General features: G+C 40.2%; 1 protein-coding gene across 17 annotated transcripts; it reads left to right on the plus strand.

Moving 5' to 3' along the window:
* Positions 1-7,352: 7,352 nt before the first annotated feature.
* On the plus strand, positions 7,353-96,760 carry LOC117708611 (transducin-like enhancer protein 1). Of its 17 annotated transcripts, none has more exons than XM_076934769.1 (21): positions 7,353-7,596; positions 8,182-8,306; positions 9,675-9,738; positions 9,838-9,882; positions 39,893-39,955; positions 41,393-41,497; positions 55,777-55,981; positions 56,705-56,721; positions 68,766-68,876; positions 72,095-72,148; positions 72,663-72,815; positions 74,168-74,312; positions 74,900-75,001; positions 75,295-75,491; positions 76,816-76,892; positions 88,220-88,469; positions 89,709-89,956; positions 92,236-92,383; positions 94,428-94,578; positions 96,007-96,083; positions 96,183-96,760. In XM_076934769.1, the coding sequence occupies exons 1-21, from the start codon at positions 7,573-7,575 to the stop codon at positions 96,288-96,290; spliced, it is 2,469 nt and encodes an 822-aa protein (XP_076790884.1). In that variant the 5' UTR covers positions 7,353-7,572; the 3' UTR covers positions 96,291-96,760. The 17 variants fall into 17 exon arrangements, with proteins under 17 accessions (XP_076790884.1, XP_076790885.1, XP_076790887.1 ...); XM_076934770.1 differs by having other exon boundaries at positions 55,780-55,981; XM_076934772.1 differs by having other exon boundaries at positions 41,393-41,467.
* Positions 96,761-144,179: the final 47,419 nt, after the last annotated feature.

A 144,179-nucleotide genomic window follows, 5' to 3' on the forward strand; every position in this document is an offset into this window, starting at 1 on the left:
TTCACTTTTAATTGACTTTAACAATAAATTTATATGGGAGCCGAAGTAAGAGCTCAAAGGTTAAGACCATGTACTGTTCTTTCAGAGAAGCTAGGATCTGTTCCACAAGAACAGGCTCATAAGCACACCTGTAACTCCATTTCCAGGTTATGCTACCACCTCTTGTGACTTACCTGGGCACCCAGAACACATGTACTACAAAGTACATACACGCAGACCAACCAGTCACACATACACATAATAGAAAATTAAATAAATATTAAATTAAAAATAAAACCTCATTTCTGTATTTGTTATTATTGTGTGTATGCATATGAAGTGTGTGTGGTGGGGGGAGGGACACATGGAAGGCAGAGAACAATTTTCTGGAATCAGTTTTCACCTTTCATCTTTATGTGGGTTCTAGTAATCAAACTCAGACTGCCAGGCTTGCTCACCAAGTGCAATAACCAATGAACCATCCTGCCTGCCCATTTTCCTGAGCCGCCTGTTCTTAGGAAACAATTATCCCCTTACTTTTTTTCCATCTGTCTCTTAACATTGACTTTTAAAGTTTTATATTGGGAAGCAAATTTAGGCAAAAGCACTCAATATACATCCCATAGCAGATTTTTATTTATTTAAGTCTTGTAACCCTGGCTGGCCTTTGACTTAGCAAGTAGCCTAGGCTGGCCTTGAATGCCTTGATCATCCTGTCTCTACTTCTTAAGAGCTGGCATGATAATAGGTGTGGCCCACAATGCCTAGTTGGATCATTTCATTTTGAAAAGTGTCCAAAGATAGTTGTTTTGGGGAATGTCCCAACATTCAATTTATGGCATTTGACTTCTAGACCTAGACTTTACATTTTAGAAATGTGGTGGCACCTTGACCATGCCCTGGCCTGTTTGTGAGTTCTGGTTCACAGAAGTCATCTGTCCTTAAGGACACCAGAGTTTAAGTGTTAGTAAAGGCAGTGGTGGTGCATATCTTTAATCATAGCACTCTGGAGCAGAGGCAGGTGATGCCTGTGAGTTTGACATCAGCCCAGTATAAGTTCCAGGACAGCCAAGGCTACACAAAGAAAACCTGTTTCAAAAAACCAAACCAAACCAAACCAAACCAAACCAAACCAAACCAAACCAACCCAACCAAGCAACAGCAAAAGAAACACTAGAAACCTGCCATTAGTTGAGCTAAGCCTTAAACTCTTCAAAGACCTGGTTAATTTAAGAAAGAAACTTTATTCAAATAATATTGTCAGAACAAAAGCTTCCAAGATCTGGAACTCATCTGTCTCAATCTGTCTGTTGGTTTCCTGGCAATTCCTTGGTTTCTAGTCATTTAAGGGGTCACATTCCCTAGTATGCAAATTTTTAGGAAGCAGCATCAAAGTGCGTCCTCAAATCGCTTCTGTCTTTTTACTACCAAAAGTCCTTCAGCTACAGTAAACCAAGGCAATACTGAGCTTTGATCAACTTTACTTTGACGGGAATTTTAGGCAACATTTGATCAGGTTCCCAAATACTAACTCCTTTTTCCAATGGGCCTTGCTGGGTGTGTATGGAAAAGCTCTAACAGGGACCTCTTCTTGAACTTCTTCAAAGAATCCAACCTTGAATTTGTTTTATTGGTGTGAAAATCCTTCACCTTCCCCCCCCCCCTCGCCCCCCGACTGGAGACTTAGGCTAGCCTGGACTAGAGGATGACCTTGAACATTCTGATGCTCTTGTTTCCCAAGTGCTAGGATTACTGGCATATGCCATCATGTTGGGTTGGTGTAGTACTGGGCATTTAACACAGGGCCTCTTGCAAACCAGCCAAGTGTCTTACCAACTGAGTTATGTGTCCCCCTTGCCCAAATGAATCGGACCACATGAATTTGAAGTAATGGGCTACCCCAGTGCAGCAGTAGTAAACAGGATTAGAAGGAAGCAGTATGCAAAAGAACATGTAGAACAATGGTATTTCTATCTCAGCCCTGTAATGACTGCTTATGAACACATGTCGTTTTGGGTTGATACTTCTCTTGGAATACAGACTTAAATAAACAAGTGTGTCCCTGGCTGACTGTGATGTTTTAGGGCCACAAGATAGAAGACTCTAATGGCTGGATTGACTGGCTTCCAGCTTCATAGTGTAGCATCTCCAGTTCTCAAACAGTTTACTTGAATACTGAGTGAACAGCTAATCTCTTATAAGTTTGGGGGACTTTCCTGAGGTAAACAAATGGCTGGACTGCAAAAGGAATCGCTGCATTTCCTCCAACCCTCATCCCTGTTTCCAGAATTCTTCTGCTCTCCTTTCACAAGCCCGTTTTCCCCAGTTTGGTTTCCTATCCTGTGAAAGTACTGAAATTGCAAAAGAGACCTTTTTAATTATAAGTACTACAGTAATGAATTCAAGTACACTCATTTATCATAAAGGGCTTTCCCATCTGTCTCTAAAGCATACTTAGAAATGCTGTGTATTTGATAACATTAGCACCAAGCATCTTCCACATGTTAATGTTTAGCGTTTTTTTAGATGTTGTTGCCATTTCCCTCCTCCTTACAACTTGGTGGTGGTTTCAGAAACAGCGCATTCATCTGTGTATGTGCATTTAGAAGTGCCTGTGTGGTCTCTTCCTAATTTATTTGTTCTCCTGTCCTAGGGGATCCATCACAATCCCCCTAGGCAGGGAGATTAGGGAATGGGGCTGTCTGCCTTTGCCCACCCTGCCAGATGAGGAAAAATAACTTCCCCAAGTCCCTCAAGTTCTTCTGGCCACTGTACAAATTGTTCTTGAGCGTGGAGAGTTTCCAAAAGCCCTAATTAGCAACTCGCAGCAGACATTTCTTTGCATTAGCTAATGATCCGGCCACACTTGTAAGCAAACAGAACCAACGTATCTAATCAATGCTGAAAACCAACCAAATGACTATGAAACATCTGGATGTAATTTTCTAGTTAGAACAAAATGAAAACATATGCAGGTCCCTTTGATCTGCATCTTAACAAAGAAATTGTTGATAAAAAGCATACTGGTCAGTCAATGTGTAATTTTCATAACGTCTGCTGGTTTCTCTTCAAATGCTCCCAGTTTAATTTGGTTGGTTTCCTGCAATCTCTAATTTTACCATATTGTGTGAAACCACAAGAGATTCTTTGGATGTGTTTTTATTTGCGGTTTTACTGCTGCATGGATCTGCTACTGATTTTTTTTTTCTTCTTCTCTGCCTACTCCTCTCAACCTCCTCTCTTTGGGAATGGGGTTTGAACAAAATGTTACAAGCACAACTGAGAAAAATTTCTTGTGGACTCTACTCCTAGGTTTAAGAAAACACTTCAAACCAAACCAAACCAAACCAAACCCAAATCAACCCAGCCCAACCATGTTGACTCCTGCTTATAATTCCATTAGTTTGGAGGCAGAGGCAGGAGGACTGTTAGAAATTTAAGGCCAGCTGGGTTTAACATAGTCAGCTCCAGGCTAGCTAAGTTTATAAGCAAGATCTTGTCTTGAATAAATGCATTACAAAACAAAGACTGGGGAGGTAACTAAGCTGGTGGAATACTTTCCTTGCCTGCACAAACCCTGTGTGGTGGCATTCTTAATCCTAGGAGCAGGAGAATCAGTTTGAAGCCATCTTGGACCACATAAAACCCTGTCTCAAAAACAAAAGAAGACAAAACAGCCATGATCATTTATTTGAAATAATTATTTATACTGTGTTGAAAACTGTAATTAGCAAGAAATAGATGAAAATATATCTATACGTGCATCAAGATAAAACGAACAGATTAACAAGCACCTCCACAGACGATAAAATGGGTATTATTTTTTCCAAGACAATTTCCTATGGAGGTGAGATATTTAACATTATTGACAGATTTCAAAATAAAAGACCAAAGCCAGACATGATGGTACATATTTGCTCCAAATCCCAGCACTTGGGAGGCAGCAGGAAGAGGACAGCTACACATTGAAGTTTGAGGCCAGTGTGGTCAACACTGTGAGTTTTAAGTTAGCTGTAATACAGAATGAGACTAGTGTCTCAAAAAACAAAAGTCTATACAAAAAAACTGTGAAATATCAAAATTATAGATTTATGAGCAAGGTGGAGGTAACTGCACATACATTACTCATTTCAAGCATACGATTAAAGCAACTTGATTGCCCTAAACACCATCATCTGTAACAGTTTGATGAGTTTTGCAGTATAATTATTACAGCATGCCAATCAGAAAAATATGATCTTGAAAATGAAAAAGGACACAGCCCCTCTTCTATTCTCAAGGAAGATAACCTGAATGGAAAGATGCCTTCAAAATCCAGACATCTTTATATGTGCAATCAGAGGGCTTCCAATTTTAAAATCATTATGCATCTCGCACCCCCCATACTGCATTTAAAAAAAAACATTCAAAGGGCTGGCCTTCAAAGGCTGTTCCTAAGAAAGTATTAGTTAAGAAAGTAATTCTAGTTTTTACTCACAACAAATTGGCAACTCCAGTGAGTTCTGTGAACAGTTAGTGGAGAGTAAAGACAGCAAGTTAGAACTGATTTGGGGAGTGGGCAAGTAGCAACACTTTGCTTCTGACTCGAAACCTAGTATTTTTAAACTTAATTATCAGTGTGTTCCAGTAAGTGAAGGTACACCTGATAGGTCTGATAGGTAAAACGTTTGCATGGGTCTCTGGGGAGAAAACTTCAAGATAGGCACAAGCATAGACTTGTGGGGCATCCCAAGTGTTTCCAACCCAGTCTGGGAGGTGATCAAATGGACTGGCGGCTGACTGGGGAAAGTGATCAAATCACTAGAGAGAGGGTGATTTCTCAAGAATATCAGGATCACAGGAGTTCAAAACGTGTCGAGATCCTTTGGTCAACCCACACACCACCAAATCTAACCAAGGAAAGAGAGCCCTGGTTTTCTTCTTTTTCATTTTTTTTATCCTGTGAAATACTAGTAACATAAACCTCTTCCCAATTCTATTAAAGAGCAGTCTCAAATTACACTCAGTCTAAGCGCTCACCGAGATCTACAGATTGGCTGATGCTCTTCTTCTGTTTTTCATTTATAATTGATGCACTTACAGACACATCAGTAGTATACATGTTTAAAAAGATAATTTCAAACACCATAATGTAGTACTTATGTTTTTCAGTATTTCAAAGAAAAAAATCTGTTAAGAGCAAATTCATATCTATTTCAGTAAGCTCCTTTCAGTAAGTCTTTATAAAGTAAAATAATGGGGATGGATGTATTGAAGCCCCAAACTTGTTAACTAAGTTCCAACAAAAGATAAATGCTTGCCCAAGCAGTGCCTTTCTTACCACAGAAGTTACCACCACATACAGCGTCATTCACTCGTGGCTCAAATAAAAAACAAACAACAACAACAACAACAAAAAACAGCTCCAGGAACTGCTCTTTAAAGAAGGCACTCGTGATGATACTACAGGTTTTCTGCTAGAGAAACAGAAAAAAAAAAAAAAAAATCAAAACCGGAGACTCAGCATTAGTTCCGTAGCATGTCTCCTTTATTTAAAACTTGGAAATTCCTCTTAAGTCAATCCTCATTAAACAAGACCCTCAAGCTGCTTCATTTACCAATTCTCAGTGATTCGCACGCCTCTGCCAGGAGTACAACCAAAGCAACTTGGGAGGGGGAGGGGCAGGTTTCAGGTCTCAACGCTGATTTATTCCATTGCCTTTCATTTCCAGACATTTGAAACTGCCTAGTGCTTTCCAGGCAATCTCCAAAAAACGCTTGGCCATTTCCCTCCTATCCAAACAGTGAAAGCATTCCAAAACCAGAACTCATATTTCTCGCGGGGCGCATCTTCTCCTTGCGTGAGACACGTGTGTCAAATACTGCCGGCACTTTAGGGATCTTTCCTGCTAAATGGAGACAGGTCGACCTTTCAAAAAGTGGTGCAAAATCCCAAATCCGTGCAGCGATCCAGTCTTCCCACGATGGTGTGCGCATGCCAGCTGCTGCGATACTCAAGCATTTCCCATCAAAGGCACAGTTCACTTCTCGTGCGTCCGTGGAATGGCAGCTCCCGGAAAAATAAGCCTCCGATAAAGTTGTGAATGGAATCTCACCTTCAGAGTAGCACAAAGGGAACCAATACCGAAAAACCGCATCCTGTTCTTGTTACCAAGACGCATCCCTCCCCTCCCAACAAGAAACCCCGCGGTTAGTCTCTGCTACTTTCACTGAGATTTCCTTCAAGGAAAAGCCGAGCGAGCCGCAGGCTTCTGCAAACTTCAACCCCCTGCTTTTTCTTGCCTGCCGCGCGCAGGTCGCTCGGGCTCGCGCGCACTGGCGCGCGCCCTAACTCGCCCCACGTTACTTTGATTGACAGCCCGGCCCGCCGCTCTCCTTCCCACCGACCTTCGGAAGCGGCTTGCCAATCTCGGCGTCTAACCCGCTCCCCATTGGCTGGCGTGGGCGTCCCGCAGCTCTTCGGGCACCGCCGCACTCAGAGCGCACAGGACGCGCTGGCGGAGGAGGGGCACAGGCGGGTAGGCGGGGAGACAAGGCACAGAGGCCGCGCGAGGTGGGCGGGGCGAAGGACAGCACAGGCCGTGGCCGGCCTGCGTCAGTGCCCCACGTTGGGGCGGCGCACGCGGTTGGCTGAGCGGCTCTGGCTCCGCCCACGTCCGTGGCCGCCTGGGTGCTTGCAGCCCCCGCCGCTCGGCTCGGGCGGGGTGCTGGTTTGCTAGCGAGTGTGAAACCGCGTGTTAATGTAAGCGGCGCAAGAGGCGCGGGCGGCGGCAGGAGCAGCGACGGGGACCCCGCGTCCCGGGGCAAGAGCCGGGACTCGCCTTCGACGTGGCCCGCCGCGGAGGGAGGCCGAGCGGCAGCGCGCTCTCCGTCGCGCGGACGTTTGCCTCCGGGTCGTGAGAGAACTTTGCGGCGGCTGGAGCTGGTCAGCCCTCTGCTAAGAGCCGAGGAGTGGTAGGCAAGCGCAGGGAGCGCTGGAGCCGCGGAGAGCGCCCGGCGGCCTGATGCCCGGGGTAGAGGCGCGGCGGGCGGCCAAAGAGCTGCACCGGGAGCACTAGCCCCGGACTGGAGGGAGGGCGCATCCTGGCGTGACCCTGCCAGGACCCCGCTTCGGCTCCGCAGCTCCACGCCGCGCCGGAGACTCTGCAACGCCGGTGGACGAGCCGCCGGTGGGTGACCCGGAGCACACCGTCGTGGGAGCGGGTGACCTCCCGACCCGAGACTCGGCGCTCGCCGCTGGCTGTCTACGTGGTTTTTTAGCCAAGGCGCCACCTGCACGGCCGCCGACGCAGGGAGGAGACACACAGCCCTCCTGCATTTGTGAGCCGCCGAAGGGAGCGCGCCGGGGGGACCGGGTGGAGGGCCACCGTAGGTCCGGGCGCCCCCGCTGCTCAGACTCGCAAGCGCGGGGCCGAGCCGCCCGCAATGTGGCCCTGAGGGCGGGGGCCGCACCCGTCGCGCCCTGGCCTTGCATCCCGAGTGCCCCGTGCGCCGGCCTGCTACGTTGCTTCGTGTTCCTCGCCGCAATTCAAGTTGGACGTGGCGCGGAGGATAGAGCTATCCCGGAACAGAGCCGCGGCTGCCGCCAGAGCGATGTTCCCGCAGAGCCGGCACCCAGTGAGTCGCCGGCGCGGGTGGGACCTTGCCCCGCGCGGGAGCCCAAGCAGCCCCATTTCCCCTTGCCCGGTCCCCTCCTATTGGATGTCTAGACGGGCGGACGGGCGTCGCGCAGTCACGGCCCGCTTCTCCCGAGGCCAGAGTGATCCCTGCTTTGCCCTCATCTCGCCTGTTTACATATAGTCAGTGCGGCCCGGTCGCTCCGGGACTGGGGGCCGAGAGGGAGTTGGCATTTCATCTCCAGATCCCGGGTCTATCTCGCACCGGTTGGGGAGGGGTGGCCTGGACATCGGAGCTCTGATTTGGGCCTTCTCAGCCTCCTCCGTGCCGGGTGACCCCAGAGCACCGGGCAAACACTGTCCACACTGGAGGCAGACTTATTTCTGAGCCTCCAGAGAAATTAGGGCCCCAGGAAGATCCGCTTTCTCCCTCTCCAAAGTGAACCGAGGGCTCGAGTTTGGGCCTCTGTTTTTCACCACTTCTAACTTTATTTATTTATTCATTTATTTATTTTTGTTTATGTCCCATCCGCTTCTCCCTCTTACTTTTCTGCTTTATGCCCTCATTCTCATATCTCCTCCCTTGGTCCCTCTTGCTGGTCACCTGCAGACGCCGCACCAGGCTGCAGGCCAGCCCTTTAAGTTCACTATCCCGGAGTCTCTGGACCGGATTAAAGAGGAATTCCAGTTCCTGCAGGCGCAGTATCACAGGTGCGTGTCGACCTGCTCGGGGTGGTGGTCACCTGGGGGGTCCCTTCTCACACGGCCAGGCTGCTTGGACTGCTGTACTTAGGGCTTGTGTCCAGGCGGTGGCGTGTGGAGTCACAGTTAAGCCCTGTCATTCATGTTACCCCCATTTCGTCTCTCTTCCTGGGCCGTCCCTTCTGTTGTCTCCTCCTCCTCCCATTGTTTCCCCTTGGCGCATTTGTGGCTGTTCCAGGGAGTCCCTTTTCGTGTATTTTGGAGTTGCATGAGAACCGTCAATATTTGCGCTTCGTTTGTTTATTTTGCAACAGGCTGAACTGAAACATGGGTTCAATCAATGGCTCAGCCCTGGAGTGTGCGCTCAGGAAAGCAAAGCCATGTTGCAATCGCTGTTTGCCGTCCTAGAAAATTGGGTTGTCTGAGACAAAGTCCATTAGGGAAGGCTAGACGCATTTAGCTGTGCCCATCATGGGTGATTAGGTGGTTAGGTGTAGATAATGTGCGTGGCCCGCTCTGGGGTGTTTGGATAGACCAGGAGATTAGAGTCACATTCACCTCTGTCCTGGGGTCTTTATGTAATGATAGATAAACTTCTATAGATTGGTTAGTGGAAATTCTAGCTAAAGCCCCCATCTATAGTAAATATTCCAGAAAAGCTACTTATTTTTCTACTATGAGGTTTTGACTCATTGGAGCTAAGCAATAACTTCGAAGGAGATTTTTTTTTTTTTTTAACTTTTGTCATGCTTGAGAAAAAGGACCAAGGAAAAGCTTGGTGGCTTGGGTGTGAATTTTCTTAGGTTTGTGGGGGGTGCGGAGGGGGCTTTCTGATTTTTGACCTTTTATTTGCTTTTATATTGTATCTCCCAAACTTGAGACATACTTGCACACACTGTTTACTGAACAAGAACAGAAGAACTTCAACCCACTTCGTTGCTGTAGCTGCTTGTCATATCTTGGCAGGGATTCAAAAGGTTTTGAAAGGCACTAGTCACTATAAGGAGTGACTTTACCAGTGAAGTCTTCAAACCTGAAGGCTGCCTTGTGCTGGAAAGTGGGAGTTGTGAGAAGGACAGACTTTGGTGCCTTTAAGAGAAGAGAAGTGGAGGACAGCTGGGGAATCTGTTTTGATAGGTTTTTCCGTTCTTGGCCTCTCTACATGACATGTGCCCCTGGAACAAAAAGAACAGTAGTTGGTGGGTAGTCCCCATTGTTCACCTTCTTTTCCAGCCTTGAGTACAAAGACAGCTTTTAGGATGTTTTCCCAGCTTACAACTTTTCCAAATTGTTTTTGCTTGAAGTGCAAATATGTGAGGCAGATGTTAAAACAAGTGACATAATGTTTACCTTAAGCTGCCTGTTTTGTTTTCGTAGTCTTAAATTGGAGTGTGAGAAATTGGCCAGTGAAAAGACAGAAATGCAGAGGCACTACGTGATGGTAGGTATCAAAGCCAGGAGCACCTTTTCTCTTTATATGATAGTGTGTGTCCTTGCTACAAATGTGAGTTAACTGCATGCTTGGTTCTTCTCTTTACAGTATTATGAAATGTCATATGGATTAAACATTGAAATGCATAAACAGGTAAGCTTTAGCTAAATCTTAAGCTGCGAAATCAGTTTACAGGATTTTACCATACTAGCTTTGTCCTCGGTCACTTTATGTTAAGGGTTGGGTGTTTGCGAGCTATTTTTCTGCCCCACTTTGAGTTGGTATTAGCACTCTGCAGAAAGGATTGTTTCTTCACGGTTACAAGACTAGGGAGGTGAGATGCTTTGGAAATGCTTACGGGGAGACAGGAACTGAGCTCAGTTTACTTTTCCACATGGACGGATTCCTCCTCTAAAGGTCTCAGATATCTTATGGTTACTCGAGTTTAGAACAGTTAATGTTTTCGTATGTTTGCGTAAAAATTGTGGAAAGTGAGGGGTACTTGGGAGTTTCTTTAATTGGATTTAATAAAGCGTATGACTTTAGAGTGCTCTTAGCTTTGGGGTTCCATAACGTGACACTCAGAATTAGTAGCTTATTAGCAAACATGTTTTTGAAAATTTTCTCAGTTGATGCAGATTTGGAGGTGAAAAAAAAATGTCCTTTTATGGCCAATGAACGTGTTGGAAGGTGCTTCAGCCTTAGTGGTTTTAAAAGCATGAAAAGATTAGTGACTGGAAAGCTTTAGCAATGACTTGCGTTTGCAAGTTCCCATAAAATTCACACTTATGGCTACTATAATGGTGTATAAAAAGAGTATTGAGCTGGAACAAGACACTAAGGACCTCATAAGAGAAGAGAAGCTAAATGATTGCTCAGCCCAGAGGACCCTCAATTGAGTAGTCATTGTCTGCCAAAGAAAGCATTAATGGCACGGTGCAAGTGTTCTGGAGATATGCTGACATTCACTTTATCAAAATGCCAGTACAATAAGTCTTTTAGAAATCGATTGACTCTTAAAAAATTATCATCAGATGAAGTTGCACAGTTGGACACGTTTCAAAGTGCAACAATACATTTCTTACTTGATGTATATATGCTATTTCATCTCAGACCCTTGTTTTATTAAATTAAAGGGCATGGCTGACCGGCCGGGGCATGGTGGAGAAATTGATTAGTTCAGCCTTCAGATCTTCCTTATATTCAAAGATTTTCATTAAGCAAGTTTATTTCAGAGTTGAATTCTGATTTTGTAACTCTGTACTCTTTGATTTTTAATTCATCGTAGATTTCATTATCTTGTACATTAGATCTGTTCTCAGATACATGTTTTCAGAGCACAAAGTTCAGAGCCTTTCCTTAGTAATGTAATGATCCTTTTGCAAAATGTTTGTTTTACTGATGTGCAAATTCTCTATGTGGGGTTGGGCTGTTTTTCTGTGTTTCTATGGCTAGTGCTGTGCTGAAGTTTGAAGTCAATGAGAGTGAACTAGAATAGGGTTTATAGGCATTTAAATTAAGTATGTAAATAAACATGGTGTAAGTGTTGGAATTTGCATCTTTTTTAAGTTACTCTGTAGGGCTCTTTCTCTTTTCTGGTAAGTATTCTGGGCACTTAACTTTTTCTTAAGCACATAAACTGGAAGGATTTAATGACCCACATACTCCTGTACAAGGGAACAGCAAGCACCTTTTGGTTCTGGGATATAATGGTATTGGACTTACTGGGGAAACAGAAAGGTGTGTGTAGTTCTGGGTTCTGGTGGCTTTTTGTTTACTAGGTAGAGAAAAAGAGTAAGGAGCCAGGAGGATGGATTGAACCCTGGGGTGAACAAAGTTTTCTCATGGATTCTGGACTGTTCTGTGTTGGGCATATGTGGGTATATACTGTCTCTTTGTTTGGCAATATGCATTAATAATACACTGTGTGTGATTTGGCCAGTAATTTGAAACAAGTGGGAAGCTAAGAGAGACACCATATTCTTCATAGTAAGACTAATAAGCCCCCTGAAATTTAGTTTTTATTGTAAATGCTGAAAGACCCTTCATAAGAATGGTGTGCAAAGTCATGCTGTAATTTAGTTTAAAGTGATCTTACATTTGAAAAACATCCTTCTGAATGTCACATGTTAATGGTAAGTTTTGAGGAGGCATTTGGTGCTGTTGGTGATCATAATTCTTATTAAAACTAGTGACGCCTGGCCCCCAGGGTGTAGCCAGGCTCAAATTGATGCTTTTTGCCGCCTGATCACCAGCATGGTCTAAGTGCTCATTATATTGTAGAGAAGGCCTTTGGAGCTCTCATTAGATTTGACAGGAATTCTCTCTAGGGGGAAACTGGGCATTAGCAAGACTCCTGACAGGCTGAAATTATTCCTGCTTTATGGCTTATAACCAAATGCTAGCAAGGCATCATCAGGGGACACAAAAAATTGTCATTTCTGACAACATCTTTGTTACTGAAGAAAGGGTAGCACTGAAAAAAGGGTAGCAATGGGGAACTTTTGCAAGGCGAGCACTTGAATGCTGTTAAGATTTGTCTCTAGTACAGCTCCTGCTTTCCCTTCCTAGCTTTCAACAGCTTCGTCAAAATCTCACCACTGACTTTTCTGTCTGGGAGTCTTAAAGTGGAAGTACATCCAAATCAAGAGTGGGATAATTGTGGTTTCCTTACTTGGTGTGGTGCCCACAGTCCATGTTTATGTTGTGTCAACACTTCCTGATATAATCTTCCCATGACTATTTCTCCTCCTTTCTGTGGCTGGTTACAAAAAAAGGCAGCTTATTGAGGCATTTTCTTTTCCTTAGTGATTTTAATAGAGAGCTGATGTCTTTCTCTTTCCCGTGTGGGTGGTAAATTTTATTTCTGATCAGCAGAGAGGTGGGACCTGTTTGTGAGAAAGCAATGCAATTCTGAGAACACCGAAGTGTTGAAAATTACATTGAAAATAACAAGCTGGTGTGAGTCTGGGTTCAAGAGCTGATCCCCAGTGTATGAACTATAATTTTTTTGTTGTGTCCTGTGTCCCTTAATAGTTTGGGAAACAAGAGGTATTGTATCACCTCTGTGTCTTTTCTGCATGATGATAGAGCCAAGGATGTAAGCCTAGTATGGTGGCAGATACCTCTACCAGCTTGGCAATCAAAAAGGGGGATTTTGAATTTGAGATCAGCAAGGGTTGAGACCACCTCTCAAAGAAAAGATGGTTGTGGCTGTAAGTGGTGTTCCTCATTTTTGACTGTATCATTTTCAGTGGTGGTCTGTCTCCTATCTGATAGTGAGAAGTAGCTGGGTGGTAGGTAGTTTGTTCTACCTTGACAGTCACCTGGAGATCAGTGCTCAGCATCATGGAGACTTTAGCTGGGATTGCTCTGATTCAAGAGTTACCAGAGCTGCTTCCTGTCTCCTTCAGGCTGCCTTGGGAATATGAAGCCAGTTGCAGAATCACTTTTGGACCTGTGTCCTGACCTATATCTCCTGCTGTGTGTCTTTCCAGGTCACTAGCTCTGTGTTGGTCAACGTTAGTCAACGTTAAAATTTATAATTAAAAGCAGGTGGCTAGATGAATGTTCTTTAAGAACTTCACCAGTGGTGGTTTTCAGTTGTTTGCTGTTTGTGGGGATCTAGCCACTGGAAGGTAGAAAGCTGTATCCCACTGAGCAGTACTGTTGTCATCCTAAATTGTATTCAAGAGCAAAATAAACTTGGCAGGAATCTTGTTGGAGACTGGCAGCCAAGCAGTCATGGTCTATAACTGCTTTCTGTTAGAGTGGGCAGGATGAGCTCTGGGACGAAAGCCTGACACTGGAAGGAAAAATGATCATTTTTTCAGGTCTGACTTTGGGTGACATCACATCGTGTTTCAGTACAAACACAGTATCTTAACATTGAAGGAATTTTGGAGTGAAGGTACCATTTGCAATTTAGATGTGTGCTTCTAACTTTTCCTAGAAAACAGATTGTTCTTTTGTGTGTGTATGCTTGTGAATTATGTTGGTGGAACTTGGTAGGGATTCATTCCTTAGGTGAGGCATTTCCTGCTTTCCTTGTAAAATTTACCCCTGTTCTTCCCTTCTGTTGCTGAGGAATGGCTTTGATTCCTCCTGATCCTCCGCTTCTCCATGCCCCCAGGTTCTTCTTTTTTAAGCTGTATGTGTTGGTTGTTTTCAGTTTCTTGTTTTGAGAATTGTAGGATATCACATTTTACTTATGTTGCCTGTATGTATATGTGTATGTTGCATATGCCTACATGCCTGTGCTCGCCATGTGCATTTGCATCTTAATTGGCTCCAAGTTTTTTTTAATGATGGAATCCAAGACCACCACACATGTCAGATATATGGTCTACTATTGAGCTGCTAAACCCCTACAACCCTGAGAGACCACCCTCCCCCCAGTAACAGGCCCAGGAATGACTAGCCAGAGGGCAGCACTCAGATTTAAGCTCTACCAGGTTTTAATCACCTTGCAGTACAAAGAGGGTAGCTGTCATCAAGATTGGAGTGTCTCTTAACTTGGTTTTCATGAGCCAGGCTTGTTCTTTACAAGCATAAGTTCAATGAGATAAAGCTGGTGTATTTAAAGCCTGGAGTTGGAGTGCAAGATTAGCTTGCAGGAATTTTTTTTTTTTTTTTTTTTAAAGCAAACAGTCTTGATTTCTTACTACCTAACAGCCAGTCTTTGTCTAGTTTCTGTCCATGGCCTGTACTCAGGCAAGAGATGTTCAGAATCTGGCTAGAAAATTAATGAAGAAACAGCAAACAAGTTATCTAATTGCTAGCTTAAAAAAAAATTTATATTCAGTTATGTGTATGTTGGGGGTTTTTACAGTACAGCAGGTATGTATATAGTATTGCAGGTTCACGAGGCGGTCAGAAAAAGGAGTTGGATCCCCTTGAGCTGGAATTGCAGGTGATTGTGATCCATCTTTGTGTGGGTGCTGGGAACTAGGATTGATCTTCTGCAAGAGCAGTGCATGCTGCTGCTATGTTTTTTAGACAGGATCTCTGTGTATCTGAGCTGGCCTCAGGCAAAGAATCGGACCTGGGAAATTGTCTGTGCCATAGTCACCTCTCCCACCTGACTATACTCCCTGGGACAGTCCCTGAGATCTATTTGTTTGCTTTGGAACTTAAAGGTTACATAATTAGGGACTGGGCATCTCATGAACAAGTTTCCAGGCCCTTAGCTTATGTCTTTATGAATTGAAAGCGAGAATGAATTTAAGTCTGTTGCCCAGTACATGAGCCACACCAGCACATGTTTACAGGTCCCGTACTCTGTGTACAGACTGAGGGGAGCTCTTTACCAGAGCACTTGAGATGTTCTACCAAATGGTGTTTATTAAGAACCACAAACAGAAAAACCTTTCCTCAGTAAATAAATCACCTCGAGTGGTATTAAAAGATAGATTTAGTTACTGGTATATGGACCATTTTACATTTCTGTACAGCTGAGCCTTTGTTTTTTTCCTACTGTGGTTTCTGGAAGTGGATTAAATGAGAAGAAACAGAGGAAACAGTCCAGGAGACTTTGACTCAGTCAACCCGGTCCATCTTCATTGTTTACTGATAGTGTTTGAGAGGGTACTCCAGCTATAGCCCAGCTGGCCTTGAACTGTGACAAAATTGAATGTTTATACCTTCAGACTAGCCCTTATAATAGTGTTAAAGAATTCTCTACTAGTGTATAGTGCAGTACTTAATGTGGAAAACAACAATGCCCCTCCACCTCACACCCATGGTACACACCATAGTACTTGGGGTGGAACCCAAGGCCTCACACATCCATAGCCAAGTACTTTACATACCCAGCCCAACTTGGTATTTTAAAGAGTGCTAGGGTATGTGTTGAGAGGCAAAGGGTAGGTGGGTGCATAAGGAGGAGAAAGACTTTATTTTTTTCTGGGCCATGGTTTGATAGTATATTTACATATTGTTTACAAAACTTTTCATTGTGCTTTGTATGTAGTACCATACAAAATTATAAAGAGTTATAGTATCATAATATCTCAGCTTATTACTAATTTACGATGTTGTTTTAAAATGTTACTACAGTTTATCTAGAAATGTGTGATTTAGCATGATTATTTAGTTTTTAACATTTAAAATATGAATTGTTGTTTTATTCTCTTGACCTACTTTGAAGTAACCACGGAATCATTATGAGAACATAACATTGGCTTCCTTCCCATTCAAACATTCATAATGGTTTTCTAAGTTTAGGGTCAGTGGTACTTTGCCATTTTTGACAAAGATGGGATACTGATCATTTTTGATAGAGGAAAATAATAAAGAAAGAGAAAAAATTCTGCATTTTTTTTTTTTTATCAATGAAATGTGCTTAAAAACTGTGGAAACAGCTCCAACAAGGAGCAGTATAACTCTTAACAGACGCTGCTATGTTTTGATCATCCTTTAGAGGAGGTAAGCTCAGCTCAGGCTAATGTGGGACACAGTCATGCTATTTGGTTAACCCGCTGGAGTGCATGCAATGTGTGGCTGGATTTGCTTTAGCAGCACACTGATCCAACCAGGGTATGTACATTGTGATTCCTTGTGCATCCAGCACACTAGGAAGTTTGAGTACAAATCACTGGAGTCATTTTCTATCTACTTGTAATCTATATATTGTATATATTTTGAGTGAATTGGACATTTTACATGTAGGGATGAAACTATACTGCTAATAATGTATCAGTATATCTTGTTGGTTTTCCCAGTGTATCGCTGGTTAAACACCCCCTAGCTCTGTCAGAGGACTGCTTTTCAGGCCTGTTAGTACACTTGGGAATGTAGGACCTTTCACAGAGTGAATGCTTCAGGAGCTTGGGGCTTAGGGAGGGTGATCTCCTTTAAGTTTTAATTACCATTCTGCCTGTCAGTCATTTTCTTCTATGTCTGCCTCTGAGTATTTTCCCCATTAGTGTTCTTTCTGTACTGCCTTTATTTTCTGTCCTGCAGCTCTCTGAATCCAGACAAATGGGTCTCTTTATGCTAATAGTTTTGGGCTTTTCCTCAAACTTCACATGGCTCCCTCAGCTTCCTTCAAGTTCTTTCTACCTCAGGGCTTTCTGAGAGTTAGCCCACAGTAGGTTGTCACACCACACATTTCAAATCTGAATTGTGTCTTAATGCCTTGTTTATTATTCCGGCTGTCTACAGTCTGCCAGTAGGTAGCTCATTTATCTACATTCTTAGGAGTTGAGTTATGCATCGCAAACTTGATGTGGTTAGTATATTCCCATGTTTCCTGGTGGTTGCAACCATTTTGCATTCCCATTCTCTGAGATTTGGTGAGAAGTCTTTTGCCAGAAACAACAAAAGAAAGCCAACCAGTTGTGCCCATTTTAATGTACAGGTATAAGAAGTAGCCCTACCCAACAATTCAGATCCATCAGTAAGTCTATGGAACCCAGGTTAAAATCCTGAATCAAGAGTAGCAACAACGGTCCTCATGCTAAAATTTAAAATGAAATCTGTTCAGTTTAGCACTTATAATGTTTATTTATTTTTTTTTTAAACTTGTTTGAGACAAGGTCTTATTATGTAGCTCAGTTTGGTTTAGAACTTGCTATGCAGACCAGGCTGGCTTCAAATATAGATCCTCCTGCCTCTGCCTCTTGAGTAAAGACATGTTATGCCTGGCTCCATTTCTTCTCAAAAGTAATTTATAGTTCAAAAATCCCTAAGGCTTCCAGTCTTCAGGAACACTGAACTAGTACATGGAGCCGTTTTTAAAAATTTTGTTTTATTTTTATTCATATTTATGTGTGTATTGTTGATGAACTCAGGTCCTTTGGAGAACTTTTAGCTGCTGAGTATCTCTCCATATCACCCTCTACCCTGTGTTCTTTAGACAGTGTCTCATGTAGCCTAGGCTGAAGGCAAACTCACTATGTACTTGCCCCCACCTTGACTGCTGGAAATATTTAGAGGTATATGCTATCACTCCTGGTTTTCCACTGGGGTTTCTTAATGAGGAGGTTCATCACGATTACATATTTAGATTTGGACTTTAAAAAGTACGAGTTGTTGAAGCCTGGAATTCAGAGTAAACTGAGTGAACCGTTGCTTGTCACTTACGGACAGGCAAGCTGCTAGTAGAATTGGTGATTAAGGTCAGTCACAATCTTTATGATTATAGCCACTGTTTTACATTTCTTAACTTCCAAGTTTTTACATTCTTACACATTTTATTATGTAAAACTAAATATTCAGAAAGGGAAAGAGGGCTGGAGAGATGGCTTAGCAGTTAAAGGACAAGTTCACAACCATGTAGAGAAAAGGAGAGAGAGACACATAGTGAAAACTCATCAACACTCACTCACCTGTATGGTGTCTGAAGTTGGTAAATGGGAACATTTTATGCTACTTGCCTGTTGTTGGTTTTGGTGTGCATAAGGGGCTTGGAGTGTGGGGGGTGGGATGGTCTTACCTAGCCAAGGCTGGCCATAAAGCTAACTATTTTGCGAAGGATGTCTTTGAACTCCTGACCCACTTGCTTCATCTCCTAAGAGCTTGGATTACCTGTTTGAAAAAAAGAGTGGATCTGGAGAGTAGGTATGGGCTTGGTAGATGTCAGGGTCTTTCTGTTTCAGCCAGTGTTAGATTTGATGTGAGGAGGGAGGTGTCTTCATGTGTATATTAGGAGTTCTATCTTAATGGATTCTTCCTTTTTTTCTACTAAACTTATCCTTGTGGTTCAGCATGTTCAATTTACTGACTTATATAGTGTTAAGGCACTTTTCTTCAACACTTCCCCAAGTATAGATTGGTACTTAGAGAGGCTCATTTGTGAAGATGGCCCAGTGAAGTACTTGCTGTGTAAGCATGAGAAACCTGACTTTGGCTCTCCAGCAGTGACTACTGTTCTGTGCTGTGCCTCTGTAGCCTTAACGTGTGTGTGTGTGTGGGGGGGGGGGGGGGACTCGGGGGAGCAAGTTGGAAGCTATTAGTAGGGTGTGGGATGGAGAGCCCCGGGAGTGAGCCTTTTTACTTTAGCCCAATAAGTGAGTTCTAGGTTCATGCAAGACTTTATCTAAAAAAAATAGGATGAAGAACGGCTGATGAAAACACCAATATCAACCTAGTCCTTGCATTCCACATGCACACGATCACCTTCTTCACCCCCCACCTCCAGGCTCCTACACAAAGGAAATGCCAGACTGTGCCACACCAGGCCTCCAGCCACCTTGCTTTTGGCCCCTAAATGAATCTTTAAGGAACCTTGGAGATCTGTGTACAGCGTTTGCTAGGGAGACATTGTTTTATTATTAATAGTCAGTGATAGTATGTTCTGTCATACTTTTGCAAAATGAAGCTAATTTTGAAATTTGTATCTATGTGGAAAGTGCCCTGGTTAGGGATTTTAGTTCTAGAGCATGAAAGGAGTTTGAAGTGCTAAGGAACAGAACTTATCTGAGACTCCCTGTTTGGGGAGCACAGTGGTCTCCCTGAGGCTAGGTTTCGAGACAGCAGGATGGCTCTTCAAGAACCAAGCTTTTGTTTATACCCAGCACCCTCTTATGCTTTGAGCAAATAGTGAGTCAGAGCACTTAGAAGTGTGGTGTCCAGTGGCGTATTGACATGCTCAGATACCGAAGAAACTGTATCAGGGAGGTAAACCATTGGGATTTTTCAGTAAATATATTACAGCACCCAAGTGACTTGCCGATACTGCTTGTTTAGCAGTTTGCGAGGGCAATGGCAGTATGGATTTTTGAATTAGAAGGGAGGGCTGTTCTTTCTCTGTGCAGGAACATCTCTGTGATGTCTGGGGAGGAAATTGATTTGGGGAACAAAATGCAGCTGCCTTTATGCCATTTGTCTATAAACTCATAAGTGAAAATACGAAGGTTGCTTTAGGGGTTAGGAAAGGCATCTTAATACTGATAGACATCTTAGTCCACAATGGAAAGGGATGGAGGAAAGACATCCTGTCCACATGCAGCTACTGTTAAGGTGCTTGCTTGTTCCACTTGGGTTTATTTTTTTTCTTTTTTTTTTTTTTTTTTTTTTTTTTTTTTTTTTTTTTGTGGTTGTCACTCTTGTTTGTTTGGTACATGAAGCCCCAATATACTATCTACGAAGGCTGGAGTTGAACTCCTGATTCCCCCTATTTCTACCTTACAAGGATTGGGATAATAGGCATGTGGCATCATTCGCAACTTTTTTCCCCCTCTTTTTCTTTCTTTTTAATGATTTTTCTGAGACAAGCTGTACCATTGTAGCTGAGCTAACCTTGGATTTGAGATCTGTTTTGTCCTCCCAAGGCATAGTTTATTGGAGTAAGCCACTGGGCCCAGTTCAGATAGTTGTTGTCCTTAATATTTTGGTTACCAAAGGTTCTTGTTTCATTACTGTGGAGTAGGCTTTATTGGCATTAGGGTAGCTCTTTCGTCCTTTAGCCACGGAGCTTCTTGGGAATTACTCTGTAAGAACTTCCTATCAGTTTCCTCTTCTTTGTGGGTAGATATAAATTGTATCACTTTCAGTGATACATTCAATAAGTAAGAACACAGACAAGTAAAATTGGTGGTGACCAAAGCAGCTCCCCACAGGTAGTTATTTGCATGAGGAAGGGTGTTAGAGCTGTTATCAAATCTGTTAGCAGTCCTTATAAACTCCATTCACGTTCTTGGCCTTGCACATCTTGCTCCATTTATATTTACATCTTGTTGTTGTTTTCCAGTCCAGGTGTTCTTTTCTCTCTGTCTGAATTCACTTCATTTTTCTCATTGTAATTATAAAGTCTTTATTTTATCGATTTCCTCTTTAGATCATAGATCTTTGTCTTTAGGATCAAAAGGAGAATTTGAAAGCCAAAATACAGCCCTTGTTGGCTGCCTTCATTCTTTAAGAAATTAAAATCATTAAAATGACAAACATGGTTCATCCAGCAGTGTGGCTCTTAAGTATTTAATATATCTACTGGGGTGGGGTGGGGGGGGAGGTGGCTTAGGTTTTTGTCTTGTTTTGCTTTCCATTTATGAAGATGGATGAACAGTAAATAAGACAGCTCATTTTTCTAGAAGTGAGATTCAACAGGATAAGTGGTAGAAGAGGTATGTAAGTGTTTTAGATTCTTTTCTTTTTAATGTAAAAACTAACTCTGAAGTTGAAAAAAAATTGTCCTCCTGAAGATAAAGAGATTTGTTTGCATAATTACTAGATTAAGTTTTTGGTTAGAGAAAGTTTCAAGCCTTAAAATGGGGATGTGTATGTATGTATGTGTCCATGTGTGTTTGTGTAAGGGGTACTGCCTGCATGTGGTTTTGTTTGTGATATAGAATTTGTAAGGTGCTGTGTAGAGTACTTGTATAATTACTTTTCTGTATCTATCACTGGTCTTGAGATGTTGGTTGACTTGATACAGTTGCTTAAATGTTAATATTGGGAGAAGCAAAAACAAGAACAGCAAAACCCCGAGGGCAGAGAAAAGTGTTACCTTTGAGAGCGCTGGCAGATATTTATTGACTTTATTTTGAGATGGGATCTTGCTCTGTTGTTAATTGACCAGATTAGTTATGGATTCTCAAGGTCCACGAGCCTCCTGCCTCAGTTTACCAAGTAGCTGGAACTACAGACAGGGGCCACTGCTTCTGTCTGACATGCTGAAAGGTGAGGCTTTTAGGATTCAGGAGAAAGTTCTTAATGCTTGTGATAAGTACTTAGGATGAAGAAGGGCATAGCACAGTCAGCCTGTTCTCAGAGGCTGAAAAGTAAGTAGCCCAGCTGTCTGTATAGGAAGCAGTGGTTGTTGACAGCTGCTTTGACTGCCAGTTGGCTGGGGTTTCAGAACCTTCCCATTTGTAAACAGGCTTACTGTCTTATGTTTTGGGACCATGAACTTCCTTGGAGCCAGTGTCTACACAACTGTAGACTGGAATTGGCCCACTGGAGTTTATCCACTGTCCATACTTTCTGGCTGACCAGAATCGTACTGCTAAGTTCCAGAAAGGAACTGCTGACTTTTGACCCTAGTCAGAAACCTGTTTCTTATTGACAAGACAACCTTGAGTGTTAGGGAACTATTGAAGTAAATGAAGGATATTGCTTTCTCTAAGGACACTAGAGTTTTCCTGCTGGTTGTTATATTTGTATTTATTTCTATTTCTTGACTGATTTACAAAGAACTTGACTCAGTTCCCTTAAAAACCCTGAGTTCACTGGCAGTATTTTTACTTTTAGCAATTGTTTTGGCCATATGTAGCACAGGCTCAATATGTAAAAAGTGATTTAAAATAAGTTTTTCTTATCAGCTTCTGGGATTACTCTTGTCAGTTTTCTTCACTGCTGAGATTGACACTGCTCATTGGTTTTTTATGGAATGAGTGTCATTGTTGCTTCTCAGACTCAGGAAGAGTCAGTAAAGAGCTTTTTGAGTAGACTTTGCATTGTGAGAGTATTAGTATTGACACTGTTTATAATCTGGAGTACAGTTGGAAGACCAGATTCTGCCGTACGTCCCCTACTAGTTAATATGGCTGCACAGGGGAGATGGATGTGGCTCCTTTTCCAAGTCTATTACTCAGGAGGACTGTAAATTTGATTGGCTGTTACAATTCTAGCAGAATCATTCGATTTGAGAGCAATAGAAAGATAAGATATCCAATTACTCAAATGATTTGCAGGGTTAGCCAACGTTGTCATGGAGACATGAGTTGGAACAAATTAAATTTTAAGCAATAAAATAATCTTAAAGCCCGTCTGGGAACAAGAAAATTTGGCAGTAGCACTTACCTGAATTGAATCTTAGCTTGACACGATGTTGTTTGACATTGATATACTGTGGGGGCCTAAACTTATATATGATACATTATCTTTAAAAAATAGCCAGCTAAACTAGTGAAGGAGAATATTGATATAAAATCAAGGGGCATGAACATTTATTCTGTGGCTTAAAGGATAATTGGCCTTAGGTTCCTAAGATGTTTTACATTTAAGGATTTAAATGCCTTAAAAATGAAATGGCTTTAATTGGACATTTTAAGAAAAGACTGATTTAACAGCCACGTGAGTTTTCAGGGCTGCTCTGCTCCTGTGTGTTTGCAAATGCAGTAGAAATCTTGTGGTTGCCTCTCAGTAGGGTGGGGGTGTGAGCATGCATGTATCTGTATGAGCAATTGAGATTTTGGCATATACTACACAGAAGGTCCATGTTTGTATTTGCTAAGTTTTCTCCTTTGTGGTATCACTTGCAGACCGGAGAACTGTTTCAAACTTCAGCTGGTGACTTAAAACCCGAGTTTGCACTGGCCAGAGGTCTAGAAGTTATTCCCCTTATTTCTACATTGTTTAACTGGTTCCTGGCTTGTGCCCTGGATTTGAAACCAGCCCAATGCCCAGAAGCACGGTGGCGGGCAGGCCTTTTACCCACATGCCTGTTAGGTAGATGGAGATGAAAACTGGTCTGAGGTTGAGCCATTTGCCACATTCTCACAGCCTTCGATTTTCCTCTCATCCTAACCACAGATCATCTCAAATGATTCAGTAATGACCAAAGTGCAATATTGACCTTTATTCCCTGGTGGATTACTGTGTTTCACAGTCCAAATGACAGGAAGTCTATTCAGTTCTGCAGAGTGAGTACAGCGTTATTGAGTCAGCCTAGCCCTGTGGGAACCACACAAGTGCAGACCAGTGTAACAGAATACGTGGGTTAAATTTGGTTTCTGATGCTCTGGGAAATGAGAGCTGGCATGTTCTGGAAGCCACACGGTTAGTGAAAGAATATCTTGGATGTCTTCTAAAACAGCCACATGCATTGATTTGTCTGCTTTTAAAGTAACTTGTGACTTAGGTCTGGCCCCGATGTAAATTTCTCTCATTTCTGTCACCTGGGTTTCTGTCCATTTCTGCTGTACTTTTATGAACCCTAGGATGATAATATAAAATCATGTTTCTTAATTACAAATGGGCATGACTGTGCATTTAGGGACTCTGTATTTTCTTTGGCATAATTGTTCTTGTGTATATTTCGGTTAATCTGTGTAGCCAAATATCCCATCTCTTCTATGCAACATCCAATTTTTCTTCAGAACACAGGTGGGGTGTTGTTACCCTGGAGGACTGATAAATTTTTTTTTTAAGATTGGATTTCTCTATAGGATATCTTTCAGTGTTGTAACTCCCGCTCACATAAAGCAGTGATTTAATTTGTAGTTAAAGTATCATTATTGATTGCCTGCCTCAAGAAAAGTTATATCAATATGTAGTAGGTGTATATATACAAGTCATTGTACAGACTGTCTTCTAAATGGTCAAGCTTTTCTAGAAGTTATGCTTTGAACATTTTTAGTGTTTAAAATTTAGTGTTCTAAAATGCTCTTGAGAATTTTCTCTTGTACAGTTATTGGTTCTAACTTGCAGTCCTTGTACTGGCTGAGTGTAGCTGGTACTAGTTCGTAGACTCTGGTACTATCATGGAAGTAACTCCCCTTCTCCCTCCCTACAATTCTCTCTTTTGGGTACTCTGGAGGTTGCCTGTTTTCTGATGTTGATTGAAAAGAGATTTAATAATGCCTACCTGGGAAACCAGGACCACTGACTTCCTTCCTGAGGGACTATTCTTATCTTATAGCTCAGCCTGGGGGGAAATGGAAAGATAGCTCAGGGGCTGGGTTTTTTCAACTAACATTAAATAACACATACATGCCACATGCACAGCCACTCTGCTAGGCCATGGCTGTCCTTGGTCTGGGTCTTGTATTGTAGTAGGAGTAGCAGCTTTTCCTGAGAGGCCTCTTGGGAAGAGCAACTGCCACCATGTGTACAGGTAATTTAGCTATATATAGCTTGTTTACCAAGTTAGGAAACTGCTGACCCACAGTTGCATCCACCATCCAAGATTTCAGTGCTTTAAGGGAGCACATGGGCAAAACTGTTTTTCCGTTGATGGCCAAGATGTGAACCACAGGGGTAATGAGCTTTTGCTATGTCAATGACAGTACAAAACAGAGGCCACAGCTGTCTGCAGGTCAGTACCAGCCAAATATGAGGGACTTGGGTCTCAGGAATAACTGTAGTAAAGGGAATGTTGTTTGTATCATTGCAGTGTACCCCTCCTTGTGAAAGAGATACTTCTGCTTTTCAGCCAGTGTTTTGACTTGGTATTCCTGTGTGGAATCTCAGTTGGCTCACACAGGTCATGTTTTGGTTTTGCAGTTTTGATTCTAATCTTCTGGGGATGATGATGATGATGATGTCATCATCATTGGCTTTTTCTTTTGCTGATCTTGCTATAGGTATTTTGCGTTAAGGGCACCAGAAACTGTCTGTATTTCCATTCTGTAACAAGTCAATATGATTTCATGTGAACAGGCCCTTTGAGAACTCTGTAACAAGGGTTTCTGAATAATAGAAATGAGCCAGTTACAAGCCTAAACAGCTGTGATGCTTTTGTCAAAGATGTAGCTTTACCAAAGTGACAAATTAAAGCCCAAATGTTCTGCTTGGCAACAGTTGGGTCAAAACATTTAAATCATTAATTAGAAGGAACTGAACGGGGTGGGGTGCAACTTACACAAATACATCACAGGCTCAGACCTCATCTTAGAAAATGCAACTGAATTCTTTGGGGGGAAAATTAGGGCAGCCCTCAAGTGGAGCCTGACAAGCTTGTCATTTGCAAATAAATCAAAAGACCATCATTGCAGGAAGGCGACCCAGTGAATAGAGTTGCTTTGTCATTCTTTGATGAGCCCCACACTCAAGCCTGCTATTAAAAATGAATGCATTCAAGAGGCTCTGCATTAAGAACATAAACAATTAAGGGCACTTGAGCTGGTCTGCTGAGAGCTCCTGAAGAGAAGAGATGGCAGAGTTTTCTGCATTCTGCCTCCAGAGCCAGAGAATGGGAGCAATTAGTGTTGCTATCTCCACCCAGGCAGCCTTCAGTACTGTTTCCCCCCCCCCCCCTTCTCTGAACCCCTCCTTGTTTTCAGAGAGGCTGAGTATAAAGATGAGCAGTGAAAGAGATTGCTGAGCTCAGTTGGAAAGGCTCAGGTTTATCAAGTATAGAGGCTGCCAGGCCATAGGGAGAGGGAGTATAAATGTTATTACCTGCAGTAACTGTGGTGAGCTCTGCTTGGCTGTAGCACCTAAGCTTTCTGTCCTTTGGTGCTCTTGGTTTTGTTTCAGTTAAAAGGTTTAAGAAGGTACGTTTATATTGCGACGGGAGTTGGGGGCAGTATCTGAATAGTACCTGAGATTATACAAGAGACACATGTGATTCTGGGCCCTGGGTTTGTGTTCTTGTCTTGGTCTTGTTTCATGGAACTGTCAAGAAGGCTGCTCATGTGTTATAACAAGGCTTTGAAGAGAATTCTGAATGTGCTAGCTACCAGGTTTTTCTGACCTTAGGGTAGTTATTTTAACCTTTGAGTCCATTTCCGGGAAGAATTGGTTTGAAGCTTAGAGAGATGTCACAGGGCCAGGTTGGAGCTAAGGAGTTGGTTGGTGCTGTGTCACTGAGTGGTAGTTGATGGAGGTAGATCCCATAGTGACTCTGCATCACTTCAACTTTAGGAGCACCTAGGAACTGGGGCAAAGAATTGCAAGTTTCCAGGCCCAGATCTCTGGCAGAAGCCGTGCAGTTAGGGGAACTGCTCTGGAGATCCCACATGGCAGTGCTGTTGCCTAGGGGTGTAGTGTGTGCCAGGCCTGTAGTCCATTCCTGGAAGCAAGGCAATAACAGATTCAATTCTACATCGTTTTAATTTAGATTTTCCCAATATGTTAGTTATTTTATTGACATTAAGTGTATTTTAAGCAGAAGTCTACTTATTAGAATTTTGGATAACCTTACTGATTCCTACTAATACCAGGTTCTTACTAATACAGGTTCTGACTAATACTTGGTTCTAACTGGTTCTTGCTAATACCAGGGATTAAAATATGAAGCCACAGAGTGGAAAATACAAAGGCTATTTACTTTTTCCTGAAAAGGGGTCAAGACCACTGGGTAGATTTGCAGTGCAGTGTGCATAGCATCCTGGGGGCAGTGTGTGTGTGTGTGTGTGTGTGTGTGTGTGTGTGTGTGTGTGTGTGTATGTATGTATATATAACTTTAGATATGCATTTATGGATTGTGCTCTCCAAGTTGGGAAGAGTGACAGATATTAGTGTAATGTTCTTTGTGGTGAAGATACTGATTAAGGCTTTATAAGTTGTAGGAGTTCATAGTTGGAGTTGTTTATAAAATGTTTAAAAAAAGCAGCGAGAGTACAGTGACCATGACTTTACAGGTGACTGGACCTACTTCTTGTGATGGCTTGTTCTGATTGTATGTCTACCCAATTGCATTGCTTTCCAAATAAGACTTGAGTTTATTAGCTTTGGGTATAGAGCTTCTAATCTTCCTTCACTGTGTTAGTAAATCATTTTCTTAAAGTGTTGATATCTACATTTATAGTGCTTTGAGGATGGACAGAGAGGCAGGTATGTAAATATATCAGGGAGTGCTAACATAACTGCTCTCTGGGTTGTGGGGTTGATAGCATTTCCTTTTCTTAACAAATAACAAATTGAAATAATCAATTAGGAGCAATGTTCAGAAAGACTGAGGTTGAGGGAGTCACAGATACTCTCTCTTACCGTATAACATAATCGCTTTCTGTTTGGGATATTAGCTTATAGTTCCTAGCTACACACATGCATACAGATGTGCACACTACTTCAAGGTTTCTGTTCCTCCTCACTCCACCTAGTGAACATATTGGCCATTTTAGAATCACCATACATACATATTTAGTGGTTACTTTCCATGTCTGAGAGTTGGCATGTATTTGACCATTCCTTTAATATTAGACAGTTGATTAATCAGGAGGTAAATGTTAGGTTTTTCAAAATGTAGGATGGCTGTAATGTGTTGAACTTAAACCATATCTTCACCACCCACCCCACCCCCCTGCTTTGAAACCAGCTCTGTAGTGATTTTTTTTTTTTTCATATATGGAATACTTGGCAATACTTGGAATACTATTTTTTTAGGATAAATTTTTAGCTGTGGGGGAGCCATTCTAGGTTTGGGTAATTTTCTGCTTTTGAAGCACTATCACTTTTCCAAGACCAACTAACTTTACTAGGAAGCTAGGGGTGTAGCTCAGTGATAGAGTACTTGTCTATAATGTGTGAGGCCCTACTGTCAGTTTCCAGTACTGCCCAAAATGAACCCCAAAATGACTACTGTATTAGTTTACTGGCCTTGGCGACATGTACTTAGTGAAGTTTTCCTGAATACACAAATTAGGTCTTAATACAGAATTTATTTTTTCAAACAGAAGCTCATGCAGCCCAGGTTCAACTCAACTTCACTCTGTAGCTGGAAATGACTTTGAACTCCTCATCGTCTTTTCTCCTCTTTTGTGTTGGGATTTATAGTCATCTGCCATAACAGTCAGTTTTATGATGTGCTGTGGATTGCTCTGTGTGTGTGTGTGTGTGTGTGTGTGTGTATATATATATGTATATATATATATACACACACATATATATTTACATATATAAATAATATAATTTTAATAAGTTCCAAATGGCCCACCTTACTTAAAACAAAATCTTATGAACACTTCATTTACCATTTTTCTCTAGACCTCAAGATTGGCTCAGTGAAACAAAAACAAAACCAAAGCGGGGAGACTGTAATAGCTTTGTCAGCCTTTAGTGTAAGCACTACTTTTTAGGATCCTTCACTTGGTAATTTAATCCTGGTGGAGTTTCACCTCCCTAAACGGACTTTGGGCAGAGTGCCATAGGACTGTCTAGAGACCCTTGGGCAATGACTCTTGCAGAGTCCGTACCATGTTTTGAGCTTCAAATGGCACTTATTATGCGTTAACTTTGGGTGTAGAGGGGGAGTGTATGAGCCCCGGGGAGTGGGCCCTTTAGTCTGTGTAATTGAACAAAGTGTGAGGAGTATGAGAAGAGAATGCTGAGCTTTTAGGAATAGAATCCTGAAATTGTCACACAGATTCCCCCAAGGACACACTTTAGTTTAAAAGCCTTGTATAATATTTCCAGTTTTCGTGGAGGTATATCTTGGTTTTAGCTCCTTGAAAGTGTACCTGCACCTCTCTGTGTTATTGTTATTCTGGTAGACTTAGGGATCAAACCTAGGGCATTGCGTATGGAGAGTGTATATGCTTTTCTATTATTATCATTATTACCATTATTATTACTATTATTATTGGATCTTTTTTTACAGTCTAGTCATATCTCCCTCCTGCTCTCCTATGACTGTTCCTTATCTCATTCCTCCCTTCTCCCTATCCCCTCCCAACCCCAACTCCCAAAAGGATGTCCCCACCCGCCACCCTTACCCTGCCAGACCTCCATATTCCCTGAGGCCTCAAATCTGTTGAGGATTAGCGGCATCTTCTCTCACAGGCAGTCCTCTGCTGTATAAGTGTTGGAGGCCTCATATCAGCTGGTGTATGCTGCCTGGTTGGTGACTCAGTGTCTGAGAGATCTCAAGGTCCACGTTAGTTGTGACTGCTGGTCTTCCTATAGGGTTACCCTCCCCTCAGCTTCTTCCTGCTTTTCTCTGATTCAACCACACGGGTCCCCAGCTTCTGTCCATTGGTTGCCTGTAAGTATCTGCATCTGAGCTGCTTGTTGGACCTCTGAAGACCTCCATGCTAGGCTCCTGTCTGTAAGCACACCATAGCATCAGTAATAATGCTAGGCCTTTGTAGCAGGATACTTATTCTGCTACATTGTATTCACAGTGGAGCTCAGTGATTAGGTACTAGAAGAGGAGGTGGAGCTGAGAGAGAAAGAGAGGAGGGGGGGAAGAGGAAGAGGAAGGGAGAAAAAGAGGAAGGGGAAGGGAAGAAGAAGGCTATCAGCCATGGAGAACCACGGATGGGATGGGTTGTTTGTAAGCTGTCCTGGGTAGCAACTTCTATCAAAAGATTAGATATTGGGTAACAACTCTAATTGTGTGAGCATCTTGTTAATTGAGCATTTCTAAATATATAAATCCTTTAGATAATCATTAAGCTTTTAGAGTCTCATTTCTACCGGGTACTGCGAGGATGGCAGATATTTTCTGGGGTTCAGCGAAGCTTTGTGGATGCAGCCTGGTGAATTAGCGGAGCCATCCACCATGCTCTTGTGGATGCCAGAGCCTGTGCATCTAGCTAGCCTGTCAGAGCCAAGGAGCAGCAGGAACATGGTGGCTTACCAGGGAACAAGCCGGACCAGGCGCCGTTTTCTAAAAACCACTCCTACAGGCCTTGGAGCCTCCCCTTGAGCTGTATCCCAATTTGGCCCAGTCACTGGATCTCCTTCCCCTAAGTCTCTTCTCCAGTTTTGTTCCTGTAGTTCTTTTATACAGGAAAATTTCTGAGTCAGTTTTTGATTGTGGAATGGCAACCCCATCCCTCCATTTGATGCCTGCTAGAGATAGACTCTACAAGTTCCCTTTCCCCACTCTTGGGCATTTTATCTATGGTCCCTCCCTTTGAGTACTGAGCATCTCTCACCTCCCAGGTTTCTGGTACATTCTAGAGGGTCCCCTCCCCACCCTCCCCCACCTCCTACCTCCCGATGTTACCTGTTTCCATTCTTTCTGCTGGCCCTCAGGGCTTTACTCCTGTTCCCCTCTACCCTCATACTTTTCTTCTCCCTGTTCCTTTTTACACCCAGGTACCTTCCTCCCTCTTCACCACTCCCACCTCCCCACTGTGTTTGCTTTCCTTTTCCTCCCAAGGCATCCTCACTTGGGCCCTTTGGTTTGTTAATCTTCTTGAATTCTGTGGATTATATCCTGGGTATTCTGTACTTTTTTGGCTAATATCCACTTATTAGTGAGTACATACTATGCATGTCCTTTTGGGTTGGAGTTACTGCACTCAAGATGATATTTTCTAGTTCCATCCATTTGCCTGTAAAACTGTGTTCCAAATTCCTACATACTGAATTGTTCATGCATTGGGAGGCAGAGCTAGTCGCCTTTTTCTGAGTTTGAAGCTAGCCTGGTCTTAACAGTCCCCTGTCTGGACAAGAAGAAAAAGAAAAAGAAAAGATCCCAAGTATTGGATTACAGGCATATGGCACCATATTCAGCTGTGACTAGTATCCTGTTCATAGTCTCTTTTTGGTAGAGTGTTACTGTACTGCTTTGTCCTGATAGCTTATCTAGTGTATCTTGGACATTAAATTCAGGGGTAGAGGGAGAATCAGCTGTGTATTAAGTCAAGTGTGACTTCAATGGCATGTTGGGTAAGGATCTTGGAGGGTGAAGACTTGTAAGAATGTTTAGTGAGGTCCTGTCCTCATATCTCCATCGTGTTATGGTGAGAAGGTGTATGACAGAGTTACATAGTATGTGGTTGTTTAGCATATGTATTTAGTTTATCAACTAACAATGAATGTGAGGATCGTGAAGAGCACAGAGTGTGCTTATTGTGTATAAGCAAAGGCACTGTCGTAGGGTTTTATTGCCATAAAGAGACACCATGACCATGGCAACTCTTATAAAAGAAAACATTTAATCCGTTGGCTTACAGTTTCAGAGGTTTAGTCCATTACCATCATTGCATGATGCATGGCAGAGTTGAGGCAGACCTGGTGCTGAAAGAGTAGCTAAAAGTTCTACATCTTGATCTGAAGGCAACCAGGAAGAGACTGGATATGTTTCACACTGGGCTTGGCTACAGCATTTCAGACCTTTAAGCCCTGCCTCCACAGTGACACACTTCCTCTAAACAAGGTCACACCTCTTCCAGTAAGGCTATACACCTCCTAATAGTGCCACTCTTTATGGCCAAGCATTCAAACACATGAATCTACGGAGGCCATACCTATTCAAACTACCACAGTCACCTTCTGAGTTGACTCTAGGGATGTCATGATTGGAAGCCATCTTGGGTTTTTATAGCACTTTGGAATAGAATACCTGTAGCTTACACATTAGTTCACTTTACTTTGATGGAGCTCTAAAATAGAGCAGTCATCTTCCTGTTTTTCAGATAGCACACTTATGATCTGGCAGTTGAATCATAACTTCAGGGTATCGGCTACTTGTTTGCTGAGGTGTGAATCTAAAGTTTTGGGTTATGAGACCTTTTATGAGGTTAAACCAGGAAGGGTAGTAAACATGTAAAGGAACACAAATGATTGTGTTAGACAGGTAAATTATACCCCTGCCTTGTGCTACCTTGGTGGGTGCAGTTATTCCAAAGAGTAAGGCTTATTCTGGGAAATTTACCTTGGCATTTCTGGGTAGAGAGCCAGACCAATAGCTCAATGGTTAAGAGTACTTGTAACATAACCCTGGAGAACTAAGTTTGATCCCAGCAGCCATGCAGAGTCTTATGTACTTGTGGGAGTAGAGATGGGATGATTTGCTTGGGCAGTGCTGGCTGCCTACCTAGTCAATGAAGCTTGCTTTTGATAAGTAACCTCAAGGATACACACTCCCTAAATAGCCTCAGCCTGGATATAGATGCCCTTGCTTTTTATGTTCCTATACCACACATACTCATCAAACACACACAGTTCCACGTGGAGAGCTATTTGAGTTGGCAATGGCTTCCAGATGCTAATTTGTTGTTTCTGCCTTAAAGTATCAGTTGTAAGCTAACAGTACCAAAAATATTTTTAGGTTTGAGAGTAAAACCCTTTGCAGGTGGAAAATTAAGTTGACAGTGTTTTAGTAGATGGTCTAGTTTTCAAGAAAGGTGAAAGGTGTTATTAAAAGCTTTAAAATTTGTTTTTTAAAAGATTTATTTTTATTTGGCAAGGGTTTTGCCTGCATGTATATATGCATACCACACATATTCCTGGTGCCAGAAGACTGTAAGGATCTCTTGGATTGGGAGTTATAGGTTATGAGCCATCGTGTGTGACCAAGCCTATGTCTTTTACAAGAGCAGCAAATGATCTTTACCAAACTATATCTTCATCCTCTAGGCTGGGAAACTCTTAAAACTAACTAGGATAGGGCCTGATATAAACCCCTTGCCAGCATTGAAACCTAGAAGAGAAACATGGATGCAAAACATTGCTGTTTGTTAATTCATGCAACAATAAGAATTTTAATAAGAGTGCCCTTGGTATTTAGGCAGGAGACAGTACTAAGAATAATCACAGTTATTTTCGTTTATTTATTCCCCACCCTGAATTACTGCCATCAACATTTTGAAGAGTATCAAAAGGAACATTTTAGGAAGTGTGGATGTGGAAAGTGGAGGTGCTGTTCGAAGGACTCACAAAGTATTATTAGGTACATGCAGAATCATCACTGCCAGGAGGAAGGCACTCTTGTTGATATCATACATGTGGACAGAGTTGTGCAGCTCAGCCACTTGTAAGTAGAGGAAGCAAAGACTTAGAGATTGATTTCTCCTGGTTTTCTGATCAGGTGGCTTAAGGTTGCTTTAGAGACCTGGCAAATGGGACTTGTTAGTATTAAAATGTGTTTTCTTACTACTTCCACACTACTTCTGTAGGTGAAGTGAGTAGCTGGTGGTGGTGCCCAAGGCCACTAAACATACCTGTTACTATTTTGTGTTATTTTAGTGTTTGCCATGCTTCTCTAGCCATGTATCCCTGTGTGCATGTGTTACATATTACAAATGAGTTATGATACTTCTTACATTTCATGTTTTGCCAGTTGGAGATCATACTCAGGTACTTGTACGTGTGTATCAGGCAAGTAGATACCTTCTGAGCGTTATCTCCAGTCATGCATATATTACTTTAAAAATTATTTTATGTGTTTGTTTTGCTGACATTTGTGAATTTATAACATTCATACCTAGTATTCACAGAGACCAGAAGAGGGCATAGGATCCCATGGAAGAGGAGTTACAAGTAGTTATGAGCCACCATGAAGAAGTCTGAGCCCCATATTTCTTCTGTAGGAGCAGTCAGTGCTTTTAACCACTGAAACATCTCTTTAGTCCCATGGATATCACTTGACGATTGGAAACTTTAAGTGCATTTGAAAGAGAATGAATAGAATGATGCTAGAATGTGTGGAAGGTGGGTAATGAGTATAAGGCATTTCTCTACTCCTGTGTGCGTGCATGTGCGATGCATCACATAACTGCCTGAGAAACAGGAAAGGGAAAGTGTGTGTGTGCTTTGTGGGAGAGCCCTGACTTTGACTTACCTGGATGAGTGATAGTGATAAATGAACTATACAGACCTCACTGAGTTCTGGTTTGCATCTGGCACAGCTGTTCTGGTTTTGCCCTCTTGGCTAAAACAAGGTTGCCTAAATCCTGTCCTCTGCCTGTACATTTCTTCTTTAATGTGCTCTGTAATGCCATTCCATTGGTTGTCAGGAGAATTGGGTTGATTATAAATTAAATCCCACGAAACCAAAGAGCTAGTCTGCTCACGGAACTAGAATCAAGTTGGAAGACAAACGGCAACTCTTACATATACCTTATTGTGCATTTCTTGTAGTTCTTGCTTTCTCATGGGCATGGCCTGTTCACTTCGTAATTTTCTTCTCTTGATCCTTTCCCCAACTTCTGTCTTCATTCTTCTTAGTCTTAAATACCATGGATTGGCCTTGAAATCATCATGTAGTAGAAGACCTTGAACTTCCTCAACTCCCTTATATATGATCATACCCAATCATTAAACCTAGGGGTTCATATATCCATCCTGTCAATTTAGCTACATCTCTCGCCCTCTGGATTCTGTCTGTTGCCTAATCTAGCAATAAAGGCAGTATTAAGCATAAACAGAAAATGATGAAATAATAATGGGTTCTTGAAAGATGACTTTATTTCCCCTTTTCCTGTTAATCTGCCTTTCACCCCTCCTCTTTTGCTCTGTTCTTCTTTTTCTTTGTTTCCAGGTTTTAAGTTCGTTTGTTTTACCTAAGCAGGGATTTTCCCTGCATTAATTACATAGAAGCAATACAGCTATTCAGGACTCCTATGTGCTTAGTTGAACCAAAGTCTTTTCAGCAAGGTCTTGGCATTTGGTGACACCACATTTTCTCAGCATGTCATGACTTGTCACACTCTAGACTGAGTTCTGTTATTAGTAATATGTTTCACAGTTTATTTACTTCTTTGAGGTAACAAATGTTACAGTCTTTGGGGAATTAAGTAAAACCATTTTATTTTAAACATTGATTCTCTGTGAAGACTGTACTTAGCAGGAAATATATTTTAGGCTGTTGTAACTAGTATGAGCATAATGAACTTTTTGAGCAGGATTTTTAATCTATAATTTTTATTTACTTAAAAAACTTCAGTTTATTTTGGTATTTTTTCTCTCCCCTAGCTTCTCTCAGATATTCACTGTTTTCCTACCCATCTAACTTTTTGTACTCTTTCAAAGAAAAAAACTAACTGCAAAACAAACATAAGACCAACCAAAGAAGCACCATCATGATTTAGTGTTAAACAGTTGCTTCTGAATATGGGGCCTACCCTGGAATATAGGTGAGATGTGTCATTCCATTGAAGTAAACTGGTCTTCTTTTCTCAGCAGCTTTTATTGCTGTTGTTGTTATTATTAAAAAATTAGTGACTGCACGGATACATGAACTCCTAGGTTTGATGACTGGGTATGATCGTGCTTCAGGGAGTTGGAGAAGTTTGAGGCCTTCTTGTCAGGGCTGGGACTGTTTTTTTGCCCACTGCTGCTTCTTTTGTTCTGGGTTTTTGTCTGGCTTGCACTTGTTTAGGTCTTGTTTATGTGGTCAGAATTCTCATGTGCACCATTCTTGTTCTGTCTGGAAGGTACTGTTTCCTTGGAGTAGTCCCCCAGCTTTGGCTGTTTGTCTCTTTCCATTCTGCTCTTCTGCATCCCTCAGCCTGGAGGGGAGGGATGTAATGAAGATATGCCATGTAAGGCTGAGTGCTCCAAGGTCTCTCATATTTTGCAAGTTGTCCAGTTGTGGGTCCCTGTATTTATTCCCGTCTACTGCAAGAAGCTTCTCATGCTCTGATCAATGGGTAGAGTAGTGTGTCATTAAGAATTATGTTATTGCTATGTTCATTTAATGGAATAATGAAGTACTTGGCTCATTAGCAGTGTCAGGCTGTTCCATCTCATGGAACAGGAGATACAGTACAATACATACAAGAGTGGTTGGTCACGGTCTTAGGGTTTCTATTGCTGTTTATAAAACACCATAACCAAAAGCAACCTAGAGAAGAAAGGGTTTATTTCAACTCACAGCTGTATATTATTGTCCAGTACTGAGGGAAGTCCAGGTAGAAACTCAAAACTGGGCAGAAACCTGGAGGCAAAGAGAAATGCTGCTTACAGGCTTGCTCCTTGTGACTTGTTCAGCCTGCTTCTTAAAGCACTCAGGAACAAAAGCCCCCAAGATTAACACTGCACACAATGAACCAAGCCTTTCCACACCAATCATCAACGAAGAAAATGTACTATAGGCTTTTCCCTACGTAGTCTGGTTGAGGCAGTTTTCCCAGGTGAGGTTTCCTCTTCTAAAATGTGTTTACATAAAAGTATCAAGTTATATAAACTTTGGAACTTCAGACTTTCAGAGTTGACTCAAAAGTATCCAACATAGTTGCTCCTGTTAAATTTGTATCACTCTTGGACCCGGGAGTTTTTTTTTTTTTTTTTTTTTTTTTTTTAAATAGGCAGGTCTCTATTGTAGGCTGCCAGGTTTGTAGCTGGATGAGATTGATAATTCCTTTTCTCCTCCAGCAGTGTGTATAGCACCTTTGAATACTGTACTGGTCAGTAGGACTGCTTTTACATGAGCACCAGTTTCCCTTCTTCATTTTTGACAACATAAGTTGTATCTTCAGCAATAAAGTATTTCTGTCAGGTTGTGGAGGGTAACCTCCTTGGCAGTAGTGAGTAATATTTGGGGGACATCTGTGGAACCCCTTTAGGCAACTTAAAAAAAGATGTAACCCATTTTTGGTACTGGAAGTTTTATTGGTAGCATATGATATCTAGTTGGGTAATGTTCCCCATCATATGATAATTCCACATGGGTTCCATTTATATATATGTCTATATTTTACAAAGCTTCTACCATAGCAGGTCTCCATGTGACTTTTAAAAAAGGCCTTTAGTGTTAATTATTACCCCTGTATTCCAACTTCCACCCTGCCTTACACTCTCTTCCCATTTAATCCTATTCTAGTTTCCCCATTATTTCTTTATGGCACTATTTTCCTTCCCTTTGAAGATCTCCTCCTCTATTTCTTCCTGTTTTAGCTAACCTCTGGGTATTCTGCATGAAATACTCAAACCTAAAAGTTAAAAGTTAACATTCTTATACAAGAGAAAATTTACAGGAAACATCCATTTACCTGCAAATTTCACTGCTTTTTCAAGAGCTGAATAATATTCCATTGTGTAAAAGTACCACATTTTCATTATCCATCTATTAGATAGACATTGAGGCTCTTTTCCAGTGTGGCTACTGTGAATATTACAGCAATGAACATGAACAGGTATCTCTGTAGTAAGACATAGTTTCTTTGAGTATATGCTGTAGAATGGTATAGGTGGATCAGGATGCATCTCAGCATCCTGAGGAACCTCCTTACTAATTTCCAAAGTTGGGTGTACAAGTTTGCACTCCGAGGAGTAAGTGTCCTCCTTTCTACAAACCTTCACTACTATTTGCTATCATTTGTTTTTAATAGCTTTTGCCATTCAGACTAGGATATGATGAAATCTCAAAGTAATTTTAATTGCCTTCCCCCGATGGCTAAATAAGTTGAAGGTTTTCTCAGCCATTAGTGTTTCATCTTTTGAGAACTCTGTTTAGTTCTAGATCCCTTTTTAAAACTGTGTTGTTTTCTTGACATTCACTTTGTTGAGTTCTTTGTATGTTCTACATACTTCTGACATACACTTCGTAAGAATTTCATTCTGTACTCTATGTGTCTCTTTGTTCAGTTGATGGTATCTTTTACTATTCAGAAGCCATTCAGATTCAAGAGGCTGCATTTATTAATTGTTGTTTTTAATGCCTGCACTGTCAGAGTCTTGTTTGGAAAGTCTTTCTGTGCCAATAATTTCAAGCCAATTTCCTACTTTCTCCTTTATCATATTGAGGGTTTGGTCTTATGTTGAGGCCTTTGATCCATTTGGAGTTGTGATTTTTATAGGATGATACTTTTTAGTTCTATTTTCATTCTCCTATACACAGCTATCTAATTTGAACATCACTGTTTGTTAAAGTACTCTTTAACTCCAGTATGTATTTTTGATTTCTTTGGAGTTATGTCGAGATGTTAAGTTCTATTTCATTGATGAGCTTGTTTCTTTTTCCTTACAGTTTACATCAGACTGTAGTATAATTTTAAATCTGAGATGATACCTCTAGCAGTTTTGTGAAACAGCATTCTTTTAGCTAGCTTGCTCTCTCTCTCTCCCTCTCCCTCTCCCTCTCTCTCTCTCTCCATAGGATTTAAAATTATTTTTTAATATTTGTGAAGAATTTTTCTGACAATTGCATGGAATGTTAAGAAAAGCAATGTTAATCCTATGATGAACCTTAACTGTCTTCAGTTTCCGTCTTCAGTATCTTAGAGTTTTTAATCATATAAGTCTTTTACTTAATATGGTTAGAGGTATTACAAGACATTTTTTGAGGCTATCGTGAAAGGTACTGTTTCTTTGATTCTTTTTTAGTATGTTTTTTATTTGTATATAAGGTTACTGGTTTGTATGTATCAATTTTGTATCCCCACTACTTTGCTGAAAATATTTGTAAGCTATAGAAGTTTCCTGGAGGTGTGTTTAGAATCTTTTATGTATAAAATACTATTGTGTACAAGTAAGAAGTCCCCCCCCCCTCAACCCCCTTGATCTCTTTTAGTTGTCTTATTGCTCTAGCTATGACTTTGCACACTATATTGAACAGGTGTGGAGAGAACAGACTTTCTTGTCTGGTTTGGCTTTGAGTTTCTCTCTGTTTAGAACGATGTTGGCTGAGGGCTTGATGTAATTTGTCTTTGTTATGTTGCATCCCTTGTTACTCTAGGACCTTTTATCATGAAGGGATGTGTGATTTTATCAAAGGCCTTTGATGAGTGGAGGATATACGTTAATATACAAAGTAGTAGGTTGTATGACATTTCTGTGCATATGTGCTGTTATAGTTTGTAAATGCATCCCCTTAACTACTCTCACTCATCCCTGCCTTTTCTTTTCCCTTCAGACAGCCCCCTAATTCTGCTTTAATGTCACATGGTACATTTACCTCTCCATCCCCTGCAAAACCTTTTGGATTATGATTCTCTTCATATTTTTGTCAAACACACAGTTTCCTGCAGATGTTGTAATTTCATTTATAATTATGTTGCATAAAATTTTATTGTGTATATGGATCACCACATTTTTTTTTTTAATCTCTTCCTCTGTTGATGGACATCTAGGCTGGTTCTACTTCCTGGCAAGTGTGAATAGTGAAAATTTGAAATTATTTGTGGTGCACTGACTTATCCAAGAGTGATATAGCTGGCTCATGTAATAGTTCTGTCTTTAGTTTTTTGAGGAATCTGCACACTTCTGTAGTAGTTTTACCAGTTTATATTTCACCAGCAGTGTATAGTGAGCAGAAACAAGGGAGGCTGTGTCAATACCCCCTTTCTTCTGCTTTTGTCCTTTACAGTTTTGAAAGCTAGTGCCTTGACATGGTTTTTGATACCACTTTGAGTGAACTTGCTATAACTAAAAATGCCCTGTAGTAATACATTGAGTGTATTCAATGAGAAGGTATTAGGAACTTTCAAACTCCAGATTGAAGTGACAGTATAATCTAAACCGCGTAGATTTCCTGACTCAAATACTCCTTATTTTTTAATTAAAAATTATGTAGGATATTTTGCCAGTATGTGTGCCTGTGCACCATGTATGTGCCTAGTATCCACAGAGGCTAAGAGAGGGCATGGGAGCTGGAGTTACAACTTGTTGTGAACTGTTACGCCAGGAGTGGAACCTGGGTCCTCTGGGAGAACAGCCATTTCTTCAACCCCATCATTATCTTTTAAGTGACCAGTAAAATTTGCACTTATGCCTAGTGTATAGGGAGCTCTGATAGCTGCAGTTTATTTCCAGGTAATTATTGGTAACATGGATTAAGGGACAATTTTCTGTCTCTGGGAATGAGATTTGAAGACTGAAGTTTCACCTTCTGAACTGATTGGGAGGTGTTCTAAACATGTGTGTGGCTTTGTCTTTTTAGACTGAAATCGCCAAGAGATTGAATACCATTTGTGCACAAGTCATCCCATTTCTGTCTCAGGAAGTAAGTAAAATGTTCAGCTGTTAAAGTGCAATTATGTTGCTTCTCTGTTTGCAAATTAGCCAGTTTTAAGATGTTAATTTTATCACAGAGAACAAGTGTGAAGAACATCTGTTACATCTCAAATGTGTCAACCCTGTCATTCTGTCTAAGGCATCCAAGGGCAGGCTGCTGGAGGGGTGATAATATCTCAACCCCAAATTATTATTATTGTTGTTGTTGTTGTTGTTATCATTTGAAAACTGAAAAGTGAGCATGAAGCTCTGTGTGTGTGTGTGTGTGTGTGTGTGTGTGAGAGAGAGAGAGAGACAGAGACAGAGACAGAGAGAGACAGAGAGATAGAGATAGAGAGATAGAGATAGAGAGAGATAGATATACTGGCTAGGCTTATGTTTGAGTAATATGTGCTTGACATGATTCAGGTACCGTTTTCTGTTTTCTTGAAAGTAGCTGCATTGGGGTAGATCTACATGAAAGCAGGGACTTCATATGTAGTCAAGATTCATTCCGTGGAGAGCATAGGTGATAATCATCATAAGGATAAAATGAGTATTCATATCATGTTGATTCACAGAGTAATAGACATAGATAAGCCATGTGGTTTGAGTTTACATTAGTATGTTCAGAGGGAGTCCTTCATAGGAGTAATTGGAGGTTAACTCAGCATTGTATTTCAGTTTTGCTTTGAAAGTGTTATCTTCTTTTGGGTACAGAGGAATAACGTTTTCAATATGTAAAGATAAACGTATAGTGTGACACAGGAGAGGCCCAGCTTATGGGAGGTTAGAGTGTGGGGTTGGTTGTAGGGCACCCTGAGCTCCCTATTGATTTGTTGCTAGCGTTCAGTGACCCCAGCCTCTACTGGTCTCCTCAAATTAACTGTGGCTATATTTTAATTATGTGTAGAGTTGGGGAGTGAACAAGGTGAGTTTTCATTCTTTAAATTGAAAACAGAACTTTTTTTTTTTTTTTTTTTTTTTTTGGAGTGTAACACCAAAAGGCTAAAATAAATATTGAGAAATTTTCGAGTTTTTTAAAAAAATACTGCTGATGCCTCTAGATTTTTTTTTGTTTTTTTTTAATTTAACCAGAGAAAACACAGACTGACTGGTTCCATTTTAAGTTTCAAGAGAAGTGTTCCCGTTATTAAAAATGTCTTGTGCCCAAACACAACCACCTTAAGATAGGACAGTCCTCCATGTCCTGGAGTATCTAAGGACAGGTCACTATTAGTGATGTCCATTCTGATATGTACCACCCCACTGGGAGTTTAGTGGTACCTGGAACCCTTCAGAAAAAAAAGGGGACCACCGTCACATTGTCCTTCCTTTGTGTTTTGTAAAATGACACTTGCATGATGACCTGCCTTTTGGTCTTTATTGAATAAACAGGGAAATTCTTAGCTGTTGCTAACACTTTTTTTCCTCCTTGTTTTCATAGCATCAACAACAGGTGGCCCAGGCTGTCGAACGTGCCAAACAGGTGACCATGGCAGAGTTGAATGCCATCATCGGGGTACGTGGCCTACCAGGTCTACCTCCTACAGTGTGTATCACCAGCTTTTATTTCTTTATGGTTTGATGGCATAGCCCACAACTAAGTTTGTGAAACTTAGAGATGACTTATTTGATTAATGGGGGAGGGTGAAAGGGCTTCGGGTTCTGTAGAGATTTGTAGGGAAGAGGACTTAGAAGCACAAGAATGATGAGAGAACACTAGAAGAGGAAGAAAAAGAACTCTACTAAGTGGAGAAGTAGAGAAGGTTATCCTGTGATCCTTGGAACCACCCTTGCTGCTAGTGGGGTAGAAGCTGTAGATCACTTTCTAAACACTTTCCTTGAGATTTTTTTGTCTAGTGCTCCACCACAGTGGGGTCAATACAAAACTCTGAATTATTCCCGAGTGCTTCTTGCCTTTTGCTTTCTAGGCACTGGAACCTGTGTGGTTGGTTGATTGTTCTCTTTCTTGTTCCACTTTCATGAATTTTAAAGTGGCATGCCAATGAAAACCTCCCTCGCCAGAGAAGGAGTGTTAATTGTCTGCCCTGCTGCTCTGTGGCCTTTCAGGGTTCATGTCTCTGGAGTTTAGCTGCCTCTTCTTGCTGGTGAAGTTGGTTTCTCTTGTCAATCACAAGTTATTTGTTCTGCATTAAGGGATCTAGTGAGCCAGGCATTCTGTCTCTTCCTTTGCTGGAGTTCAGCTCCTCCCACTTAGGACCTAAGGTGGTTCTCAGTGCTCTGCTCCTTTTAGATTAAAGGAGAGAAGTAGCTGGAATGGAGGTGGGGCCCTCTATTTTATTCATAAGCAAGTTTCTCCAATGAATTCAAAATCACTCATTTATCAATTTATGTTAATTGCTTGTGAGAAGATGCCCTGCTGGTCTTTATAGTTCTCTCAGACACTTTGTAATGATAATTAGACATGCTGCTGTAGGGATTAAGAGTGCCTGTAGTCCAGTGCTGTGACAGACAATGGAACCAGTTAATCTATCAAGGTTTAAAATTACATCCCCACTGGAGATGGGAAAAACACAAGAGCCAAGGAGGATTAAAGAATGAGCCCCAGCTTGAAAACCCTCCTTTCATCAGTTTCTCAATTGCAGATCTGCAGTTGGGGTGCCTGTGGTAAGCTATTGACAGTCAATTAGGTGAAATAAACTGGGAGGGTGACCTTCATTTCCTTTTAATAGCTTTTTCCTCCGTGAACCAGGGAGCTTCAGTGGATTTTCAGCTTAGATTTTATTCAAGCCGCTTTATTGCACTTGACAGCTTAGCTCTGCATAAACAGTTCTCCCTCCTTCCCCCAGGTCTGGGCTCTGTCTTTCTTCCCCTCCTGTATCACATTTTTGACTGTTACTTAGTGGGCTCTCTAATCACATTCAACAAAGAACACAATTATGTCTGCATTTGTCTGCTGCCTTCTCTACCCTTTTCTTGTGTAATGAATTGCTTTATTTCAGAGATCAAATCAAATATTCACCGGCATTTTTGCACATACCTTGTTTGATTAGAAGAGACTAATCGAGATTGTACTTGGAGCTGGAGCTGGAGCAAGGAATTTTTTTTAACCAAATGAATGAGGATGGAAAAGCCTGTTTTGATTAAAAGAAAACATATGCAAAGCAGATCTCAAGGGCCCTGTTCAACTTTGTGGGACATGTTTGTTTTCTGATAGGCTCTAAATTTTTACATGTAATTTTTCTGGTCTTTGTTTGGCAGTGCTGGGGACTGAACCTTCGGCCTCACACATACTAAGAAAGTACTCTACAAATGAACCACATGACCAGTTACGTGTAATTTTTCAATAATAGAATAAATACTGGTCTTTTGAGTTCTCAGAGACACTGCCCAGACCTCGAAAATCTTTGTTACCTTCATTGCAAAAGGAGGAAAGTGTGTTAGCCAGACCAATATTTACAGTTAATATTCATTTTGAATAGAATCAGAAAATAAAAATAGGTTATTTCAGAAGTGTGGGTGAATTGCAAATTTTATTAATAGCTTTAGTTTAGCGAAACATGTTGAGATTACAAAGTAAGATTAGCTTGATAGTAATAACCCAAATTGGAGAATTGGGCCAAGAGTTAATGTATCATGGTTTGTTCAGCATTTTAGCATACACAGCTTTTATGACAGGCTCTTTGAAAGCTTGTAGTGATCAGAAATAGCCCCTGACTTTAGTTTCATGCTATGGTATATGCTTGATTTTTGCTTCAAAAAATTGCATATATCCTAGAAAATCGCAGTAGCATAAAATCGGGCTGACAATTCTGTGGACCTTTGCACCCCTTCATTGCACATGCAGTGTGCCAGGCTGTCTGGCCAGAGGGGAGGAAGCACCGGGAGACTGTTCTTTCAGCAGCTGTGCAGAGAAAATGCAGCCTGTTTGATAGCAGCTGTCAGTATTGTTCTAGGATGGGTTAGGGTGAAGAACAATGGGAGAGGCAGAGCTCTTCATCTCCATTGACTTTCAGGCTAAGAAAGAGGAGGTTTAGACATCTATTTTAAGTGTGAAAGATCATGAAAGAGTACCCTTTAAAATGCAAATGGGGTGAAACCTGTCCTTCCCTTCAAGGTACTAGCAAGGCTCTTATGGTTTGCTTGACATAGCTAAAGATATTTTAGCAAAGAAGCCTGGGCTTGTCAAGGACACCAAACTCTTGGTGAGCTCAGCTTCTGTTCTTGGCCTCTGAGTGCTCTTCGACTGGAGGAGTGGGAAAGTTCTACTTTTTTATGTCCTTGTTGAATGAATGATGCCAGTATCTTACCATTCTGTTAGTGTTCTCCAATCTAGGAGAAATAACTGAGTTTTAGTTCTTTTCTGCTTGTCTTCAGCTTTTATCTAGAGTACTAATATTTAAGGGAGATTTTTCACCTAGTTCCCTTTTGACTTAATTACTCAAATATTTTTGTTGTTATTATTATTTTTTAAAGATAGTATTTTACTATAGTAGCTCTGGCTGACTTGTAACTAGCTACATAGGCCATGTTGAACTTCACAGAGATGCCTCCAGGTGCCTCTGCTTTCTGAGTACCAGGATTAAAGGTACTTGGCTAACACACCTGGACTTTTGTTGACCTGCTACAACAGCTTTGATAGCAAACTTGTTAATTGGCAGAATATTAACTACAATACTGCTTTTATTTTTTGTGTGTATGTGTGCGTTATGCATGCGTGTTGATCCTTCTGCTGTATGTGTGCGTGTATGCATGCGTGCTGATCCTTCTGCTGTTGTTTCAGGGCTCACACTCAGGTCCTTAGGCTTACAGGCTAGCACTTTACCAACTGGACCACCTCCCCAGCCAACAGGATTTTTAATGCAGACTCCCGCTTTCCCCCATATATTAACACCATATTTACATCATTCCTTCCTACTCTTCTCTCCAGACTTTCTCCATCCCCACTCTTTCAAATTCATTACCTCTTTAATGAATTTCCCTCCGGTCTGCTATCCTCACACACATATGTGTTACAAGTACACACACAGAGTTCACACCTATGGAGTCCATTTCATGTTTCTCATGTGTGTTTAGGGATGACCACATGGGATTAGATAACCTGTTAGGGAGCTTGTTCCTGGAAAAGACGAGTTGTAACTTTTAATAGCCAGTAACTGTTTGCATCTCTCCATCCAAGGGTGAGTGAGGCCTGGTGAGATTGAGATGCCAACTGCTGTTGTCATTGTGCGCATCTTATTTTAGGCAGTCAGATTGTTTATATTTCATGGATGCAACTTCCTGTCATACAGCTGTAAAACTAACAAAGCACAATGATGATCTTCATCGCAAGATAGCACCAAGGGTACAATAGTGGTACATAAGTCTTGGCAGTAATCAAGAGCTATCTAAGTGAACTTAAGGCTTCCTGTATAGGAGAGAATTCATGCCCATACTGTAAAAAACTATCTATGTTTGGTGAGATCATGGACCTTAGCAGAACCCACTACTGCCACTTTCTAAATCAGTGTAGCTTCAGAACTTTATTCAAATTTCCTTATAGTCACTAAGAAGGAATAGCTCTCACCCTATATCAAAGACACTTTTCTTTTATTTTCCTTTTTTTTCCCCCCAGCAAATGGAGGCCATTTTAGTGCAGAGATTCCTCCAAATGGACCAATTGATTTCACACAAAACCACTGTTAGAAAACAATGCATTGTGGGAAAGAGGATCTCATTCATTTGAGGCCTCATTCTTGAGTGTAGAGCCATATTGATGCCTACAGCAATATGAAAATGTTTTTTTCTTTTATTTAAACTAAATTGGATTTTTACTAAAAACCAAATATAAAATCATCTGTTTACTATGTTGAATGTCTTATTGGTGGGGTGGCTAATGGCTACCTGAAACAGAGAATTAAAGAATTTCAAGGTACGTCCATGTTCCAAATAAGACTGAAACTAAATCACCTTTTAACCTACTCAACTTCGATTGATTGGGGTTTCAAATACATTTTTTTTTCAATCAAGTTATGTCACAAAAATATTAATGTGGATGTCCATATGCTATAAAGCTACATAGGTGCATGGAGCCATGCCCCTCACCCACACTTAATCTGTGTCTTCTGTGCAGTGAAATGCATACATTTGAAATGTCTAGCCTGATCACTTAACAGCAACTAACTTAAACATCAAGTAACTGCACTTCACGAAAGGTAGGTGGTTTCTCTCACTCATTATGTTCTCTAAGCTTTCTTGCTTTCTGAAAGAAAATAATTGAGTGAAATAATGTAATAAAAGCTGAGTGCCCTTTTTCTTTTAATTTAAAGAAAACAATTACATGGTTGTGTATTTTATTTCTGAACATATGTTTTGTAATTTTTTGGTGTTTATACACAGTAGATAGATACATTTTAGTGTCCCTGTAGATATGCAAATGTATGTGTATTGCAGACACACATAGCTTCATATCTTTGAGGACTTAAGACCTTAACTAGAAGCCTTCGCCTAGCATGTAATCCTGCTTCTATGAATCTTATGGTCATGGCAGTTTTTGTCTGCCTCATTTTGTGGATATAGTTGCCTAAGCTCTTAGGTGTGGCCTTGTGTACATGGTTTCTATAGGTTGCCTTGTCACCTCTTTGGCCATTTCATGAGTTTCCTGTGTTTCCTGAGTGCATTGCCTTATGATTCAGCAGGGAAACATCACTGCCAGTTTGTTTTTGCAAACCTAGGACCTTGAATGTGCTACACATGCATTTTACTGCTTAGCTAGCCCTCCAGCCTTCTGTTCAGGTATATGTACTCTGAAGTTCAAGCGGGAGGATACATGGAGGTATAGTTAGGACAGACCATGTTGATTTTCATACTCAATAGAAGAGTACCTTAGTACCCTGCCTTTGTGATTTTAAGAGGTACAGTAGAGATCTTCTTTCCTGTATACAAAATGCTAGCTTTTTTGGTAGTGGCCTCATTGTTGACTAAATAAGAAAATTTGAACAGTTTTCTATACAGTGTCTGAACTCTGGTACTCAAGAAACTTGGGGCTAATCTGGGGAATCTTAATTTTCTTTGTAATCTATTTAGATACAATGTGACTTATTTTTCATGCCTATATCTTCTAAGAAGACCCAGAATGGCTTCAGTTATTGGTTAGATTTTTATATTCCTGCTTCATAGGCAAGCTCATTCCTCTCTATACTTTAAACCAACTTTGTATGAAACAAAAAAAAGCTTAGATTATTGTGGGTTTGATAGCTGTGGAATGTGTGTATGTGTATGGGATGCCTGTGTGTCTGCCCAAGGAGGGGACTGTATGCCTAAAATAATCAATTATAGATGTAAAAAGCACTGCACTGTTGTATGAGATGATTGGTTTAAGGATTAGCAAACTGTTGGATTATTTTCCTTTAGCTACAGATGTTGGTTCTCGATGAGATTGTAGTGTTCGAAGTTTAAAGAGGATGAGCTCCTTATTCTTAGGACTAATGCAACTAATGCCAGGAAAGCCAATTTTTAATCTAGCCTTACATGCCTTTCCAGAAGAGTGGTATCCTGCTACTTGGAGAAGACCACAAAGGTACAATGTACATGGATCTTCTTGTTTCAAAAACTTAAAACCTTAAATTCTAATAGTCTAGTAAGTCAGTCTTACCATGTTCTATCCCCAACTCTTTCATAAAACAGTCTTTCACTGTATAGCCCAGGCTGACCTGAAACTCAGATCCACCTGTTTGAGCTTTCCTCATACAAGGATTATAGGTGTACATACCAGTATATCCAGCTATTATTTGATTTTTGCTATTAGTTTTTTAATAAAATACTACCTAGTATTTCACATAGATATGGAGCTTGGCCTTGATGCCAGGATGTTTCCATAAGTGTCTTGATTTTCCCACAGTTAATGTATATTGTAGTAACTAGAAAAGTTGCTGGTACATTTATTTAATTTTCCTACCAGGTGCTAAGGTATGAATTTTAGTTAATTCCTTCATATGAGTGTTTCATACTTATAAATACATGTTTTTAAGAAAATGAAACTGCTCCATAGAATGAATGTAGGGCATCACATTTTATAGGTTAAACATGTGTGGGTTATGAGTTCTGTTATTTTTAAATTGAGATACAGTTCACGTTAAATTGACTCCTTAAGCCCTATAGTTCATTAGGTAGTGTACTCTCCATCACTGTCTCATTCTAAATGTTTTTGATACCACTGAAAGAAACCCCATGTCTGTTATCATTGACTTTCCATGTCCTCTTTTCTAACACTGGCTTGTTCGGGATACTATATATAAACAAATTCATATAATATATAGCCATTTGTATTTGGCTGGTTTTACTTAGCACAATGTTTTCAATGTTTTTCTGCCTTCTAGCTAAGTATCCCTAGGTGTCCTGGGAACTGCTATGTAGACCAGGCTGGCTACAAACTAATGGTATTTTCCTGCTTATTATGCTTCTGGAGACATAAGCTCTGCTCCGACACTCAGATATTTTATGTTTTGAGAAAGGGACTGCGTAGCTGAGAATAACCTTGAACTTGTTTTTGAGACTTTGATCACCGTCTTCTGAGTGCTGGGATTGTAGACACTGTGGCCCTTATGTGGTACTTAGCTCCAAGGCTAAGTGTACATTAGGAAAATGCTCTACCAAATGAATTACAGTTGGTATTCAGTCAATTTTATTTAGGAATAATAACATGGCATGTATTTATCCCCTTTATCTGTCCATTTGTAAGGTCAGTAGATGATTAAGTTGCATGTGTCTACTTGGTGGCTCTGTTGGATAATCCTGCTGAAAATAATTCCCAGGAGTTGATTTCTGTCCTTTTGCCATGTGTTCCCAGGATAGGATGCAGTTCCTTAGGCATGGCAGCAGGAGACTATCTCTGGTCCCATTTGTAAGTTTTTAATGCAGATTTTTTTTCTTCTGTTGGGAGTAAACCTAGGAATAGGATTCACAGGTCATTATTAGGTAGCTTTTTCCAACATCCTTTCTATTTTCCAAAGTGCCTACACCACTTTACATCTCCAGTGGTGTATGTGGATCCCAGTTTCTGTCCCATACATTTGCATACCTTGTCTACTTTGTAGAGTCTAGCCACTGTGGGTGTAAAGACGTAGCTCCTTGTATTTTAATTTACAACTCCTTTCTGGTTTTTGAAATGGATCTACCTAACATGGCTTTAAAAATATGTCCTAATTCAGACCCTTTAAGTACTAGAGCTCAGACATAAGTCAGGCAGTGAAGGTGGGGTAGATAGGGTAGTGCTGCACAAATGAGTTGGCTGCAGCAAAAGTCAGACAGAGTGAAGATGGCAAGTATTTAGAGGTGTGGCCATTTCTTTCTGATCCCTTTCTAGATTTCTGTCATCTTCTCTTTTTGGTTTTTCAGGTTTATTGGAGCACTATTGACAAATAGAAATTTTATTTAAGAAGTATAACTTAATGTTTTGATTAAATTATCACAGGCAGATGAACATGTTAATCATCTCATAGTCTAATCTCTGTGTAGATGTGTGTGTATGTGTTTATGTATGCGTGCATGCACTTAAGATCTCTTAGCAGATTTCAAGTACACAACATGTTGTTATTACCCATGGCCACCATGCCTTACTGTACCTTTCCAGAAATACCCTATATAAATTGAAACTTTGAATCATTTGACCATCATCTCCTATTTTGCCCAACTCCTGGTAACTAATTAACCATTCTACTCTGCTTCTCTTAAAATCTAGACCCAGGCTGCACCTAGGGATGTAGTTCATTGTTGAAAGTGCTTGTCTAGTGTGTATGAAACTCTGAATTTGATTCCCAATACCTCCATAAATTGAATATAGTGGAAAACATCTCAAATTCTAGAATCCAGGATCATCTTAGCTACAAAATAAGTTGGAGCCCCCCCCCCTTGCACCCCCTCTTCCTCCAGCTTCTCAAGGCCCTGGATTAACAGTGGTAACAGCAAAGCACATGCGTAGGCTGTTGGGCATGATACTACAGTGAGCACGTGAGTACAGATGTCCCTTTGAGACAGTTTTATTTCCTTCAGGTATATATCTACAGTAGGATTGCTGCCTTACTTGGTAGTTCTGTTTTGAATTTTTAATTCTTTTTTTAGAAACTGTCTGGTGTTTTCTATAATAATCGGTTCCCAGAAACACTATCTGTAGATTCACTTTCTGCTATACCTTTTAATGAAACTTGATTTCCTTTTGATATTATCATCCTGAAAGGCATCTCAGTGTTTGTGGATGACCACTGATGACCAGTAATGCATTTTGATACTTACCTGATGTGACCCATCTTTGAGAATTCCTTTTGTCTGTTAATTTGTCATTTCCTGTTGCCTAGTTCAGATTATGGTTGGCAGATATTTTCTCCTATTTCTTAGATCATCCGTGTGCCATTTTCTGGGCCTTTTAGTGCACTGCTACTTTATCTTCATTGCTTTCAAGTGGCTGGAGAATTCTTGGTCCCAGTAAGCAGCTGCTTTCTGTTTGTCACTCTTACTCCTCTTTAGAGAGAGAGGCTGCTCATGTAATAGGAGGTTTTCAGACAGCTCTTGGAGTGGCCTTGAGGTTCCTGCTGCCAGACAGACTTCCCATTTGATCATTCAGGGAACTTCCTTCTTTCTTTGTTCTCCAGACCTCCAAGATAAGAACTGAATGTGTTAAAGAACAGAGAACTAGAAACTAAGGAAGAACGGTCTGCAGAGTTCAATAATGCCACGTCACATCTTATCTCTCTTAACAGTGTTTACATACATATTGTTCTCAGTGCTGCTTACTGTGATTCAGGTGTGGAGATGCCAGCTGAGGGCCTATCAGTGTAGTTAGGTTAAGTGTGGTTTTGGTGACATGTTTTTTCTGGGGTTTGTAAAATGGGTTAAACTGGAATTTGGTGGCTGGTGGCATAGAGAATTCTTAGCTCCATGCATCTTTTTTTCATAGTTTGTGTCCTTTCTGGGCAGCTCTGTAGTGATAGACCCTGTTGCACTTGGGATTGAGAAGAAAAATGTTAGTGACCACACCATGTAGTTAGTGGCTACATGATTGTTCCAAACGTCAGCAACACAGGCAGGTCCATTATAGTATGGATTCGAATAGCTTGGCTGTTGTGTGATGTGAATGAGGATACTTTATTCTTTGTGGGTTTTCAGGATCATTAACTCTCAGGGTTTGGTGTGGACTTTCACCTCTTACTGAGCCTTTGCCCACCTCTTTCAGTCAGAGCAAATCCACACTTTACATGACCCGTTTAAGTTTCAGAATGCTCCATGGAAAATTTTGCGGTAGCCTCTTTTACAATTGGCCTTTTATTTCTTCCCTTCTTTATTGTTTGAATTTTTAAGTTGTTAGTAAGATCAGCTGTAGAAAGCAGGTTTTCTTTTTAAAAAATATATTTATTTAGTTCTGTCATTGTTTTATAACTAAAGCAGGCACAGAACTCATTACACACTTAGATCTGACCGTTCTATTTTCTCAAGTGTTGTGATAACAAGTATGCCTTAGTATGTCAAGATTCTATGAGGTATTAGGGACTGATTTAAACTACATTACCAGCCCCTTGTTTGTTTATTGGTTGTTGTATTTTGAGACAAGTCTGCCCATGTTGGCATCAGTCTTGTCCTACCCTGGCCTGCCAAATGCTGGAAATGTGTTGTGTGCATGCATGCATTTGAGCATGTATGACACTCGTATGTGTGCTTCAGTACGCCAGTAGAGGTCAGAAGACTAGTCGTGTTGGTTCTTTTCTTGCCCCTTTACATTGGTTGTTGGGATTGAATTTAGGTCACCTGGCTTGCTCACAGACGCCTTTACCCTCAGAGCTATCTTGACAGCTCTCAGATTTTTGTTTTGTTAGGTGTGAAAAGGAACTTGGATGGTGATGACAGTTAATGCTTGAATATTGAAAAGGATTATGCCTTAAACAACAGTTTGCAGGATTACTTTGAGTGGAATCCAGCTGTGACCAGTTTTTTCCAGCACTGGTGGCACTTTGAGTCACCTGATTGTCTGGAGAGCTGCATTGTACATTGAAGGGCATCATCTTCCCTCAGATACAAGACTAGTAGCCTTCAACTCCAGTTTGTCCGGGTGTCCCCGTCGGGTTGCTCTGTTTGAGAGCTTCTGGTCTCAGGAGTTAGCCTGAGGAATGAGCTTTATTTGGAAAATGATGCTCTTCAAAAAACATCTTGTATTGTGTTCACACTGCTGGAGATTGAAGAAATAGGTATGAGCAAGGCAAGCTTCCCTCTATCACTGAGCCCTACCTCAGGCTTTGAAATTTTACTTTAAAAATGACAGCTGTACACAGTTTTTCTTATGTCTCTATGTAGTATAAACCTGTAAGCATTAACTGAGAAGTCTTATTTAATTTTTTTAAAAATTCTAATGCCTGGATAGGAGTGTGAGTTAACCCATCCTTGCTGTCATGTTGAAAACAAGTTACCAGATGACATTTGAGTCTGTAGAGGGCAGGAGCTTGAAAGTTTTCTAAATGACAGAACTGTTGTTTGGCTGTCTAGCAATGCTAGCATTGTATTTGACCTAAGACATGGTTTTAAATGGTGTTGCTGCTTTTTGCTCTGGGAAAGGGTGATGTGTACCAGAATGTGTCAGGAAACTGAGAGAAATTGTTCCTTTAGTAACAGATGGAATGAAGTGTGGGCTGCCCCTCTAAAGTTAACTGCTTCTGATGTGAGCCTTCTATTTAAAATAAATGTTTTATTTATTTTAAGATTCCTGCTTTTCCAATATTATGTGCTTTTGGTAGAAAGGCAAATGCTATGTCCGGGAACTTGTTTCTCCTTTACAAGTCTCCTTGAGAGAGCAGGGATATAGGAATAAGCATTGAGAAGTGGCACTGAGAGAAGTTATCCTCGAGAAGTCTAAGAACAAGCTTGTTATTTGTCACTGTCCTTAGGCTCCCTGGTAAAGGTGGGTTTGTGACTGAATACATGGAATTGGGTGATCTGAAGAGCATCCCACCTGGCTGCCCTGGGAGAAAAACCAAGTTATCTTTGGAGGAGGTTGCCTTCTTTTTCCCTTGTGCTGTGACCTGTTGTTTGTTGTTGTTGTTCTTTGTTGTTGTTTTGTTTGTTTGTTTTGGAAGCAGAGAGAATTTTAGTACTCAAGGCTCTGAGCCCTGTGTCATAACTCTTAGCTTCCAGACTATGCATCCTACCTTAGGTGAGGTGTGGCCTCAGCTGGGATAATAAATATGAGTGTGTTAACCTTAGCTCAGGAGGCAGAATGGGAGGTGCACACTCAAGTTTCCAGTAGCCTAGAACATCTAGATGACTGTGACCCATCTCTCTGTTTCTCGGTTTTAGTACTTTTTTTTTTTTTTTTTACTAGTTTTACTATTTTGCTCTTAAAATTACATAATTTATAAAAATATTTTTGTTAAAGCAAGAAAAAGACCTTTTATGTTTCTTGACCCAAAGATGGATGAGCCCAATTACCTCTAAGCGACAAGACAGCTGTTTTTGCAGGCCTGGGAAACAGTTAATGGTAGGAGTGGAAGGTCTTTGGGCTAGTCAATCTGTTGAATAATTGATAGTCATTTACCCCAACTCTTTGGTTTAAATACATACAGCTCCTTCACAACATTGACAAAGCTTAGGGTTATGTAAGCTCAGGTCTCTTTTCAGTAGTGTATTTCGATCAGCAATCTAGTTAGTTAGTTAGTTAGTTAGTTCGTTTGTTTGTTTGTTTTCTTCTGGAAGTTACCTTGGAGTTTGGGGCAGGGTTCGGGTAAGTCTTGACCATGTGGGTACCTAGTTAAATGTTCCCTAGCACAGATTCGATGCCAACTGAAATCCTGTCTCTGAGGTACTCAGCCAGTGGTTCCATCATGCAAGTTTGTGGAGGACTAAGAGGGGTGTCATGCTGTGCTTGTCTGTTCTGCTCTATGCAGTCTCTTTTTCTCTAATCAGAGCTGTGCCTAATGACCCGAGGCGGGCTTGTGTTCGCTTCACTGCTTCTCAGAAGCTGGCCGTGGCTCGTGCTCTCGATGTAATGATAGTAATTGCTAGTAGGGCAGCCCAGCGCTTCATCTTCCTCCACGCACATTTCTTATGGCAGGTGTCTCGTTCCTAATTAAGTGCTAATGAGCATGCCTAGCGGACCGAGATGCTGCTGCCAGTGTCTTCAGCTTTATGTCTCACTGTTGCAGAGCCCTTAAGAGGTGACAGAGCAAGAATTAGTGTCTTTTGGATGACAGGAAGGTGATTTTACATGTAAAGAAACTGTGATTGTGATCTCAAGTGGAGAATGAGTAATTTATAAATACTTTCCAAGAACGTTATTAATGCTGTCTGTTTGGACCTCACCCCTGTTTTCCATTTACCCCTCTAATTAAAACTGATTCTCTTAGGAGTGGAAGTTTGAGATGAAGGTGGACTATTAAAGCTTTTTAAAGGTTCTGGGAGTGAAAAATTACTGTAAATATTACCGATTTTCATTGCTTAAGATGTTTTTTGCTTAGTCTTGAGGGTAGGAAGTATATCTGAATTGGAATTAAAAATGAATTTCTGGTGTGGGTGGAAGCTACTGAACTCAGCTGTGAAGAGTGTGTTCAATCAGGAGCAGCCAATAAATAAACAAGCAGTTCACTCCTGAGAAATGAGCATGAATTAGAATCTTAAGAATTATGAAACATTACAACTTAGAAATAGAGATTTAACTGTTTTTTTACTGTCTCATCAAAACTGAATTCTATATTGGACAACTTAAATACATCTAGATCAATGGTTCAGGGCCATTTCTTATATATTTGCTTATTTTAAGGGTAATACATGAGAGGAATAGTGTGGTTTCTTAAGGACAGGTTTGTAACTTTCGCAGTGAATTAGGTGGTAGAGTCAGCCTGGGCAGCAGAGCAGGTAGCTGGGAACGGGACCCTCTAAATCTCCGCAGTCAGTAGACAGAGCTTCTCCTCTCCAGGTTTCAACCTCTCACTCTCAGCACGTTATTCTGTAACATAGACAAGGTGTGTGGGGCTGGGTTTCAGGAATGACATTTGGGTGAAAGGAGTAGCTAAAGAGTTAACTCCAAGGTCTCTTCCAGTGGTCAGTCTGCTTCCTAGGCCCATCTCTGCCATAGGGTAGTATGGGCCAGCTGTGGGGCTCACTGACAGTTCCTTCACCCTAGTGAACCTCAGCACATGCCAGGAAGCTGGGTTACTTCTGAGAAACGAGGACGTCATTGCTTCCTTACATTCTCAGAGGGCTTAGTGAGTTAGGGACACAGTGCAAGGTGCCATCCAGATACTAGCACTTCTTGCTTTCTGAGTTTTCTGATAGTTAATGCTGGGTGAAATGTATTTACCCCATAAATAGTGTGTTTACTTCATTGTGGGGGTATTTACCATGTACGTTCATTAACTTCAGTCAGCTCAGGACAGGTGTACAGCTTAGAGTCAGTGACACACTGAAGTTTCTCCTCAGAGGCACTTAGATCTAGGTGAGATACACACACGAATCTTTTAAAGTAGCCAGACTTGCTCAATAATAAAGTTTTATTGTTCATGTTGGTTGTAGCAAAAAGTGGCAGGTAAAAACTCTAGGGTAGATTTGGGGCGTGGCCGGGGGTGAGTACTGAGGGGCAAAAGCATTTGATGAGTTGAAAGCACTAACCTCATTTCCTCTTTCCTACCTCTGTCTCTATTTCCTTTTCTGTGTCCAACTTGTGGTTCTTTCTTACATCTTCTGTTATTTCTACTTTTTCCCTGAATGGTTTATTAACCACTATTGCCACCGCCTCCTCCTCTTCTTCCTCCTCTTCTTTCTGCTGTTTCTCCTCTTCCTTCTCTTCCTCCTCTTCTTACTGTTCTCCACCCCTTCTCTTCCTCTTCGTCCTCTTCCTCCAACCACTGCCAACAGCAGCAGCAGTTGCAAGCTCAGCATCTCTCCCATGGCCATGGACCCCCAGTACCTCTCACGCCTCACCCTTCAGGACTTCAGCCTCCTGGCATCCCGCCCCTTGGGGGCAGTGCCAGCCTTCTCGCGCTGTCTAGTGCTCTGAGTGGGCAATCTCACTTGGCAATAAAAGATGACAAGAAGCACCATGATGCAGAGCGCCACAGAGGTGAGAGGCCGGGCAAGCCAGATTAGGCTTTGCTCTCATACTCAGACAGTGCTGCAGAGCTGTGCCTCGCTGTGGAAAGCCCCAGCCCCACACAGAGAGCAAACAGTGAGATAACAGGAGCTGTCGCAAAGCTTTCCACTGACACTCAGTTCACCCTGCCACTCTGCAAGGTTTGCCTTGGGCAGCTGTGGGGTTTTCGATCTTGCTAGCCTGCAGGCATCTTGACATCTTAGTAACTGCCTTTTTAATGCCAGTGGCCTGTACCATATTATGGAGAACTGTTAACTGCTTAATTGGGTAATTTTCAAAGAAAGTGATGTTTGTTAAATGGGGCGAAATAAGAAGTTAAATTTGAAAGTGAATGTGTTCAAATGAAAGGCTTGACAATTGCATCTGTTACTAGTTTTGTAGGCTTTAATCCTAGTATGCATTAAATATTGGCCAAATTGCACTTGACTAATTTTTGAAGAAAAGTAATTTATTCTGTCAAGAAATTAAAAATAGGCTTTGTGTATGGTTAAACTGTAAATCTTATGTTTACAAAAATACTGTAATCTTCAGGAAATCACTGTATTAGGAATGTGCAATGACTTATATAAATAAAGCCATTTTTGAAACTGCCTGGGGCCTGTGTTCTAATTATTCCCCCCTTTTTTTATTTCTGTTCTTGCCTCTGTGTCTGAACGGGCGTGTCTGTGCATTTCTTGGTAACCTCGGGAGCAGACAGAGAGCCGGGCACGGTAAGTACCCCCAGCGCCTGTCACACGAACACAGACCCCACTTGCTTTTCCAAGCTGCCTTCTTCGAACACAAGCACCAAGCAGACACACAGACGCCCCGGCATGTAGTGACCTGGGTTTCTCATTTTTTTTTTTTTCTTTTTAAAAATCATTTTATTTTTGTTAGTAATTGCTCTCTCTTCTCTTTTATAAACCTGGCCTTTGAGGAGAGGTACCTGCTTTGAAAGTATAGCTGTTTGCTGCAATTCCTTACTGCTCTGTGTATAGCCCAGACCAGCTTTAAAATGTGTGTTCTATGTGGAGTCTAGGTTACACATAGTTTAAAAGAATACTCAGTTTCTCCTTAACAAGTATGTTATTTCAGTCTAAATGGGTTGTTTTCCTTGTGAATGCATCTTATTTGCTACCTTTCCATATTTGTTTTCTCTGCATATTTTATTGTAGTATAACCTGGATCTTAAAATTTCTTTACACGTAAGACTGCATCTAAGTAATGAATTCTTAAAAACCTAGTGCGTCATAGTCAGGGCTGCGTCCTTATAGACTTCATGTTTTCAGAAACCCGAGTCACACATACTCTCTTATTGTGCTGAATGCTTACACTGCATAATGCTGGGGACACACATTTTAAAGATGCACAATGAGAACCTGCTCTGCTTAATGAGGGGGCCCACAGATTCTTCCTGTTTACCCCCATTTCTGAACACAGTAATTTTTTGACCATCTTTAAAGCATGGTTTTTTAAAAAAAGTAAGAACTAGAGCAGTGAATTTTAAATCATTCCTCTTTCTTCTACCTTTCTGTCCTGAGAACTGAACCCAGGGCCTCATACCTGGAAGGAAAGTTCTGTATCATGAAGCTAGTTCCCACTGCTGTTCCTTTTCATTCCTTTATGTTTCTCTCCCCCTCCCCCCTCCCCCCTCCCCCCTCCCCTCCCCTCTCCCCCTCCCCCTCCCCCTCCCCTCTCCCCCTCCCCTTCCCCCCCCCTTTGTGTTTGTGTTTGTGTATGTATAGAAGAATTCTATTATTCTATTATTTCTACAATATAGGTCCCAGGAATTGAGCTCAGGTTGTCAGGCTTGGTGGCAAGTGTCTTTATCTTTATACATACATACATACATACACACACACACACACCTATGAGATGAATCTCGCTGTATAGACCTGGGTGCTGGATCACAGGGGTATGTCCTAACATCTTAAAGTTTTCTGTTAGGAGTTTAGGAAGAAGATTGCACTTTGACAAGTTCAGGATCCCCTACCACCTTTCTGTGTAGTATAGGAACTGATTTAAAATTTCTCTTTGAGATATGTACTGTTGTGTTCTTGTATTGGGATTTGTTTAGGGGTATGAGTAAGTATTAAAGGGAAAAGTAGCTAGGTTTTTAATTATTAGAGTATAGGGTTTTTAAGGTAGTTTTAGAAGGAAGGGAAGAAAACAGACAAAAGCTTTAAGTAGAAAATAAAATGCCTAACAAGCAGAGTATAGGTTTGAGTAAATTGGCTTTGTTTTATGAAGAAACCCTTTTGCTATTTTGGTTTCCTTATGCACTGTCATATTTTCTTCCATGTTCATTCAATTTAGTACAACATTTAAAGCCCCATCTTTGGACCTATAAAGTCAGCAGAAGATGTAGTGAAGAACCGTCTTGCATGTTTTCATCTGAATTTATTTTATTTGTATAAAGGGGGCTTTATACAAATTTTATTTGTATAGAGGGGGCTTTTCTAATTTAATATTTCTTGCTGCTCTTATTACTTTTTAGCCTTAAATGAAGGTATTCATTGAGTGCTCCCTACATGTAAGGCTGCGACAGTTAGGAGTAGGTAGCTACACAGCAAATGCATTTTGTCAGTCAAGAACAGGACAAGTGACAGAAATGCTGAAGTCACAGCTCAAGTGTTTCCATGGACAGAGGACTGAGAAATGCCTCGGGTACAAACAGGTTTGTATGCTGAAGCTGCTAGGGCCTTGCCCATATGTAGTCTTCCCAGTGGTCTCTTACTCAAAATTTAGGCTAAAATTGTATACAAGTTCTTAATAATAGGAGGAAGTGAGAGTATGGTAGGAGGGGGTCAGTTGAATACTCATTTTTAAAGCAGTCCTTTAGTTAGCATATAAACTAAAAGGTTTCTTTATGGCTTCTTCAGACTAACAGGAATTTTTTTGCTTATATTCACTTGCTCCTTGCCCAGTCCTTCACTTTTCTTTGTTTCTCCTGGTCTCCCTCCTCCCAGATACCACCTCCCAGATACCTTCTCCCTTTAGTTGTATCCTCAAGAGAGTATAAAACAGTTCTTGAATTTTAGGAAGCTATGGGTTATTTCTAAGTTTATATTAGATTCAGTGAACTTCATAGAAACATAGAGGATGCCGGTAATAGAAAAGAAGTGATGATGTGTAGTATCATTTTAACATGTACAAATTTTGATAAGCTTAGAAGTGTATGCATGTAGGTAGGTAGGTAGGGGTGTTTGTGTGTGTGTGTGTGTGTGTACTGTTTTTCTGCCTAATGATTACAATCTCTTTGGTGGTCAAAATGGGACAAGCACAGTAACTTTAGCCAAACATTAATATAGCTTGTAGAGGAGTTGAATTGTTCTCTTTACCCAAGGTAGGTTTTGAGGCAGTTGAATAAAATTAAAAGTTAGCTTCTCAACTTGGCATAAAATTGAATATGAGAACCAGTGGGTAATGAAGTATGTGTATTCTTAGTGCCTAAAGTATTGTAGTACTATTTGATTAAGTACTTGGAGTTGTGATTCTGATTTTACTTGACTCTTTGTTGCTGTCTTTCACTAAAAAGATGAAGATGATGGTTTCAAGTCAATCTGACTCAGTGTTTCTGTTTTTAAAATAAAATTACTGAGGACCCCTAAGGACTTGTTTCTTTTGGTGATATACTTTGACATTTATAATATTAGAATAAAACTTTAAAAACCATTTAGATACAGAGCTATTCAGACATGTTAATCATTTTAATATTAATGAAAAAGCAATGTATTCTTTAAAACAGACTTTTAATGAGTGAATTGTTTTTTCATATTTTCAGATATTTCTTTTAATGCTGGCTTAAAAGAAACTTGACTAGGTTTTGACCAGCCCTTATATTCAGTCTGTGACACAGTTGATTTCATGTGTCATTCTTGAAGAAAATTTGTCTTAAGAGATTTGTGGAAGTCTCTGAGTCATTTTTTTGGGGGGGGGGCATGGGGGTTCTTGGCTCAAACTCAAACAACTTGAGCCTTGACTACACTGACTCCTTACTACTATTTTTTGCTGCTTTTATATGAAACATACTGGTTAAATCAAATGCAAAAATCGTGCAGATCCAGAGGAAAACAGCTGTATGGTAGGTGCTTCATCTTTATCTCCCAATGATAGTATTAACTCAGCTTGTTTTTTTATTTATGCTTTTAGGTTAGAGAACAAATGAACTTTCACATAGGTAGTATGTTTTAATGTAAAAGCTGAAAAACTAAAGTACTAAGAACAGAATATTCCCAGTGGATGAGCCAGAATACCATGAAGGGTTTGCTGTGCTGGGCTTTCCTTCTTGTTTGTTTAGTTTTGATCTATAATTCTCAAAATCCATTTCTTCCTGCTTGTTTGTTGTTTTTTTTTCCTAACTATTTTGTGTGCAAATGTCTCTGGGTGCAGGTGTGCCATAGTATCATGGAGAGGTCAGAGGACTATTTGTGGGATTCAGTCCTTGACTTTATCAATCATCTACTGAGCCAACATGACAGCTTCTTCCTTTTACTAGAGACAAGAGCTTACACTCTAGTCCAGGCTGACCTCAGACTCATGTCTCCTGTCTCCACTTGCTAAGTGTTAGCATTACAGACAAAAGCCTACCATGTCTTTTTTTTTTTTTTTTTTCTTTTTAACTCATAAGCCTTTATATGTAAGTATAGCTGTTGAACAAATAAATAGCAGTAAAGGAAGGCCAGGTTCAGTGAATGAGTTTTTGCCTATGTGTATATGCAGCATGTGTGCTCTTTTGTTTTCTAAGACCAGAAGAAGGGTCGGTCCCTAGGAGCTTAGCCTGGATCCTCTGCCAAAGCAACAAGTGTTCTTAACAGCTGAGCTGTTAATAATAAAAGAAATAACGTACAACTATTGTTTGGTTTAAAGGTGACTTGCATTAAATTTTGTCTAAAAGGAATGTCATTTAAACACATCTACTTGAAATTCTTGGTACTGGAGGACCAGCAAATAATTACGTTTCTTTAAAAAGAAACAGCAGAACCAGCTAGATGTGCTAAGTGAAGACCTGTAATCCCAGTAAGTGTGGGTTCTTCCCTTTAAAATGCTATTAGGAGAGCAGGCAAAAACTAAAGTACTAAGAACAGAATATTCCCAGTGGATGAGCCAGAATACCATGAAGGGTTTGCTGTGCTGGGCTTTCCTTCTTGTTTGTTTAGTTTTGATCCATAATTCTTAGATTATGGTTGTTTCTCAATTGAGAAAGGTGCTTTATGACCTGAGCCCAATCCCTTGGGCCCACGTGGTAGAAGGAGAGAATTGACTTCTGCAAGTGGTCATCTTGTAACCTGTACATGCATGCTGTGGTAGGTGGATATCCCTAGCCCTTGGGGTACATACACATACTCAGAAAACAAAAATATGTTTAAAATGTAAACTGTAGGTTGTATAGTATATTCATGGATGTGAGGGTCCATCTGCCTGGGTGGCTGATCCAACCGAGCAGGCCTGCTCAGTACAGCACATTCAGCTTTGTTGAAAGTAGATAAGGATAGCAAGGAGTCCTTTGCCTAACTATTTACAGATTAAATTTTGAGAAAAGATGGCTTGGAAATTCAGGCAAAAATTGAGATGACTCCTGTAAAATGTTAACTTCCTGGTACTGTAGGAAACGTGAACTGTACTTAGGCAGTTGCCTCTCTCTACATGCCTGTTTTGGCGGTATTTATCACTGCTTGAAAAAGCTGACATTCCTGCTGTGAATTAAGTCCTGAAGGAGACAAGCCTAGTGATCTTAGGTGGTTGGGGTTGCTGTGTACCTGTGATGGTGGGGGCGGGATTTCTTTTTTCAGATAAGTGCTGAAGCCTGTGCCACCTGGGAAGACATTTAGGTCTGTCTCACTGTAATCATTGCAAAAACAGCCGTTTTTCAAGTTGTATTTATTTTTTTGTTTTATTTTTATGTGTATGGTTGTTTTGCCTGTATATATGTATATGTATCACATGTGTCCCTTAGTGTTCTCAGAGACTAGATGGGAATGGATCCTGTATTGCAGATGATTGTAAGCTGCTGTGTAGGTGCTAGGAAGTGAATCCAAGTTTTGGGAGACGAGGCAGTGCTCTTAACCGCTGAGCCATCTGTCCAGTCCAGCCCCCATAGCCAGTTTTAGACTTCAGTTTTTATCTTATAATTAAAAAACATGAACAAGCATGTGGTTCTTTTTCTTTTTTCTTTCGATATTTCGGTGATTGCTATTTTCCACTGGAAGTTCACACTGGCAGCCAGTACAGCATCTGCATGTTTGAGGTGAGCAGTGGACATAAATGCTGTAAGAAATTCAAATGACTCAGATCCTGACATAATGTTTTGTCAATGTGGGGCAATTTCTTGCACTAGAAAAGTCAGTTTCAGTATCTTATCTGAAGTGCTTGGGTCGAAAGAGTGTTTTAGACCTGAGTTTTAGATTTAGGAATATTTGGAGACTTACTGGTTGTAAATTTAAATGTTCTGGAGTCTAAGGCTGTTGTTTAAAAAGTTCAAGTTTAGGAGCTTTGGAATTTTTGCATTCAGATTAGAGGTTCTCAGCCGTAGCCAGGCTGTAAAGAATGGAGAGTACCCCAATAAGAAGGCTTGGCACACTGACTTTGCTCTCTGTGGTATGACTTGGGAGCATCATCCTGTTAAAGCCACTTAGATTGTTTTTAAGTATCTGTTCTGTTCCAGAATGACTTCGTTTTGCCTTTTCTAAAAAACGAGTGTGAAGGCCAATTTGGGGGGGTGGAGAGGTGGTGACAGAGTCATGTGGTTTAATGTGTGACATTCAAGTATAATATCACAGGCTCAGTCTCATCTCCTGCAAGGCCCACCTGCATTTGGCAGCATAGGTCTCTGTGGTCCTGGTACAATTTAGCCACAGTCTGCTTGTAACTGAGACAGATGAGCCCTCTTCAGGCTTGCTGCAGAGTTTGGAGAGGTTATGTGTATGTCCTGTGGATACATTTTCTACGTTCTTGTTGACAAGTGGTGATCCCTATGGTTATGGGTAAAAGTGCATTCCTTTTTAAAGTGGGTAGTAGAAAATGTGAATGACCGATTTGTACTGCTGCAAAAGTGTAGTGAAGGGTGATGGCTTAATTGCCATCATGTGTAGATGGAGACGACAGATGTGATGGGGTGCATCCTTACCTAATTGTTTTAATGTTCCCCAAGAAGTTAATTGTCAGTGTGGAATGTGCTATCAAATTAGGTTCCCACCGTCTTAGTGTAACTGAGGATAAATGAGGTGTCTGAATCTCCAATCTGTGCCTCTGACACAACCACTTGTCCTGCCGGGAAGAGAATGTTCCCAAGGGAATCAGCATAGCAGCTGCAGAATCCATTTGAATTGTGCTCTCTCATGATATGAGGAAAGCCTGTCTAACATTTGCTGTGCCAGTGAGGGGCTCTCTTGTTTGCTATTGGTGGTTTCAATGTTTAAATTTGTTGTCAAAGAAGTTTCTCAAGTGCATGAAGGTTTCTGAGTATTTGAGAAATGTAGCATTCACAAGGCATTTTGTCAAATACAGGATTCTCTGAGTCTGTGTGTGTAATCACTACTGATAAGTTGCTAAAGAAGAATAAAGTTCTTGGAACCAGATCATAAAGACTGCTTTTATCCTTATCAAAGTACCTGGGTCTTTGCTGCCTTATTTAGTGGGTTCCCAGAGTGCAGTGACAGATGAAGATAAAGTAATAGCAAGCTTGCTTGAGGTTGAACCAGTGCTTTTACTGTAAATTCTTACAGAACAGTATGGTTGTAAAATTGCATTTGGATGTTTAATGTTGGATATTTTAAGAAACTGTTGGCCTCCCTTACCACACTAGGTTGAATACTTTGTGACTGTCTTAGTGTTACCATTTACTTCAACAGAAAATGCCCTGGTGTGTTTTATGAAGGATATCCCCTGTTAAAACAGTGTCACTGCTCTTACCCCAAGACAATGCACACAGGTGGTTTTCTTTGGGATTTTTTTTTTTTTCTTCTGAAATAGTGTTCATGTAGCCTAGGCTGCCCTTGACCCACCTGCCTGAACTTCCTCATTGTTGCAATTCCAGGCTTGTACCACTCTGCCAGTATGCCTGGTTGTTTAACTGGGAGCTTTTCTCCTGAACTCCACAGCTGTTGTCTGGGAAGTGTGGTTAGATGAGACGCTAGCAAGCTTGTATCTTTAATACACTTGTTTGCTGTTGGTGTAGATGTTCCAAGATTTTTCCTGCTCAAATCATTCCAGGTTTTCCTAAGGGAAGAAGTCCCTTTGGGCTGGCCTCCAGTCATTTTCTGTGTATTTTCTGCATACAAACAGGAGAAACTATGCAAGTGAGGTGACCTGTGTTTTCTTTCTCAGATATGTCAGAAAAGCCTCTCCCTTTAGAGCATAAACATGTACAACACCCAAGGCTATAGTTCAGAATTTTATGTTTGTTTAGTAAACATTCGTTTTAGACCCTGATTTGTTCATGTTTGTCATATTCCCTTGGGCTGCATAAATCCTAGTTTGAGGTCTTTTAGAAAACATAAGTAAGATGATTTTGTTTATTTAACATTTTTTTTTTTTTAAAAAAACTTAAAAGTGCAGCCTGAAAATCCCAGTCCTCGAGATGATTGTAATAGAATGCTGTTCGGTGTTGAGAGTGCTTGAAAAGCAAGGTGAACTGACAGCCTGGTGGTTTGGACAAGATGAAAACTTGCCAGTCAGCGTACCAGCACTGGTTCTGGTTCTAATGTTGGTAAAAATATGATGCTGTTACGGCATCTATTTGATGAGTTTTGTGCAGTAAATTAGAATCTTTGCATGCTCTAGGACACAGTTCTATAAGGTCTATAAAACTCTGGTCTGTATAGAACAGCACCCAGGGGCAGATATATTGCTTGTGGCTTTGCTGAGGGCTTTGCCCAGTGCATGGCTTGGCTCATTAGTAGAGTTTATGAATGGAAAGGCAGAAACTCTGTCTTTCTTAGTACTGTATGTGTGGAGGTGTGCTTACCAGTGCAAAAATGTGTAGAGGCTTGAGGTCAACTTCGGCTATCTTATGTCACTCACCACCTTAGTTTTTCAGACATGGTTTCTCACTGAACCTTGTGTTAGTCATTTCAGTGAGACTGATGGGCCAGTGAGCCCTTGGATTCACTTGTCTCTATGGCCTGCCTGTCAGTGCTGGGGTGACAAGACACACCTGCTCTTTACATGGGTGCTAGTGATCTAAATACACTGTCTTCATGCTCACACAGAAAGCAGTTTATTCACAAGTCATTCCCTCGGCCCCTTTTCTCTGTTGTTATTTGTTGTTCTGCATTTCATTTATGTTTATTCGGCGTGCTTGTGTGCCTGTGTGTACCTGTGCCTGAGTTTATGAGAAGAATATGTGTGCAGGTGCCTAAGGATACCCAGGATGTTGGACTCCATGGAACTAAAATTACAGGAGTTGGAAACCTTCTGATGTGGGTACTGAGAACTGAACCCAGGTCCTTTGCAAGAACAGTAAATGCTCTAACCACTGAGCATTCTTTCTCACCCCCTCACTACCCCTGGGTTGTTTTTTTTTTGTTTGTTTGTTTTGTTTTTGTTTGTTTGTTTGTTTGTTTTTGTTACTTTTTTTGAGACAGGGAATCTCATAATATTTCTCAATAAAGTCAGCTCACTTTGAAGTAGACTATTTGGTTTTCCTAATTGTATGTTTACACTTGTTGTGTAAAGTCTGTAACCCAGATAGATCAAGAGGTTGTGTGTCTGGTTAGGAAGGAGGATCAGAGAGCATGTATCAAGCATTGGTATGTCACAATAGAATGTTTAACAGTAGTCATAAGAACCATTGTTGGTTTTATTTATGTCATATATTTGGGTACGGATATTTTCTGAAACCAAGTTTAGAATTTGCTTTCTTGGGAGAGGAAGCACTTGTATATTCTACTACTGAAAGTAGTAGACTAATCGTAGTAGTCTTAGGCCCGTCATATCTGCTCTCTGGACGTTATTTGGTGTTCCAGGTAATATACAAAATGAAAAGGAATATCTTTTAAAGGTTGCCTTTGCCTCTGCCCATATAGGAATCTGCCGTCTTTTGTGTTTGATATGTGATTACTCTTTCCTTGTATATAGTGCTATAGATTCAACTGAAGGCCTTTTACATGCTAGGCAAGTGCTAGGGCCAGCTCAACTGCATGTGTTTTAGGATCTTGAAACCATTTCAATTTCATTGTTTTGCAATCTTCTTTTAAATGCTTTTTAGATAACGCAGACTTGTAGATATCCTGTGACATAGAATCATAAATTTTGTAGGAACAAAGGGGTCATTCAGTCAGTATTTCAGTTTTATCTCTTAGTTCCTAATACATGTATCTATCAATGACTCATAATGAAGATCAAGATGACTGTCCGGTCCTTCATCCATAGGAGCAAGCAGCAGGTGGATCACTAGAGTGGATTACTATCACAAGAAATCCAGCAGTACCTTGAAGTTCCTTCGGGTTTCAGGAGAGCAAAGGAGAAACATCAAATATATACATATTGGCAGCATTTGGAAGTCAGAAATATTGCTGATGCTTTTGGAGGAGTGCAGTAGGCTACCAAGCATTACGTTCAGAAAAACTGGTCATGGAGGCAAAGGTATAGGATGCAGGATCCCTGGCTCTGACTGATGCTCTGGTCCTCCCTGGCCTCCTTTGCTGCTTTTTCCAGTTAAATTGATAACATCAAAAGCATTAAGAGATGCTTTGTTTTGTAACTGTTGTCTGCTAGTTGAATGGGGCCAATTTTCCGGTAACCAGGGATGTTACTTACTAGCCCATACTGAATTTAGGGGAATTTTCAGAGCTTTTCAAAATCATTTCAAGTTATAGGCCTCATATAAGCTGCTGAAATGGAAATTACAGTAGCAAGTTCTGAACTTACAGAAGCAAGCCTCAAAACACGGTGCCCTCACAGGTCTGCCCCCAAAATGTTACTGTCCCAGCAGAAACTGGTGTTCTTGTAGAAGTGTAGAATGCTTTTGGGTTTAGACTGAGTAGTGTGGACAGTCACTGCTCATTTTGCAGGAGAGACTTTAAAGTTGCTTCAGACCTGACTCCCAATCACTCCCACAATGCTTTCCCCATCCCCATCCCCTGGCCCCTTCTCCTGTGAGAGGGTGGAGCCCCTGGGTATCCCCCTACCCTAGCACTTCAAGTCTCTGAAAGGCTAAGTGCTTCCTCTCCCATTGAGTCCTTTTGCAAGGCACTGGTGCAGGTGTAAAGTTGAATGAGATGCAGCCCTACTCAGGATTCATTTGCTCTGTTCAGAGCCTGGATATAACCTCAGGGCTAGAATGTCTCAAATATACTAGTAACTGCTTTGCAGGGGTTTTATTAGTTCTCATCCTTTGCCAGCTATGAGCCCTGGTTGGAGTCTGAGTGTTTTTAAGGAGATAATTTTAAGTAATCAGTTCATAGATCTAGTCAGCTCACCTTCCAGCCCCAGGCACTGTGGGCCTTTGAGCTGTTCTGTACTGAATTGTGTGGGTCATTCTACCTTTTATCTAATTCTCTTGGCCATTTGTTTTGTTTGAACAATCATGAATAAAAAAAGCTCAGGGTTTTGGATCCACTCTAAAGTGGAACAAGAGGTTTCCAACTGCCTTCTAGTCCCCAGGTTTTTGTTTTCTTTTTTTGTTTCTGTGTGTGATGAAACTGTCAAAGTGGGGTACAGGGTTTCTCCTGGTAAGCTTGGAGAGCCAACCACCTGGCTGATTGTGTTTGACTCGCAAGGAATGGAAATCCACAGCCTTAAAAAATGTTACATAAAACATTTATTTCTGGTATATACTGTGTATTGTGGTCCTCTTTGGGCCAGGGAAAGTAGCATAATCGCTGACCCTCTGCCCCACCCCCATCCTTAGTTCTCAAGCATCTTGGCAAAAATTGGGGTTATCTGGGCCTTGTGAAAGGCAGTTTTTGCACAGCTCATTCAGTATTGTTCAGGGCAGTAACACGTCACTGAACAAATTGGTTCCTTGCATATGCTAATCCAGCTCTTACAAGAGCTCTTTGTAATGTGTTCTGCTTTAGCCTGAGGGGAGATGGGAATTGAAGAGATGTGCAGGTCATGTCATGTGACCCCAAAATATCTAAAATGCCTGTTTTCTTTGGGTCAACAGTTCATACTCAGCGTGTGCTGATGAAAGTGCGCTGTACGGTTTGTGGCAGACCTTGGTCCCAGTTCTTACTTTTGTGTAAGAGCTGCATTTGCTGTTGAAGGTTCACAACTAGCTAGGATTTCTTCTTTGGATATTAATTTCAGTGGTATTTTCAACAGTAATGTAAAAGAACTTAAAAACCCGTTATTGTTGTGTGGGAAATGTGATTTGCCATTTAGAAACTACTATTACTCCCACCTACATCTTTGGTGCTGTTTTAGAGAGGCGCATAGTGACTTCTGGTCATACTATGTGCCCAATAAAGTGATATCAGGAATTACTCCAAGGCTACTCCTATTTCTCACTAAAAGTTGCAGTGAAAATGAGTAAAAACACATCTACATACAATCAGCAAGTGCCTTTTTTTCCCAACATTAAACAGAGGCACAGTTTGAGTAATGGGGCCTCAAGGATCTACCAGGGTTTAAACAGTTAGGTAAGTGTAAAGTCAGGTTTCTTTTGAAGGTCTGTCTAAATGTTTGCCACGGGGTCTTAAGACTTGGGACTTAACAGGGATGCAAGACCCTTGGTGTGTCCTGTCTCCAGAACAGTTCTTCCAGGTTGGGTTTCCTTACATACAAAGAGGCCTAGGAGGAAACCTTTATTAGTACTTTTTTTGTCTTGCAGAGTAATTCCCTCTTGGTCCCAGACAGCTTAAGAGGCACAGATAAACGCAGAAATGGTCCAGAGTTTTCCAGTGACATCAAAAAAAGGAAGGTGGATGATAAGGATAACTATGTAAGTGAATAAAGGACTTCCCATAATAATTATTTACTTACTGCTTTCCCTGTGAGCAAGTATCCAGGTGTAATGCTAGAGTGAGAAAATTGTATCTCTTTTCATATTGTAAATCAAGTAAGTTCCTACACTGAAGGATGTTGTTGTCAAGGCTGTATATTATATTACACTTCATTTGGGCTTACAGTTTTCTAACCTCGTTACTCACAAAGGGAACTTGAGAGTATCAGGTTAGTTGTATGAGGCAATAGACCAGTACCTGGAGGCTGAAGCAGGAGGATTACAACGACAAGGCCAAATTGGGCTATACAGAGAGAACTTGTCTTAAATCAAAATTTGCAGAGATGGCTCTGCAAATTTAACTTTTAACATATTCCAGGCCTTGGATTTGATCCCCAGCATGGTAAAACACATAGACACAAGAAAACAAACAAAGCTATAACATCAGACTGACTTGAGCCACTTTTCTGTTGGCCTTGAAGGAAGAATCTACTTTGGAGCTGTGGAGAAATTTAGACACAAGGCTTCTGTTTCTTGCTGGCTTGCCTAAGCCTTCAGCTAATTATTACAGTTTGTGTGCCAGGATAAGTGCCAGGAAGCCTGTGCTCTGACACAGATTATTTCATTTAGTTCTTGCTAAAACTTGCCAACTTGGGTATCATCTTCATTTCATAGCTAATGAAACTTGCCCAGAGCTTGTGTTTCAGCAGAGGTCATGGGTTAAGCACCTTATTCCAAAGCCATGCTGTATTACAGCCCTGGACGTATTTTTAGAATTGGCATTTCCCTAGAGGTCCTAGATCTGTTCACAGTTTATATCATGATTTAATAAACATTTCAAAAACCAAAGTCATTGGCTCTCTCCTTCTGCCACTATTTGTTGCTCAGAGTTACATGTGTTTGCTTTCATGTTTCATGTTTTGGAGCATTCAGTGTCAGCAATCAAAAAGGTCTGTGATATTTAGAAGGTGGATCATTTGCTGATACCTAGTTCTGTGTTACTAGTTTCTCCACAAGGAAATATTTAATTCAGCAATGAGGGACCTCGAATCAATATTTTGGCCTGATGTTTTTCTGGGACTAATGTCTTGCCTCCTTACAAAACTGGTATTGGGGTGATATAGTGAGATTATATTGGAACATGTAGGAGGCAAAACCTAAGACCAGAACTCACTGTATTGTGCTGGTTTATATTTGCAGAAGGACCCAATACAAAGCTCCATTTCAGTTGTAGAAAATAAGAATGATTCACTTCAGCATGTCATGAGAGGGGTTAGAGGGTGCCGGAAATGAGGGTCTAGAAAACAACACAAAACTCTTAGGATGAAGATAGTTTTCTACAGCAGAGAAGATGAATTCTGTTATCCTGTTACATGTTTATGAAGGAGTATAAGGCTGGAGTTTGAGGTCTGAAACAAATGATAAAAAGGTAGGAATATAAATTATCCTACTTGGGTCATTATAATGCTGTATAGATGTGCCTCGTATTTATTTCTCATTGAAGGGAGAGTTTTGTTTTGTTTTGTTTTGTTTTTTCTGAAAAGGAGTACAATGTAAAGGAGTGTAGTAAATCATTTGCTACTGTTATCCACTCCATCGTTTGTACTATGGACATTTTAATAATTCTTTTCCTACAAGAGAAGCCCTTCTAGTTTACAGGGGTTCACCATTTCTACCGTTGACAGCATTGTGCCTTTTTTTTTTTTTTGACACTAGGAGAAGATACATTTTTTTATCACATTTTTTTTCAATAAAAATATTACAGTAAATTTTTAATTTGGATGCTCTGACTTGAGCATTGGCTGCCAGTTTATGTTGCTGGTAAACTCCATAGTACTTCCATGGTGGAGCATGAGTGCTGCTTAGATCTGAAACCTAAGACTAACCCCAGTGACATGCTTTGTCCATTAAAGCCAAACTTACCACACATAACCCCCAACTAAAGGCCAAGTGTTCAGACTTCTGAGCCTATGGAGGACACTTATTTATACCACACTAAGAAAATAGAATTTTTCAAACTTTGATATGGGAGTGAACTCATCTTTAACTGTGCAGATTTTTTTGAATGCAGTGTAACCCTGGAATGTCCTGTGATTAGCCAACTTTATAGTTCAGTGAAAAGACAGTAAAGACCCCTATGCTGGATGGCAGTGCCCTCCAGCTACCTCTGTCTGTTTTCTTTCCATCTCTCAATACTTTAGGCTAAAGAGCTTGATCTTCTTTTACTCCTATATGTATGGTGCCTGAATGTACATGTAGATGCATGAAATTGACATTGTGTCTTTGATAGCACTCCACTTTTTTTGTTTTATAGAGTCAAAAGTCTTGCCAATTTCCCAGAGTCTATCTATCTAGAATGCCCAGGTATCCACTGTCTCTCTCTCCTGAGTACCGGAGTTGCAGGTACCCTCTGAGCCTGTATGACATTCCTGTGAATTCTAGGGTCTGAACTCCAGTCCTCATACACATCATGTACTTTAGCCATTGAATTAAATCTCTTCAGCCACCTGCTCCCCGACTCTTCTGAGACAGGACATCTTATATAGTAGACAGGCAAGCTTCAACTTACTTTGTAACCAAGTATGACCTTGACTAAAACTTTAATGATTTGAGTACTGTGCTGCAGTACATATGATACTGTACAGTTCTGGGGATCAAATCCAGGGCTTTGCCCATATTAGCACTCTGAACTGAGCTGTATCACCAGCTGCCAAAAGTTTATTCTTCACATGTGATAGATCTTTTTTTTTTAATGTTATAATTAGTGACCTCATGGGATGGTGGTGTAAGTAAATTTATCTCTATAGTCATGGATTGTCTATGAGCCTCATACTGACTAGCTGTGTATCTTCAAGTATAAAAGCAATGGTATGTTGTTCTTTACTTTGAAATGAAAGTTGACTGAATTCTAATAGAAAGGTATACAAATCATATTCTAAGAAACATACTATCATTGAAGAAATCAAGCCCTTGGAATGTATGTTTTATGAGCACATTGAGACCAGGCAGCTGGCTTGTACTATAGCAACGTTCAGCTGGAGCTCAGTGTACCCCAGGCTATAGGAAGAGGGGAAAGGAGATGATGGTAATTGCCTTTAGACTGGAAGGGAGCCTGCAAGTGTGTTTAGCTTGTCTGCCACCAAGAACTATTAAAAGAAATTGAACAGTTCAAAACTTATTCTTAGCTTTTACTAAACAAAATTAATTTCTTTTTCTAGGACAGTGATGGGGACAAGAGTGATGACAACTTAGTTGTGGATGTGTCTAATGAGGTAACAGAGTTTTTCATCAAGGTTTTTCTTGAATAACAGTGTTGAAAAGTTCAGTTGTAAGTGAATGAAGTTGAGTCACAGTGTCTGCATCTTACACCTTCATGCATCAAGAACTTAATGGATGTTTATAAATGGGTAGTCATAACCTAACTTAAACTGTAATTTCCCTTTTAAAACATGAGGTTTGGGTATGCAGCTTAGTTCAAGAGTGTTTGTCTACCATTGGCACCAACTGTATTTGATCCCCAGCCCACCAGAAAGAAAAATATGTGTCCTAAGTCATTTTTAACTTCTATGTTGGATGTCTGGCTGGAGGATACACCTGGGCATTAGGAGAGAGATGATTATTTTTCTTATGATATGGTCCTGGTTGTGTTATAAATACCATTTTGTTCATTTAGGAGCATTACACTCCTCAAATCTAAACGATTTTCAGTATTATCCTTTAGTTGAGAGAATGGAAACGTATGTTCATTCTGAGCTAAAACATGCCAACTTGTTATTGTGTGTTAAGGACCCTTCTTCTCCACATGCAAGCCCCACACACTCACCCCGGGAAAATGGAATTGACAAAAACCGTCTGCTGAAGAAAGATGCTTCAGGAAGCCCAGCATCCACAGCCTCCTCCGGAAGTTCCTCTTCCCTGAAATCCAAAGAAGTGAGCCTGGTAGGTAGGAGCTGCTCTTCTCTCTGGGTGACACTGCCATTTTCTTTGTGGAACTTGGGATCCTGAAGTATGTGAAGTGGGGATTTTGCTGCTTTAAGCTTTTGTGTTCAAGTGTTGAAACACTTGCTGTCCTACTTTCACTGTTCACCTTTACCTCAGTTGTCTCTCAGACCACGATTAGAGTGGGTGTGTAAGTTTCTGTTGTGCATAGTTTTTATCCTTAGATATGGTCATGACTCAGCTCTGTGACACTTAAAAGGTGGTAGTGAATAACTGTCTTAAGGTATGTTGATTTTGCTAAGCTACTGTTTATAGGGTAAACTGAGCCATTGTTCATATCACATCAGAATTGTCATGTACACAGGGAGCTTGGGATCTTCAGTGGATGCAACATAGTCCATTCATGTGGTCCTTTAGCCATTGAACAAATCTTGGAATAACTGTGGATGGTAGTGCTTGCCTGTATGCCAATATCTGGGAGGATCTAGCAGGAAGAAAGCTCGTAAGGTAGAAGTCAAGTCCGTCTTACATTGTGAGACTACCTCAAAGGTAATCTTTACATTGGTGGCCACAAGGTTATCGCTTTATGCAAGCAGAGTAAAGCCATGCCTGAGTAACTTGCTGAGAACATTCTATCAAATCCTAAACGAGAGCTGAAGGTTTTGACTCTGTTTTCTAGACCCTGGTCCTCCTTGAAAGTGTTCTAGGGACACAGGAATTGAGAGACAATAGAGGATACCCTTTTTATCATGTTACTGTCTCAAGTTATAAAGGTTGCTGGCAGTTGATTAGTCTCCTGTTTGTATTGGTGGGTCTTCATTAGCTAAGTAGCCATAGGGATGTCTTTTGGGGCCTGTGTATAAGCAGAGTGGAATGGGCACTTCTGGAACTTTATCTCTGAAATGCTGGTTTGCTTCTAAAATAATTGATAGTTCCACTGTCTATTAATATCAGTCTGAATCCCCAAAAGGTGAAGCTGAGAAAAGGGTTCCACTTTAGAGATTTGGAGGTCAGGTATGCCCTTCGAAGTGACTTGGAAAGAATCTCTGTGTGGTCATCTTTCTAACACGGCAGAGACCCAAAGTTCACAAGCTTCATGGAAAATTCTTTTTAAAATAAAATTTCTGGAGGATCATGCTCTGTGTGTCTCCGGCTCGAGTTTTAATCTGGCAGAAGGAGGAAAGGTCAACATTTCTCACACACAAGTTAATGCTGTCGACATTGTGTGGATTTACGAAAATTGGCTAGGGAGTAACTAGAAGGTGCCCAGTGCCCCAGCTGCTGTTGTGATAAATTGTGTAATATGGCTTGGATTAAAAATAATACTCATTTAATTTGTTTAATGATACCAGCATGAAAAAGCCAACACGCCTGTTCTGAAATCCAGCACACCAACGCCTCGGAGCGACATGCCAACCCCGGGCACCAGCGCTACTCCAGGCCTCCGTCCAGGTCTTGGCAAGCCTCCAGCCATGGAGCCCCTTGTCAACCAAGCAGGTCAGCACCCTTTCTCCTACTGTGCTTTGTTTCTTCTATCCCAGCTTGATGTGCTGTCAGCTAATCTCCTGACAGTTTGCCCCTGAATGTGAAGGACTTAGAGCTGTCCTCCTGTCTGAAAAGGCATGGTAACGAACACATTTGTCCTGGATTTCAGCAGCTGCACCAGTTAGTCTCCAACTGTTTACATTCAGCTTCTCTTTTATTTCCAAAAAGTTCAAATCCTAGTGATTACAGTAAAGTTTCTGATAATTATTCCAAATGTAATCTTACAAATCTTTCATTGTATGTGTGACTGATGTTGCTAATATTAAACCCCTTGTCAACCAGCCGACCAAAGTGGTTGATTTTATAGCCAAAGTATATACATTTTGCTGCCTATAGTTGGCTGGGTTTTTTGTTTGGTTGGTTTGGTTTGGGTTTTGCTACATCTTCAGGATCAGGAAGTTGGGAGGTGTTTGATGATACTCTAGCTCATGAGGTCACTTTGAATTTGATCTTCCTCACTGGACAAGCTAAAAGAGTCCAGGGGAATTAGGCACCAGAATTCCCTTCCTAAAGCCTTGCTCTGGTTTGCATAAATCCAGGATTTGGTTTTCATTTGGAATTGGTACCAGGGAGTGGAAAGTTCGGACTCAAGGAAAAATCTTGGATTTTATCCAGAAAGTCTTCTTTTGAGATTAAGTCAGGTAAACATGCAGAATCTGTGCCTTGGCTTGCCCTTTGTGAATTGGGTGAAAGATGTCGATTAATCCTCCTGGCTTCCTGGTGCGGCTGCTTTGCCAATGAGGAAATATTGGGGTTGTGCTTTCTGTCCTTGAGAAGAATTTAGCTGTGGGAAAGAATAGACCTTGTGTCTAGATTGGGGATCATGATTGCTATCCCCTGAAACCCTGCCCATCATTCATAACTAATGACTAGAATCATTGGTCAGGTTCGGCATGATAGTCAATCTCATCATACATGGCATGTTTCCTTGCAGCAGCTGGCCTGAGGACGCCCCTGGCGGTGCCTGGCCCATACCCTGCCCCCTTTGGCATGGTACCCCATGCGGGCATGAATGGAGAGCTGACCAGCCCTGGCGCTGCCTATGCAGGTCTACATAGCATGTCTCCACAAATGAGTGCTGCAGCTGCTGCAGCTGCTGCTGCTGTGGTGGCATATGGACGCTCACCAATGGTAGGTCATGTGCTTGGGTGTGCCCCAGGGGTAGGCAACCCAAAGGATACAGGGCCCAAGGTGTTAGCGCTCAGGCAATGAGTTTGTGGGTACACAAACTGGGATGAAAGGCATAGAGTTGCATCCTGGGTGATTTGGTCTAAGCTATATCCCCTCATTGTCTTGAATGGATACACCCAACACCATCCTTGAAAACGGATACCAAAGATGATTCTCACTGATCAAGCTCCATGTTTACCTTCTTGTCAGCCTTGATCAGTATCCTGCTTCTTAAGCTAGGGCGAATGTTTTGTTTCATTGTGTCTGTGGATGAAAACTGCAGTGTTTGACTTTCCTTGGATGGATGGTTTCAGGATAGGTGCAGCTTTCTCTCACCAAAAGTACATTTTTTTTTTATGTGAAAATACTGAAGTGATTATAGTCATGTATTTTATTTAGCTGTTTTTCTTCTTCTACATCTTAAAAAACTGTTTGAGAAGCCATAGCCTTATCTTTCCATGCCTATATGCTCTTTAGGGCAAATATGCTGGCTTCTGTAAAAGAGGAGATTTTTGTATGACTTGTACAGATTCTAAAACCATTGGGCCAGTCTTTCCATGTTGCCCTATCTTTTGTCATTCAAATGTCCTAGCTTTTTACCTGAAAAGATGCAGAACTGCTTTTGAAAGTTAAAATTACAAGGAAAAGGAATAAAATACAATTCACTGTAAATCTTTCCTGTAAGACATTTGAAATATACCATGGACAGTTTTTTTTTTTTTCTTTAACTCCTTGAGTGGATTGCCCCTTTTAATCTAGAGTAAAAGTGGCTAATTGTTTTTATGGTGCACACACAGGGATAGCATGGAGTCTATAAATACTGACCTTGATTAATTGGTAGCAGTTTTGGTTACCATAGTGGGGGGCAGTGCTCTTAGCATTTAAGGATAATAGCCTGTTGCACTGCAGCATTCCAAAGTGCTCTAACCTGCCCTCAAAGAAGAAAAGAATGAAATAGCCAATGGTATTAGTGCTAGACTGGTTAGTATTCTTCCTGTACTTGTTTGGTAAGGTAGGACAGCTACTGTCTATGGAAAACATTTATCCTGGAAAGCTGGTACCTGGAGTGTACAAATTGATCATACCTCATCTCCACATCACAAAAAGGAAGTGTTGATGTGTTGAGTTACCACATTGTACCATTTCTCTGGAAAAATATCAGCCCTTGTTATTGTGCCCCCTTAACATTGCTTAGGGAGTTTATGGATTTCTTATATGAACTAAATGTTCATAGAGTATCCATCTTGCATAAACTGAGTCCGCCATGCTTGACTTTTATTTCCAGGTTGGTTTTGATCCTCCTCCTCACATGAGAGTACCTTCTATTCCCCCCAACCTGGCAGGAATACCTGGCGGGAAACCGTAAGTACCTTTGTTCCTTGGTTTTGGTCTGATTCAGAGGTGGTAGTGTCAGCAGTGTGGAATCCCCAAGGGAAGATAGGTTTCGATGTTTCCAAGGAGACTTCTGAGGGGTGCTAACACTTTTCTATAAATAGGTAACTTGTAGGTGTCATGCCTCTGTCTTCTCCACATGTGTGAGCTCCTGAGCTCATGCATTTAGTAATTTTTGAAGAGAAGCTATAGAAGATGAGCACAGATAGGAGCAAAGAGCTGTAGAAGCTCTTTTGAAGAAAGCAGCTGCTGTCTTGATGGAAGAAGACAGCTGCCACATTTTCACTCATGTTGTACACAGATAAATTGTCAGAAAATCTTGAAATCATAGAAGCTTAAACTGCTATCTCTTTACCCAGAACAGTACATTTTTCTTGCTTTGGTAGAAATAAGTTATTTGGTTGGTTGGTCTTGTGGGACACCCATGTCCGTTTTGCTGGATACTTTACTGTGCCATATAACACTTCTTAAAAGGCACAGCTTCCTTATGGGGGAACAAGGGACTTAAAGGATACAAAAGCATCCAAAGTGTGGAAACATTCTATTGTTTTATTCTGACTCACCAAATAAAAAGAATCACTCCCTTTTATTGTAAGTTACTAGAAGCATTATTTCAAAGAATTACTGATTTTCTCAAGTTTTATACAAAGCAGAATTAAAATGTAAAGGTCAAGTCAATCTCTGTGTGTTGTGTGTGTGTGTGTGTGTGTGTGTGTGTGTGTGTGTGTGTGTGTGTGTGTGTGTGTGTTGGGGGGATGGTATATAATGGGGTCATTATGAAGTGTTGACTTTCCGAATGAGAGGTTCTAAAGGGTATGCCTCAGGCCTCCATTTAGTCTTAATCCCACCCTTACCCTCAGGACTTGTCTTTACCTTTTATCCATGTATCTTGAGGGAACATGAAGGACAAGTAGCTGTCTAGTAGGAAGAGATATGAATTGCAATACTGGAATGGATGGCTGGTGTTCATCAGGACATGCCTAAAGTTAAAGTTGTACATGTATGTGTTTGGATGCACATGGTTACAGATGCTCTGTGCACCGAAGCATGCACACATATGCATGATTTGAAGCAAAACATAGTGCTAGTCTGAGAGGCACTGCTAAGTCTTACCTTGGCATGTGAGTACCTTGTATTTCTTTGTGTTTGAAACTGTGTTAACACTAGTCCTAGTGATTCATACTGTAGGCCCTGAACTCAGGAGGCAGAGTCAGGTGGATTGCAACTCTGGACTACCTAGACTATATATATCACAACCATGTTTCAACACCACCACCAACAAAAGTCCTACAACTATAATTTAACATTATAATGTGCATGGAAACAAAGGCTATAGTAGCAAATGGACTTAAGGTGTCCATTGATATCTGGATCTGAACTGCCACTACTAACATGTATGGGGTGATGAGGTGAGCTGCAGTACGTGAGGAATACAGGGTTAAGTGATAGTACAGAATCAGTGAAATTCCCCATTGCTAGGTTCTGGTTCTATAGACTTATTGCTGATATTAACCCATTAGTTTGCAGGAGTGAATACATACCGTATAATTCCCTGGTGCTTCTTAGAGATTTATAGTGATACATTTAGCCAGAGTGATATTTCTGAAACAGGTTAATTTATTTGGATAAAAATCACAAATTCTAAGTACTATTTGTTATAAGAGTGAGTAGGCTTGAAGAGACTGTCAGCTGTGTAAAGTTCTAAGTGACTGTGCCCATTTGTGACAGACAATAGCAAATGTTTACAGACCACCCTTTGATAGAACTGATCAGAGGCACTTAAGAGAAATAGAGACAAATCAACATGTCCTGGATAGCGTGAACAAAGAATAATGGTTATGCAAATAAGTCTGAGAAAGCACAGCTGAAGGAATATTTGGGTAGGCCTGCTGGAGGTGGGTTAGGTATCCATGGCTTTATAGTGCATCCTACATCTGAGAACAAAGGATTCTTCTCCAGGAAGAGGCTTCTCCCTGTATTTCCTGCTTTGAGGGCCTGATTGTGAGTCCACTGAAAGAACAACTACCAACTACAATTCTACTTGTGTTAAGTTATGTATAGGCAGAGCAGTAGGTGACAGGTAAACACATATGTCAAAATTGGGATGGGGAAAATCTCCTTAGAAAGGAACATACATAATGCTAAAGCTTCTGTGAGAAGTACTAGGTCAACGAGGATCCAGTGATAGGGACAGCCAGATCATGAAGTAAAAGCCTTTACTTCAGCCAGGGCAAGAAGTAAAGGACTGGTGCACATGGATGAATGCCTCCAGGGAATGACCTCCAGGTTCAGTTGGGCTGGAGGGACGTTCACATCTGTGGTACAAATGTTTATGTCTGTATCAAGTTGGTTATGGTAACCTCTCCATGCAACAGCATACCTCTGAACACATATGTCAGAGGACAGGAAACTTGCAAATATGAAATTCTTCAGGCCCTTGAGCAGTAATTTAACTCTTCATTCCTACCCCCAGAGGCCACAGTATGCTGCTAAAATGAGCATCTTGATATTTGTAGGCTTAGTTGTAAAACAATGTATTTTACCAATTGCTTTTTTCTTTCCTTATAAGATACAGTTTGAGGTCACTACATCTGCTCATCAAGTTTCCAGGCATTGTCACTTCCTCCCTGTGCCTCTTGCATTAGGACTTACTGCCTGGCTAGAAGGGACCTGAATGGGAGCTCACAGCCCAGGAAAAAAGTGGTGGGGAAGAGGCATTTGTCCTTTACCTACTCTTTCAGAGTCTCCCCATGGTCTTGGGGCAGTGGTTCTGCATTTTCCTAATGCCATGACTCCTTAATACAGATCCTCATGCAGTGGTGACTCCCAACCATAAAATTATTTTTGTTGCTACTTCATAACTAATTTTGCTACTGTGATGAATTATAATGTAAATATCTGTGTTTTCTGATGATCTTAGATGACCACTATGAAAGGGTCATTGAATACCCAAAGGGGTCGCAAGCCATATGTTGAGAACCACTGTTGTAGGGACTAAACTGACAAGACAGGTTGACAGAATACACATAAACCATATTAATTTTTATGTGTTATTGAGATTCTTTACAAGATAATAAGTTTGCAAAGATGAATCAAAGCAGAGAACTCCTACAAGAACACTTGTACAGAATGGAATGATGGCAAGAGAAAGTATAGATTCAAGGCAGGGAGTGGTAGTAGCTGTGATGTGTTGGGAAGTGAATGGAAGAAAAGGGTTACTTTGATTTCTTTCACCATTGGTTCTTAGACTTTGGTGATAAGCTGCAGGGTGATAAGTTTTAGGACTTAGTTTTATGGGAGGTGGGACAGAAAGTCTCTCCAACTAATATGCCAATGAAACATAATTTAGGTGGTGTCTTAGTTTGCTTTCCATTGCTGTGGTAAACATCTTAACCAAAAATAGCTTGGGGAGGAAAGAGCAAAGGAGAAATCATGGAGGGATGCTGTTTACTTGCCTGCTCCTCGGGCGTATGTTCAGCTTGCTTTCCTACCCCTCCCAGGACCACCTCCCAAGGGGGATGTGAATTCGGAAATGCTTGGGATGAGGCAGTGGTGGGATGCTTGCCTAAACCATAGCTCTGTTAAAGAGTTTTCACGTGTGTCACATGCTCCCTTGGATGCCTTGCTCGTGGAGCCTCTGCAGATACATGTTCACAGACATTTGCATTCTGGTAGCCCTCTGTTAGGGCTGTTACACACACACATTGACCTTGCATTATAGTCATGTGAGCAAGTCCTGTTTCTGCCTTCTTCCTCCTATTAGAACTAAAGTTCTCCAAATTTTCTTGTCCCGTGAACAGATACCCCTTTGGGGTAGTAGTCATAAGTCAGACTATTTATAGTTGGCTTCAGACTGTAGAGTAGTTCAAGTTCTTTCACCCTGTGCGTGAACCTCAGACACGTAATTCAGAAGTCTTCACCTACTTGTATAGAACTTAAATTAGGCTTTTAAAGTTCTTGGGGTATATAGTCTAAAGGGAAAAGAAAAGCATGCCATTAGAGAGAAATTACCTCTTAGGAAAAAACTGTTTTTATAGTAACTTCTAGCCAAGAGGGGTTCAGTGCCCACGTCTTCCATGCCATCTTCCTCTGATGATTATTGTGGCTCGTTTAGTGGATTCGAAACTTTAGAGGTCTTCAAACTTACATGATGTGTTAGGGTTTTTCTGAGAAACAGAACTAGTATATAATAGAGAGGAAGGGACAAAGAATTCACCCACATGATTATGGAAACTGAAAAATCCCATGGTGTACCATCAGTAAGCTGGAATCCTGGGAAATCTGACTGTGCAATTCTGAGTCTCAAGGTGGGGGAATGGGATGGCTTGGAAAGGCTCAGCAGTTTCAGTTGGAGTTTCAGTTCAAGTCTGATGGCCTGAGAGCCAAGGGTACTGGTGTTACAGTGACGAGTCAGGCTAAGCAGAAAGTGAAAAAAAACCTTTCCCAACCTTTTTGCTGTTTTGGCTGGGTTGTTTTGTTTTGTTTTGTTGTTTGCTTGTTTGTTTTGTTTAGATTGGGCTGTTTTTTCCATTGTTTGGACAATGTCCAGTGTAGCTCACCTACATTAGTGAGGGTGGGTCATTTTATTCTGTCTACCAATGAGATGCTAATTTCTTTAGAAACACCTCCCAGACACAGCTAGAATGTTTTTAGCCATCTGGGCATTCCCTAGCCTGGGCAGATTGACACATAAAATTAACCAGCACAGTGATATTTGACTTCTGAAGACTGTTGCCTACTAAAAATAGTGTCTTTTCTCTGTTTTGCTTTTTCTATGTGGGTATTAGTTTAACTTGCTTTCAACTGCTGGGTTGTCTGGTTTCTTCAGTTACTTTAAGGCAGGGCTTGTCTTTGATGTGTGGTTACAAGTTGTCCCTCTTTGAACTCCCTCTTTCCTCTTTACCTATTCAGAAATGACTTTGAGTTTATGAGATAAAAACAGAGCCTGTGTATTTCTTCTTCAGGTTTGTCTATAGCAGGCAGTTCCTCTTGCTAGGATTTTAAAATTATCTAGCATACCGTGTTTTCTCCAGAAATCTTAGGGCATGTTTTGTATTGTTTGACAGCCTTGCTCTGTTGTCCTGCCCCAGCATACTTAAAAAGTCTGGAAGTGTTTAGCGTGTTAGTACTTGGACATCTCATGTTGACTCTGCCTCAGTCATATCCCTGTTTATTAACATTTTATATATTTATTTTTTCTGCTAGCTTTCAGACTCAGTTGTTGAATACCAGTTCTTCTATGGGCAGATGAAGACATTTCATTCATCCGTCTTTAGAGAACTGTTGAACAGTAAAGGCAGAAATGTCCTATGTGATAAATGCCGAAGCAAGGATTCAGAGGAAAAGCTACCTGCAAGGAGTGATGGTGGCGGGGGCAGGGGGACAGGTGATATGTACTTGGAGAGAGGGCATGGTTTTCTAGGCTGAAGGCAAAATTCCAAGTAATGTGGGACACATTGAAGATGTGGCAGCAGGTAATGTTCTGGGGACTGAATTGTGCTCTTAAGTGGCAAGGAGCTTAGTGTCTTATGAAACAAGACTAGTTGACTTTAAAATCTTAAAGGACCTCCAAAGCTATAAAGAGGCTAGAGAGCTAGTCAAGGCTTTTGAACTGCTCAGGCTTTTTCTACCTATCAATATAGTAAGGACTTTCACATCAGCAGTGCCATGTGAAACAACATGGCACTTATCCTTGAGCATCTCCAGAGTCTGCCTCATTACTGTTTACTGGGTTCTGCTATTGCGGTTTAATCTATTTTCAGGTCACTGGCAAGTCTTTAAACACCCATTTACCTTTGGTTGCAGAGCACAGCATACATTTGTTAACAGAAGACAGTCAGCCTGCTCAGAAAGCATTCTTGCTATTCAGCTAACTGTTCTGGGAAGAACCTCAGGAGAGGACCCTTTCCTTTTAGCACTTCATTGCTACTGTGTACCCAATAAATGAAAAGCCCTTTGCTCTCAATAGGTGCTGATTTCATTTCCTTGTAAAGTGGTAAGTCCAGTGGGCTTTCCTTTCACTTCTCCAGTTCCACCTCCTGATTTCAGAATCTGAAGTGAATGAATCAGTAGGTTAGCCAGAAGGCTCTGGAGGCCAGCGACCCTTGATGGGATTGGCTTAGTGTAAATAGAGTGGTCCCAGATTCTGACTCACAGTTTGCTACTAGTGTCCTCTTCCCTGTGGACATTTAGTCACATCTTTGCCTATGGACTTTTCACTGTGCTTGTTCTTGTGACCTACTTAGCTTATTAGACCTTTCTTGCTTGCCTGATTGTTCCTACCTGTGGTTTTCTCTTTTCCTGGATCCAAGGGTACTTGCATTTCCCCACTGGAAGAATATTCAGCAGAACCTCATTGGCCATTGTATCTGTGGTGGATTAACAGCCCTGCTGTTTCTTGGAGACCCACTGTAGTTCCTAGTACTTTCTTAATCCTAACAACCAATGTGCTTCTATTGTATTTTTGGTTTTTTTTGTTTTGTTGTTGTTGTTATTTTGTTTGTTTGTTTGTGCCCAGTGGATCAGGAAACAGATGCATCATAGGCTGGAGAGTAGCTAGTCAGTAAGAGCATACATGTTTGGTATAGCTAGCAAGCTATGCCTCTTGTCAAGTCCATTTAACATAAAAGTCTAGGTTCTTCATCCTGGTCTTGGACTTAATGTAGTGGGTGAATTGGTTAGGAGACCTTCCCTCTGGTTTTTCTTGAATAAATAATGGGTCATTTTAAAGATGTAATATAGGCAGAGAGCAGTGCGTGTATGATATGTATACTGCTCAGTTGCTCTTTACTGGCAGTACCCACCTCTTCCAACAGCTCTTACATTGAGGAACAATAGAAATCCTTCTCTTAGAAGGTCTGCTCATCACTTCAACCATGTGGAAAACTGATACTCTGGTTTTTGCCCCTTTCTGAGCATTTACAAACATAATCAGGCTATTCTTTTGCCTGACCTTATCTGTAATTCAGGTCTAAAAGAATAGTCCTCAATTATCAACAGTTTCAGGTCAAGTGCAATCTGAAGTATTAACACCATAAATAAACCGATTTTATTTATGTGTTTAGAGAAGGGAAGAGAGGGAGGATGTGTGTGTGTGTGTGTGTGTGTGTGTGTGTGTGTGTGAGAGAGAGAGAGAGAGAGAGAGAGAGAGAGAGAGAGAGAGAATTAGATGGCATTCTGATAGCATTTGCTTCATGTCATATAGGAAGTCAATTGCTCTCTTGTCTATTGGTCTTGCTCTGTCTTGTATATACACATGGGGGCACAGTCTCAGCCTATACACAGATTCAGGTTCCCCTGCCTCTACCCCTGTGCAGTGCCACCCCAGTCATGCTCATGTACTGCAGTTTCTGCATTGTGGTGCTTGTGTCTTTAGTAATAATGACCTCAAAGTAAAAGGGTATTGATTTGATTAAAATGTGTGATACTCGTTCTGTTTCATTATTACTATCTTATCTTCATGATTTGTAAATTAAACTTCACCATCAATTGTTCAGTAGAAAGCTAGCTATAATGTGGATTTTTTGTTTTAGGGACCCACCTGGGGTCCAGTAATGTATCCCAGGAGGATAAGGAAAGATGGTTGTGCTGACTGTCTGTTTGCAAATTCTCCATCCTGACTGGTGGTATTATTCTTAATTTCTTAGCCAGTAGAGAAGATAGTCTCCTCTGGGGGTCTTTATTATTGACATGATACGGGGTTTTGAAAGTTTCTGTTATTTTTGTGGGTGAATAACTAATTCCAGCCATCTCTGTTCCCCTCTTGTTTTTCTCTTTATGGATCCCTGGAGGAACGCTCACAGCCTGAGTGTTGTTCTGGTTTATTCATTTGTTGAGGCTCTATAGCTTCCTCTCAGGCCCCCAGAACTGATTTATTAGCATCCATATGGACATCCCACGGGACAGATGGGTGTTCAAAGCTCTCATTGCACTGTGAATCCATTTTAAATTGCTTCAATGTGATGCTTACAATCTCCTGTGTTGTTGGAGGAAGAACACACCGTGGAGATAGGTTTCCCAAAGACTAATAGACAGCTCTCCCATTTGTACTGGTACAGATATTTTGTTAATCTGAAACATTTAACTGTAACCAGTAGGATTCTAATTGAAGATAAAATAGCCTCTCACTGAAAACCTGGGATTGCTGGAAGGGTACCTGATACAAATGTGTTTCCTTGTTGGGGCCCCGTCTTGATGTAGAAGAGTAAGTCCATTATGAGGAGCACCATTCCCTAGGCAGAAGACCCTCAACGGTGTTAAGAGGAGAAAGCTAGGTGAGAGTGAGCAAGTGAGGTTGGATCCATTTGTTTATTCTCTTTGCTCTTATTGGATTTGATACTTTAGGTTCCTCACTTGACTTCACCGTAAATGGTGGGCTGTAACATGGGATTGCAAGCCAGGTAAACCCTTCTTTCTCCGAGTTGCTTGTTGTCAGAGGGTTTTTTGTTGTTGCTTTGTTTTGGTTTTTCTTATGTTTGTTTTATGTTTTTTTTTTTGTTTTTAAATGACAGCAAGAGAAATGGAACCGAGCTATAATATAACTTTGTTAGTGGATTTTGTCCTACCAGCTTTTTGAAGTTCAGAATTCTTGATGGACAGGAACAATAGACTCAAATCTCTAAGCTTTGGTAGTTTTGTCTCCAAGGGCAACAAAGTACTATTTGATTGAAACTACTGATATCCCATAATAAGTAGTGTCGGTCTCTATTCAAATTTGCATATTATACATATATATATTTCTGTATTGCTAAGAATACAGAGAGTCTTTCTGAATTGAAAAAAAAAGTCAGTGCATAATTTAGAGGATTGAAGAATTAAGAGCTGAGGCAGTGAGATATATATAATCTCCCAGAAAATTCTTTGTGACTCCTGTTCTGTAGCTCAGTTTTCAATCTGATTGCTAGACCTGATGACACATGCCTGTTACCCTAGCTAATTGGAGAGGTTCGGCAAGAAGATGAAAACTTCAGTGTCATCCTATAAGACTTATTGGGACTCTGTCTACAGAAAGGGGGGCTAGGGATAGAACTCTGTAGTAGAAACCTTGCTTAGCATGCATAAGGCCTGGAATTCAATCCTCTACAATGCAAGGGAAAAGAAGCAAAACCAAAATTCCAGAGTAACCTTCATTATTCTGTCTTCATCACTGTGGGAGTCATGATAAAACAGCATTGTTAACAGCTGGTTACAAATAGCCTTTCCAATGGCCGCTGAAGTCAGTTTTTTAAGAGATAATGGGCATGTAAGATCTTTCCTTTGGATGAATGAAGGAACATTCAAAGACTTCATTTATTTGATAAGTTGCTTCTATGGAGGGAAATAGGAGCCTATCTTTATTTCCAGGCTGATGAATGTGCATTTTAAGTACAGCCTCATAGAGAGTTGATATTGAGTATCAGTTTTCAGTTTTGTGCCAAGTTATTTTGTACAGTTTGAGTTATTAGCAGAATAAAAATTCAAGAGCTCTGTTAGTATACTTGGTGTTTATATATGTCAAAATGTCAAGGACACGTTCCAGAAAGGACTCATTCTATCCATGGTGGTAGCAGGAACAGAAAAATCCTTGAGGCTTTGTTTATGCGTGGTGACTAAAACTCCTAGAGGAGAATAACAGGGCTCTGCAGTCTAGGATGGGAGCCGAAACACTGCACATCTAAGTGGCTTTGCTCTGTGTTTTCTGATGCCCATTGTGTGCTAGCTCTTGGGAGTCAAGTAATAATTGAATACATTGAAAAAAAAATCTTGAATTTTGTTACCAGAGATAAAAGTACATGGACAGGATTAGGCTCATTTGTCCTGAACTGGGAAGAGAAGAGCAGACAGACAACATGAAAGTTTCACTTGCTCTTCATGAATGTCAGCAACCCAGGGCAGGTGTCAGCCCAGCAGCATCTGCTACCACCCTCTGAACTTACTTCCCATCTTCAAAGTCAGCTCGAAGTCTGAAGGACTTCCTGAGTCCAGTCAGCTTGCTTACTTAGGCATTGGGAAGGAAAGGCATCACTCCTTTTTTCTTTATTGTTTTCATTGAGCCTTGATCCTGCACACCCTAGGGAGGCCTCCACCCGGAGCTGCCCCCAGTTCCTTTCCTTTCCTTTTGAAAATGTAAGAAACTTTAATTTTTAGGTAAGTTTCAAGTTCAGAGAAAAGTGTGCAGAAAGTACTCAAGTACTTTTCCCTTTCCTAACCCCATTGCAAGTAAAGAACTAAAGTGAAAGTGCTCTCTACAAGTTCCACCTGCTTCCCTGTGTACAGCGTATGGTGCCTGGCTAATGTGGAACTGGGAAGATGCTCTCTTAGCTGGTTGTGTTGCCTCCAACAGAAAAGATTGTCATCCTGGGGTAAATATGAGAAATTGTTGGGTAGGAAATCTGTCATCTGATACCAGAATCTCTTTTATTTTTTTCTTGGTTATGTAAGAGCAATTTGAGACAAAAGTGTAAAATAATATGTTTTAAAAGCAGTTTAAAAAATTTTAAATTATTTTATGTTTATGTGTATTTTTATACATATATGTTCATATACCATGTGTGTCTGTTCATGGAGGAAATAAAATGTCAGATGCCCTAGAAGTAGAGTTATCAATGTTTGTGAGTCACCATGTGTGTGCTGGGAATAAAAGCCATGTCCTCTGCAAGAACAGCCAGTGCCATGAACCACTGATTGTCTTTTCCAGAAGCTGTGCTTATTTGGTTGTTTGGTTTTTTTTTTTTTTTTTTTTTTTTTTTTTTTTTTTTTTTTTTTTTTTGGTTTTTTTTTTTTTGTATTTTAATTTAAAATACATTAGTTTTTAAGATTTGTTTAGTTTTTGAATATGAGTACTCTATCTGCATGTACACCTGTGTGACAGAAGAAGGCATCAGGCAACATTACAGATGGTTGTGAGGTACCATGTGGTTACCTAGGAATTGAACTCAGGACGAGCAGACAGTGCTCTTAACGTCTGAATCATCTCTCCAGCCCCATGATTAGAGTTCTTAAAGACATTATCTTAAGTGTTTTAAATTATAAGTATCATGTGTGAGGTAGGTAAAAGGCTATGTTAGTTTGGAAGCACATTTTTTTGTATAGTGAGATTTGAAAGAAACTTTTCAGAATTTGTAAGAAACAATTCTAAAACATTTAACATAGAGTTTTGTGCATTTTAGAGCATTGTAAAGTAGTAGCTTGAATATAGACTTTAAATGTAAAGACTTTGACTTGTTTTGATTTCAGGAGAAATCACGGCAAGGAAGCCCCCTTTCTGCATCTCCAGGCTATAGCTCCCGTTGTGATAAGTGTGGTTTTCTTTCATTTAGAGCATACTCTTTCCACGTTACTGCTGATGGCCAAATGCAGCCTGTCCCTTTTCCCCCTGATGCCCTCATCGGACCTGGGATCCCCCGACATGCTCGGCAAATCAACACCCTCAACCACGGGGAAGTGGTGTGTGCAGTGACCATCAGCAACCCCACAAGGCACGTGTACACAGGTGGCAAGGGCTGCGTTAAGGTCTGGGACATCAGCCACCCTGGCAACAAGAGCCCCGTCTCTCAGCTGGATTGTCTGGTGAGCAAGCATGAGGTTCACCTGAGCTACACTTTCATGAGGAGGGTATAGAAGCCCCTCTGTTTTCTATGTTAGCTGGTCAAGCTTCCGCTCCTTTTGCTAATTGAGCAGGATTCAGTTACTACTACTACATTGGTTAAATCCCAGTGTTGGTAGACCTATTTTTTTGGAGATGTTTTGCAGTGGTTTGGAGCTCACTTTGCAGAATTGATTTCTAAGATGGTGTCCTGTGCAGTAGAGAAAAGGTAGTTAATGTGAACTCTGAGCCCAGCTATCTACTCATCATTAAATTTCCCTGTAAACTTCAGCTAAATATCAAATTGTCAGCGTTAGCTAATGTGGCATGAAAACTCTTCCACATTGGTTTGGTTTTATCAAAAGAGGTGGGGAGGTGGCAGCCTTTCTGCCATAGGTTCAGTAAGACTGGAACAGAAAGAATCATCTCCCAAAACACTAAGCTACTCCATCAAGAGCCTAAAAGCACTGACTTGCCTTATGATTGCTAGACCTGTGATGGTGGTCTTGAGCAGACTCTGAACTGGGCTGCTCTGCCTATACATCTAGATGATAATGTTCTCAAACGAGAAGGGCAGATCTTTTAGAAACAAAGACCTATTGCGCGCGCGTGCGTGCGTGCGTGCGTGCGTGCGTGCGTGTGCGCGTGTGTGTGTGTGTGTGTGTGTGTGTGTGTGTGTGTGTGTTGTGGTTTTGTTGTAGTAGTGTGTACTTATACTGAAAATATCCTTTGTCCCTCTATCTGGGTTCATTAGCTTTGATGGAGAGTCACCTTTTGGCTTTTTGATTAATAAGGTTCCATAGACAGTAGCTATGGTAATATTGAGAATGCCAATCCATTAAATTCTTAAGTAAGTACTCAATGTTCATTGGGCAGTGTCAGGAAAAATGAAAACAAAAGTAGATTTGGTGGGTCTGCATTGTCCAACAGTAAATAGTGTTGTGGGACCATGTTCTCCACAGGAAAGTGCACTCACACCTGCCTTCCACCCAGATGCTTTCAAGTCTGTCTGTGCATTTGCAAATCTGGAATATAGCTGAGCCGCCCTGTGAGTTTATTTATTCTTTGGAAGAAGACAATGGCAGTTGGACCCTGGTCTTTCCTGTAGAACAGAGTGTTCATGAAATCTCTCTCTTGAAGTTAAAAAACAGAACAGCATTTAGGAATACACAGTATTATCAGTTGGCAATGCACCACAGTGATTACATTCTGCTATTTCACAGAATAGAGATAACTACATCCGTTCCTGTAAATTGCTACCTGATGGCTGTACTCTCATAGTGGGAGGGGAAGCCAGTACTCTCTCCATCTGGGACCTGGCAGCTCCAACTCCCCGAATCAAGGCAGAGCTGACATCCTCAGCCCCTGCCTGCTATGCCCTGGCCATCAGCCCTGACTCCAAGGTCTGCTTCTCATGCTGCAGTGATGGCAACATCGCAGTGTGGGACCTGCACAACCAGACCCTGGTGAGGTGAGTACATGGACTCTCCTCGGGGAAGCCTCAATCAAGAGGCTGCTGTTTATTGAGTGTTGATACAGAGGCTAACTGGCCAGATATGGGTGACAAGTGCACTTGGCATATGCCAGAGTGTCACCAAGACCTTATATTGTTCATGTTCTCATTCTTTTGTCCACATTGAGATGGCAGATGTAGCTTTGTCGAGGGACAACATAATGTGGAGTAAATAACAATACAAGGGCCTTCAGTCTAAATGATTTAAGCCTGACCAAAATCTTGTTTGTGCAAATGGAAATCTACTGACACAAGATAACAAAAGAACATTAAAAATAAGCTTCCATTGCATTGAAACCACAAAATAGCTTTCAAATGTCTGTATTTGAAAGCTAACTAAGAGGGTCATTCTGCTTGGGAACACACAGACCTCTGATTGGCTTCTAGATCCTCTCTTCTCCCTCAGCAGCTAGTCTGGTTCTATTTAATACACATACCAGAGTCATTCCAGAAACTATTTTTAAGAGTAAGCACTTAAGTCAAATGTAGTGGTGAAAACCTGTAACCCAGCTTTTGGGAAGAAGAAAAGGAGATTTTAAGTCAAGGCTGTCTGTACCTCTATTCTCTACTTTAGAGATGAGGAACCCGGGCACAGAAGTTACTTGACTCTGGTCCTGTAGTCAGACGTGGCATTTGCCGGCATGCTGGCTCCCTGGAGTAAGCACTAGTCATGTGTGTGTATGTGTGTGTGTGGGGGGGGAGGGAGGTGCTTCATATGTGTTTTAGTTTGGACTGGCTATGTGTGGCCAGTGGGTGCTCTGTGTAACAGTCCTGTGTCTCCTATGACACAGCATGTTCTCAGCAGTCAACAACTTGACACTCTTACTAGGAAGTACATGGAGGGGGAGGCTGGAAGAGCCCCTCCCCCAGTGCTGATAGTTCACACAGAAAGATGTTTGGAATGAAGACCTAATAATTCTTTGAGTTGAAGAGGTGATAAGAAGTCAGAATGAAAGAAAAAGGTTGTGACAATTGTTTGAAGAGACAAAAGGAAGAAAGGTACCAAAAGACTCCTCCATTCCAGGTTGATCATGGAGAGGCCAATTAGCACTGCTGAGGTCCTCTTGCTGGGCAACAGCAGGGAATACTGGGCATGGGAGAAGAGGACAGGTAGGGACAGGAACTGCAGTAGGGATTGTGTTTGTGAGACAAAGATTTCTGGCTCATATCTTAGCTAAGAATTCAGGGCAGCATGGTGATTTTTCTTTCCCTTGCACTTTTAAATTCTAAGCTTAGCACTCTGTAGTAATAAGATATTGGGGGGGGGGGGGCGGTCCTAGGGTAAGACAGGACCTTATTGGCATTGAAATTCCTAAGCAGTTCTATTCTGGGTCTTTCCGAATTCTGAAGGTGGGTCCTGACCTCTCTGATCTGCATTGGCCAAAGCATGCTTAGCATGTAGAGTCAAGTTTGTGAGAGTCACTGCGTGTGCCCCCTCCCCATCTTTCAACCCCAAACCCCTCTGGGCGCATATTGTTCTCTCCACTGCTACTCTGACTTGTTGCCTCCCTCATGCCCTTCCAGGGGTCAGAAATCCCTGCCACCTGGTTGATCTTGGATGTCCTTTGAATGTTTCATGAAGGTCCCCTGTAAAGAAAGCCTTGTGGGTGGGGGTGGTGTCTGGCAAGTGTCTGTCTTCCTTCGGTACTTTGCTTTGTCTCTACCAAACGCCTCTGAGGTCCAGAGGCCTGCTTGACCCTTGGTCTCTAGGAGTCCACATTTTTTTCATGCAAGGCCCTTTATGATTCGGAAGGGCTGAGTCCACAGAGTTCATACTGTGCTAGCAGGAAGGGCCTTCTGCTAGATTATCTTCTAAATAAATGTGTTCTTGGAATAAGCCCTTTCCTTTCTGTGGGTTCAAACCTTGGCCGCTGAAGGACTGGTCTTTATCTTTCCTTAAGGAAATTGGTTTTTGTGTGTTTATCTTTATTGTCTCTTAGTACTTAAACTCTTTTCCAGACCAGGGAAGAATTTCACTGGGTCTGTTTATCAGAGGCCATAGGCTACCTAGCTTCTGGCAGCATCCTGCAGGCCAGTCCATTTCTTTAGGCCTTGCATCTTGAAAAAAGACAGAACCTTCAGGGGCTGTTTCCTGGGCTTCTCAGGGGAAGGTTACTTTGATACTGCACACCAACAGACACTGAGATGACACACAGTGAGTCCAAAACTAACAACACAACAGTGTTTACCTTGAGCTCTGGCAGGAAATCATTATTCAGTCTGGTTTGTTTTATCAGGCAATTCCAGGGCCACACAGATGGAGCCAGCTGTATTGACATTTCTAATGATGGCACCAAGCTCTGGACAGGCGGTTTAGACAACACTGTGAGGTCCTGGGACCTGAGAGAAGGGAGGCAGCTGCAGCAGCATGACTTCACTTCGCAGGTGAGTGCTGGCTCTGGCCTGCTATGGAGTCAGAAGAGTTCTATGGATCATTCTCCCACCACAGCATCAGGGTAGCATGATAAGCAGCTATGTTAAAAACCACAGACATACAACACACACAGACACACACTAACACTCACCCTGCCCCCACTGAAAAGGGGTGATGGTTATAAAAATCCTGTGTGTCAAACCATGTTAAGTTGCTTTATGTCCACCTGGTTTTGGTGAAAGGAGTTTATACAAGTTTTCTTCAGCAGGATACCGTCTGTTGTGTGTGATCACCATCAAATTTTAGAATGAGAGTAAATGAATGTTAATTTGTTTCAAGGAGTTTAAGAACATGTGAATACCCATCTCATTTCTTAAAAAACAACCACTGTGAAGTCCCAACACTGAGGGGGCAAGTGGACACTAGGATCCACTCCTAACCAAGAGGCTATTTGCAATTGATACCCAACTGACAATGGAAAATCTGTTTTCCCCAATGGAGCATCATTAGGTATATCTCCTATACTCTGGGCAGACCCCATACCTCAGAGTAATTAACCAGTACAAACTCCATGGGGCATTTTGAGTAGGGGGCTTTTTTATGGTGGGTTTTTTTTTGGGGGGGGGGGGGTGGGGAACTTTTGACTTACTGTTATTTTGCTTGTTTGTGTGTTTAGGGGGGTTAAAGAGAGAATATAAAGGTGGCTGGGTAAGAAGGTGGGGGGGAATCCCTGAGAATGAGGGAGGAGGGAAACATGATTAAAATATTTTGTATGAAAATAGAAAAAAATATCATGACCAACTAGATCTATAGAAGATTTTGACTTATAGGTTAGGCTTGACTCTAATGCAAGTTGACTCAATGCAACTACTTCAGCCTCCAGATTACTAGGATTAAAGGTGTACGCTACTATGACTGAGTAGAGTTTTAAAATAATCTAAAAGCAGCAACTTTTGGAGAAATAGTCAGATGTCCTATGTCTGAACGTAGACTTACTTGGCGAAAGGAGTGCTTGCCCTTTACTGGTGTCTTCCTCATGGTAAAGCTGTTCTTTTCTGTATTACTCAGTGCCCTCCCCGATCCCCCCTCTCTTGCTTGCTTGCTCACTGTTTATTTTTTATTACAGGTAATAAAAATAAAAAAAGGGTAAAAATGGAAAACAACTATATATTTATTGTTTCAATTTCATTCTGCTCCTCTGATAAAAATATCATGACAGAAAGTAGCTTAGAAGGAAAACAGTTTATTTAGTTAACTATTCCAGATCACAGTCCATTGTTGTCAGAAAGTCACACTGCATCCATAGGGCAGAGAGGGAAGACCACACACATGCTGGTACAATAACTGTTCTTTTCACTCAGTCCAAGGCTTAGCCTGTGAAGGGATGACACGTACATGGTAGGTCTGCCCACTTCAAATAAGCCAACTAAGAAAATCTTTCATAGGCTTGCCTACAGGCTGACCAAATCCAAGTAATTCTTCATTGAAATCATTCCCAGACAACTCTAGGGTGTGTCAACTGTCACATATACTAATTTTAGGTGACTGTTGATTTTAGTTTTAGAATCTTTCCTGGTCTACCCTTCTGTAGAATATGCAGGATGTTATTTTTGGTCACCAGTTTTAAAGTTAAGAAAATTTCAAATGTCTATAAATGTCAATCATGCAAGCCTATATCAAACACAGACAATTACATTACATAGCCTAAGCAGTTATCAGTGCCTGGCCAGTTCTGTTATACCATTCTCACTCCAAGCACTGGATTACAGATCCTACTCATTGTATTTCTCGAATAAGTCTTTCAGTTAGTGTCTCTTAATGATGACTTCCACTGCTATTCTTAAAGATAATTTCTTAATTCACAGCATGGATGGAACTTTTAGTCTCTCATTTGTTCAGTAGACGACTCTGAGCTGGGCTGTATCCCATGCCCCTTCCCAGTCTGGATTTGGTAAATTAAACCTGTTTTTCAACCCTGTACTTGTCCACTTGCTGCCTTCTTACTTCCTTAATTTATTGAGTAAAGTCATCAGTGATCTGTCTTACCTATAACAGATCTTCTCCTTGGGATACTGTCCAACCGGGGAGTGGCTTGCCGTGGGCATGGAAAGCAGCAACGTGGAAGTCCTGCATGTGAACAAACCTGACAAGTACCAGCTGCACCTCCACGAGAGCTGCGTGCTGTCCCTAAAATTTGCTTATTGTGGTGAGTTCAGCTACAAGAGTGTCAGTGGCCTAAAGGGGAAATACCTTTTTAAATATGCTTAGATGGTATCTGGGGAAAATGTGTTGCTCCATGCAGCTGGATGCAATAACTCCATTCCCCCTCAGAGCAGAGTAATGTGTGTCTCAGCCTGCTTTGTTAATTTAAGAAAAGTCAGCAGGCACTGAAATATGGTAGGGGTGGGGCATAATTGCTGGTGCTCTGCAGTGTGGAGGGTAATGGTGTTTAGAATAGGACCACAGTGAAATCAGTATGTGCTGGCAGTATAACAAAGAACCAGGGTCCGAAGGATGTTAGCTGCACTCAGATTGTTTCTCTCTGAATAAGAACAGAGAAGGAAAAGTCCATGTGGAGGCTGTTGTGAGATTTTAATGGTCACATGTTTATTCATCGGCTGTGAGGATAGATGGGTGACTGACACACTAGGTGGACATTCTATATGCATCTGACAAGATAAGCATTTCTGATTAGTTCAATATTGAATTCTTTTGCTCTCATTTATCCATAAGAATGAAAATGGCTGTGAAGCTGAGTCATGTACTGAATGACTCATGATACTGGGGTGTGTGTGTGTGTGTGTGTGTGTGTGTGTGTGTGTGTGCGCGCGCGCGTGCGTGCCTGTGCAGGCACACACACACCACACACACACACACACTTACAAACAAGCTCAGGTGGTTATCAAAACCAGCTATCTTTGTCCTTTATCCTCCTGCTACTCAGCTTCCTGTTTTTGAGACAAGATTTTTCAGTAAATTTGGATTTACTTTGGCTATACTAGATGGCCAGCAAATGCCCAAGACCTACCTGTTCTTTGACCTTCCCACACTTGTTCCTGAGGCTCAGATTCTAAGTACACAAGGCCACAAGCTAGAAATCTGAATGTGTGGACATGCTTGCACATGTTTATCCACTCGGTAATCTCCAGCCTTCTGACAGCTTCTTTGATTATGAACAGGATCATACTAGGGAGCCTAGATTTAACACTTGATTGGATCATAGACCAACAACCCTTTGGTCATGGAACTTAGTATGTTAAAAATGTTCTCTATTGGGGATAGCTAGATCATTTCATGTGTAAAAGCAGTTATTATTACTCAAGCATGGTGGTGACCTGAGTTCAATCTTTGAAACCCATGTTAAAAGCTAGATGAGGTAGCTCACATCTGGAAACCCAGCATTCCTACATTGTGATGAGAGGCAGACAGGCCCTAGAAGCTTATAGGGCAGCAATATAAATAGTACTAGAGATCCTGTCTCAACAGGTCTAAAGGAGAGAAACAACTTCACAACACTGTTCTCTCACAAACACACATGCGCACACACTGTACACTAAAATCAGTGCTATTTAATTAATTCCAACAGAGGAAAACTTACTACTGCTGAAATCATGTGTGCCTTTGCTAATTCTAGGCAAGTGGTTCGTGAGTACTGGAAAAGACAACCTCCTAAATGCCTGGCGGACACCATATGGAGCCAGCATCTTCCAGGTACGGAAATGCCTACTTTGTGGCCTTTGAAATAACTAGTGAGGATGCCTCCAAAACGGAACACGTTAAATATTCTCTGCCTGCTGTTTTTTCTTACAGTCCAAAGAATCTTCATCAGTGCTTAGCTGTGACATCTCTGTGGATGATAAATACATAGTCACTGGCTCAGGGGACAAAAAGGCTACCGTTTATGAGGTCATCTACTGAGAATACCATGGCTTCATATTTTCAGTTGAATTGGGCCAAATGTTTGGAATTTGTAGAAATAGAAGTTATAATTTAAAAAAAATGAAAACAACATCAAAAAACTGAAGAAACTTGTTTCCAAATCTTGACACAGAACTGCTTTGAGTCTACAAAGAGAAGGCAACAAGTCTATCAATAGACAATCACCTGTCTAACTTTGGGTACCTCAGTCACTCAGAGGCCACAGGTGTGGGATAGAGAAGGAAGCTGCTGCCCATCAGTCCTGCCTTGGCCATCTGTGAGCTTACCTTTCTGTTCCTTGCAATTCAATTCACATTGAGTCCTTTGTAGAGCAGTGGTGTCTCCAATGAACTTGTTTCTTGGTTTTGCATCTTGTGATTCTTTTTCCTTTTTGTATTTTTGTTGTTTCAACATTTGTATAAATTGTAAATATATTTGTTTTATTACAGTAAAACCTTTAGTACCAGTAAGTGGTCTTCCTCCTTGACTCTTTATTCAGTATGTTCGATTCATAGATGTGGGTGTTGTTAAGTAAAGTCCGTACACACATAGGTAGGTTCTTAGTACACTTGTTTTTGCAGAAGTATGTTTGACTGTGGACATCTGCTCTATTGGGACTGATCCCATCAAGTCCTTGGGGATCAACAGAGACTCAGGATCAGAACTGGAACTATCAGTTAATGACAAATTTAATAGAAGAAGTTGGAATTACTTTAATACTCATTCTTTGAGATTCTTGTAATTGAAACTTAAAACTATTATTATGATTTTTATTTTGTTTTTAGTACAGGCTCTTACATTATATTTTAGGCTCACCTTGAGCTGGTAGCAACCCTCTTATCTCAGGTAGGACTACAAGTGTGTGCCACCTTTACGGACTTTTTTTTTTAAGTTAGATAATATATCAAACAATGATCCTGTTTTCACACATGATTATCCCTCCTGTCTTCTTCCCCTTCACTCTTACCCCAAAGAAACCCCATCTCATAGCTCATAAGTGTGAGCTTGTGTGTGTGTGTGTGTGTGTGTGTGTGTGTGTTTACATCTAAGATTGTGTGTATGAGAGAAAATACGCAAGTCTTTTCCTTTAAGGTCTTTTTCTGCCTTTACCTGGTATCCTACTGACAAAATGATTCTGTATTATATAAAAGCCCAGTCTTGTCTACATACATTCTTTCTCTTGTATATCAAGAAATATATTGATGATTTATATTTTGTTTTATGATGTGGGCTCTTTGGAAAGCCTGGAATTCATGTCCCTGGAAAACTTAAGTGGAAAGTCAGCCTGTTATGTCTCATTAGTTTTTACTTGATCTATTATGCTGATTTACTTAATCCAGCAAGCTTTGCCCCATTCATCTCATTAAGATTGTCCTGCAGCTCTGGGCATTACAGTCTGGCATTAATCTTTCATCCTTATTTTTATAGACACATTTTTACTAATTTGATTAGGTGATATCTGTAACCCTGGGCTCTTAATAAGTTACCAAGCATGTTTTCTTTTGAAGAGGATATACAACTTATGCTTTTTATATTTGTTGTTTACTACTATGTATTAGAAAAAAAATGGTTAGTAAGCAGCAGTAGCTAAGGAATTTCTTATGCTCTTGATTTCTTACGATTCAGTGAACTGGTAGTTGTTCTTTATGCTTTTCATTTGTCATCAAGACCTTTTCATATCTTTCAAAACATTAGTTCACCAAAAAAAAGTGTTTTCAAAGTTTATTAAATATTTTTCATTAAGCAAATAGCAAATCCTAATGGCCAAAGCTGATTTCTGTTTCCCTTCCCTGTATTGAGAAGTAGGTCTCTCCTCTACTTCCACCGAAACAATCAGCTATATAGTGATGAAAGAATGCAGAGCTTTCTTTCTCTCCCAGCTTAGACTAAGGTACAGGCTAGCAGTATTGCTATAGGTTTGCAGATTCGATGTCAACTACACGTAGGGAAAGATGGAAGTCCAGGGAAATAAGCCAGTGAATAGGATCTGTTACATCCCTTCCATTTGCCAGCCCATTAGTTGGAACAAACATGTCTCATTATTCTTACTTGATCTATTATACTGATTTACTTAATCTAGCAAGCTTTGTCCAGCCTAAAGTGATGTGGCTCTAGGAGATGAGAATGGGAAGTGGGAGTTTGGGAAAGTGTTTGGGTTATCATTTCTCACTTGTATAATACAATGATAAAAATTGTTGTGTCTTGTAAACCATAATTTGATACTCAGAAGGACATAGTGACACCTATCTCATAAATGGAGCACGGATAGGACCATTGTCTTTCCCATTATAGTATAACTTCACATTAACTCTGTGTGTGTGTGTGTCTACATACAGGTGAAAGCTTTTTAAATTTGTAGGTTTCTATATGACTGAGTCAAAGATCTTTAGTAGTATTTTCAACCTTTCTCTGTTTTCCTTCCTCTGCCCTGTCCTCCCATTCCCAACCCAATCTTAATCCTTCATGTTTCATTATTCCAGTTCAACCCTTTATACAACCATGTTCTATGTTGTTTCTCTCCCCGAACACACTAGTTTTCTAACATGTATGGATATCCCAATTATACACATCTGAAGATTCAAAGTTAACATCTAAATAAAGGTAAACATTTTTCTTTCTTAGTCTGGAGTTACCTTATTGAAAATGATTATTTCTAGTTTTTTTTTAAATTTACCTACACATTGCAAAATTTTGTCTCTTTTTTTGTAACAACTGAATGAAATTCCAGTGTGTGAATATACTTCCTACTCAGTGTCCATTCATCAGCTGGGTCGAGAAGAGCAGCTATGAACGAACATTGATGAGCAGGTATCTCTACAGTAGGATATAGAGTCCTTTGGATCTGTGTCCAACAGTGGAATATCTGTATCCTGTGGAGATCTATTTCTAGTATTTCAAGAATTGCCCACACTGATTTTTCTAGTGGTTATACCAGTTTGTACTCTCACCAGCAGTAGTTCGAATTCTTATTTCTCCATATCTAAATCAACATTTGTTGTTGCTTTCTTTTCACATTTTAGCCATTCTGTCTCCACTGTAAGGCGAAATTTCAAAGTAATGTTAATTTCCATTTCTCTAATGGCTAAGAATGTTGAACGTTAAGAAACCAAAATGTTTTTTCAGCCATTTGTAGTTCATCTTTTCAGAAGATTCTGTTGATACCCGTGCCATATATGTTGTTGGTTTTCTTGATGTTTACTGTTTTGAGTTCTCGGTGTATTCTAGATACAGACCCTTGTCAGATGTATAGTTGGTAAAGCTTTTCCCCCTTATTCTCTAGGCTATGTCTTTTCTCAATTGATAGTGTGCTTTGTTGTGCACCCCTTTTAGATTCATGAGGTCCCACTTATTTGTCATTGTTAATGTACTACTAGAATCCTGTTCAGAAAGACCTTCCCTGTGCTTATAAGCACAAGCACCTTCCCTACTTTCTCCTTTCTCAGATTTAGGGTATCTATCAGGTCTTATGTTGAGGTCCTTGATCCATTGGCATTGACCTTTATACAGGGGAAGATGTAAGGATCTACTTTTCTTTACATGTCACTACCCAGTTTGACCAGCAGCATTTGTTGAGGATATCATTTCTCCAGTATGCTGTTGTCCTCTTTGTCAAAAGTTGGGTAGCTATAAGGATTGTGATCTTGTATCTGGACCTTAGTTCTATTACATTGATCAATATGTCTGCTTTTATGCTAGTGATTTTGTTGTGATAGCTTTGTTACACCTTAAAATCTGAGGTGTTGATGCTTCTACTAGCTTTTTGTTGTTTAAAACTGCTTTAGTTTTCCTGGATATTTTGAAATTTCCATATAGAATTTAAGATTTTATTTTTAATTTCTGTGAAGAATTGTATTGGAGTTTTGATGGAAACTGCATTGGATTGGTAGACTACTTTTGGTAGGATGGCCATTTTCACAATATTTTAGTAATAAACATCTGGGGAGTGGCTTTCTGTCTTTCAAGTCTTTTGGTATTTTCTTTAATTTTTTTTTTTTTAGTGTCTTAAAGTTTTTATTGTGTAAGTCTTTCACTTAGATTTATTCTGAGGCTTATTTGTTTCAGAGGCTGTTGGGAATGGAATTGTTTGTTTGATTTCTTTCCCAGTGTGTTGGTCATTTGTACTTAGGAAGGCTACTAGGTTCTGTGTGTTAATTTTGTATCCTCTTTGTCAAGTATGTTTATCAGTTGTAGAAAATTTCTGGTGGACTCTTTAGGGTCTTTTCTGTATAGAATTGTATCATCTACAAATAAGGATACTTGGTCTATTCTTTTCATAGTTACAGCCCCTTTATCTCCTTCACTTGCTTTATTACCCTGAATAGGATGGAGGAGAGTGGGCATGGAAATACTTTTTCTTTTTTCTCCATTTGGGATGATGTTGGCCATGGGCTTACTATATATTGCCTTTCTTAGGTTGAGCTATGTCCCCTGTATTCCTAGATTCTTTAGGGCTTTTCTCATGGAAGTATGGTGTATTTTGTCAAAGGCTTTCTCTCCGCCTAAAGAAATAATCTATTCAGTCTAAATATGTAGTAGATCACATTTATTTCTACATAGGTAGTAGATTACATTTATTTATGTATGTATATTGAAAGATCTCTATATCCCTGACTTTGATGGTCTCTTCTCATCTACTTTTTTGGGTGCTGTTTATTGCTTTTTTAAGGACATTGTGTGTATCAGAGCTTGTTAGTTTGAGATGTCTTTCTTTCTGTCTCTTTCTTTCTTCTTTTCTTTCTCTCTCTTTCTTTCTTTTTCTCTCTCTCTCTCTCTCTCTCTCTCTCTCTCTCTCTCTCTCTCTCTCTTTCTTTCTTTCTGTCTTTCTTTCTTTCTTTCTTTCAGCAGTTAGTGTTATGGATTTTTTTTTCTTAGGACTGTCTTCATTGTTTCCCATAGATTTGGGGATGTTGTATATTGATTCAGTAGTTTTAGGAATTGTTAAAATTCTTGATTTCTTTCTTCATCCAATTAACACACAGTGGGATTTTATTTATTGTCCACAAGCTTGTGAACTGTCTGTGGTTTCTGTCATTGATACCTAGCATTATTCCATTGTCGCAAGATAGGAAATAGGGTGTGATTTTGTAAGTTTGCTATATATTGTAGGCCTTTTTTGTGTCATAATATGTAGTTTCATAGGCAACTGAGAAATTATGCTTGTGATAATTAACTTAAAATCACATGTACAACAAAGCCTACCTGAATCTCTTTGATTCAGATTATGGGTAACTACATCAGAACACTTTATAAAGTACATGTGACACTTTCCATCAAGATAGGTTTTGTAGATTGACTGGGGGAAAACAAGCTTATGGAAATGTCTGTGAGCTACACATACTGCACAAAGGTCACCAGGCTAGAGAGCACCTTCAGTCCAGCCTTCTCAGTAGAAAACAGGCTTTGCATTCCTTCTCTGAAGGAGCAACCTTGTGTGCTTAGTACTCCAGGTTCTCCTAGTGCATATCTGTAAGCACAAAGGCCTCAGTTCCCCGGTACTTAGCAGATAGTTTTGTTAGGTCTAATAAGCTTGTTTGACAGATAGGATCATTCAGGACTTGGGATACATCTTTTCAGGTTCTTCTGGCATTAATAGTTTCTATTCTAATGTAAGTGCTTTTATCTCTCTTAATGATAGCTTTCAATGTTCTTTTGTCTATGTTCTTAATATTTTAACCATAAAACATGAATTATTTTCTTCTCTGGACTTGTGTATTTGGTAGGCCATTTTTGTACCTAGGTTTGCATAACTTTAGGTTTGTGAAACGGTCTTGTATGGATTTACTGAAGATATTCTATATATTTTCTGTAGCATTCTGTATTTCTTTTCACACCTTTAATTCAGGATGTTGAGATTTGGCTTTTTTGTTCGTTTGTTTCCTTTTTTTCATCCCTAGTCTTTGGAATGTTGGTCCTCTGATAGTTTTGGTTAACTCTCTGTGTTCTTTGGTCTGTGTTTCATCGGTTTCAGCCCTGATCTATGCTATTTTTTGCCATGTGTTCAGTTTTATTTTGGCCTTTTACATTTGTAGAGCTTTGAGATACATTATTAGGTTATTTATTAATGTGCACAATTTCAGACATAACCTTTCCTCTACGGATTGCATGTCTATGCCCCAGAGATTCTGGAAAGTTTTTTTCATTTTCATTTGTTTCTGTTTGTTAAAATCTCCCAGGTTTCTTTAGTTTAAAAGTGTGTTACTCAGTCTCCATGTATGTTTTCTGAGGTTATTTTTGTTGGTTTCTAGTTTGATTGTACTATAGTCTGACAGATACAGGAATCATTTGCTTTTCTATTTCTTCTCCCTTGCATCCTTCCTTGTGTTTGGCTTGCTTTGTACTCTACAATGTGCTCGATTTTACAAAAAAAAAGTGTCATGTGCCACTGATAAGACTATTACTTACCTGTTGGGTACAATATTTTGTAGCTCTACCAGGCAAGTTTAGTTGACCTATGGTATAATTTAACTCTAAGCTTTCTTTGTTGAATTTTTTTGACTGTTATGGATCCAAATTATCTACAGAAACTTTAAATAGTAAACTATCTTAAGAGCAGAGATCTGTAGCCTGCCCTGAAACTACTGTTTTATCAGCTCTATAGTGGTATAGGCAACACTGCAGTTGTAATGAGAATGTTACCAAGGAACAGCCCAGTGGGCACTGTGTGTTTGGAAAAATGCTTTGCAATGAATGAAGTCCTACCTAAGTATACACCGTGGTAGAATACACATTTATCATATTAACCACTGCCTGGGAAATCTCAAAGCTCTTCTCAGGTCTTTATTCAACTGAAAAGCTAAGACCCTTACAGGAGTAAAGAAGTTAGAATTTTTAAAAAGTAAATGTGTATTTCTCAAGACATTTCTAATTGGGCCCAGTTTGACTATGGAACCCAACCAAATGGTAGTTATCTACAGTTGACTTTGGCAGTCAGGGTAGAGTAGCAGAAGCTTTCATGCCATGTAACCAGAACATTTGTGACTCCATTTCTCTTAAATGATATGATGGCTATTCTGGTTGTCAACTTGAGAACTTCTGATATGAACTAAGATTCAAATGGCTGTACACACCTATGAGGGATTACTTTTTTCTTAATTGAATCATTCGAGTTGGGAAAGCCAACATTCCTACTGCATCTCTGAGGAGAAAATATACCTTTATTCCAGATCTTTAATGTGGGAAGACCCACCTTTAGTCTGGGCCACAGCTTCTACTTGGAAGACAGAAGCTCACTCTCTTTTTGTCTGCTTGCTCTCACTCTTGCTAGCAAGTCCATTCCTTCACTGGCTTTAGAACCTACTTCCTCAGGATTCCAGCACATACTGAAGACCAGCTGAGACATCCAGCCTGGTAGACTGATCAACTATTAGATTCTTCGACCTTCCATTCACAGGTGGCTATTGTGGAATTACCTGGACCACAGAAGTATAAGTAATTCTAATAAGTCACATACATGTGCCTGTGTGTGTGCATGTGTGTGTAAATAGATATTTATTTGGTAAGTTCTGTTCCTCTAGAGAACCCTGAATAATAAAGATTTATTACTTGAAGTACAGTCACTTTTGCTGTAAATGACTATCTCTTGCTGTGAGGCTTTACTGTATGCTGTGAAACTAATGTGATTAGGTGCATACAACATCCAAAACCATTTGCAAAATGTTCCTGAAATGTCACTAAAAGAAGAGGCTGACTACCAGCATTAAGCAGCAGCCAAACTTCGCCATCTTAATAATTGGATTTTTATTTGTTGTGTTTCCCTTAAGTTTATCTTTATTTACATATATACATAAGCATTCTATATTCTGCTCATTGGTGATTGCAAGTTCTTATACTTTCTGTGTCTTCATAGTTGACACATTGATTCCTAACTCAAGCAGATGAAAGACCATTGTTAAGCTACTAAAGTGATACAGTTTTTATAGTTAGTAATAATGCTGTACCAAACATCTTCATGAAGGAGCTCTTTCTTTCTTTCTTTCTTTCTTTCTTTCTTTCTTTCTTTCTTTCTTTCTTTCTCTCTTTCTCTCTCTCTCTCTCTCTCTCTCTCTCTCTCTCTCTCTCTCTCTTTCTTTCTTTCTTCCTCCCTTTCTTTCTTTCTTTCTTTCTTTCTTTCTTTCTTTCTTTCTTCCTTTCTTCCTCCCTTTCTTCCTTCCTTCCTTTCTTTCTTTCTTTCTTCTCCTCCTTCTTCATATTTCTTCTTTCTTCTTCCTCCTCATCCTCTAAGCTGTTACCTTGGAGTGATCTCACGATTTGGAATATTCAATCATAGAGCATAAATAAATATATTCTAAGTGTGTTTTTACCCCTCTCTCCCCTCCCCTTGTTTTAGCACCATACTGTTTCCCTTTCCTTTTGAGTCAGACTGACTTTGACTCAACAATCCTCCTGCACCAGCTTTCTGATTGCTAGAATTACAATAGCAAATCACCATGTCTTTGTGCAGCCACATTTGGTTTTGATGGTTGGTTCTCTTTCAGTGAAACATATAGGTAAAATCTGCTGCGTCTGACCAAAACAAGTATCTCAATTAGGGTTTACTTTTACCAAGCACTTTAAGAGTAACTCCTTTCACAAAGAATGTTTTATATGAAAGAATTGAAGGAAAGAACAAATCATCTTTTTCTATAATATGAACTGTAAATTACTCAAGCAGGGCAGTGCTGGAGCCTGTATACTCTGAGGGTTTGTTTGTTTGTTTGTTTGTTTTTCTTTCTTTCTTTCTTTCTTTCTTTCTTTTTTTTTTTTTTTGGAAGTATGTGAAATGATCCATGTGCCACTCTGTGTAAAAAACCATTAATGAAAAAGACAAAGCTCGTATTCTTTGGGTGAGTGGGTAAGTGGCTAACTGCCTAGAGTTTTCCCACATGGGAGCAGATTCCTTTGTGGTTTTCAGAGCTTGCTCTTCAACTTAATACTGTTCTACTGGTTCCAAGTGCAGTGTTCTGCAGTAGTGATAGCCTCATACATAACCCCACTTCTGGAGTGTGAAGTGAGGCCATTCTTAATAGTTTAGCTCAGGGGAGCTCTCTCAGTTCCCTCTCCCCATATATATCAGTCAGCCATTTTTATGCCACTGTATTCTCTATTTAATGTAATGTGAAATGAAAACCTTTAAAAAAAAAAAAAAAAAAAAAAAAAAAAAAAAAAAAAAAAAAAAAAAAAAACAACTGCAGTTTTTTCGAAAACAAGTCTGTCAGTGAGAAGACACACTGACTCATGGGAGAATGTGACCTAGTGAGACTTGTTTGCAGTCTCCCTCTTTTTCTCATATAAGAAAAGTAGACATGAAGAATCTAAAAAGAAACAGTTTGTGAGCAGGTTGGTCAGAACCATGGTGGCCTGAGCATGAGAGATGAGATAGTTGTCACCAGGTCACAGTTTTTAAGGTGTGTCTAGATCAAGCATTACTATCTAGTTAGGTGTTTTAACTTGAATAAAGAAACTTTGTTGTTTTTTTTTGAAAACTTTCTGAGATGCCTATTCTTTAGTGTCAACTACATCTGGAATTAACTAAAGGCCAAGCAGCTGGATGCACATGTGAGGGACTTTTTTTTCCCCTTAATTAAATCATTTAAAGTGGGAAGGCTTACTTCTTTTGTTTGATTATGAGGGGGATAGTGGTGGTTATTTTTTGCTTTTCAAGATATGGTTTCTCTGTAATCCTGGATGACTCTGGAACTCACTCTATATGCTGGCTTCTGGCTTAGTCACCTGCCTTTGGCTCCTGAGTGCCAAGATTAAAGATTTGCACTACCACACCAGGCTGGGAAGACCCACTTCTAATCTGGATTTTTGAAGTGGGTAGATATACCTTGTGCTGTCTAATTTTATGTCAAAATGACTAAAGATAGAGTCATCTGAAAGGAGGGAACTCCAGTTGAGAAAATGCCTCTCTAAGATTGGGCTGTGGGCAAACATGCAGAGCTTTTTCTTAATTACAGATTGATATGGGAGCAGCACTCATTTATGGCCTGTGTCAGCTCCTGTTTCCATATTCCTGCCGTTTTCTGAGTTCCTGTCCAGAGGATGTAGCCTTTTTTCAGTCCTTCACCCAGAGGTACCTATGGCCTTTTACAAAGGTAACTACACTGGGAGAAAGAAAACAAACTTTCCAGAATCTATTGGATACTGGTTCTGAATTGTGCTGATTCCATGAGACTCCAAGAAGCATTGTGGCCCTCCAGCTAAAGTAGGGGCTTATGAAAGGTAGGTGATTTCATGGAGTTTTGTCCAAAGTCCAACTCAAACAAGGTCCTCTTAGTCCCTTAACTTGTCCAGTAGTTATTTTCCCAGTCCCAAAATATAAAATTGGGGTAGATATAGTCAGACATTGGGAAAATTCTCACAATAGTTCTATGACCCATAGAATGAGGGTTATTATAGTTGGAAAGGCTATTTGCAAGCCTTTAGAGCTGCCTCTGCCAGAAAAAAAAATGGCAAGTCAAAACCAGTATCATATCCCTGGTGTAATTATTGCCACCATCAAGGACTTGGAAGATGCATGAGAGGTGGTTTCTACATCTCCCTCTAATTTTTCTATCTGGCCAGTGTAGAAGGAGAATGACAGTGACAAATTGCAACTGCTGTACCAGATGTTGTGCCCTTATTTCAGAACAGAGCATGCAGTTTTTTGTTACCTGTTTATAAGGACTACCAGATGCAAGCAAGGACATCAGTATGCCAACAGGATATTAAATGCCTTAAGGATATTTTAACTCTCCAGCCTGGTGTCATAACTTAGTTCAAAGGGATCTTGATTATCTGTCTCTTCCACAAAATGCAATGTTGCTTCACTATATTGATTTCATTATGCTGATTTAATCAGTGAACAGGAGGTAGTAACACCTTGTTGGTAACTCATTCACATTAGAAGATGGGGAATAAACTCAACCAAAATTCAAGGGCCATCTCAGTGAAATTCTTAGGAGTCCAGTAATGCAGCTCATGCAGAGAAATTCCTTCTAAGGTAAAGGATAAGTTATTAACCCCTGACCCTTCCCACCATCAAGAAAGAAGCACATTTATTTAGTGAATCTATTTAGATTCAAGAGATAGCAAGATTCCTCACTTGGATGTGTTTCTCCAGCCCATATATCAATTGATTCAGAAAACTAGCTTTGAGTGGGTCCTGGAACAGGAGAAGGCTCTTCAACAAGTCCAGGCTGCTGTGTACACTACCACTTGAACCATATGGTCCAGCAGACCCAATGGTACTTGGGGTATCAGTGGCAGTGATGAGTGCTGTTTGGAGCCTTTGGCAGGCCTCTGTAGATGAATCACAGAAGAGACCTTTGGGATTTTGGAGCAAGGCTCTGTCATCATCTGCAGATAAATGTTCTCCCTTTGTAGAAAGATCTTGGCCTAGTATTGGGCCTTAGTAAAAGGTGAACATTTGACAATTGACCACAGAGTTACCATGCAACCTGATCATCCTATCAGAAGCTAGATGTTATCTGACCCACCAAGTCATAAAGCATGTGTACAACAGTAATTCATAGAAGTGGTATATATGTGACTGGATCTGACCAGATTATGAAGTCACAGCAAGTTTCCCAAATGTCTATGGTTTCTACTACCATTATGATGCCATCTTCAGCCAAGTATGCACCTTTAGCTTCATGGTGTGTGTCCTATGATGGATTGAAGGGAATACTAGGCCTAGTTTACTTATCATTCCTCACATTATACAGGCACCGCCCAGAAGTGGACAGCTCAAGAATTACCCTTTCTGGGACAACCCTGAGAGACACTTGCAAAGGAAATCTTCACAGTGGACAGAACTTCAGGGAGTATACATGGCCATTTTGTTTGGAAGGAGAAAAGGCCAGATGTTGGATTGTTGATTGATTCATGGCTGTAGCCAATGGATTGGCTGGATGGTCGGGGACTTGGAAAGAACATGATTGGATAAATGATGAGAAAGACATCTGGGAAAGAAGAAATATGTGGATAGATCTTTTGAGATGGGTGAAGAATGCTAAGATACCTGTATCCCATGTAAATGCTCATCAAAACATGTCTTCAGCTAAGGAAGAGTTCAGGAAACAAGTACATAAGAAGACCCATTCTGTGGACGTCTTTTCCTAGTCATTCCTGTCTTTGCCCAATGGGTCCATGAAAAAAGTGGACTACTTGGCAGATGGGGTTATTCATGGGGTCAACAATATATCCAAGACTAACCTGTCAATAGTTGCTGCTGAGTGACAGATCTGCCAACAGCAGAGTTATTCCAGATATGGCACCAATACCCATGGTGACCAGCCAATCTCCTGGTTGTAGGTTGACTACATTGGACTACTTCTTTCACGGAAAGATTACTACTTTACCTTTACTGGAGCAGATACTTATTCTGGCTATGGATGCACCTTTCCTGAATATAATGTTTCTGACAAAACTACCATCATTGGACTTACCTAAAATTTTATCCACTGTCATGATATTCCTCCACACGGACCAAGAAACTCACTTCACAGCCAAAGATGTGTGACAATGGGCCCATGATCATGGAATTCACTGGTCTTACCATGTCCCCCACCATGCTGAAACAGCTGGCCTAGTAGACAGAATGGCCTTTTGAATACACAGCTACAGTGCCAATTAGCTGGATGCAATTGGAGGGCTGGAGCTAGATTGAATCAGCTTCTATTATTTGGTACAGTTTTCCCATAACCAAAATCCATGAGTCCAGAAATCAAGGATTTGAAAAGGGAATAGTTTTACTCACTGTTTCTTCTAGTCATCCTCCAGGAAAATTTTGTTTCCCTCTTCCCGACACCTTACATTTTCCTGGCCTAGAAGTTTTGGTTCCAGAGCTGGGAGTACCTGTACTTGGAGTCAAGACAAACATTCCATTGAAATTGAAGCTCAGACTTCCCCCATCCACTTTGGACTTCTGATGCCATTAAGCCAACAGACTAAGGAATACCAGTGTTAGAAGTGATTGATCCTGCCTATCAACAAGAAACTGGATTGCTATCCATAATGATGGTAAGAAAGGTTATGGTGAACGTCAGAAGTGTAGGGAAACCTGACTATGTGGTACTGCTTGCACAAACCTGGAGCCACAGAGAAATTCAGTGCACCAAGGACAGCCCATGACAATCGGGTACAGGCCACATCAGTAAGAAGAACAGGTGAGTGACCTACCTGCCTGCGAACTCCCCCACTTCCTAGATCCTAGAGTCCATTCCCAAAGACCTATTCCAGTGCCCCCCTTGCTCCCCAGTGCCATGCTTACCCACAAGTCCAGCTAACTTCTGCTGCCCAAATGCAGGCCATACCAGTCAATGGAACAGCTGTCCTAGTGGAGGCCACAATAGGTTAAAGAACAGGTACAGCCAAGCAAGCCAGAAAAACAGACAGGTGAACTCTAGGAGAGACTCCCTGCTGGACCAGAGACCACAAGGGCCTACAGAAACACAGATAGGTGGTCCATGAACCTATCCCCAAATTCAGCAGAGAACCCATGCTGCACCAAAGTCCAAGATAGCTGCCAGAAGACTAGCCCTCAACTTGGACAGAGACACCCTAATAGATCAGAAGTCAGGCTTGCTGTCAGAAATTGAGGCTGCAAATACCAGAAGACCAAAGAGGAAACAGAAACTAAGGAACAAAACAGCCACCCAACAAAGAAATCAGCATCCAGACTATGATAATCCCAAACCCAGATGCCTAAAGAACATGACCATAGCCAGGGTGATACCACTGGAACCCAGCTATCCTAGCACACAAGAACTGAGTATTCCAACATAGCTGAAGCACAGGAACATGACTTTAAAATCAACTTGATAAAAATGATACATATCCTTAAGGGGGAGGGGAAGCAGAATCCCTTAAAGAAATTGAAGACAGGACAAACAAAAACCTGAGGGAAATTAATAAATTTCTTAAGAAAGCCAAGGGGCAGTGGGAGTTAACCAGGTGAAGGAAACCCATTTAAGACCTAAAAACAGAGAAACAATAAAACACAAACTGAGGGAATTCTGGGAGTTAGAACATCAAGATCAGTGAACAGGAACTACAGACACAAGCATCACCAACAAAATATAAGAAATGGAATGATTTTAAGGGTTTTAGATACAATAGGAGAAATTGATGTCATGGTCAAAAAAATGTTATATCTAAAAAATTCTAACACAACATATCCAGAAAATATGGGACACTAGGAAAAGACCAAACCTAAGAATAATAATAGGAATCTCAGTTCAAAAAAATGTATATATAACAAAATCACAGAACTTTTTTTAACCTGAAGAAGGACATGCTTAGAAAATACAAGAAGCTTACAAAACGCCAAATAGACTGAAGAGGAAGAAAATTATGTGGAATGTGCCACATGATAATTAAAACACTAAACATACATAACAAAGGATATTAAAGGCTGGAAAGATGGCTCAGTGGTTAAAAGCACTGGCTGCTCTTCCAGAGGTCCTGAGTTCAATTCCCAAAAACCACATGGTGGCTCACAATCATCTGTAATGTAATCAGATGCCCTCTTCTGGCATGTCTGAAGACAGCTACGGTGTACTCACATATATAAATTAAATTAAATTAAATTAATAAATAAATCTTAAAAACAAAACAAAAAAAGGATACTAAAATCTGCATGAAGAAAAGGCCAAGTAAGATATAAAGGAATACCTATTAGAGTTAACACCCTATGTCTAAATGGAGTCTCTAATAGCCAAAAGAGCCTAGATAGATGTTTTACAGGCTCTAAAAGACTGTAAATGCCAACCCAGACTACTATACCCAGCAAAACTTTGAATCACTATAGATGGAGGAAACAAGACATTTCATGACAAAGTCCAATTTAAATTATTTATATACATAAATCTAGCTCTACAGAATGTACTAGAAGGAAATCTCCAAATCAAAGAGGTTAAATATACCTATGAAAACACAAGCAATAAATAATTTCACAAAAACAAATACCAAAGAAGGTAAACACACAGGATCCATCCTCCCACTGTATAAAAGAAAGACACTTAATCAAAGATAGACATTACCTCAGATTCATATTTTAAGCAAATGGACAAGAGAAGAAAGCTAGAGTAGCTATTCTAAAATATAAGAAAATAGACGTCAAACCAAAATTAATCAAAACGGGGAGAAAGTTATTTCACTCTCATGAAAGTAAAATAATCCAGCAAGATGACATTTCAGTTCTTAACATTTATGCCTAAAACACAGGGGCATCCACATTTGTAAAAGACACATTACTAAAGCTTAAATCACACATTGAATCTCTAACATTAATAGTGGGAGACTTCAATACACTACTAACCAATGGGGAGGTCATCTAGACAAAAACTAAAAAGAGACATAACAGAGCTAACAGGCATTATCAATCAAATGGAACAACCTTACAGCTATACATAGAATGGTTTACCCAAACACAAAAGAATATACCTTCTTCTCAGCACCAGAAAGACCACATATGCAGCCACAAAGCATGTGTGAACATACAATAAAATTGAAGTAACCCCCTGTATCCTATGAGACTGCCAGGAATTAAAGCTGTAATTAAACAACAATAGTAACAAACAGAAAGCCTACAAATCCATGGAAACTGAACTCTCTGCTGAATGACTACTGGGTCAAGGCAAACTTCTTAGAAATCAATAAAAATTGAATGCACAACATACCCAAACTTATGCAACACAAAGAAAACTATGCTAAGAGCAATGTTCATACCACTAACTGCCCTCGTAAAGAAATTAGATCTCTTATTAGTGATCACACTTGAAAGCTCTAAAACAAAAAGAAGCAAGCACATCCAAAAGGAGTAGATGGCAGAAAATAATCAAAATGGGGGCTGCAATCAAAAATAGAAACAAAGAGAACAATACAAAATCGGTGAAAAACAAAGTTGGTCATTTGAGAAAATCAACAAGATAGACAAACCCTTATCAAAACTAAAAGACAGAGAATATCTAAATTAACAAAATCTGAAACCTATCAACAGACACCAAGAAAATCCAAGAATCATTAGATCATACGTAAAAATCAGTAAGTCACAAAATTGGAAAATCTACAAGTAGACAATTTTTTTGATAGATATCACTTACCAAAGTTAAATCAAGAGTGGATAAACATTTTAAACAGACCTATAACCCAGAAGGAAATAGAAATAGTCATTGAAACTCTCCCAACCCAAAGAAGCCAAGGACAACATGGTTTTAGTGCAGAATTCTACCACACTTTCAAAGAAAAGCTAATCCCAGCACTCCTCAAATTATTGCATAAAATAGAAACATTGCCAAATTCATTTTATGAAGGCCACAGTCACCATGATACTCAAACCACACAAAGGGTCAACAAAGAAAGAGAAATACAGACCCATTTCTCTAATGAACTCTAGTGCAAAAATAATACAATAATCACAAACAGAATCCAAGACCATGTCATAAACATCATCCACAATAATCAAATAGGCTTTATCCCAGAGATGCAGGGATGGTTCAACATAATCTGTCGACTACATGATCATATCATTAGATGGTGAAAACTCCTTTGACAAAATCCTGTGCCCCTTCATGATAAAAGTCTTGGAGATACAAAGGACATTCCTAGACATAGTAAAGGCAAGTTACAGCAAGCCTATAGCCAAAGTCAAATTAAATGAAGAGAAACTCAAAGCAATTGCACTAAAATCAGGAACAACAAAGCCTGTCCTCTCTGTATCAATTCAACATCGTATAGCTAGAGCAACTAAAGCTAAGACAACTAAAGGAGATCAAGGGGATACAAATTAGAAAGAAGTCAATGTATTGCTATTAGCAGATAATATGATAGTATACATAAGTGACCTCACAAATTATGCCATGGAGCTGATAAGCCCTTCTAGCATTGTGGCTAGATACAAGATTAACTAAAAGAAAATCCCTAGCCCTCCTATATACAAAAGACAAACAGGCTAAGGAAGAAATGAGGATAACAATCCTTCATATTGGCTACAAATAACATAAAATTTCTGTGGTAACTCTAAGCAAGTGAAAGACTTGTGTGATAAAAACTTTTAAATCTTTGAAGAAATTATCTGAAGATTGGAAGAATTCCCATGCTCATTCATCAATAGTATTAGTATAGTAAAAAATGTCAATCCTATCAAAAGCAATGTATACATTTAATTCAATCCCCATCAAGATTCTAACAATCCTTTACAGATCTGGAGAGAACAATACTCAACTTCATATGGAAAAACAAACAAACAAAAAACCCAGGATAGCTAAAGCAACTCTAAAAGAACTTCCAGCAGTATTACCATCCCTGATTTCAAGCTGTACTACAGAGCTGTAGTAATAAAAACCACACGGCATTGGAATAAAAACAGTTTGGTCAATGGAAAGAAATCAGAGATGCAGACATAAATCCTCACACATATGGACACCTGATTTTTAATAAAGAAGCCAGAAATGTACAAGGGAAAAAAGCATCTTGAACCAATGGCGCTGGTCTAACTGGATATCAGCATGTAGAAGAATGCAAATAGATTCATCTCTCTCATCCTACTCAAACTCAAGTCCAACAGATCAATGACCTCAACTTAAATTCAGATACACTGAACCTGATAGAAGAGAAGGTGGGAAATAGCCTTGAACACATTGCCACAAGAGACAACTGTCTGAACAGAACAATAATAGTTCAGGCACTAAGATCAAACAATAGTTGGTACCTCATGAAACTGAAAAGCTGCTATAAAACAAAGGATGTACTCAAAAGGACAAAACAGCAGCTCACTGAATGAAAAAAGATTTTTACCAACTCCACATATGTAAGAGGGCTATCTAAAATACATAAAGAACTCAAGAAATTTCATATCAATAAATCAAATAATCCAGTTTAAAAATGAGGCACAGATTTAAATATAATTCTCAACTGTGGAATCTCACACGGTCCAGAAACACTTAAAGAAATGTTTGACATCCTTAGTCGTCAGAGACATGCAAGTAAAAATGACTTTGAGATTCCATCTTACACCAAAAACTTAAGGAACATATCTTGCTGGAAAGGATGTGAAGCAAGGGGAACACTTCTCCACTGCTGGTGATAATATGAACATGAACAGCCACTTTGGAAATCAATATGGTGGTTTCTCAGAAAACTAGGAATTGATTTGCCTCAGGGCACAACTATAATTCTCCTGGGCATATGGCCAAAGAACACTTCATCCTACCACAAGACCACTTACACAACTATGTTCATAACGGCTTCATTTATAAAATCCAGAAACAGGAAACAATCTAATTGTCCCTCAACTGAAGAGTGGATAAAGAAAATGTGGTAAATTGATTATAACTCAACTGTTAAAAACAATGACCTCATGAAATTTGCAGGCAAATGATCATCCTGTGTGAGGTAACCCAGACCCAAAAAGACAAACATGGTATATACTCACTTATATCAGGATATTGCTTTAATGTGTAAGATAATATTGCTACAATCCACATAGTTAGAGAAGCTAAGTAACAAGGAGCTGTTAATGTGGGAATGCAAGAATTTTTCTTGGAATGGGAAATAGAATAGTTTACAGGTGGACTGGGTGAATAGTTTACAGATGGGATTGTAATCAGTGGTGTGGTGGGGGGTAGAAAACACTGAAAGAAATGGCTGGATTTGGGGGGCTTTGCGGGACTGATGTAGAAACCCAGTGCATTGGAATGCCCATGGATTCTATTAGAGTAACCCTAGTAATGGGGGACACTGAACCTGAACTGATCTTCTGTAACCAGGTAAGGGCTCAGTGGAGCAATTGTGACATCAACCCTTTCACAAAATCTTTGACCTACAGTTTATCCTGCCTACATAGTGTTTTGCAACTGGAGCCTACCATAATCATCTTCAAAGAGACCAGAGACTTCATCCAGCAACTGATGGGACCAGTTGCAGAAATGAGTCTTTTAATAGGCATGAGCTTTTTGTAGTTTTTGTTCAGAGTATGTTTGTAAAAATACTTGTGTTTTCTTCCTCAACTTTTTATCATGTAATATGTAATATACTATTAATTAAGAGAGTATCACTTGTTATCTCAATGTTTGACATAATAAAAGAATGTCCCTCACAGGACATTACCACCTATTCAAAATTTATACGTTTATTATACAAGGGATTGCAATTTCATGTTAGGCATGATAATTTATGACCTGAATAAAAATATGTGTTTGTGGTTGTGTGGGGTAGTTATATTATGGTTAGACATTTTATAATCTGGGTATTGTTTTCATTTTGAAATTAAGCATGGCAGAAGGAGATATGTTTGAGTCTCAAGTGGACAAGATGTGAACTTATGAAGGCTATTCTTGGGTCTTAGTTTGACAACATCTGGAATTATCTAAAACCCAAATTGCACCTGTTAGGGATTTTATTTCTTAATTTAATTATTTGAAGTGGAAAGACCACTTCTGATCTGGATCTTTGAGATGGGAAGATACCCTCCTATTCTTCCTTATGTCCATTTGAATTATAACCCATCTACAGTTTCTGTCTTCTGGACCAACAAACTATGAGTTCTTGTTCTTAGCTCCTAGCATAGAGGGCAGCATTACCAATTCTGTTGCTAAGGAGAATGTTTCAGATGGGGTCTAAGATTTCATCTAAAGTAATGAAATAAAACCCCTAATTCTACTATCCCCACCCCTTTACCATCAATTTCCATGGAAACAGCATAAGAAAGTCTGTGGACAGTCAGAAACTGACACCAAATCCACATCTCTCTAGGTAGGTGGCATTCTTTTTGTTACCTCCAAATGCCAATTTCTACAATCCTATGATATATCATTTGGCTGGAGAGGATCCGTTTTTTGAAGAGTGAATAAGGGAAAATACCCTCAGCCAAAATGTCTATCCTTCTAAGGTATTAACAAGCCATTTCCCATTTCGGAACATGTTCCAAGTGTTTGTCTTGCTTTCCACAAATCTCCTTTGACAATATGTAGATCCCATTGTCATATTTGCCTTTCTCATTTCTGTACTCATGCTTAGCCACACAATGACAATGTATTCTGCATTCTAAGTCTGGTTGGTAAAATATCAATCTCTTCTACCATTAGGATATAGGATGTAAATATTAGTGGTAGTGGTGTTTTTTAATCTATGCTGTAGATGGGCCACATCATCAGCTTATTCCCTTGCAGGTGGAATGACTACCAGAAAACACTGACAATCTGTATATAATAATTAGAAACCACAATTTTGTTATTATGTATTATTTTGGTTTTTGTTTGTGGCCCTGGAAATTGTACTTCACAGAAGATGAGAGGACTTAGTGTCCTTCAGCTCTCCTTGTCTTGGTACAGTCATGAGGCATCTCATCCTGTACACTCAATCATGACATCTAAGTTTGTTTGGTTTTAGATGGGTTGTCACAGAGTCCAGACTGGAATTCCCTGAAATTCATGGTAATCTTACTTCGGCCTCCCAGTTACTGGGATTATAGGTTGTACACTTATTTCTAGCTCTCACCAAATGCCTTACATTTAGCTGTTATGGTTAATGACTGTTTTGATTTTTTTAAATTCCAACTCTGTAATTTTTACCAGGTTTTAATATATTTAAAATCATTCTGTTTAATACTTCAGTGACTAGAAACTTGAGGAAAACCATAAATAAATAAATAAATAAATAAATAAATAAATAAATGTTGGCCTTTTAAAAGAAAACTAAAGTTAATTTTTGAACAGAAAAGAAAACAAACAGAAAAGCCATTGGAACAAATCACAAAAAGGCATTAACAAATTGAACTTTACTTTTTGAACTTTAAGTAGTAAACCACAGTGACATGCAACCATATGGAAGAGAGGCTGTCTGACATGTTTATTAAATCACGTTATTAAATCACCAATGGAATTTCAGAGCAAATCCATAACACATTTCTTCACTAGAGAGGCAGAAAAAACTAGGTTTTGTCTAGCATAAATTGGAAGACCTATCTATCAAGAACTTCATTGAAAGAATTGCTCTCTAAAAGTACAAGTGGTATAGGACGTATTAGAAAAAGGAGCGTCTGGCTAGCTCCCAGCCTGGCTGCCATGTTCCCACTCTAAGCCAATTTGTCTCAGCAAGCTCTGTAGCAGGACTGGAGCTGGTTTTACTGGGCTGTTCTCTAGCTTGCTCCAGTAGTGACTGGTCGCTGTGTTTCCAGCTCTGGTTAGCTCATTCCTGGAGCCACTAGTTCTTTCACAGCTATAACCACCCAGTTGTTGGAGGATCCACTTCCCAGTAACCTAGTAAAGTAAAACTCTAAAACTTAAATATTAACCAAATAGATTTATATATCAACAAATACTCAATACACAAGATACCCAGACAATTAGAATTGTTATCCCAATTATCTAATGTTGATATGAATAACTACCTGAAAATGCTAGAGAATCAAGGGTAAGATCTGCTGCCATCTCACTTCTGCTCTCTATCATTCTTCTCTCCTCTCCACTCTTAGCTCTGTCTCCCTCTTCCCCATCTAATGACAAGGCTCTTGCTGCAAAATACATTGGGCAGGAGATTTCTGCGATATATAAGACCTTTTAAATGTTAGAATATAGGATGTCGACAAGCCTAGTAAACAGAATATATGTGCTAGATGACAGTAAATAAATAGTATGGTTTTCAACCAGGTAAGGTGTAGTAAACAGTCATATATGGTCTTGATCTGACCATGGTTGACATCACAATGTTTCAGCTTTCCTGCAATACAAATGCAAGGTGAAGTCCATGGTAGGTATACTTTTATAGTTGTATTCTTATTGCTTCCTGGGTGAACCAGTTTCTTCTTTCTGTAACCAAATCCCTGCCAAACAATTTAAGAAAGTCGGTATTTACTTTGGCTTATAGTTGAAAGGGTTACAGTCGATCATAGAGATGGTATGACCGCAAGGACTTCCATGATGACTGGAGAAAACAACTGGGATTCTTCACCTTATATATTGGAAGAGGAATCCAAGAATGGTCAAGACATAGGCTGAGCTATAAAATCTCAAAATCTATTCCAGTTACCTACTTCCTCCAGATACATTCTACTTTCTAAACATCACCACCAGCTGGGAAATAACTATTCAACATATAAGTCCATGAAGGTTATATTATTACTTCAAACCACATCACTGGTCAATCAACATACAGTACAATTGTCTTTTTCTGTGCAGAGTGGACGCAGCTCTTGGGCAACCATGTCTCCAAGGTAAACATCCATCCACAGTATGTGTTGATGCCAATACTGTATGATTGTATTCTGTGGTTTTGTATCCTGTCTATAAAACATTCATACCTATGTACATGAGCTAGTTGGTATTTACAAAATAGGCTTTGTATTAAATGGTTTTACCTAACTATAGGCTAATGTAAATATATGGAGCATATTTCAGGTGGACAACACTAAGCTACGATTTCAGGTTGGTTAAATAAGTACATTATACAGCCAGTTTTAACTTGTTCTGGGCTTATGTGGATGGACTTAAAAATACATATTGTTTCTCTCCTAAAGAAATCATGTCAGGAAGCAGGAAAGGAACAGGAGGTAAAGAAGAAGTAGGTTTTGAACTCAAAATGTAAGGCAGTAACAATAACCTCAGTATATTTTGAAAGTAATATTTTGCTGCAGTGTACAAAATACAAAAAAAAAAAAAAAGAAAGAAAGAAAAGTTACAGATATAATACAGTATGAGTTCTCATTCTCTCCTGGTAGGAATGTAAAATGGCACTGTCCCTTTAGAAGGCATGCTTGCTATTTACCCATATGAGCTGAAAAGAGGCTCACACAGAAACCTGCACATATCTGTTCACAGAAGCTCTGTATTCATAATTCCCCAAACCTAGAAACATCCAAGATGTTCTATAGGAGGTAAGAGGTCATGGATAGGCCACGAGCTATCCAGATACTTGTTTAAACATTTTCTAAATATGCCTATGAAGTCATTTCTAGATGAGATTAATGTTTGAATTGGAAGACTAAGCAAAGCAAATTGCTCTCTGTAATATGGGTAGATCTCACTCCATCTACAGAAGACCTGAATGGAGCATAATGACTGATAGGATTTGTTCTCTTTGCCCATGTTTGAGTTGCAATATCATGCTGCTCCTACCTTTGGGTGCATTTGAGCTATGATTCATTGTTGTCCCTTCTGGTTTTCGGGCCATTGGATTTTCATCTATACCACCAGCTCTTCTTTTCTGCTAGAAAGCTTCACACTTCTTGGACTACATTGTTCCAGAGCCAGTTTCTTATGTTCAGTCCCCACCCTATTCCACATTCTACTGGAGAATTCATATTAAAACAGTCATATTAAAACAGTAGCTAAGTTGAGTTTTTTTTTTTTGTTTGTTTTTTTGTTTTTTTTTGTTTTGTTTTGTTTTTGTTTTGTTTTTTGAGACAGGGTTTCTCTGTGTAGTCCTGGCTGTCCTGGAACTCACTTTGTAGACCAGGCTGGCCTTGAACTCAGAAATCCGCCTGCCTCTGCCTCCCAAGTGCTGGGATTAAAGGCATGTGCCACCACCGCCCGGCTAAGTTGAGGTTTATACAAAAGAATCCTACTCAGCATCTAAAAGAAAAATCTATTGAGGTAATTTAAATAAATGCATGTCACTGAGAGAAGCCAGTCTGAAAAACCTATAAATTGGAAGTTTTCAACTATAAAATTCTGGAAAAGGCAAAGTTCTGGAGACAATGTTAATTAATATTGGCTAGTGCAAATGGGGTAAGTAGGTAGAATAGGATGTTTAGTACAATGAAATGATTCTTAATGAAGCTACAGTGCTTCATATTCAATGTGCCATGATACATTGATCTGAGCCCACACAACATACAATAATGAACTGTAATGCTGACAGCAGACACAGGCTGCTGCTATGCCAGTGTAAAAGTCTGTCTTGGGAGGTTACTGATGGAGGAAAAAGCTAAGGGACATAGGAAAGGCGCTCTCAGTGATTTTCATTCAGCACTAAGCATTACTTAAAACTCTCCTACAATAAAGACTAAAATTCTGTGGTGAACAATTTAAAATCAGTATCTAGCCCAGTGTTTACTTAACAGTTTTGAGTCTGCTGGGTCACACCTTTACCTAAAATATTCATACAGTGTTTATCACAACATTTTTACATAATATAGTTTTAAAAATCATTGCTTCAAAATAGTACTTATCTTGATAATGGAGTTTCTGGTGATTCTTTAAAATTTTCATCCATGGTCCTATCCTAGCCCTGAGTTTGCCATTTATGACATATGCTACTAGTTATAAAATAAGGAAACACACGGATATTGCATTAAGGAGATTGTAATAATTTTCAAAGAAAAATTTGAAAGATGATCCAGTAGCACATAGGAACAAAACAGACAATGTATATAATTTAATATAAAATCAGGCTTATGTTGCAACCCTGACTTCTCCATTGTCAACAGGCTACAAATAACACCCAGATCACAAGATATCTGGAGGAGGAATAGCAAGGACAGTCAACAGGAGTTGAGAAGAGTTGAGAATAACAAATTGTTATGTGCATCACATAATGCAGAAGTAAGACAAATTTCTGCATTAATTTATCCCAAATATAGTAACTCTTACCAATTGTATGACTATGCAGTCCTTTAGCAGTTGGCTAGATAAAGGCTGAAGATAATTTCAATGATGCAAGCATGAGCAATATTCAGTCCTTTGGCAATGGGCTAGATAAAGATTGAAGATAATTTCAGTGACGCAAGCATGAGCAATAACAAATGTTGGTAATTTCTACACAGAACAGCCAAATTATGAGGTTAAAAGGTGTTTTCATTAATGATAATGAGAAGTTTGTTCTGAGAAAATTTCAGAACTATCATGACCAGAGCATCAAAAATGAGATTTATATTTATTCTAACTAAGATTACATTCAGTGAAGTTCATTGAATTCTTTCCTCAAATGACACAGTTAGGAGCTCTTTGTCTTCTTAAATGTCTTTTTTATGACCAAATGAAGGGATCAATCATTATAGTAATGGCACCCACAAATTGTCTTCTGTGGACATGCATCTGCAATGGTATTGATATTCTTGTGTCTGTAGCCTTGAATCAGGGTTGTCTTCAGCTTGCTTTCTCCAAGGGCAAATATCTGAGTAATGGTGAGTAGGTCTTTCAGAAGCCACTGTTACCTTCTTGGAAATATGCCATCATTGTTGTATTGCAAAGCCTCATCTACTCTCCTGAGGTGTGAGTGTTCACTATTTCAGAGGTGCCCCCACTGACAGCCAGTCCCAAGGGCCAAGTATGATGGAGATAGACAAGCCATCATACAATCATCAACAAGCATCTATGCCTTCAGGAAATTAGAATACCAACCATCAAGAATATAAAAATCAGTAAATCATTGTTTGAAGCCATTAAGTTTTGGGGTTTGAGGTTTGGGGATATTATTCATGAGACAAGTAACTCAAATGCGCTAAAATGGGTGCTAGCCCCAGAGCCTTTTAAATATACAAGCTGTTTTTGTTGTTGTTGTTTTAATCTTTCTCAAAACTACCATTACCATTCAACTTTTCTTCTCGGCTTTGGTGCAGCAGCATTTACTGACCTCTTGGGTATTATGAACTGCACATTGTGTGGAAGGACCAGATGTTCTAGTGGATCAAACAGCTGAGCCCTCTGTGATTAGGTCAACCGGTATCATGTCCTGTAACTGAGATGCTATTTGGAAGGTATTGAACTGCAGAATTGCTTGTGTGCTTATAACTTTGTTTCTGTGGATATTGGTGCATACACAATTGTTTTAGCAAGCTGTACATCTCATTGCATTTATTCTCCACTGAGAAAGTTGTATCTGTTGTCCATATGCTAATTAAGGACTCTGGCACTAAAATAGATATTTTGGAAGTGTGGGTGTGGAATGGAGTAGGGCCCTTCACTGCCTCGTCATCAGCCACGCAGAATGTTCAACATTCAAGGAGACTGGAGTGAACTAACATGTGTAGGGTACTGATTTTGTTTCCTCCCTTTCTCCAGATGTTAAGCTCAGGTGTAAGTCTAACTCTATCTAATACAAGGAAGTGAGCTTAAAGAGGACAGGAATTCTCCATGCTAACAATTAGCAGCAGGAAGGATGCTCAGGACCAACCAAGGAGGAGTCTGGGTATAAGAGAACCACCTGGGAAACTTGTAGGCATTTCTATATAGGGGCCATATCAGAGTTTCTGAATTAGTCAGTTTTCTATTAAAGTCAGTATCAAGGGACACACTCTGAAAAGCTCTGCTGTATATGCTAGCTACTCATTGTTCTGCAGAGGCACCACTTTCTCCTGGAACCTTATAAAAATATACACTCATAAATTCTAACTGCTATCTATGAAGTCAGGATGTGTAAGTCAACAGGATTGTTGGGTGACTTGTGAGATCTTAAGGAGCCCCTCTGAAGTGAAAGATGGATGATTCTTCAGCAAGCTGGGGAAAAGCAAGGCTTGTCACACATAGCTGAGCTCAGAGGTGGTGTCTGTGAGCAATTCTCTGTGATCAGCCTCCTTGGATTTTATTGACTTCATATTTCCTCATTGAAATTTGCTGCAGACTGAGTCTTCCTTGTGAGCTGTCTATGGAAGATGTCCAGTTGTTTTCATTCAATTCTTCACCAGTGTGACATTTCTCCTCCAGCGTTTGGGCAGCTCTCACTGGTGAGTCACTGGGTATGTAGCAATGGTGAAGAGCTGAAGAAAGGTCAGGAGCAAAGGACTTGGAGGAAAGCAGGAAATCTGGGTACTTTCTGAAAGTCAGGAAATATAAACTTAGGCTAGCCTTGAGTGATGTTCACACTGTTAAGTGGGAAGGAACTGTGAGATCAGGCATTTTGGTGGCAATGGACAACAGCTGAGAATTCTAAAGCGAACTTGAGGTGAATGAGCCATTTCTTTGGTGATTCTGAGAAAGATTTGGTAACATCAGCTGCTTCAATGCTCAATCCAAGGAATTTGATCTTGGGTGTTTGTGCAGACAGAAGAGGTTGGTGAACCTGTTTTGCCACACCAGGACACAGGGAAAAGCCCCATTCCTTAATCCTCCTGGTCCCAAGATTTTCTTACTTTTTTTTTTTTTCTGATTGAGGGTTTTCACAGTTTTATCAACTGAAGTCATCCACTTAGACAAACAAGCGCACTCTATTCTGGGAGTAATAAGCTCCTTTTAAAAGCTGTTTCCCTCTTCATTCAACAGCTATTTAGCAAACAATACCAGCCTTTCAACAAAGATAAGTAAGGTCATCCCTTTCCTTGGAGAGGAAAGCATGCTAATATTAAAACCTGCAGGCAGCACAGCAAACTGAAATGCAATGTGTCTATTGTGACATTTACTCACTTGCTTCTATTATGAACTTCCCAAGTTTTTCCCCAGAGCCGTGATGTTTTGAGGATAGCCCAGATCTAGATGTTCATATAAGCAAGCTCCTACTTGCATCTCTCATGTACATATCACAATCAACGAGGTAGGCATAGGAACCATAGAGTACCTCATATTCCTAGTCTGAAATGGGTCTAGACTCTGGAACCCTGGCAGAGAGCAATAAGTCATCTCTTAAAGCACGTCTGTCAGTTTTTTAGCCTGAGTATTGGAATAGGAACTAGGACTGTTGTTAAGTTTAGGAATGAAAGGTAACTTGGTGGGTCAAGATGTGCCACTAAGAGATTACACCATGAAACAGATGGAATGCAAAGGCTAATTGGGTACGTGGAATGAAAGGCTGTCTTGGAGTGGGGACATCTGAGAGACAGAGAGACAGAGAGACTGGAAGACAGAGAACAAAGACAAAGAGAGGGAGTGTGGGGGGAGGAGTGATGTCAAAAGGGACTTTTTAAAGAGCGTGCATGTTGCCTAGAGAAATACACAACTTGTAGTGCGGTAGTAATGGATCTCACTTGATGGTGGGTGATGACCTAAGCTCCTGGCACTGAGTCTCTGAAAGGCAGGCTGGCAGAGCGCCTGATTTATAACAACTGCCATACTTGAAATGTGGGGTGTAGGTCCTGGCAGACACTATTGGGCACTAATAATGAACACTTAAGATTATCTAGGCTCAGTAAAGGGGTGTGCTTCATTGCTATTCTCACAAGCAGCTTTCAGCTCTGCTGAAATATGTAAAACTTGGAGTAAAGGTCAAGGCTGTGCTTCCAGAAGAGTGAAAGTGACTGAGATGAACCCTGTCGTACTTCAGTTACATTGGTGTTAATGGGATTTTGAATACTCTCAGTTTCTTGGTTTATAAAAGTATGGGATCTCCTCAACATTTGCTTCTGGTTTTGTAAACGCATCCAGGAAAGAGTACAAGAGAATAAATAGTTTTGAGACTAAGAAACCATGCCCTATGCTGTGATAATCCTGTAGTAATCAGTGAGCAAAGCAGAAGACAGTAGTTTACAAGTATAAAACATAGAAGTTGTTTTTCTGAGTGTGTGCTGCTTTTGAAGAGAACCTGAGATTGGTTCCCAGCACCTGCATCAGGTGGCTGTCTAGTGTCTGTAGCTCTAACTCCAGGGGGTCTGAAGGCTCTGGTTTCCAAGGGCACTTGAGCATAAATGCTTATATCTAGACACCAAAGGACCCATCCTTTGCAAGTTCCTGCTAGGATCAGTGGGCTTACAGGCTAGCAAGATCACAAAGGGAAGCTAACCCTGCAGAATGAAGACTAGAAATGTCTCCATTTGTCTCTGGTGCATCTGAAGTTAGCAACAGTGTACTTATAAATTTTTTTAAAAATGAATAAATAAAAAAGAAATTTACTAGAAATGAATTTGTCATGTACCTTGTTATGGTTCTAATTTGTTTGAAACTCAGTCTGTTTGTCTCACACTGTCTGCTCTACTGCCTTTCTGTAGTCCAAACTAGAACATTGCTTTAAACTGGCGGCATTTATAATAAACGCAGAACTTAGTTTGCAGTTGTGTCAAGATATTCTCTCTCCTGCCTCATACTTTAAGTCTTTGTCACATAATATCTTTTAACAAGCTCTGAAGTTGTGTGAGCTGTAAACAAAGCTCCTCTTGTTCAGCCCTTCATCTTATTCTTCAACTAGCCTGCAAATGCTAATTTGCCTTCAATGGATCATATGTTACACAGAACATCTTGGCTCAATCGATTCCTTTTATGATGTTCAAATCTTAATTTCAAACAAAGCTTTGTTCCCTTTTCAGAAAAAAATTATCTTCTATGCAATAAGCCAGAGTCTCCTGAGGCATTTCTTTGACATGCATTGATTCTCTTAAGGTCACCTAACCCATTAAAATACATGTTGTATTTCTGAGTAACTAATGGGTCATTAGAAATAATTCAAAGAAGTGAACTTATTATGATTGTGGGCTAATCTGCACATAGGAACATTTGCTGATTGGAAAAAATACTAATTTTTTTTTTTTTGGCTTAGTTCTTTGCCAGACCATGGAAATCAGTGAAGGTTATTTTTCATTTGTCAGACTCAATTTTGAAAACAAAAGAAAGAAATAGTAACCTCCATGGATTGTACAACTCTTCTAAATGGCAGCCAGTGTTTCTCAATCAGGAACAGTGATAAAATCATAAATGCCATTGCTTCTTTGTTTCGTTGGGTGTGAATTGTGACTCGATGTTATCATTTCCTCCTGTCTTATACTGAGAGGCCAAACAGGTAGAAACATTATGCTAATGACATTAGGTATTAAGATGACGAGCGGCTTAAGCTGAGGAGTGAATGTAGAAGGATTTCAGTGTGTACGCTTTCCAATAGTTTACATTTTTCATTACTGTGGGCATTAAAATCTTCCTCAGAGCTGATACAAAACATAAATTAAGTTTCTTTCCCATTGAATGGTGTTAATACTTCAAATTTTATTTTTTGAATTTATAGCTTGAAAAACAGTAAACCTTACTAATTTTTTCAATATAATTTTTCTAAAAATTATTGAGCTTCCACAACTCATATTTATGTACATATATAGTTAAAGACTAGCCATAAATTAAAGATGTCAATATTTTTGTCTTGCTAGTGACTTCTATTTACTTCAACCCTAAGACTTGATTGGGACTCCAAGCAACAGATGCAACTTATTGTGGAGGCACCGTTTGTGCAGTTGGAAGCCCAATTTTTGGGTTCTTATAGACAAGTTGAGCTCTCCATATCTAGGTTCATGAAAACATACAAATATGGACATACCTTTTAAATTTCGAGATTATGTAATGTATGACATGCCCAAAGTCTGACTTTGGGCAAATCATTGATGTATCTTTTATCTCTAAAATTTAGTGAGTTTAATTGCTCCTCTAAATATCAGCCAAGGGTGCATTGAGAGGAAAATAGCTCCCAATCACACAGGTGCCACTCTGAGCGTTATTCCTGTCTATTTTAGTTTTAGGATCCAATTTTCTGCTGTTTATGGCCAGAGATGTGACTACAGCATGCAATAAATGACACGAGGTGAGTGTGGTGACATGCTCTTAAGATCTCAGCACTCTGGACCACATTTCTATAGCTTGTAAGATTTGAAGCAGGCCTAGAATTGAGGAGCCATCCCATGCATTTTCTATGGCATGTGGTTTCTGTCAGTGGACATGTGTTATGGATGGATATCTGCTGTTCATCTTGCTCACTTTGTCCTGTACCCCAGGGTATTTTAGTCTACAAAAGAATTACTCTATTTAATCTCTAGAAGAATGGTCCAGGAAGATGTTAGAGCCTTTCCCATGACCAATTCAGTTGGAAATTCCCTAACAGTCAATGAGAAGTGATGATTTATATCAAACAATATAATCAACTCTCCATGTTTGTAGAATCTCATCTACAAGTCAACTGAAGAAAAGAATATGTAAAAATACACATATATCTACACTGAATTCATAAGACTTTTTTCTTAAAAATACAATGATTTTATATAGTATTTATGCTGTGTTAGTTATTACAAGTAAGCTAGAACCCAAATGTGGTGGGACATGCCTTTAATTCTATCACTGAGGGGAGGGCAGAGAGGCAGTTGGATCTCTATGAGATTTAAGAAACCAGATTAGTTATATTTGTCAGGGCTCTTTAGAGGAACAGAATCAATACAATAAATAAATGTGTGTGTGTATGTGTGTGTGTGTGTGTGTGTGTATGTGTGTGTGTGTGTGTAATTTATTAAGTCGGCTTCCATTAAAATTGTCTCACACTAAGAAGCTGAGAGCCCAGTAGTTTTCAGGTGCTCCAGGCTGATGGCCTCAGCAGTCAGAGTCATTCCATAGTAGATATCTAATACTGGACAAGCTAACAACCCAGTAGTTGATCTGTTTGCAAGGTATCACCCAGTACTGAAGACCTGGAAGGTTCTGGGAGAGTCACTGGTCCTTAGCCTGTGATAAGAAGCCTGGAAATGCTGGTTCTGTTGTTTTCAAAGGAATCAGCAGCAGCAACAAAGTAGATGAATCCGGTGGCAAGAGCAAAGGCCTAGAGATCAAGAGACAACTCATCTTTCTTCTGCTGTGGTCTTTTTGACTGGACGGCTACCAGAAGGTGAGGTCTATACTTGGGTGGGTCTCCCTCAATCAATAAAAGCAATGAAAAGAATTCTTCTAGAGAGGATCCCTATTTAGATGATTTTAACTGGTAGTCATTGACATGAAAACCAACCATAATGCTGGTCTACATATACAGTTCTAGGCCAATGACGACGGCACAGTAAGAGCCTCAAAACAAAATAAAAACAAAACAAAAACAAAAAAAAATCCCAAATAAGAGAGAGATGATCTGTAGTTCACAGAAGGAGATATGCAAAGTTTCAGGCAAATATTATAGATTTTAAATAATAAACTTGAGCAGCCATGGATTCGTGGGCCTGGGATTAAACCCCCATAGATATTGAGGATGTCTCTATTGGTATTTTGGTAAAGGGACTCTGTGTTACTTATTCAGTCACTATGAAAGGAAGATTACAGCATACCACCTCTGCACACTTTCAGATAAGAAACATGAAGAACTTATGACTACCAAAATAAGCCATCAGCGTGGGAGGAGGTCAATGACTGGCAGGTATCAAGAGCTGGGGTTAGAAATGGCCTTTCCATGACTCCTGACATGTTGTCCCTCAGACAAGTCTCCCCTAACTGTCTTCAGAACAAAAGACAGCAATTCTGTTGAAATCAAGCAACCAGACTCAAGTTTGAAATTGTCATGCTGAGCTTGTTTCTTTCTTTCTTGGAAGTGACCTTCTTCTCTGCCACTGTCATACCTGGTATGATGCATCTAGCTGTGGGTCTGCGTTAGTTCCTATCAGGTGCAGGAGGGAATTTCTCTGATGAGAAAAGGACTGATTTTTATGGGCATAGTCGAATGTTATTAGGAGTCATTTTGTTGATATGTTCTTTTAGCAGAACAGTAACATTTAGTTTTCTTCTGGGTCTCTGGCATGTCTAGTCTCAGGTTATTGGCTACCTGAGCAGTGTGGGCCTTAGATATTGGTTGATTAGTCTCAAGCTTTGTGCCACTATTGCACTAGCATACAGCTCACTGTTGCAGATTGCAAGATTTGCAACTGGATTGTTGTTTATCTTTCTTCTCTCGTAGTGTGTGCAGAGTACCTTCCAGTGCTATGAACACCAGTCAGTAGGGGGTGAGGACTTTAGGTTTGCACTGCCTTAACTCCCCAGTGTTCAGTGAGTTGTGTAGGTGATGTCTTCAGAACTACCTAATCATTAGGAGGTGAGTATTATTATTATTTTTCCTGAATTTATTTTCCCCTTTTCTTTTTCTTTGGGGCTGGGAGGCAGTATGAAACATGGTCTTGCTATTACATAACTCTGGGTGCCCTGACCTTTTTCCTGAACTCTCAAAGATTTTTTTTTTTCGTGATAAATATGTTTAGGAGTGAAATGTACAAGATGGGCAAATCTTCCTTATACATACAGAGCTCCTAAGACTCCTCAGTAGCTTTTTTTAACACGTGGGCTCATTGCACCCTTTGTCCTAGGGCAAGAGTGAGAAATGACCCTAGTGCTAGTGTTCAGTCCTTATGTGTACATACACTTTCAGCAGCATACAACCAGAGTGCACCTATTTGCATGTTGCATGGTGACTATTTGCATGTTACTCATGTAGATTAGAACTGGGTAATGAAAGCTAACCTAACTAAATCTCAGGTAGGAAGTCGTGACTTGTTTATGCTGGTTTGGTTTTTGTTTCCCCCTTTTAAAGGCAGGATCTTGTTATACCTTGAACTTATGGTTCTTCTGCCTCAGTCTTCTGAGTTTGGGGATTTATATGTCTATCTTCACCTGCTATTACCTGCTCTGTTTAACTCTGTCTCACCTAGGCTTTCTTTAGTAAATCCTCTTCCAATATTCTTTCTAAGTGTTTTAGGATGTACATTTATTAATTTTGCAACAGATACTGATTTAGGTTTCAGCCATAGTACAGTGTTAGAGCAAATGCTTAACATAAAGGAGACCTTGAGTTGAATATCCAGCACACACTGAGATAGCAGGGCAGGAGTTGGGGGTGGTAAGTGTTTCTGTTTAATTCTATGAAAACAAATTGCTGATGTCGATACTGTTTTCTAAAATGTGCTTGAGCATACACAAGCACTGGACCTACTGCACATAAGAGATGCTCTATCTGCTTCCAAATTCCTGTAACCCTTGCAGTGTCTCCCTTTCCTTTTCCTCCATCTCCTTCTCTTTCTTAAAAACCATTTTAATCTTCTACCTCACCACTTAAAGACTACCAGCTTAGCCTAACACTGTAAAGAGAAATTATTAAACACAAATAATTTCTTGTAAGCAATTTAGGAGACATTTAAGTCACACACATGCACACACGCACTCCTCTTTTTACTGTGGTTTCCAGGGAAAGTGCTGCAAAGGTGATATGTGGCAATAAGAAATTCAGAAGGAAGAGAAGGGAATATGACATTCTGCTAGCAGCGTGAATGATTTGCTGTTAGCATGGGGCCCAATAACACTACAAAGCTATAAACTCTGTCGATCTAGATTGCCCAGTTAGGTGGCAGCGATGCAATTTGTCTTTTCTGAAGCTACCTGCTGCTTGCTAGCTCCATCTCCTGTCACAGCCTATTAGCTCCCCAAGAAAATTGGTAGGAAATTGCCTACAGATTGTAGGAAATTGCATCTCCAGGCTCTGGAAAAAATGTAGGCTAGCACAACACTGACCCTCCCAGAGCAGCTATTAATACAGCAGAAACTGCCCTTTGACTTTCTGGGAAACGACTTTGCTATTTGCTAAATAAAGCCTGTATTACATGTGGCTGAAGGAGGGTGCAAATGATTATCCTAGTGAGACTCATTGCCAGTCTGCTTTGGAGACCTTAAATATTAGTTAGAAGTTGTTGTTGTTTGGTTTGGGTTTTGATTTGTTTGTTTTAGGTGAGGGAGGGTTTTTGCTCTGGACTACTGCAGAGAGAAAACAATCCAACCAGTTTTCTTTAGCAAGCACCTTTTCCCTGTGTTAAAAAGCAAGAAGTAAATTTCGACAAGAAAATGTTCAAGAGTCTCTGAGGCACAGGTCCTGAGAGTCAGTGTTTCAAAGATGTGATTTTAAAACAGAGCCCAACACATTTGAACTTGTTCTTTTTCCTTCTATGCACCACTGTACACACCTGGGTTGTTTTTTTCCCCTCCTGTTCCTACTTTTGTTTTACAATTCCATCTATTTCTATTTACTTCTGAACTATTTTCTTTATAGACCATCCCTGGTTGTTCAGACATTAAGATGATTCACTGTTCCTCAGGGTTATGTATTGTTTTTATTTAAGTATCATTAACTTTATGTTATGTGGTGGTTTGAATAGGTATAGCCCCCAATAGACTCCTGTGTTTAAATGCTTGCCCCATCCGGAGTAGCACTATTAGGAGGTATGGCCTTTTTGGAGTAAGTGTGGCCTCGTTAGGGAAAGTGTGTCACACTGTTCAGGCTGGTTTTGAGGTCTGCTATGCTCAAGCTATGCCCAGTGTGAAACACAGTCTCTCCTTGCTGCCTGTGGATCAAGATGTAGAACTTTTAGCTCCTCTAGCACCATGTCTGCGTGGACACTGCCATCCTTCCCACCATAATGATAATTAGATGTTTTCTTTTATAAGAGTGCCATGGTCATGGTCTCTTTGCAGCAATAAAAACCAAACAGAGACATGTTAAAATAAATAAATAAATAAATAAATAAATAAATAAATAAATACCCTGACATGGTATTTGCAAGCTTGTACTTCTGAGCCATGTCTGAGCTTCCATTTCAAAGACATTTTTTGGCAGAAACAGAACAGTGGCTTAGCTGCTGCTGACTGGGTAGGACACCATGCCACTGATGTCATATCCTTGGTGCCATTTCTGCGGCATTGGCCTGACTCATCTTGGCTACTGCATTATTTACTTTCGGTGCCCATGGAAACAAATGTGATAGGAACTGGCAGGTACGGAGCATCATTTTTATAAAGCAGAAAGGTATAAGCCATGTAGACAAGGAGGAATCTCACTCAGAAAAATAAAAACCAAGTGGCCACTCAAATGTACATTACAGAAAGCAAGGTCCATTCATTTCCATTGCTTAGGACTTATGATCAAAATTGCTTCTACATTTGGCTTTTCTTCTCTTGAAAAGTGCAGTATCACCCAATTTATTATTTGCATAGATTAAAATCTTACTGAATTCTGTCAGCTTTTCCAATATTTTCTTACACTTGCTTCTGGAGAGAAAAGTACTAGACACCTTGTCATTTCAGAGTGCAGAATTTAGCTCAAGAATTCCTGATTTTTTAAAAATGGGCTTTCATACTTCATCTTTGCCATGTTTGGTGATTTCTTAAAATGGTTTTTTATCAGTTTTTACTGTGTTTAAAGAAATGATGTTCTCTAAGAACCATTTCATGTCTAAAATTCTGTGCTAAATTAAGAACCGGGCAGTACAACTGAAGGCTGAACTGTTAATCCTCAATCAGGGCCATCACAATGGAGATCATCCCTCACCTTCTCTCTCCTTCTCTCTTCTTTTCTTTGTAGTCTCACATGTAGCCTAGGTAGGCAGACTTCAAACCATAATTCTCCTGCATCAGCTTTAAGAGCACCGAGAATATAATCATGTGTTCACACACTACAGTAAAGTGCCTCTTTCTTGTGCTGACTTTCTTTGAAAAAATAAGATTCTATTTGCCCCCACCCCCAGGCAAAATGTTTTTTTGTAGCCTTTATAGACCCAACATGCAACCAGCTGTTTACTAATCACTACTAGTGGCTACTGAAAAAATTCCCAGGCATTCTTTTAATGTGGCACATAGAGACACAAACTCTAGAAGCGAGTGGGCATTGAGTGGTCCATCTCAAGATGGGTGTAGAATTTCATTAGGTTAGGGTTTGTTTGCATATCTTCAGAAAACAGAATATAGAACTGTTATAGGATATTTGATTATTGTACATAGAAAATCTAATCGTTAACAAGATGTAAAAGCTTAAATAGATACTGCATTTGTCAGATGCAGTTAGGTGTGTCCTATAGAGATGCAGTTTGATTGTACCTCTAAAAGCCTCCATAGATTATAATACTAAACAATAGAAAGTTCCTGTCTATAAGGCAAGCTGCTTAGGAGAGGTCTTGTGTTCTTCGCTCTGTGACCTAAGGCACAGTCAGCTGGGTGGCCTCAAGATACTCCACCATAAAGATGAAATGGTTAGGCCCCTACTTGACTTGGCTTGGTGACCCGTCCCTATGACAATGACACAGTTCAGCCTACCAATGGTGTAGGGGAGGAGCTAGAGACTTCTTATAAAAGCAATTATACCTTTGACAAAGCCCCCCCCCCTCTCTTTTTGGCATGGAAGTGCCTTTGTAGAAGGAGCTCCAAATAGGGGAGGAATTTTCCCTTGGACTTGAAGAAACAACAGAGAAGCAGCTGGCAGGACACAAGTAAAACAGTATTTTAGGAAAGAGAGCTAAGTAGCACTCTTGGGTTTTAAGGAGCTCACAAGAAAGATAGAATAGCTCGGCACAACTCAGATGGAAAGAGATTTATAAAGAGAGAGCAGTTTAGTTGTTGAATTAGGCTCATAAATAGATGTTTTGTATATAGTTAAGAAAATAAAGTTACCTCATTGAGCTAGTAGGTTTTTTACCTCAGCTTATGCCTCCCGCGTATTTACTGGTATAAATATTAGATCTTTTAAACGGTTACAGAGAATGAGACTCAAAAGAGACCCAGATAACTGTAAAACCTTGCTCTGCCTAAAGACACAAACACAAAATGCCATATTGTGAGTATCCATAATAGATAAACCCTTCCGGTCCAAAACAGAACTGTGATTGCCAGGAGCCCGGAAGTGTGAGTGGGTAGAATTATTTGGTGGACGCTGTTTTTGCTTTGTAGAAATGACAATGTTCTACTACTAGAGAAGACTAGAGCACCTTGGGAATTTAAAAATGCCTAGTTCCTTAACCTAGAACTTACCTTAACACTTGCATGTAATTAAAATGGTATAAAAGCAAAAAGGAGGACGGGGATAGAATAGAGGTTTTCTAGGGAGGGGAAATGAGGAAAGTGGATGGCATCTGAAATGTAAATAAATAAAATAACCAATAAAAAATAAAAACATTGCCTTCGAATAGTACAGTATTCAAGTATACTGTAACATGATTCAGTTTACAGGATCTAGTAAAAATAAGATAAGGAGATATGCTTAAACTGACAAAAAATACAAAACACTGGATAACTTAAAACATAAACAAAGACTGTGTCCAAGCAGGGTAACACCCACAGCTTTTATCCACTGTCTGTGGCACCAGCACCCTCAGCCCCACAGCTTCAGAGCCAGTGCTGGTCTTGTTTGAAGATACTGTGGTTTTCATGAAACTTATGAACACTATTTATTTTTTTTCCAAGTCCAGTTTTGGTGTGCAGTCTTTGAAAGGTCTCCAGCCTTTCCAGCTGAAAGAGACCTTAGCTATCCCCGAGCAAATGACAGTTCTTGACTCTTTTAGGAGCCTTCCTCCTTTACTTGAGCGCAGCAGCAAATACTCACCTGTGTCCCCTCTAGCCTCTGGACAGCTGTGCTGAGTAACCCTTCCTGAAATTACCCAGGACCACTCCACACTGGTTTTCCCTTTCTTAGGACCTAGACTTTTATCAGTGGTCCACGTATTCCTCATCATCAGCTCCTGTGATTTGAGCCAGTCAGGATGCTTCCACATTTGCACAACAGCCCTCCAGCCATTTCCATGGATGGAGGCTTCAGGATATTCCAAATCCAAGAGTCTCCATGTAGATTACAGATTTTGGCTCATAAAGTAGGAGCTTCAGTAACAGTTTTCCAAGTAGTGGGAAAGCCTGCACAGAAATAAAAAGTGTTTAAAAAAAAAAAAAAAAAAAAAAAGCAGAGCCCAGAAAGGACTGGAGGAATGGTGATAGAAGGATTAGTCACTCCTGGGGTCTCATAGTACTACCTTCCTAATACTAAATTTGGCCCTGGTCTTAAACATTTCATGAGTCAGACGTTTCTCCTCTTTTGCCTCGGTTAGTTTTGATCCATCTTTTGACCACTTGTTATTGAGGGATTCCTGTGATAAACATTCTTAGTTTTTCTTTAGCATATCTAAGATGTACTTTGAAGCTTGAGTAACCCAGATCTTTTCTGAGAAAGTCTTATGTGTCTGATTATTTTTTTAAAAAAGTCACATTCACTCTTTTAGTTATTATTCCACTTTCAACAGATTTATTAAGCAGTAGAACAGAAGTAGATGTTTTAAAAAAATGAAACTATGTTTGCTTCCAGGGAGACATATTTATAGAAAACCTTATGTTAGGCAATTTGCATAATTTGTATCTTCTTTAATCCTTTCATTAGTCTTGTGAGATGAGTACACCTGCATTTTATAGATGAAGAAAATGAGGATCATGGAGGATCAGAGGTTAGAAAAGTACTCAGAGACAAGCCGACAGTTGGCTGATTTGGGGACCACCCTGGATGCTGACCTCTTCTTCCTGTGTAGTCTGTCTTGCAGTGTAGTTCACAATGCTTTTGTCTCCTCTATTAGACCAGGATCCCTAAGGGCAGGATCCATGACTTCTACCCTTTTCAATTAGACACAACTTTGGTCGTGATCTTTTAATGATGATTTAACTCAATGGGTATTTGGGGAAATAGCTCAATAAGATAGATGAGTGAACCAGAGCCAAAGGATACTCTGAATTCCAACCAGAACATCTGCCTCCAGATTCAGGGAAACTACAAATGCCAAAATACTACCACTATTTTTTTTGAACCATCACCTCCATCAAGCAAAGCCATATACAGAGCCATCAAGACACAGAACTAGACACAGAGTTGCTTCTAAACTATTATGGCAGGGACACAAGGTTGCTATAAAATTGCCACACGTTTTCTATAAAATTGTCAAAAATAAGATATCTTAAACAAATTGCTTAATCACTCTAATTTTCACTTCAGTTATTTTTTCCCTTGCTCAGTGTGGCCAGTTTGGAATCTAGATAAGAGAAGTGTAGATGAACAATACCTAGCAAGATTCATTTAGAGTGAAAATTGCTTAAGATACTTTGATGGAAAGGCTTCTAAGAATACAGATACTTCCCACTGTGATAAACTCACCGAATGCTGTACAGATCTGACTCAAAGTTTTTTTCCCACTGTCTTAGTTAAATTGTATTCCCATAGTGAAACATCATGACCAAAGGCAGCCTATAGAAGGAAACATTTAATTGGGGGAGGGAGGGGCTTGCTTACAGTTTCAGAGCATGAACCCATGCTCATCATGGCAGGGAGCATGGTGGCAGGCAGGCAGGCATCATGCTGGAGCAGTAGCTGAGAGCTTACATGTAGTCAAAAAGGGAGAGAGAGAGGTGAGAGAGAGAGAGAGAGAGAGAGAGAGAGAGAGAGAGAGAGAGAGAGAGAGAGAGAGAGAGACTGGGTCTGCTTTGAAATCTCAAAGCCTAATCCAAATGACACACCTTCTTCAGTAATACCACACCCACTCCAATTAGGCCACACATCCTAGTCCTTCCCAAATGGTTGCATTAACTTGGGACCAAGCATTCAAATATACAAGGGCCACTCTCATTCAAACCACCACACCTACAGACTCTTTGGGCCTATTTTCAGCATTTCACCCATGACATTTGGTCTGAATTTACTGAGTATGTTTTTCATAGAGAGTCCCATTTTGCTGAACCACCACAGCAACAATGATATCCTGCCAGGTATGGTGGCAGCAAACAGAGTAAAGTAGATCTGTGTGAGTTTAAGATTAGCCTGGTCTGCATAGCAAGTTCCAGACCAACCAGGTCTCTCTATAGCGAGAGTCTGTTCTGTCTAAAACGATAAAATTAAAAAAAAAATCTTGCCCTGGCTCTGGTTGCCAGCACAGTCTCAAAGAGAAAGGAGTTTACCTTCTGTCCTCTGCTGCTGCTCTGGGTGGAGCTTCCCCGAAGCTGCTTAGAGTGTCTGTTGCCTTCTGATAACTCTCTTTCAGCTTTCCTTAGGTCATTCCCTGGAGACTCTGACTGACTGTTCCCAAGTGTTGTTGATCAACTTCAATCTGAACAATTTGCTTCTCCATTACAAAGTACTTCCTGTTATTTTTATTACATTTCTTTTGTATTTCCTTATTTTATGGAGAAAGCAAATATTTGCATTTAAATGAATACTTGGGGTAAATCAGAAGACTGAAGAAAGTAAATAAGGGGGTTTGCAGCTAGGTGTGTGTCAACTAAGCTAACCAGATAAAGGAAAGGACAGGTATGAAAACAACCAACAAAGTTGACAGAAGGCTCAGAGTAGCTTAGGGAGTCCTCCTGAACACACAGGGCATCATTGCTCTTTCCCTGAGCAAACATCTCAGCAGTATGGGTAGTTAAAATTTTATATATATATGAATTTTCTGAATCTCATTGTAGCAGGTTCAGCTGTGGGTAAGACTAACTTCAAAGAAGGCCTCTGTCTCTAACAAGATAGCAATCTCCTTATAGCTCCTCAGTGTGGCGGAGAGGAGCAGGTGTAGAGTAGGGTTTATGAGTCCAGACAGTAGAGGCAGCCTCTACATTGCCTCTCCTCTCATCTCAATCTGTCCTCCACTATTTCCACACTTTGGCTTTTTGCCTGCTGAAGTAAACCTTCATTACTTGGGCACCTTCGCTGCGTGCTGTGTCCTCTCTACTGGAGACACAAGGACTGAGACTCTGTCCTTGAGATCAGACGAAGTGAGGTGCCATATTAGTTTTTCAATTTTGTTCTCAAGGGTTTCATAAGTTCATTTGAAACTATTGATACAGACCAAACAAACTATTGTTACTGAGAAGAGGTAGGCCAAGAATAGAGATAAAAATGTAAGGGAAATATAGAGATTTACCAGATAATCACAGTTCAGCCTCTTTAAAGTGTTTTCTGACTGGCAATATTTTTTCCATTAAGTTTTTAAATGTACTGTGATGCTTTTTATTTTAGACATAGTCACTAAGTATTCCATTTACTGAAAGCTTCAGGCTCCACCACATCTGGATTGTCTCATCTGGGAATAAGGGTACTAAGAGGCTTTTTTAAGTCCACCTCTTGAAACACTTGTGAGCTTTACCTTCTAGGTTCCCTCCTGAGAAGCATTCTGTTTGGTTTCCTTTGGGGACAGAAACAGCACCAAGCATGTTTGCCATCCGTGTGTGCAAATGCCAAAGTAGTAAGGTCACTCCTGCTTTTTTGATGCTAGGACTGTTTAGGCTCCATGTAACTTCATCTTCACCATCTGATATAGGGTATCACTGTTACCAGTGAGCATTCCTCCTGGCCAGGCTTTTCAGCTTAGTATAAAACATTGAATTTGTACATTAAGATGAAGTACTATTATGTACAGATAGGCTACATTCACTGGATAATGAATAGCAGAGCTGGAGTTACAGTTTTCTGACTTTCCAACTGTACATGTAATTTGCAGGTTTATGATCCTGTATAGGAAGTTGATAGAGAACACAGATGGGCATCTAACTCCCGCTAATGAGAACATCACTATTGCTGGGATAATTAAGCTGATACCCATTTATACTTTAAATAAAGATAAGGGATGTGTGTGTGCGTGCACTCGGGTGCACATGCGCTTGTGTATAATTCTTATTTTTACAATTTAAAGCAGAGGAGGGTTGATGCAACAACCCTATGCCTTTTGTAAAGCCACATTCCGCAGAAAACCCAGGCTTCTGATACTCAAAAGGCACAGGTCAGAAGAATATTTTCTATTTGTTGATTGTGCTTTTTTCCCCCACTGAACTTTTGTTCTTCCTTATGGAATTAAACTGTTAAGTAAATTGCAAACAGTTCCCCAGCGGGAAGCAGTGTCTGGCCTCTTCTACTGCCCCCTCATAGTCATTGACATTTCCTGTGTAAATAACAGCAGTGGACTCTGCACCCCCAACATGGGAACTGAGGAAACCATAAGCTCCCTTCCCAGGATAGAACATTTTATACTCCTCAGAATGAGATGGTCCAAGGAACAAAAGAGGACCTATAGCTGTTAATTCTTAATTCTCGGTTGTGTTTTAGCCCACTTCTCTCTGCCTCTCCTGATCCCCCTTACCCAGCAACTCTTCAACTCTTCTACTGTTTTTTGTTTGTGTTTGTTTGTTTTTTTGTAGGACGTAGCACCATGAACCAATGTAGACCATATTTATTTATTGCGATTACACTTCACTATCTGGCTCCTTCTGCTGGAATGGAAGATCTGAGAGGACAGGAATTTTTTACCTGGGAGAATCCCAAACACTCAAAATAGCACCTGACACATACTGGGAGCTTAAGAAACACTTTTTGAATGAGCACATGCTGTGTGTCAGCATTTGCAGTGTGAAGGCAGATGTGACATGCTTTTTGCTGAGGTACTTTACAATGATAGCATTAACTGTTTGTATATTTTCTTCTATCAGAATCTTGATTTTTTTTTCCTGTTGTTTTTGAGATCCACAAAAGGCTCCTTTTAAGACTGAGTTTTTCACCTTTCTACACTCATTTCTTTCACTTCTGGTGAGCAACGTAGGGGGCAGACTTTGTCAAGAGTTTGTAGGAAAGCTTTGATTTTCCGCATGTTGGCATCCTTGTTGTCTCTTGGTCACATGTCTTTTCTTTCTGTTTGGAATAAGGATATGATGCCTGAAGGTATTCCGTTTTATTGATATTGGGGAGAGGAGGGCAGAGGGAAGAGAGTATACGATGGGAGACTCCTGACTTATTACATGAAAGAAGTGAAACTCCTTGGTTTTGCCTTTTTGTATGAATCTGTGTTACACTGACTGAAAAAAAAACAAGGAAAACAGACATACATTAACTCACAACTTAATTGAATGTTTTAAATACTTTCTGTAACCCCAAAGTCTTTTCAAAACTTAAGCATACTAAATAAATTCAACATGTTGGTATCTTATTCTCATGAACCTAGGCATTCTAAGATGTAGAGGGGAAAAAAAGGCCATTTACAGCACTCCACCAAGGACTGCATCAAGGCTTACAACTTTGATGGCCAAATGACCAGCTAGTCACAGTTAGTAGTTTCTAACGTTTTTGGTTTTTTGTTTTTTGTTTTGTTTTGTTTTTTTGCATGTTTGCTCATTTCTTTCCCTTCGTGACACTAGATTATAATAGTTTTTGATGTCTATCCTCAGGATGAAGTATGATTTGAAATCTGAGATTTGAGGTTGAAAAGGCTGAATCATTGGGTGGTTGCTGTCATTCATGCAGCTTTGAATGTACATGGTGTATATGTAGCACTGGAGAGTCCTGGGGTTGTAGGAAGTTTCCTCTTTGCACCTATCTTCAAATTAGGCCAAAATTTAGTTCTCTCCTATCTTATTCATAAGAATCAATCCCAACAGCCACTTTTTTAAGGGCAAGATCTATAAAGCTCAGGTTAGCCTCACACTCTACTCTCTGTCCTTACCCCCCTGAGTGCTGCGATTACCTACTACACCATCTCATCTGGCAGATTTTGGTCATTGTGATATTTGCACAACAGCGCATCTTAAGTTTTCTTATATACCACTGAATGTATCACACAAACAAGGCAGTTGTTCTCCTTAGTTCTGGGAAAGTGGGTATATCCTCTTTTTGGATTTCATGTTTGGTGTTGTGATTCTTAAAAATAATATAAACCTAATTCCATAAAGAGAAATATGCAATCTTCTTCCATCATGGACAGTCTGAGCAAGGATCATATATTTAAAATATGTTCTTATTATAGAATATGGTCTTTTTAAGCCACTTTAAAAATTAAAGAGTATACTTCTCTATACATTATTCAGAAACCTAAAAAAATAAACACAATATCTTTACAGAAGAAAGCAAACACCTACTTAGTTCTTTTTTTGCTTTTCTAGTTCTGCTGAATGCCTTTGCCAGTGCCAGCTTTTAAAGAAATTTGGGCGTTAAGTGGTCCCATGTCTGAAAGGGCAGAAAGGAATCCTCAGGGCTGCTTCCAGCTTGTCCTTTTCAGGGGACTTCTAGTTTCCCACAGTGATGGAAGAGTCTCCTATGTAACTGCAATTTATAGGACTTCTTGGCCTTTTTAGTCTTCATTTTTTTCTTCTATTTTAAATATTTTCATATTTATTTTGTATCTATGTGGAGGTCACAGGACAACTTGAAAGAATCAGTTCTTTCCTTCTACATAGGGATCTTGGAGACAGAAGCTGTGTTTGCAAGCTTGGCAGCAAGCACATTTACTCCCTGAGTTATCTTGGCAACCCCTTTGTTTTGTTTTTATATTAGAAACCAATTCCAAATTTTCAATACGTTTTAAATACCTCTTAGATAAAAGATTGAGAAGAAACAAAACAAAGATGTGTGCCCCCGCCCCAATCTCCCAAATCTCATTCTCTGTTGACCAGACAAATGTCCAGGGGACAAGTATTACCTTATTTCTCTCTTTAGAAATCACCTTGTTTACAGAAGCGGATAGGGCTTGCTCCTACTCCCACTCACAATGTTTACTATTTAAAATCGTTTTCATGAGTAGAATCCTAGAATGAGGAATAAAAAACCACTGCTTACCATTCCTTATGGCCGCGTCTACCCATACACTAAAGGTATCATGCTCACAGTGGTATGTGCTTGTAAGTTCTGGGAAATAATTACGTTTGCTTTTCTCATTTTTCTCTTGCATTTATATCACATGGATCTAACTGCTGGAGCTGGGACACTTAAAACTTTTTTTAGTCGTTGTCTTCTTCTTCTTCTTCTTCTTCTTCTTCTTCTTCTTCTTCTTCTTCTTCTTCCTCTTCCTCTTCCTCTTCCTCCTCCTCCTCCTCCTTCCCCTCCTTTTCTTCCTCCTCCTCATCTTCTCTTCTTCCTCCTCCTCTTCCCTTCCCCCTCTCCTCCTTCTCCTCCTCCTTCCCCTCCTTTTCTTCCTCCTCCTCATCTTCTCTTCTTCCTCCTCCTCTTCCCTTCCCCCTCTCCTCCTCCTCCTCCTCCTTCCCCTCCTTTTCTTCCTCCTCCTCATCTTCTCTTCTTCCTCCTCCTCTTCCCTTCCCCCTCTCCTCCTCCTCCTCCTTCCCCTCCTTTTCTTCCTCCTCTTCATCTTCTTCTTCCTCCTCCTCCTCCTCCTCCTCCTCCTCCTCCTCCTCCTCCTCCTCCTCCTTTTCCTCCTCCTTCTTCTTCTTTAAACAGATGGTGGGAATTCTGACACTAGAGTACAGAATAAAGCTTCCTGTTCAAATTTTCTCAAGATTCAAGTATTGTTTTCTACTTTACTCAAACCCAATGCCAAAGGCAACAGAGTTAAATGCCAGGTACCTCTGCCATCCTGTACATACCAACCTTTACTGTATTGGGGATCCAGCTTTATCTCAAGGCTGGCTGATTGGATTTGTTCTGCTACAGCCTTGTTTTGGGGGGTAGAGTCCAGCAAAGTGTCAACTTCTTGGTATCCTTAGCTGCCTTCTTTGCAACTTGCTAGTCTTTTTAAATGCACACTTTTCATCTCTGCCCTCCAGTCCATCCTTATATATTCCTGACATTCAAGCTATGCATTCAAATAACCTTTAAAATATTTATTCAGCATCCTATGTATGTCCAGAGGGATCACTCTTCCATGAGGCTGGAAATAAAGTTCTAGGTTCTGTTTGGCCATTTTTTCTGTTTTTGGAATGGAGCTTACTCAGTTATTTTGTATTTGCTACTCTCACTTCTCTTTCATCCTTCCATCCTTCAGATCCTGTTGGCCAAAGCTACAGGTCTCCCATTTCCCTTTGTTCTTTCCCTTCTTTGTGTATGCTTTTCTTTCTTATTTCCTTCTTTTCCATCAACTGGGGGTTAAGTCAAAGTCTAACTATGTATTTTAGGCATGCCTGGAACTTGCAATTTTCCTGCCTCAACCTATTGAGTGTTGGGATTTCTGTTGGGTAACACTATGCTTCATTCTGTTCATTCATATCTATTTCTTTTTTCTTTTCTTTTAAATCTTCCTTCTCTATTCCTTTTCTTCCTCCTTCTTTGCATTTCTTAGAAGTATAGAGAACGAGGGGGTTTTAAGGTAGAAGTAACAAAAAAAGTCTACTAATTCAGTGAACCATATATTTTGAAATGTTCTCTGTTGTGTTTTTTCCTGGAAGTATCCCCTACAGATTCATTCTGGTGGCACTGTTTTGGAAGATTGCAGAGCCTTCAAGGAGTGGGACCTAGTTGAGGTTTTGGTTATGACTAGGTCTGGCTCTTTCTGCCTCTGCCTCATGATAGCCTCTTGTTGCAGCCTTCCTGCCATGCTTAATAATAAGCCAGAATAAATCTGATACTCTCTCACAATTTTATAAATAAAAAAAAAAAGCTAAAGCACTCACTTTACAGTTTCTTAGGCAATAAGTTCAGGGACTTAGGAGGTAGCTCAGAGGACATCAAAAACAAGGACCTATACTCAAATCTCTAGTACCCACATAAAGAGCTGAGCATCACCAAGCCCACCTATAACCCTGGCACTAGGTAGGATGGCGTGAGTAGAGGTGAATTGCTATGGTTTGCTAGCCACCAGCTGTTTTAGCTGAAACATTGAGTTCTAGTTGAGGTTCACTGAGAAACCCCATCTCAAATACTAAGGGGGAGAGAACTAGAGGAAGAATCTGGGCACCACATAAACATGAATATATGCTCACATATGTGTGCTCACCCCCATGCTTGTCATACACATATACAATATACAAAAAATGACAGAAAATAGATATTTTTTTTTACACTTTAGGCAGAGATCAGAGGCTCAGCAAGGTTGGGTTTGCGAGCAAGTCCAGGTTTTGGGAGGTCACTTGTATGGAAGCAGACTGCCACCTTCTCATTGCTTCCTTACATAATAAAAAGGTGAGTATACTTTCTAAAGACATCTTTATAAAGGTACTGATCCCATTCACAAAATCCACCCTTGTGGTTTAACTGCCTTTCCATGTGTGCATAATGGAGATTAAGACTTCACTGTGTACTTTTTAAGGGAACACATACAGTTCCTTGCATAGGGCATACTGTGTTATGGCTTTTGTAGAAGAAAAGCTCAGATTTATTTAAGAAGTATCTATTAAATGCCCACAATGAAGAAGTGATAGAGGACCTCCAGTGGGTTAGATCCCGTCTTTGCTTACAGAATCTTCATGTCTCAAAGCCTCAAAGTCTAGTTCAGTTACTAGCACCCACTTTCTACAGACATATCTCACAGGGGTTCATAATAGCACCTAATAATTAGAGAAAACTGAAGACCAACTTGAAAGCTTCTTGGAAGGCTGAGGAGATATTGGAGTTGATAGAGTGCTTGCCTAACATCTACAAAGCCCTGGGTTTCATCACCAGCATGCCATAAACTGAGCATGGTGGAATCCAACTGCTACATCTATAATTCCCACACAGTGGGTATGAAGGCAGGAGGATTAGCCTTGCCTGTATACTTGAGTTCAAGGCTAGCCTGGCTGCATGAGACCATTTTAAAAGGGGGAAAAAAAA

This window comes from Arvicanthis niloticus, chromosome 5, assembly GCF_011762505.2.
Source record: "Arvicanthis niloticus isolate mArvNil1 chromosome 5, mArvNil1.pat.X, whole genome shotgun sequence".
NCBI classification, from domain to species: domain Eukaryota; kingdom Metazoa; phylum Chordata; class Mammalia; order Rodentia; family Muridae; genus Arvicanthis; species Arvicanthis niloticus.

Bases quoted from the DNA above. Each gene is read 5' to 3' on its own strand.
- LOC117708611 (XM_076934769.1), top strand. From the start codon at position 7,573: ATGTTCCCGCAGAGCCGGCACCCA. The intron at 68,877-72,094 runs GTAAGTGAATAA...TTCTTTTTCTAG, and splicing joins TGGATGATAAGGATAACTAT to GACAGTGATGGGGACAAGAG. The intron at 92,384-94,427 runs GTGAGTGCTGGC...TACCTATAACAG, and splicing joins AGCATGACTTCACTTCGCAG to ATCTTCTCCTTGGGATACTG.